The sequence below is a fragment of the Oncorhynchus nerka genome, linkage group LG6 (genome assembly GCF_034236695.1).
Source record: "Oncorhynchus nerka isolate Pitt River linkage group LG6, Oner_Uvic_2.0, whole genome shotgun sequence".
NCBI classification, from domain to species: Eukaryota; Metazoa; Chordata; class Actinopteri; order Salmoniformes; family Salmonidae; genus Oncorhynchus; species Oncorhynchus nerka.
In genome coordinates this window covers 57,294,381-57,437,344 of record NC_088401.1, presented here as the reverse complement: position 1 = coordinate 57,437,344, position 142,964 = coordinate 57,294,381, and the positions used below count along the sequence as shown (strand labels likewise).

At 43.1% G+C, this 142,964-nt stretch overlaps 9 protein-coding genes and 1 pseudogene across 18 annotated transcripts in view; 4 read left to right on the top strand and 6 right to left on the bottom strand.

The window, feature by feature from the left end:
• LOC115130730 (zinc finger protein with KRAB and SCAN domains 1-like) overlaps positions 1-4,843 on the top strand; it is a 4,865-nt gene extending 22 nt beyond the window's left edge. Inside the window, exons 1-5 of one of the 5 annotated variants that reach the window (XM_029662142.2) lie at positions 1-178; positions 716-1,050; positions 2,217-2,425; positions 2,994-3,108; positions 3,290-4,843. The exon at positions 1-178 is cut by the window's left edge and continues 22 nt beyond it. In XM_029662142.2, the coding sequence (XP_029518002.1) occupies positions 756-1,050; positions 2,217-2,425; positions 2,994-3,108; positions 3,290-4,383 (1,713 nt within the window). In that variant the 5' untranslated portion in view covers positions 1-178; positions 716-755 and the 3' untranslated portion in view covers positions 4,384-4,843. The other 4 variants (XM_029662140.2, XM_029662141.2, XM_065019719.1 and 1 more) reach the window with 4 other exon arrangements.
• A 14,239-nt stretch (positions 4,844-19,082) lies between these two features.
• LOC115131170 (endonuclease domain-containing 1 protein-like) lies at positions 19,083-21,864 on the bottom strand. The gene is made up of 2 exons (XM_029662766.2): positions 21,292-21,864; positions 19,083-19,771 (listed from the first exon to the last, which is right to left on the bottom strand). Exons 1-2 carry the CDS (start codon positions 21,577-21,579, stop codon positions 19,163-19,165), a joined length of 897 nt encoding a protein of 298 aa, XP_029518626.1. The 5' UTR covers positions 21,580-21,864; the 3' UTR covers positions 19,083-19,162.
• Positions 21,865-24,002: 2,138 nt separating this feature from the next.
• Positions 24,003-33,906, top strand: LOC115130729 (zinc-binding protein A33-like). The gene is made up of 6 exons (XM_029662139.2): positions 24,003-24,681; positions 26,721-26,816; positions 31,816-32,049; positions 32,267-32,289; positions 32,544-32,659; positions 32,927-33,906. Exons 1-6 carry the CDS (start codon positions 24,169-24,171, stop codon positions 33,490-33,492), a joined length of 1,548 nt encoding a protein of 515 aa, XP_029517999.1. The 5' UTR covers positions 24,003-24,168; the 3' UTR covers positions 33,493-33,906.
• An 8,265-nt stretch (positions 33,907-42,171) lies between these two features.
• LOC115130728 (calcium-binding protein 2-like) lies at positions 42,172-55,040 on the top strand. 2 transcript variants are annotated; one of them, XM_029662137.2, is made up of 7 exons: positions 42,172-42,611; positions 43,327-43,635; positions 53,414-53,444; positions 53,602-53,736; positions 53,938-54,047; positions 54,179-54,326; positions 54,579-55,040. In XM_029662137.2, exons 1-7 carry the CDS (start codon positions 42,525-42,527, stop codon positions 54,602-54,604), a joined length of 846 nt encoding a protein of 281 aa, XP_029517997.1. In that variant the 5' UTR covers positions 42,172-42,524; the 3' UTR covers positions 54,605-55,040. The 2 variants fall into 2 exon arrangements, with proteins under 2 accessions (XP_029517997.1, XP_029517998.1); XM_029662138.2 differs by lacking the exons at positions 42,172-42,611; positions 43,327-43,635 and adding an exon at positions 47,431-48,540.
• Positions 55,041-57,414: 2,374 nt separating this feature from the next.
• On the bottom strand, positions 57,415-63,300 carry LOC115130726 (myeloid zinc finger 1-like). Of its 4 annotated transcripts, none has more exons than XM_029662134.2 (2): positions 63,027-63,300; positions 57,415-59,097 (listed from the first exon to the last, which is right to left on the bottom strand). In XM_029662134.2, the coding sequence occupies exon 2, from the start codon at positions 59,090-59,092 to the stop codon at positions 57,920-57,922; it is 1,173 nt and encodes a 390-aa protein (XP_029517994.1). In that variant the 5' UTR covers positions 59,093-59,097; positions 63,027-63,300; the 3' UTR covers positions 57,415-57,919. The 4 variants fall into 4 exon arrangements, with proteins under 4 accessions (XP_029517994.1, XP_029517995.1, XP_029517993.1 ...); XM_029662135.2 differs by having other exon boundaries at positions 63,148-63,300; XM_029662133.2 differs by lacking the exon at positions 63,027-63,300 and adding an exon at positions 60,611-63,018.
• Positions 63,301-69,603: 6,303 nt separating this feature from the next.
• LOC115130724 (beta-crystallin B1-like) lies at positions 69,604-71,896 on the bottom strand. Its single transcript, XM_029662131.2, has 6 exons — positions 71,847-71,896; positions 71,405-71,499; positions 71,151-71,269; positions 70,829-70,961; positions 70,462-70,604; positions 69,604-70,295 (listed from the first exon to the last, which is right to left on the bottom strand). The coding sequence occupies exons 2-6, from the start codon at positions 71,492-71,494 to the stop codon at positions 70,124-70,126; spliced, it is 657 nt and encodes a 218-aa protein (XP_029517991.1). The 5' UTR covers positions 71,495-71,499; positions 71,847-71,896; the 3' UTR covers positions 69,604-70,123.
• A 1,416-nt stretch (positions 71,897-73,312) lies between these two features.
• On the top strand, positions 73,313-75,777 carry LOC115130725 (beta-crystallin A1-2-like). Its single transcript, XM_029662132.2, has 6 exons — positions 73,313-73,419; positions 74,085-74,167; positions 74,283-74,401; positions 74,590-74,731; positions 74,911-75,053; positions 75,187-75,777. The coding sequence occupies exons 2-6, from the start codon at positions 74,093-74,095 to the stop codon at positions 75,332-75,334; spliced, it is 627 nt and encodes a 208-aa protein (XP_029517992.1). The 5' UTR covers positions 73,313-73,419; positions 74,085-74,092; the 3' UTR covers positions 75,335-75,777.
• Positions 75,565-79,077, bottom strand: LOC115130723 (uncharacterized). Of its 2 annotated transcripts, XR_003863828.2 has the most exons (3): positions 78,214-79,077; positions 76,908-78,056; positions 75,565-76,804 (listed from the first exon to the last, which is right to left on the bottom strand). XR_003863828.2 is itself a non-coding variant. In XM_029662130.2 (2 exons), exons 1-2 carry the CDS (start codon positions 79,000-79,002, stop codon positions 78,030-78,032), a joined length of 816 nt encoding a protein of 271 aa, XP_029517990.1. In that variant the 5' UTR covers positions 79,003-79,077; the 3' UTR covers positions 75,565-78,029. The 2 variants fall into 2 exon arrangements, 1 of the variants encoding a protein (XP_029517990.1); XM_029662130.2 differs by having other exon boundaries at positions 75,565-78,056.
• Positions 79,078-86,183: 7,106 nt separating this feature from the next.
• On the bottom strand, positions 86,184-127,746 carry LOC115130722 (catenin delta-1-like; annotated as a pseudogene).
• A 5,096-nt stretch (positions 127,747-132,842) lies between these two features.
• LOC115131169 (zinc finger protein 252-like) lies at positions 132,843-137,216 on the bottom strand. The gene is made up of 4 exons (XM_029662764.2): positions 136,857-137,216; positions 135,872-135,966; positions 135,679-135,766; positions 132,843-135,574 (listed from the first exon to the last, which is right to left on the bottom strand). Exons 1-4 carry the CDS (start codon positions 137,143-137,145, stop codon positions 134,727-134,729), a joined length of 1,320 nt encoding a protein of 439 aa, XP_029518624.1. The 5' UTR covers positions 137,146-137,216; the 3' UTR covers positions 132,843-134,726.
• Between the last annotated feature and the right edge of the window lie 5,748 nt (positions 137,217-142,964).

The window sequence follows — 142,964 nt, the reverse complement described above, 5'->3', positions numbered from 1 at the left end:
GTGTAGGAGGCAAGAAAGAAAACGCTGCTTCGAAGGGAGGACAAAGTTGGATCTATTTTTTTCCTTTGGCGTTTCGTCTCTTGGCTTATCTACAGTGTGCATTCTTCTCGGTTGTCGTGTAGAACAAACAGTGTTTAGTTATCGAATACTTCAATATTCGGATTTCAGCGACTTCACGGTGCGTAGCTAGCTAATGTTAGCTAATTACTAGCTAACGTTAGCACTTGAGCTGTTCTTGTGTTGTATTCAAGAAGGATAGCGTCGCGACGATCGTTAACTAGCTAGCCGGCATTGCTACAGTTTGGTTTCGTGTTATTCACTATTGCAATAGTCACGTTAATTGCCTTAGTTAACTAGCCAGCTACCATCTAGCTAAAGGTTTAGTTTAGGCAACAATGTAGCTAGCTAACTGAACCTCGAGTGATGGGTGGGTGTGCTTTTGTCCTTCCTCGTTCCATACGAAGTTAGGCTGTCTTGCTCAACGGTCTATTAGTTGGGAGTAGTGAGGTGGTATCTAGGATACTACTTAATCACTAATGTTAGCAAGAAAAAGTGTAGTCTTTCAGAAATTAGACTAGTTGGCCACTGGGTCTATATGATACTGCTGACTAATAACAGTAGCTAGTGTCACTGATAATGTGAATTTGTTCAAACTCAGTCAACATAGTTAACTAATGCTGTACATGTGTAACAGTTGAATATCTGTCTGGTCCAGTTCCCCAGATCGATCGTGTGATCGTCACGGCAGCGAACTCATGGCGGACTCCGTGGAAACGTTCCAGACACACCTCACCTCTGTCATGGACAGTTTGATCCGAGCGTCGGTGTGTGAGATCACCAAACTGTTCCAGGACACGGTGAACGACTTTCTGGTGGAAATATCTCTGAATAGGAATGAAATGGAGGCTCTGAAACTCCGACTCCGACTGACCGAGAACAAACTGAGAAATGAACGCAAGTACGGGATGGGGTGGGCAGAGAATCGCCGCAATGCTGGTTTGATAGGGTCGGAGGACGGTGGGCGGAAAAAGCGAAAAATTGAAGTGCCCCGTAAGTGTTCATATTTAGTAAGTACAGCCACAAAAGCATCACGGACCATATAGTCGTTTTTTACACATTTGTCTTGCCCTATGTATAAAACTAAAATAAAAAATTGTATTCTTCATATTATAATTGTTGAAATGATATGTAATTGCATATCAAATTAACACAAGTTGATTACTTGTGTAACATGAAGTCAAAAGCCTGTAATGCTTGTGTGAAGAGGTACTTGTTATGTTGGAAGCCATCTGGCAGAAACTGAGCCTTCTCCCTCCCTTTCCTTTCTACTCCTCTGCTCTCCCTCCCCCATCTCCTCCTCCTTCATGTTCTCTCTGTTCTTTGCCTCCCTGCCCCCCTCCCTTCCTCCCTCCCCCTCCCCCCTCCCTGCCCCCTCCCTTCCTCCCTGCCCCCTCTTCCTCCCTGCCCCCTCTCTCCCTGTCCCTCTCTTCTACTCTCTCCGCTCTCCCTCTTCACTCCCACCCCCTCCTCCCTCCTTCACACTCACTCCGCCGCTTCCGCTCCCTACTCCACCTCCTCTCCTTCATCATGCTATTTCCCTTCCCCCAACTCTTCCATTTCTGTCACGGCTCCCCTTCATCTCCTTCCCTCCTCTACTCCTCCACTCTCCCTCCTCCTCCTCCTCCTCTTCATGTCCTCTCTCTGTCCCTCACCTCCCCCACTCCTCTCTGCTCTCTCTCCCTCCATCTCTGCTCTCCTTCATAATGCCCTCTCTCCTCCCTGCCCCCACCTCCTCTACTTTTCTCTCCGCTCTCCCTCCCTCTTCACTCCCGCCGCCTCCTCTCTCCCGCTTCTGCTCCGTACTCTGCCTCCTCTCCTTCATCATGCTCTCTCCCTTCCCCCAACTCCTCAATTTCTGTCACTGCTCTCCTCTCCCTCCTCTCCTTTATGCTTTCTCCCGCTGCATGCTGTCCCTCCTCCTGCTCTCGTTCAACATGCTCTCTCCCTCCCCCCACTCTCCCCTTCCTCATGCCCTCTGCCTCTGCTCCCCCTCTCCTCTGCCTCTCTCCCACTCCCTGCCATCCCTCCCCTCCCTGCTTTCCTTCCTCTCCTTCATTTCTATCACTGCTTCCCTCTCTCTCCTTCATGCTCAACCCCTCCTCTTCCTCTCACCCGATCCATTCCCTCCCCCTCTCTTCCTCTCTCCCCCTCCACAGGAGGAAAGCAGAAGCTGGGTCCTGCATTTGGAGGCGTGTGGGAGGAAGGAGGAGGAGCAGCCGGGGAAGTAGCAGGGGGAGGCTGGAAGGAGGCACGCCAGATGTACCTCATCCATGTCCCTGGGGACGAGGAGGAAGAAGAAGGAGAACTATTGGAGGAGGGCTGTATTTCGGGAGAGGGGGAGGAGACGGACATCATCAAAGAGGAGGTGAGGGAGAAGAGGAGTGCTAAGGAATCTGAGTGTGGCACACACAGTGTCAGTGTGTCAGAGACGACTAGTTTACAAAAATAACTGCGTATCATCTGTGTGTGGTGAGACTGAGAATGTTGTTAAACTGCTGTTTTCTGAGTCAATGAGACACACTGCAGCAGATGGCGTGGATGGTGGAAAGCCACTGATTTGATATTCAACTGCAGAAGTAGCTCAAGCACTTGTTCAGTAGGGCAGTCAATGTTAAGTGCAGAGCGTTGTAGACACTATACATGAATAGAATTTTGAGTGCGAACACAGTTTTGTATTCTACATGACTGAGATCATGCAGTTGCGTCTATGCAATGTACATATGACCTTTATTGTATCTCAAACTGTTTAAACTTGACACTTTTAAAGAAAATGCCCTGTGTAAAACAGGACCCTCGTTGTTTGTGGCACTTGTGAAAGTGCACTTTGCATGCACAAAAATACTGGGTGTGGTCGTGCATTCTGCATTGCATTATTGTGTAGTCTATGGGGCTGTACTGGTGGGTAATGTAGTTTATTTTTGCTCTGTCTGTAGTCCGGTGATATGGTGGATGGGGGTTACCAGCCTGCGTCTCTGCGGCTGATCAAGGAAGCCCTGAAGATGGACCCACCCAACCAGAACTGCCATGGATCCAGAACCCACAGCGAAGGTACTGACTCCAGCTGAAAGCTCAGAACCAAAAACATGATGACCACACCTCCTGGATAGTGATAACCCCAATGTGAACACAGTGAAGTTTTCTTAAGTGTCTGCAGTACAATATGTTTGCATACACCCTCATAGTACTGCTCCTCTAACAGACTCTCACTCTCCTTCTCTCGGCCCAGTAGGAGACATGGAGCTCAGCCCTGTGGCCCTGAAGCGGCCCCTAGCCGTGAGGCCTGAAGAGGGGGATGAGGAGGAGTGGGACGTGGGGTCCCCTCCAACGGAGGTGTCAGAGGGGGCGCTGAGTGTGGTGGACCTGAGTGGGCTGGAGACGGCCCTGAGGGCAGAGAGGGGGCGCGAGCAGGCAGCCCTGAAGATCCCCCCCACAGCAGGCTCCAACCATGGCTCCAGGACCCCTGACCCGGAAGTAGTGGCAGACAGTGAGTTCAGCCTGGGCCAGAAGTACATTGGTCTGGATGGGCTGGAACAGAAGGGGGAGCTGGAGAGTCCCACAGCCTCAGAGAGGGACTATGGTGATGCCCTGCAGGTTCACGGTGCCCGTCTGAAGGAATTACAGGGGTCACTGCCAGTGGGGGATGGAGGGGAGCTGCAGCCACGCTGGCCCAAGAGGCTGAGGGATGGTGAGGGGATGGGGGAGCAGGGAGGCTCAGACGAGGGCCTACATCACCTGTCTGCTCCGGGTAGCGTGGATGACAGTGGTGAGGAGGAGACAGGGGACCTGATGCATTTCTGCATGCAGTGCGGCGGGGGCTTCGCCAACGAGGCTGAGCTGGAAGAGCACCCTTGCCCCCTGGGGGACGCCCACCTGCAGGAAGGAGGGACAGAGAACACCCTGTTCCCCTGCGCCTCGTGCGGCCACGCCTTCAGCCATGCCTGGGCCCTGAAGAACCATGAGTGTGTGTGCGCAGCCGAACGGCCCCACCGCTGCGAGCTCTGTGGGAAGGGCTTCACCCACTCTCGCTCGCTGGAGAGGCACCAGGTGGTTCACACTGGAGAGAGGCAGCACTGCTGCCAGCAGTGTGGGAGGAGCTTCAGTCGCCTAGGCAACCTGGAGAGGCACCAGCGGATTCACACAGGCGAGCGTCCGTACGGATGCGAGGCATGCGGGAAGCGCTTCAGCAGGGTAGAGTACCTGAAAAGACACCAGCTGATCCACAGTGGAGACAGAGATAAGGCCGGCAGCGCTCACCAGTGCTCCCAGTGTGGAAAGAGCTTCGGCGAACCAGAGCAGTTAAAAAACCACGAGTGCTTTTCATAACATTTTGAGACGTTTGATAATTGATATTTACCAGGATTTCTTTGGAGAGGGAAAATTGAAATTGCTGACTAGGGTAGAAGTTGCTCCCTAATCAGAGAGAAGATCAACATAAGATCATTTTAACCTAGCCTCAATCCCGAAGTTGACCATTAGAAATCTGTAAAGCTCTGACCTTGTATCAGTTGTTGGGGACACATTCTACCTACTCCAAAAAAGAGGAACAAAGACCATGCTGGTCATCCAGGGACAGGTTGAAATGAACTGTCTAATTGTGCACAGAGAAACCTGTGCTTTTATTTATGTTTCTCAATACATTGTATCTTTTACTATAAGAAATGAGTATCTTCACTGAACATCAATCATGACCTTGTTGATCTTGACTATCAATGATAATAACAATGTGTTATTTTGTACTATTTGTTTTTCAGTATTATCCATCAGGAATAAACATTTGACTATTCAGTGACCAATGGTCTCCTTTTATATACCGTCAAGTGCTAAGTGTTTGTTTTCAGCTAGAAAATTGTGTAGTTGAGTTATGTCTCAAACATTCACACAAGGTGTTGTCGGATTTCCGGACACATTTCTTTATTTCTGTGTACTTCGAAGTGTCTTCTACCAGAGAGGAAGAGGCGACGCCAAAAGTTTTACTCTGACAAAAATCTGTCCAAGAAGTAAGGAAGTTTTGTATGGAGGTCAATGGGTGTCAAATTTCGTACACAAAAAATGTAATTGCTCATTTGCTACATGAAGCTTATTTGATTGAATAGAAGTTTCGTGGTGGTTAGGTTCTTATGAATGCACTGATGTAAGTGAACGCACAAAATAAGACTTAAAGAGTTGTGCCTGTTGTCATAGAGATAGATGGAGGACTCATCATGGATATAACCTGTTTTAGCACGGACATTGCCGTTGAGGTCGAGGTCTTTACCGGTCCAAAACGTTGGAACCATTCCGCAGTGGCCTTGGGGCTTTCCCACCAGGATCCAATATGCATCAATTGTTTTGTTTTTTATATAGAAACCTGTTCTGAATGGACCCGAGGACAACTACACCCGTTCTGTATAGATCTGGTCGGATCCCGACCTGGTCCGAGTAAGGGAAGCAGCCCAGAATTATTATTATTTTTAACCTACTTTATTAACCAGAGCTGATAAAGCGCGAGAGGGAGAAAAATGGGCGGCTCTAGCAGGCAGGGGAGCGACGTACACTGGGAGGAGGGAGGAAGAGACGAGAGACCGTAACCAACCAATCAGACTCGTGCCATAGTAGACTAATAACTGCCATAGCTAGTTTATTTATCATCAAATATGATTACATAGTATCTGTGTTGACTGCAGCAAACCGGGAGAAGCTAGTTAAGATAGCTAATGTTACCTAAATAGGCTAATTGAGGCTGCAGTGCATGCACATTCTCATCCTACAGTTATAAATAACTCCATTAAAATATTAAGTAGCAGCCTAACTGTTGGCTCTTGGTCATTGTAGCCTATCCTTCTTTAACTTTTAATTCTGTCATTTTAATTTCATTGATTCGATATATCCTAACTTTTGCCACAAACGGAGGCTCTATGACAGTAGCCTATTGCCGCTTTGATGATTGTCCAACAGCAACAAGTTACATGCACCACGCTCCAGTCTCGTAAAAACCAAGAGCAGCAGCAAATCGTATAAAATGTCTATCTCTTTACTGCTGCAGCAGTCGTGTTTGAACCTGTACTGTTCCTTCCGGACAAGTCAGTTAAAATGACACATACTCCAGACCTGTGACAGTCAGGTTTCGAGCACAGGTGGATCCGTGAAGACCTACTTTGAGGGCTTTCACCATTTGAATGTAGTCAACTGGGTAGGACTTCCCACTTCATGTCCAATCGAGTCATCAGGAGGGATCAGACAATCTTGAAGAAGAAAATTGAGAACTTCCAAATTGAGATGCCCATGCTGCCCATGAGACTGCCCATGCTGTCACAGACACCATAATGGCACGGATACAAAGATGAGTCCTCTATCTATCTATGGCCTGTTGTTCCCACACGTATCTGACCTCTATTTGATTAGGGGTCTGGGAGTCCTCCCCCAGATGTTTGGGGGGCATCTAAAGCTCATTTCCTGCATTTCTACATCATCCAATATGACCCATGGCCCTTCTAGCTGTCTGTATTTAGAACAACAAAAAGTATGCAAAAATGCCCCCAGTCATGAAGCTAGGTAAGAGATCATCGTTAAATATGTTTAAGTGATTGATAAGATGAGATCAAAGGTCATTCAGAAATCTATATTGTGTTGCACCTTCAACCAATAGTCTAACAAATCAAACCACTTTTAAAAAAATCATGTACAAAGACTTTTGATTGTGTTTATTAAGACAACCTCTATATCAAATTTCAGCCAGACCGCCCAGCCAGCATCAGAGACCTGCACGCCCAGCCAGCATCAGAGACCTGCACGCCCAGCCAGCATCAGAGACCTGCACGCCCAGCCAGCATCAGAGACCTGCACGCCCAGCCAGCATCAGAGACCTGCACGCCCAGCCAGCATCAGAGACCTGCACGCCCGACCCCCACCAATCTAGTCAATACCTCAACTCTCTCCCAAAACATTTTTAAAAAATACAAAAAAATATTCCTAAGGGAAAGGTTTGGAAACAAAAGTGGAAAAAAACAACAACACAAAAACACAACCACACATGTACATTAACACACAGAAACAGGATATCATATAATTAATCTCATTGGCCTAATAGGACTGTAGAGCTCTTTTTACTTGCACTCAAAATAGCTGGGTTGCCCCGTTCTGTCCCTAGGGGTCAGTGGTGTAAAGTACTTAGATAAAAGTACTTTAAAGTACTACTTAAGTCATTTCTTGGGATATCTGTACTTTACTATTTATATTTTTGACTACTTTTACTTTTATTCACTACATTCCTAAAGAAAATATTGTACTTTTTACTCCATACATTTTCCCTGACAACCAAAAGTACTCGTTACATTTTGAATGCTTAGCAGGACAGGAAATTTGTCAAATTCACTCACTTATCAAGAGAAGACTTGGTCATCCCTACTGCCGCTGGGCTGGCGGAATCACTAAACACAAATGCATCTTTTGCAAATAATGTCAGAGTATTGGAGTGTGCCCCTGGCTATCTGTACACAAGAAATTGGTGCCCTCTGCTTTGCTTAATATTTGGAATTTTAAATGATTTATACTTTTACTTTTCTTTTGATACTTAAGTATATTTTAGTATTTACATGTACTTTTGATACTTAAGTATATTTAAAACCAAATACTTTTAGACTTTTACTCAAGTAGTATTTTACTGGCTGACTTTCACTTTTACTTGAGTAACTTTCTATTAAGGTATCTACAGTGCCTTGCGAAAGTATTCGGCCCCCTTGAACTTTGCGACCTTTTGCCACATTTCAGGCTTCAAACATAAAGATATAAAACTGTATTTTTTTGTGAAGAATCAACAACAAGTGGGACACAATCATGAAGTGGAACGACATTTATTGGATATTTCAAACTTTTTTAACAAATCAAAAACTGATTTGAAAATTGGTCAAAAACTGATTAAAAATTGGGCGTGCAAAATTATTCAGCCCCCTTAAGTTAATACTTTGTAGCGCCATTACAGCTGTAAGTCGCTTGGGGTATGTCTCTATCAGTTTTGCACATCGAGAGACTGAATTTTTTTCCCATTCCTCCTTGCAAAACAGCTCGAGCTCAGTGAGGTTGGATGGAGAGCATTTGTGAACAGCAGTTTTCAGTTCTTTCCACAGATTCTCGATTGGATTCAGGTCTGGACTTTGACTTGGCCATTCTAACACCTGGATATGTTTATTTTTTAACCATTCCAATGTAGATTTTGCTTTATGTTTTGGATCATTGTCTTGTTGGAAGACAAATCTCCGTCCCAGTCTCAGGTCTTTTGCAGACTCCATCAGGTTTTCTTCCAGAATGGTCCTGTATTTGGCTCCATCCATCTTCCCATCAATTTTAACCATCTTCCCTGTCCCTGCTGAAGAAAAGCAGGCCCAAACCATGATGCTGCCACCACCATGTTTGACAGTGGGGATGGTGTGTTCAGGGTGATGAGCTGTGTTGTTTTTACGCCAAACATAACAGTTTGCATTGTTGCCAAAAAGTTCAATTTTGGTTTCATCTGACCAGAGCACCTTCTTCCACATGTTTGGTGTGTCTCCCAGGTGGCTTGTGGCAAACTTTAAACAACACTTTTTATGGATATCTTTAAGAAATGGCTTTCTTCTTGCCACTCTTCCATAAAGGCCAGATTTGTGCAATATACGACTGATTGTTGTCCTATGGACAGAGTCTCCCACCTCAGCTGTAGATCTCTGCAGTTCATCCAGAGTGATCATGGGCCTCTTGGCTGCATCTCTGATCAGTCTTCTCCTTGTATGAGCTGAAAGTTTAGAGGGACGGCCAGGTCTTGGTAGATTTGCAGTGGTCTGATACTCCTTCCATTTCAATATTATCGCTTGCACAGTGCTCCTTGGGATGTTTAAAGTTTGGGAAATCTTTTTGTATCCAAATCCGGCTTTAAACTTCTTCACAACAGTATCTCGGACCTGCCTGGTGTGTTCCTTGTTCTTCATTTACATTTACATTTAAGTCATTTAGCAGACGCTCTTATCCAGAGCGACTTACAAATTTCATGATGCTCTCTGCTCTTTTAACGGACCTCTGAGACTATCACAGTGCAGGTGCATTTATACGGAGACTTGATTACACACAGGTGGATTGTATTTATCATCATTAGTCATTTAGGTCAACATTGGATCATTCAGAGATCCTCACTGAACTTCTGGAGAGAGTTTGCTGCACTGAAAGTAAAGGGGCTGAATAATTTTGCACGCCCAATTTTTCAGTTTTTGATTTGTTAAAAAAGTTTGAAATATCCAATAAATGTCGTTCCACTTCATGATTGTGTCCCACTTGTTGTTGATTCTTCACAAAAAAATACAGTTTTATATCTTTATGTTTGAAGCCTGAAATGTGGCAAAAGGTCGCTAAGTTCAGGGGGGCTGAATACTTTCGCAAGGCACTGTATACTTTTACTCAAATATGACAATTGGGTACTATTTCCACCACTTCAAGGGGTCCACCACCATGCAGCACCCTGACCCAACACACCCCACTCAGCTTTAGGATCTTAGTGAAACATTCATTATTGGTTTTGGGTGGCATCCAGACCGTATAACTGTTGCCCAGTATACCCTTAATCTTATAATACGGCAAATCTAGTGATATATAACTTGACATTTCTGCCATCCATTGTAAGAGGACAACCAACCTTTGAAATAATGGCAATGCATTTCTTAGATGCTTGGTTACATAGTTTTGTTTGATAACAGTCTCCAGTATCAACATTTCCAAGCAAACAAAAACGGAGAAGGGAGAATCTGACATACTCTGAAAGACATACTCTGCCAGAATTCAGCCAACCTTCACAAGACCATAACATATGCAAATATGTCCCCTTTTGTGTTTTACACCTCCAGCAGAGGAATACAATTTCTGAGTGCATGTAATTAAGTTACACTGGTATATAAACTCAGCGAAAAAGAAAACGTCCCCTTTTCAGGACCCTGTCTTTCAAAGATAATTCGTAAAAATCCAAATAACTTCACAGATCTTCATTGTAAAGGGTTAAAACACTGTTTCCCATGCTTGTTCAATGAACTATAAACAATTAATGAACATGCACCTGTGAAACGATCGTTAAGACACTAACAGCTTACAGACGTAGGCAATTAGGGTCACAGTTATGAAAACTTAGGACACTAAAGAGGCCTTTCTGCTGACTCTGAAAAACACCAAAAGAAAGATGCCCAGGGTCCCTGCTCACCTGCGTGAACGTGCCTTAGCCATGCTGCAAGGAGGCATGAGGAATGCAGATGTGGCTAGGGCAATAAATTGCAATGTCCAGCTGATCGTCCTCGCAGTGGCAGCCCACGTGTAACAACACCTGCACAGCATTGGTACATCTGAACATCACACCTACGGGACAGGTACAAAATGGCGACAACAACTGCCCGAGTTACACCAGAAACACACAATCCCTCCAGTACATTACTGCAGTAATTTATGTCTGAGGTTATATGAACATGACCGGGCATTCAAACATATTCATTCATCATCATCAATAGCTTCTACCAGGTCCTCCTCACATTTTTGTTTTACATTCTTTGTGTCATCGAGAAAAGCCTTTATCAACCCTTGTTACAGTTTGGAGGTTTGTCAGACTGCCTTAAAATAGTTTCAATCTTTGAAGCATCTGGCTTGTCCTGTGTTTTCTGCACAGAGAGAATAACATGTTATATCTGCAAAAATGCACCTCCGCTCCGTTACAGACTGGTCTTCCCTGGCTGCCTGACCCTGCTGAGACTCGTCACCATCGGATACTGCTAAGACATGATGAGCATAGTGTTGTGTACTGAGAGTGCACCATGACAGGGAAGCCTGTAGAGCTCTTTATTACTGTGTCAGTGTGAAAAGTAGGGAATTAGATAAGGAAACTGACTAATTAATAATGTTACATTGCTATACTGACACTAATAAAATCTCACATTGCACAAACAGAAGTCAGAATTATCAGTCTTCAATCATTTGGCCACTGGTTTCATCATTTCGTTCAGGTCTAGTGTGAATGAGGGAAAAATAATACGTACTTTTGGCCATCTCTCTCTCTCTCTAATGGTACATCAACAGGCGAAAGCTAGCTAAGCTAATTTACTTCTATTTGGACGGGACAAAAAGGCTACAAACCAACAAACAAACAACAGCTGTTAGATAGTAATAATAGAAACCTCATATCGCTATCTGACAGATAGCTACAGGCTATAGGTAAACTGGCTGTGGTAGCAACTAGCAAGCTATTTCATTCACCAAAGTCAAGAAGGGATGAAACATTAGTCAACATTGCATATCATTTGCACTACTAGCCCTGCACTGGGAATAAACACTAGTTTAGTTTTTTTCTGTTAAGTTAAACAGACATCAACTAAAGAGTTGCCATTTTCTGCTCTGCTTGCTTTTACAACTTGGAGAAAGAGCGCAACACATACAGACGAACAGCAGCTGCCTCTGTTCAAACCTGCCGTGCTAGTCCAGCCAGGCTTTCAGAAGCTTTGCCGCCTTACCACCGGCAGAAACCTCCAAACCGTCTACTCGACCGCTCTGAGGCGTACTCATGGTCCTAAAGCACACCGATGCTGTTTTTGGTATCACAGTGAAAGTTGTGCCCCTGACTTTCACAGCTTGCTTAAATCATGTCTTGTTCGAGACCAAGGTGGGTGATATTCTCAAACTGTACAAGTCAAGTGCAGAGGCATCATGACCAAAGTGGGACACAGGGGCACGTCCCACCTAAGATTTGACCTGTTTACAAATATATGTATTTTTATTCATTTTTTCTGTAATACTACTTGCCGCCTAGATATTTTATGAAGTGGGCTTTAGCTAGCCCAGATAGATTCCGAATCCCCCAACCTCAAAACTAGCTACCAAGAAGCCATTTCAGACTATCGATGTTAGTAGTAGTAGCTAGCTAGTCTAACTATCTTAGCTGGCATGCCTGCTGGCAAGGGTGGCAGACTTTAGAAAAGCAAGCAATCACTAAATGTACTGAATAAGACTCACATTCCTTTCAATCGCTAACCCAGATTTTAGCAGAGATGCAGAGGAGCATTGGTTTCCAGTCAGGAAATACAGACAGCTCAAGAGATAGGCCAATGCTTAGATATGCAGAAAAATAAACCAATTTTTAACACGCTAGAGATGGTCATACCAAGGAACGTTTAAGTATTTGATTTTGAACTTTAGGACCCCTTTGGTGAAAGCACCAATTTGTAAGTCGCTCTGGATAAGAGCGTCTGCTAAATGACTTAAATGTAAATGTTATGTAAATGTAAGTGTCTGTCCTATATCTGAGGGATATACAGTTGAAGTCGGAAGTTTACATGCACCTTAGCCAAATACATTTAAACTCAGTTTTTCACAATTCCTGACATTTAATATTAGTAAAAATTCTCTATTTTAGGTCAGTTAGGATCACCACTTTATTTTAAAAATGTGAAATGTCAGAATAATAGTAGAGAGAATGATTTATTTCAGCTTTTATTTCTTTCATCACATTCCCAGTGGGTCAGAAGTTTACAAACACTCAATTAGTATTTGACTCAACAGCCTTGGTTTCTCAAATGATTGCCTCGCCTGGTTCACCAACTACTTCTCTGACAGAGTTCAGTGTGTCAAATCTAAGGGCCTGTTGTCCGGACCTCTGGCAGTCTCTATGGGGGTGCCAGAGGGTTCAATTCTTGGGCCGACTCTCTTCTCTGTATATATCATGATGTCGTTCTTGCTGCTGGTGAGTCTCTGATCTACCTCTACGCAGATGACACCATTCTGTTTACTTCTGGCCCTTCTTTGGACACTGTGTTAACTAACCTCCAGACGAGCTTCAATGCCATACAAGTCTCCTTCCATAGCCTCCAACTGCTCTTAAATACAAGTAAAACTAAATGCATGCTCTTCAACCGATCGCTGCCCGCATCTGCCCGCCCGTCTAGCATCACTACTCTGGACGGTTCTGACTATATGTGGATATGTGGACAAATATGTGGACAACTACAAATACCTAGGTGTTTGGTTAGACTGTAAACTGTCCTTCCAGACTCACATAAAACATCTCCAATCCAAAGTTAAATCTAGAATTGGCTTCCTATTTCGCAACCAAGCATCTTTCACTCATGCTGCCAAACATACCCTCGTAAAACTGACCATCTTACCGATCCCCGACTTCGGCAATGTCATTTACAAAATAGCCTCCAACACATTACTCAACAAATTGGATGCAGTCTATCACAGTGCCATCCGTTTTGTCACCAAAGCCCCATATACTACCCACCACTGCAACCTGTACGCTCTCGTTGGCTGGCCCTCGCTTCATACTCATCGCCAAACCCACTGGCTCCAGGTTCTACAAGACCCTGCTAGGTAAAGTCCCGCCTTATCTCTGCTCGCTGGTCACCATAGCTGCACCTACCCGTAGCACGCGTTACAGCATATCTCACTGGTCACCCCCAAAGCCAATTCCTCCTTTGGCTGCCTCTCCCTCCAGTTCTCTAATGCCAATGACTAGAACAAACTACAAAAATCTCTGAAACTGGAAACACTTATCTCCCTCACTAGCTTAAAGCACCAGCTGTCAGAGCAGCTGACAGATCACTGCACCTGTACATAGCCCATCTATAAATAGCCCAAACAACTTCCTCTTCCCCTACTGTATTTATTTATTTATTTATTTTGCTCCTTTGCACCCCAGTATTTCTACTTTGTACACTCATCTACTGTGAAATCTACCATTCCAGTGTTTTAATTGCTATATTGTATTTACTTCGCCACCATGACCTATTTATTACCTTTACCTCCCCTCATTTGCTCACATTGTATATAGACTTATTTTTCTACTGTATTATTGACTGTATGTTTGTTTTACTCCATGTGTAACTATGTGTTGTTATATGTGTCGAACTGCTTTGCTTTATCTTGGCCAGGTCGCAGTTGTAAATGAGAACTTGTTCTCAACTTTGCTACCTGTTTAAATGAAGGTGAATTAAATAAATACATTTGGTAGCATTGCCTTTAAATTGTTTAACTTGGGTCAAACATTTCGGGTAGCCTTCCACAAGCTTCCCACAATAAGTTGGGTAAATTTTGGCCCATTCCTCCTGACAGAGCTGGTGTAACTGAGTCAGGGTTGTAGGTCTCCTTGCTCGCACACGCTTTTTCAGTTCTGCCCACACATTTTCTATAGGATTGAGGTCATGGCTTTGTGATGGCCACTCCAATACCTTGACTTTGTTGTCCTTAAGCCATTTTGCTTTGGAAGTATGCTTGCGGTCATTGTCCATTTGGAAGACCCATTTGCGAACCAAGCTTTAACTTCTTGACTGATGTCTTGAGTATATCAGTCCCTCCTGCAGCAAAGCACCCCCACAACATGATGCTGCCACCCCGTGCTTCACGGTTGAGTTGGTGTTCTTCGGCTTGCAAGCATCCCCCTATTTCCTCCAAACATAACAATGGTCATTATGGCCAAACAGTTATATTTCTGTTTCATCAGACCAGAGGACATTTCTCCAAAAAGTACGATCTTTGTCCCCATGTGCAGTTGAAAAACGTAGTCTGGCTTTTTTATGGCGGTATTGGAGCAGTGGCTTCTTCCTTGCTAAGCAGCCTTTCAGGTTATGTTGATATAGGACTCGTTTTACTGTGGATATAGATTATTTTGTACCTGTTTCCTCCAGCATCTTTACAAGGTCCTTTGATGTTGTTCTGGGATTGATTTGCACTTTTAGCACCAAAGTATGTTCATCTCTAGGAGACACAACGCGTCTCCTTCCTGAGTGGTATGACGGTTGCGTGGTCCCATGGTGTTTATACTTGCGTACTATTGTTTGTAGAGATGAATGCGGTACCTTCAGGTGTTTGGAAATTGCTCCCAAGGATGAAGCAGAGTTGTGGAGGTCTACCATTTTTTTCTGAGGTCTTGGCTGATTTCTTTTGATTTTCCCATGATGTCAAGTGAAGAGGTACTGAGTTTGAAGGTAGGCCTTGAAATATATCCACAGGTACACCTCAACTTGACTCAAATTATGTCAATTATCCTATCAGAAGCTTCTAAAGCCATGACATCATTTTCTGAAAATGTCCAAGCTGTTTAAAGGCACAGTCAACTTAGTGAATGTAAACTTCTGACCCACTGGAATTGTGATACAGTGAATTATAAGTGAAATAATCTGTCTGTAAACAATTGCTGGAAAAAGGACTTGTCATGCACAACGTAGATGTCCTAACCGACTTGCCAAAACTATAGTTTGTGAACAAGAAATTTGTGGAGTGGTTGAAAAACAAGTTTTAATGACTCCAACCTAAGTGTATGTAAACTTCCGACTTGAACTGTAAGAAAGATCAGGGAATTATTTATGTATTTTTGGACAAATATTGAACCCCTTTTATAGGCACTAAATTACTTCCATGCACATTGCATTCTGAAAGTATTCAGACCCCTTCACTTCTCCAAATTTTGTTAAGTTACAGACTTATTCTAAAATGTATTAAATAAATGTTTTTCCTCATCAATATACACACAATATCCAATAATAACAAAGTGAAAACCGTCTATTTGAATTTTTTTCAAATATATTAAAAACAAAAAAAACTTATTTACATAAGTATTCAGACCCTTTGCTATGAGACTAGAAATTAAGCTCAGGTGCATCCTGTTTCCATTGATAACCCTTGACATGTTTCTACAACTTCCACCTGTGGTAAATTCAATTGTTCTGACATGATTTGGAAAGGCACACACCTATCTATATAAAGTCTCACAGTTAACAGTGGATGTCAGAGCAAAAACCAAGCCATGAGGTCGAGGAAATTGTCCGTAGAGCTCCGAGACAGGATTGTATCGAGTCACCGATCTGGGGAAGGGTACCAAAACATTTCTGCAGCATTGAGGGTCCCCAAGAACACAGTGGCCTCCATCATTCTTAAGAAGTTTGGAACCACCAAGACTCTTCCTAGAGCTGGCTGCTCGGCCAAACTGTGGGGGAGAAGGGCCTTGGTGACCAAGAACCTGATGGTCACCCTGACAGAGCTCCAGAGTTCCTCTGTGGAGATGAGACAAACCTCCAGAAGGACAACCATCTCTGCAGCACTCCACCAATCAGGCCTTTATGGTAGAGTGGTCAGATGATAGCCACTCGTCAAAAAGGCACATGAAAAGCACAACTCTTTGGCCTGAATGCCAAGCTTCACGTCTGGAGGAAACCTGGAACCATCCCCATGTTGAAGCATGGTGGTGGCAGCATAATGCTGTGGGGATGTTTTTCAGCGGCAGGGACTAGGTACATGACGCCTCTGGTCAAGCGTGTGGGAGTTTCAAATGGAGATCAGCCGTGTCAAGGCTGAAAACGAAGCCCTGAAGGTGAGGAAGAGACTTGCGGGACTTGCGATGCAGTGGAATGAACAGTTGAACCTAACATCATGCCTGCAAAGTAGTTGTAACAGTGTAACCACCACCAGAGAAACTTGCAGCTCCCCACTGGGCAAGAACTGTCTCAATCAACGTTGTTTCCATGTCATTTCAACAAAAATATTAAATGTGATGATATTGAATCAATGTGAAAAACTGATTGGATTTGCAAAAAGTCATCAACGGGGACAATGGTGACATTTTTTGTTGACTTCATATTGAATTAACGTTAGTTGACAACTCCAAATGTAAATCGAAACTAGACAAAAAATTACGTCTGTGCTCAGTGGGTCACTTTCATGACAGAGGCTGCTCAATCAAAACGTACCTCGTACCTTGGGCCTCATGGCTACTCAAGGATGCACATGCACCAGTTTGGACGGGAGTCATCCCAATGAACTTCTAACCAATCTAGTCAAACTGATACTTTCCCCTCCTCATCTCCCTCCCTCCCTCCCTGTAGCTCAGGGGTTTCAAGGGAGCCTAGTGACAATGAACAGGTTATGGACTGCCCTCTCTTACCCCCGGAAAAAGAACCGAGTCATGTGACCTGTGTGACCCCCAGCAACATCCAGCTGGATGAGAGTAAAGGAGTGTGGCATGTCATCATTAACAGAGAGGTGAGGTCATCAGGAGGGCAAGGACTGTTCCGATACCAGAATTAAAGCCTTTATGCAGAATACAGTTCCAGAGAGGTTGTGATGCAGTGTAAACTGTTGTGCTTCAGGCTGATGATGCTGAGCTCTATGAGAAGCCAACACCAGCTGAAGACTCTGCTGTGAATCATGTAGAGGAGCAGGTGAATCCAGAAGATCTGTGTAAAACACCCCTCAGGCCATTCAGTATGTGTCAGTTGTCTCTCATTCTGTACTTGTTTGCTACTGAGAGAAGGGAGTTGGCTATCCCCCCCTGTCCAAATCAAATCAAATGTATTCATCAAATGCGCTGAATACAAGTGTAGACTTTACCATGAACTGCTTACTTACGAGTCTTTTCCCAACAATGCAGTTAAAAGTAAGAACATTTATAAATAGATCAAAAGAAAATAGTAACACAATAAAATAACAATAACGAGGCTATATACAGGCTATATACAAGGAGTACCGGTACAGAGTCAGTGTACTGGGGTATGAGGTAGTTGGTGTGGTTGATTGAGGTAATATGTACATGTAGATGTGGTTAGGTGATTGATTGAAGTACTATGTACATGTAGGTAGGGGGTCAAATGCAGAAAGTCTGGGTAGCCATTTAATGAACTGTTCAACAGTCTTAAGGCTTTGGGGTAGAAGTTGTTCAGGAGCCTTTTGGGTCCAAGACTTAGCGCTCCGGCAGGCTACCGCTTATGTGTGGTAGCAGAGAGAACAGACTGTGATTTCGGGTGGCTGGAGTCTTTGACAATTTTTTTGGGCCTTCCTCTGACCAATAACACTACTAAACACAATAACTTTATGTAGCCTCTCTCTCCCTACAGAACTAGTGCCTACTTCTGGACACACACAATCTGAAACACACTCATACACACTCTGGGATGGACTGTAAGATCAAGGAGGAGGAGTGTGTTCACATGGCTACAGACATTGACATCAACAGACACCGTACATATTCATGAAAAGCATATCTGGACAGAGCGACAAGGACACTGAAACTGACACGGACATGATGTGGACGTAGAGGGGGGTTGAAGAGCTGGGCCAGAGGAGAGGCAGGTGTCTGGATTGGGTTGGGGTGGGGCATCTCTGTTCTGGATGGGAAAACATTCCAGTCACATAGCACACACACACACACACACACAGAAAGAAAGAAAGAACCAGATCGGGCATGCTCATAAAGGACCTTGTCTCATACACTGTTGATTTGTTGTTAGAATGTTGCAGTTTTTGTATTATTATTTAAAATGTATAACGTCAGGAAGAACCAGTTGAGTGGTTAGTGTTTACTCAGTTTATCTTACACCTGCAGAGCTACTCAGTTGAGTGAGTCTGCCAGTCCTGGTCTGACAACCTTAGGAAGTGCTGCCTTGACAATGGCATTTTTTTCCAGTCACAACCGGATTCACAACAGATATATATATATATATATATATGGGAGGATTTTCCCCCCTTTCTCAAGCTCATGTCAAAAGTCATGTGATCAGCATTTATCAGTGACCTTGACACACAAATGCTGCACAACACGTGAGCAAGGTTTAATTTGTATTTGGAGACAATTCCGTTCACAGTTTTGGGTTTGGGAAGTTAAAATGATAGAAATCTGTTAGCAGTGTTTGGAATATGCCATTGTTATCAAAAATGTATGTATATTGTATCTAATTAAAAAGTACCTTAAATATAACATTCTTATCCTTACAAATGGACAGTGTGAACATTAAATGTTGTGTGTGTGTAAACTTAAGGGTAGGTTGTCACAATCCATTGTGACAGATAATGAATTTTCTGGCTGTTCTTTAAAGCTTGACTTTAGTGTATTGAGACTGTTGTTCTATTTCAGTCCACTGGATGGCGCTCAAACACAATACCCACCCTACACGTGTGTGTGCGTGTGTGCGTGTGCGTGCCTGTGTTTGTGTGTCTGTGTGTCTGTGTCTGTCTGTTATGACTGGTCTGCAAACTAGTTCAAAGATCTTAAATCACCAAATATATTATGTTCCACTGTAGATTTTATTTTTCACTGAACAGGGACAGCCCATACAACAGCCCATTACCTAACTACCACACCTGCCTACAGACATTGATTGTGAAACAGGCTGATGTGGACGCCCAGTCTCTGCTGTAGAATAGTCTCCACGGTGTCCAGGGGCATCCGCCTCACATCATACCCCCGAACCGAGGCCTTCGCCTGGGGGTCCACCGGCACAATCTCTCCACCACTATGGCGGTCATTCCGGCCCACAGCAGCATATGATGGGAAGTAGGGTCTCTGTGAGGCGGGGAGACTAGAGTTGTAGGAGGGGCAGCAGTAGGCAGACCACATGTACTCTGGCACCGCTACCCGGTTGGCCATCCAGCGCTCAGAGAGGTATGACAGCGCCCCTGTTACCACATACGCCGGCCCAATGCAGTAGTTACCCATCCGGGCCCTCACCTCAGCCTCCAGCTGAGCCCAGGGGCCAGAGTTTGAGGCTGCCCGCTGAGGGACCACGTTGGTGAGGGTAAAAGTGGACCGGCGGTCCTCTGGGGCCTGGTGGTGCAGGCTGGGGTTGAGGTGACCCTTGGTGTATGAAGAGTTGATGTAGTCCTGGAGCACCGCCTGGCTCTCCACCACATTCTGGTCCACGGGGCCACTCCGCGGGAAACTATGCATCTCTGGACTGGCACCGGAGAACGCCAACTTAGATCACAGAGAGAGAGAGTGAACACTGAGACTATAACCGACACAGAGAGAAAGTTAGTTCAACTTACACTACCGTTCAAAAGTTTGGAGTCACTTAGAAATTTTCTTGTTTTTTAAAGAAAAGCATATTTTTTGTCTATTAAAATAACATCAAATTTATCAGAAAAACAGTGTGGACATTGTTAATGTTGTAAATGACTATTGTAGCTGAAAAAGGCTGATTTTTAATGGAATATCTACATAGGCGTACAGAGGCCCATTATCAGCAACCATCACTCATGTGTTCCAATGGCACGTTGTGTAAGCAAATCCAAGTTGATAAGTTGTGTAAGCGAATCCAACCCACAAAACACCAGTCTCGATGTCAACAGTGGAAGAGGCGACTCCAGGATGCTTACCTGCTAGGCAGAGCTCCTCTGTCCAGTGTCTGTGTTATTTTGCCCATGTTAATCTTCTATATTTATTGGCCAGTCTGAGATATGGATTTTTCTTTGCAACTCTGCCTAGAAGACCAGCATCCTGGAGTCGCCTCTTCACTGTTGACATTGAGACTGGTGTTTTGTGGGTACTATTTAATGAAGCTGCCAGTTGAGGACTTGTGAGGCATCTGTTTCTCAAACTAGACACTCTAATGTACTTGTCCTCTTGCTCAGTTGTGCACCGGGGCCTCCCACTCCTCTTTCTATTCTGGTTAGAGACAGTTTGCGCTGTTCTGTGAAGGGAGTAGTACACAGCGTTGTAACAGATCTTCAGTTTCTTGGCAATTTCTCACATGGAATGGTCTTCATTTCTCCGAACAAGAATAGACTGACAGGTTTCAGAAGAAAGGTCTTTGTTTCTGGCCATTTTGAGCCTGTAATCGAACCCACAAATGCTGATCCTCCAGATACTCAACAAGTCTAAAGAGGGCCAGTTTTATTGCTTCTTTAATCAGAACAACAGTTTTCAGCTGTGCTAACATAATTGCAAAAGGGATTTCTAATGATCAATTAGCCTTTTAAAATGACCAACTTGGATTAGCTAACACAACATGCCATTGGAACACAGGAGTGATGGTTGCTGATAATGGGCCTCGGTAGTGTGCACTGTAGTGTATATGTTTACACATGTTTCCCCCCATCTTATTACAGTGCCTATTATATTGTAATAACCAATTCTACCACGGGTATTTACTCTGAGCTGTTGGGTACAAGAAAATAAAAACATAAACAGAGCTTCCAAGCTTCAATTATGATCCAGTCTTTTTGTTCCTGGAAATCACAATTTAAAAAGGGAAACAGAAACAGAATATTTCCCAGATGACATAACTATTTCTTTGTTTTAACTGCTTTGTTTGAGAGAAGTCACGCTGCTTAACCACTTTTCTAAGGACTCCTAGCTTCACACAAACCCACATCCACACCTATACACACACACACATGCACACCATAAATAGTACTTTTTCTTGAATTGAGTGGAATAAAATGGAATAGACCCTGAATTTAATGCACAGTTACACACAGAGACATACTCCTCACCTGTGGTTCATACATCCACTTGTTCCTGGGCCGTTTGCCTCCTCCAGGGGTAAGTATGTAGGCAGAGTAGAGGGTGGCACGGCGCTGGCGCTGGTACAGGCTGGCAAAGTGGTACTGGTTCCTGTAGCGCTGGCAGATGGGCTGGTACCCCTCTCCCCCCATGCCTTTTGGGGGAGTCTCCATGTAGAAGAAACGGAGGCAAGGGGTGAAGTCACCCACCTCCCCCCAGACCAGACCTCCAAGACTGGCGAGAAGCATGAGCAGAGCCCCCCTACACGAGACAAGCATCCTCCTGCTGAGCACTGGACTGTGTGTGTTATAGAGAAAAGCCTGTGTATCTATCAGCCGAAACTAGTCACTGTCCAATATAGTTTAGCTCAGTCCACTCCTGCCCAACTCAGTTCAGTTCAATTCTCCACAGAGAGCCCTATTCTTCTGTTCACTGTCTGTTGAGGCACCTGTGTAATCGATGGAGAGTGGTCTTCTATCAACCTAGCTTCCAAGGTATTTTATACCTAGTGAGTAGAAACTTAGAGGGTGACACATCCATCTGACACCTCTCCTCCCCTTCTGTTTCCTTGAGATGCGACTGAACTTCCCCGTGCTGACCATAGTGTCTTCTGGGAAATACACAGCCCTTCTGGGACACACATGGTCACTACATGATAGAGGTTAACATAGGAACAGAAATTGAAAGAGCCTCTGCATTAAATCTACACACTGGTCACTGAAACTGAGCTGAGTGAAACTAGAGTTACTGGCACCCAAAATGTGACAGAGAGCAGGTTTCATTTGAAGATCCATAGGTATTTCCCCGTTCCCCCTTGGTGGAATGGAAAGCTGCTGACATCCTACTGGAGGTTAAGGTTCAAGTGTGTTTATGCTTTCAGTTTCCCTTCTCCTTCCTCAAAAAGCCTTTAATCAGAGTGCTGACTCATTTACCAGCTTCAGCTTTTCAAGGCAGTGTTCTGGAACGTTTCGAACCCTCAGGACAACACCTGGGTCACAGCCTAGTCACAGACTCCTCTGACACACTCCGGGATGAAAGTAAGCTACTACAGCCTACCAGCCTACTGCCAAAATAAATATTGGGGGAACGCCGTAATGGTAAAACGTGAGCCTATTACAATTACCACAAAATCCCGAAAAAAATACATACAAGTTATTAATCATTATTTATTTATTTTCAACAGTGGACGTGATTCAGGCTACGTGTAGGCCTAACAATCACAGATCTCATTACAATACACGTAGGTGTTTTGTAAGACATTTTTCTTTCCATTCATGAAATTGCAGTTGCACAGTGCATTGTTGGGGGTTGGATGCTGGAATTATTTTGTAAGTGGACGAATGTCTACAGGTGATTGCTTAACAATCAGATATTAACATGACTGGTTGTGTTTTTGCCACATTGGCATAGGCAGAGCGTCCATAAGGCTAGGTAGGACAAGATTTCCCTATAGTAAATTGAATTAAAACTGCCAAAATGATATAGCCTAATTAGCTTACTCCTGTCTATACACAAAACAAAATAATTTAAAATAGGCTACTATACCAGAAAGCATGATTTGGCCACAGATGATCATTATATTCTTTATTAATAAAAAATAAAAAAGTTGCAGAATGTTTTAAATCGCATAGCATACAGACGGAAGGGCTCGCAGTTTGGGCAACGCGGGAGGCAAATACCAAATTGCAGTTTGTTGAGCTGTGACTGTCAGTAAAAATCAAAGAGACACAGACGGGCGTATCGCAATATTTAAGAATACAATTGAATACAAAAACCATTTGGAAAGTAAATTACTATTGCTGTAAAAAGAGTATCCTATCTTATTGGCACCAGTGGAGAACATCGGCCATATCCCCAGTGAGTGTGCATATTCACTGTCTTCATCATTGGGTCAGTGACACTTTAGTTTGTTTTTGGATGTCATTTTGTATTTCGCAGTGTCGGCAGAGTAGGCTACCGTATAATGTTTGTAGTAGGCTATCAAAATATATTCTGCTAATGTCTCCATTCATGTAAAATGTTGCAGAATAGCATGGAATGTGTAGATAAAAGGCCAACAAGAAATATATCTGATAGGCCATAGCCTAGGTCTACTCTTCGCCCCTACGCACCGCAATGAATAGTATTTTTTGAGTGTTTGAGTTATATTAGCCTAAAATATGACTATCCAATCTAATCATCACATTAGGCATAGTAAACCATCTTACATAAGTCTGCAAATGCAAGGATGCATGGAATGCTTTATTATAAGGGTGTCTTTTTATGGTGAAAATGAGCTACCCCAAACTTGAAACCCACGAGCCGCGGGTGTTAAAAGGATTTGCATGTTAACGGCGATATGACTAATCTTTATTTTGCCTAGGCTACTAGGCCCAGAGATCATTTATTAAATTAATAGGGATTCTATATAAGTAATTCTATATGAATACACTCCTAGGCTATAAAACACATGTGTGCGCGCACTTGGGTGTCCCATACCCGTAATAAATAATATCTACTTTCACCCCTGGGCACACCTACATTACAGTTACACTACATTTAGGCAACTCCTATAGCCCAGATGCTCCATTTCAACTATCCAGTCCCTTTTAGATTCATGAACGCTTGAGGAATTTATAGAAGTAGGAGCAAGGAGCCTACATGAAACTGGGCCAGAGAGAAACCTGGTTCAGTACGCGGCTAACCGCGGGATCTGTGGACTTGTAGACGCACGTCTTCACACTCTTCCGTGAAACAGAGGAACTCAGACACTGTCAGGTCACACAGACCACGCCCTCTCAAATACGGAAGAGTGAACTTTTCCACTGCATCAACCAGCTACTTTCTGAGCTCAACCCCCTGTCCCTTCAGTGAGCAGACGGCTCGGAATGGCTACTGATGCCAGCGCGCTTAAGGAGCTACATAGCGAGCTCAGCTGTCCGGTATGCCTCGACCTCTTCCGTGAGCCGGTGATCCTCGAGTGCGGACACCACTTCTGCCATGTATGCATTACGCAGTGCTGGGAGGCCAAGTCCGACGAGCACCCGACTTGCCCGCAGTGCCGAAAGACATGCCCTCAGAAGCTGCGTCCTAACTCGCTTCTGTGTAATGTCGTGGACAGCGTGAGGAGAGCCCGATCCATGGATTTGAAACCCGGGGACACGGAGCGCGCGCAGGAGGATACAGAAGAACGACAACGGGGGGCCAGTATGCCCAGCTCCGGTTTCAGTTTCACCGGTTCTTCTCAGCGCCACGAGCCAGACCTTTGCGAGGAGCACGAGGAGAAGCTGAAGCTATACTGTGAGGATGATCAGCTCGCGATCTGCCTGGTGTGCGGGATGTCCCGAGGCCACAAGACGCACAACGTCATCCCCATCAATGAGGCGTTCGAGAACTACAAGGTAACACTTTGGAACAATATTTAGTATTTATATATCTACCTATATAGGTGTTTTGCTATAGAAATACGGGTTAATAATACATCACTGTCACAGGGACCTGGCGCATTGGAATGCATCAGGTATGCTAAAACATGCCCATAAATCTGAAACTGCAAAGTTGACAAAGTTACTATATTAAATCAGATATTTTTTTAAACAAGTTTGGACCCAAGCAAAGAGTGTTATTTAAAAACATTTTTGAAGACAATTGGGTCTTTCACATGGTTAAGTGAAATGACAGTTATTTTAATGGTCAATATCATGTTTTTCATGAAATTGGATGATATTTGAAGGAAACCAGATCAAAGTATGATGACCAACGTATTAAAAGTTACTGTTGCTTCTACATTGAACAAGTTTGATCATGAAGTTACTGGTCCCCTCCCCATGTCAAACACTTGGATTCATTATGAAGGGGACAAGGTGACATCACCTTAACTCTCATTTTAATACACCAATGGTAACATGATATTCTCTTACCTAATTTAAATAAATACTGCTTTGTAACCAACATTGGAGAAGGCATGTTTGCAGAGGGGCGTGGTTTATATAGCTAGATAGCTACTCCACTGGTGCCAAAATGTGACTGTAGGGTGTCAGCAAATATAATTGAAAGTCTACCCTATTAATCTATGGCAAAGATACTTATAGGTTTCCCCTTTCATCTGTCTGGTGTTTGGTAGTTACTGGCTAGCTAGGTCTTCATCTGTCTGGTGTTAGGTAGTTACTGGCTAGCTAGGTCTTCATCTGTCTGGTGTTAGCTAGTTACTGGCTAGCTAGGTCTTCATCTGTCTGGTGTTAGCTAGTTACTGGCTAGCTAGGTCTTCATCTGTCTGGTGTTAGCTAGTTACTGGCTAGCTAGTTCTTCATCTGTCTGGTGTTAGGTGTTACTGTGTTTCATCTGTCTGGTGTTAGGTAGTTACTGGCTAGCTAGGTCTTCATCTGTCTGGTGTTAGGTAGTTACTGGCTAGCAAGGTCTTGAGCAAAAGGGGGGTGGCTCATTCAAAACTTTTACGCAGTTGTCATGTCAACACATCCGTCAGTGCTTCTGTGAACCGCATCACAAGAGATGCCAAATGGGAGATGTATAATATATATATATATATATATACACATACATACACAGTACCAGTCAAAAGTTTGGACACACCTACTCATTCAAGGGATTTTCTTTTCTACATTGTAGAATAATAGTGAAGACATCAACACTATCAAATAACACATATGGAATCATGTAGTAACCAAAAAAGTGTTAAACAAATCTAAATATATTTGAGATTTTTCAAAGTAGCCATCCTTTGCCTTGATGACAGCTTTCACACTTTTTGACTGGTACTGGTTTTAATTGATGCAATTTTAATGTTGTTTGAGTTGCTTTGTGTATCACCAAATTTGCTTGAGATGATTTTACTGCAACACTGCTCACTGCATCCAAGTTGCTTGACAAAGGCATTTCAAAGAGCTGTCAGTCAAGGCGACCTTATGAATTTAAGATCCCCGCCCACTCATCTTGTCTTTTCAAATTTCCTGGTAGTTGGCCATGAGAGAAAAAGTACTTTTCATGATGACTGTTCAGGACCTTTAAATCAGCCACTCAGGTCAGTGTGAGTTTATACTTGGAGAGGAATTCAGCATGCCGGTGTCAGGTCTTAGTTCCCAGACATATTAAACCTGTTGTATTTGCCGTGGATGTTTGGTGACATACCTGTCACTGTTTCTACAAATATTTCCCGTCTAAATTCTAACTTTCTTTGGGTTCATTTGGGTAACTTGTTGAAATGGGTCCAGTTAGTTGTAAATGGATCATATGAGTTACATTAAGCTTGTTGTCAGAGAGACTACAGAGGATCCAAAACAGTACATTTTATAATTGACAAGAGAGTTAGGCCTAATTCAATCTCTGTATAACGGAAACACACCCTGTTTTATGAGTCCTATTCTCTTAACTTCACTATGTCTCTCTCTCTCTCTGTGTGTGTGTGTGTGTGTGTCTTCTGCAGGACAAGCTGTCCATAGCCCTAGAGAGAGTACAGCTCCAGACAGGACAGGCTTCTCTCCATCAGGTCCAGACCAACAACAAGATCATGCTCATCAAGGTATACTGACTGCATGTGTGTGCGCCAGCGAGGGTATTCTGGTTTGCGGTGCCCCTAGTCCGAACCAGAATTTCTGTTGACCATGCAACATTCTGCTGCGTTGTCTCACCCAAGCACATGCAAATTAGTTGAATTATAAAGGCTCTATCAATATGATTATTTTGACAGGTGTCACATCAAATATTGGACTGTTGGGAATGTCTCATGCACAATGGTACTCTGAGATTATGATACAGATTATGGGATTAGTGTTCACCCATTCTTCCTCTCAGAAACATTGCAGACACACACACATATTCTCACACACCTAATGTAAGCACACACCATGAGAGTGGCATAAAATACTGGCCTTAGTTAGCACTTAGCAGTGATAAGGTCAATGCTAGAATTTAGAATGGGCCCGGGACTCCCCCTCTGTATTCTAACACAGACTTCACCTCACAAGGTAAAGTCTATAAGAGTGTTGTACGTGTGTCTGAGGCAGATATGGAATGTGCAGGATGTCAGGGGGGCGGTAGAGTCCTGCCTTTAAGATGAACAGAGCACAGTCATGTGGTCCCCATTAACGAGGAATGCCCTGTATGTCTATGTGTCTGTTTGTCTGTCACATGCTGACAAACTTACTCTCCCCCCTTCACTCGGTCTTTCACTTCCCTCTGTCTCTCTGTCTCTCTGTAGGGCTCAGGAAGTGAGTAAGGATGTATGTCAACAATCTAGCCATAAAATGTGTGTGTGTGTGTGTGTGTGTGTGTGTGGTGGAGGTGGTTAGCTGTTCTTGTGATGTATGACCTTTTTTATTTTTATTATTTTCAGTAAACTGACTGAGATTTTAACGGAACACTGCGTTTCTCTCTTCCTTACATGATCAGTTATTGAAATGTTGCCACATGTGTCTGTTTTGTGCTTCATGTTGTCTTTGTTGTGTATTGTTCTATATAATTCCTGTCTCCGCCTCTGGAAAGCCCGTCATTGTAAATAGGAATTGGTTCTTAAAACCTCCCCAGGGTACGTGGGAAGGTAGCGTCCCACCTGGCCAACATCCAGTGAAATTGCAGAGCGCGAAATTCAAACTACAGAATTGTACAAATGTAACATTCTTGAAAATACACATGCAATATGTCAAATTAAAGCTTGACTTCTTGTTAATCCAGCCACGTTGTCAGATTTCAAAAAGGCTTTACTGCGAAAGCAAACCATGCGATTATCTGAGGACAGCACCCCATGAAACAAACACAGAAAAATCATATTTCATCCCGCCAGGCTCGAAACAAAACTCAGAAATAACGATGAAATTCATGCCTTACCTTTGAAGAGCTTCTTCTGTTGGCACTCCAATATGTCCCATAAACATCACAAATGGTCCTTTTGTTCGATTAATTCCGTCGTTATATCTCCAAAATGTCAATTTATTTGGCGCATTTGATCCAGAAAAACACTGGTTCCAACTCGTGCAACATGACTACAAAATACCTAATAAGTTACCTGTAATCTTTGTCCAAAAATTTCAAACAACATTCCTAATACAACTTTAGGTATTTTTTAATGTAAATAATCAATCAAATTTAAGACGGGATAAACTGTGTTCAATACCGGAGGAAAACAAAGTGGAGCGAGCTTTCAGGTCATGCGCCCCAACCACAACAGTACACTAGACTCGACCCTCGTTCTGAACAGAGCTACTACTTCATTTCTCAAAGGAAAAACATCAACCAATTTCTAAAGACTGTTGACATCCAGTGGAAGCGATAGGATTTTCAAGCAAGTGCCTTAGAAATCTAGATCCCCATAGAAAACCCATTGAAAAGGGTTAACCCAGGCCCTGTAGAGGTTAACCCAGGCCCTATAGCCCCCAGTTCCACCCCTATTCCCCAGGCGCTAACATTTGTTGACTTCTGTAACCATAAAAGCCTTGGTTTCATGCATGTTAACATCAAAAGCCTCCTCCCTAAGTGTGTTTTATTCACTGCTTTAGCACACTCTGCCAACCTTGGTGTCCTAGCTGTGTCTGAATCCTGGCTTAGGAAGGACACCAAACATTCTGAAATTTCCATCCCCAACTACAGGATTTTCCACCAAGATAGAACTGCCAAAGTTGGGTGGAAGTTGCAATCTACTGCAGAGATCTGCTATGCTATCCAGGTCTGTGCCCAAACAGTTAGAGCCTCTACTTTTAAAAATCCACCTTTCCAGAAATAAGTCTCTCACTGTTGCCGCTTGTTTACAGACCCCCCTCAGCCCCCAGCTGTGCCCTGGACACCATATGTGAATTAATTGCCCCCCATTTATCTTTAGAGATTGTACTGTTAGGTGTCCTAAACTGGGATATGCTTAACACCCCGGCCGTTCTACAAACTAAGCTAGATGCCCTCAATCTCCCACAAATGATCATGGAACCTATCAGGTACAACCCTAAATCCGTAAACATGGGCACCCTCATAGATATCATCCTGACCAACCTGCCCTCTAAATACACCTCTGCTGTCCTCAACCAGGATCTCAGCGATCACTGCCTCATTGCCTGCGTCCGTAATTGGTCCGCGACCACCCCTCATCACTGTCAAACGCTACCGAAAACACTTCAGCAAGCAGGCCTTTCTAATCGACCTGGCCCGGGTATCCTGGAAGGATATTGACCTCATTCCGTCAGTAGAGGATGCCTGGTTATTCTTTAAAAGTGCCTTCCTCACCATCTTAAATAAGCATGCCCCATTCAAAGAATTTAGAACTAAGAATAGATATAGCCCTTGGTTCACTCCAGACCTGACTGCCCATGACCAGCACAAAAACATCCTGTGGCCTACTGCATTAGCATCGAATGGCCCCCGCGATGTGCAACTTTTCAGGGAAGTTAGGAACCAATATACACAGGCAGTTAGGAAAGCAAAGGCTAGCTTTTTCAAACAGAAATGTTCATCCTGTAGAACAAACTCCAAAATGTTCTGGGACACTGTACAGTCCATGGAGAATAAGAGCACCTCCTCCCAGCTGCCCACTGCACTGAGGCCAGGAAACACTGTCACCACCGATAAATCCACTATAATTGAGAATTTCAATAAGCATTTTTCTATGGCTGGCCATGCTTTCCACCTGGCTACCCCTACCCCTGTCAACAGCTCTGCACCCCTCACAACAACTTTCCCAAGCCTCCACCATTTCTCCTTCTCCCAAATCCAGGTAGCTGATGTTCTGAAAGAGTTGCAATCTGGACCACTACAAATCAGCTGGGCTAGACAATCTGGAGCCTCTCTTTCTAAAATTATCTGCCGCAATTGTTGCAACCCCTATTAATAGCCTGTTCAACCTCTCTTTCTCATTGTCTGAGATTCCTAAAGATTGGAAAGCTGCCGCAGTCATCCCCCTCTTCAAAGGGGGAAACACTCTAGACCCAAACTGTTACAGACCTAAATCCATCCTACCTTGTCTTTCTAAAGTCTTTGAAAGCCAAGTTAACAAACAGATCACCGACGATTTCGAATCTCACCGTACCTTCTCCGCTATGTAATCTGGTTTCCAAGCTGGTCATGGGTGCACCTCAGCCACACTCCAGGCCCTGAACGATATCATAACCTCCATCGATAAAAGACAATACTATGTAGCAGTCTTCATCGACCTGGCCAAGGCTTTTGACTCTGTCAAAACTCAACAGCCTTGGTTTCTCAAATGACTGCCTCGCCTGGTTCACTAACTACTTCTCAGATAGAGTTCAGTGTGTCAAATCGGAGGGCCCAGACCTCTGGCAGTCTCTATGGGGGTGCCTGAGGGTTCAATTCTTGGGCAGACTCTTTTCTCTGTATATATCAATGATGTCACTCTTGCTGCTGGTGAGTCTCTGATCCACCTCTACGCAGACGACACCATTCTGTATACTTCTGGCCCTTCTTTGGACACTGTGTTAACAAACCTCCAGACGAGCTTCAATGCCTTACAACTCTCCTTCCATGGCCTCCAACTGCTCTTAAATGCAAGTAAAACTAAATGCATGCTTCAACCAATCGCTGCCCGCATCTGCCCGCCCGTCTAGCATCACTACTCTGGACGGTTTTGACTTAGAATATGTGGACAACTACAAATACCTAGGTGTCTGGTTAGACTGTAAACCCTTGACTTCGGCGATGTCATTTACAAAATAGCCTCCAACACTCTACTCAGCAAATTGGATGCAGTCTATCACAGTGCCATCCGTTTTGTCACCAAAGCCCCGTATACTACCCACCACTGCGACCTGTATGCTCTCGTTGGCTGGCCCTCGCTTCATATTCATCACCAGACCCACTGGCTCCAGGTCATCTATAAGTCTTTGCTAGGTAAAGCCCCGCCTTTTCTCAGCTCACTGGTCACCATAGCAGCACCCACCCGTAGCACACGCTCCAGCAGGTATGACCAGGTTCACTGGTCATCCCCAAAGCCAACTCCTCTTTGTCCGCCTTTCCTTCCAGTTCTCTGCTGCCAATGACTGGAACGAATTACAAAAATCACTGAAGCTGGAGTCTTATATCTCCCTCACTAACTTTAAGCACCAGCTGTCAGAGCAGATCATTGTACCTGTACATAGTCCATCTGTAAATAGCCCACCCAACTACCTCATTTCCATACTGTTATTTATTTTTTGCTCCTTTGCACCCCAGTATCTCTGCTTGCACATCATCTTCTGCACATCTATCACTCCAGTGTTTAATTGCTAAATTGTCATTATTTCGCCACTATGGCCTATTTATTGCCTTACCTCCCTAATCCTATTACATTTGCACACACTGTACATAGACTTTTCTGTTGTGTTATTGACTGTACGTTTGTTTATCCCATGTGTAACTCTGTGTTGTTTGTGTTGCACTGCTTTGCTCTGTCTTGGCCAGGCCACAGTTGTAAATGAGAACTTGTTCTCAACTGACCTACCTGGTTAAATAAAGGTGATTTTTTTTTTTTTAAGTAACGGTCTCTGAGATGTATTCCATACCCAGTCTGTAACACCAATATCATTCTCTGTTTCTCCCCACATCAGGAGCGAGCTGGGGACTTGGAGGTGCAGGTGAGTGCAGAGTTTGGACGTCTGAGGGAGTTCCTTCTCCAGGAGGAGGAGAGAGTGAAGGAGAGACTGCAGAGGGAGAAGGAAAAGAGGCTCAACCAATTGGATGAGGCCCTCAAACGCACCACAGAGCAAATCAGCCAATTAGAGCAAACCGCCGACCAGCTTCACATCAAACTCCGAGAGGAGGAGAACCCGGCACAACTCAGGGTGAGAGGAGAGAAAGGAAGAGGAAAGGAGAGGGGGGAAGGAGATGGGAGGAAATATGGATTTTAGAGGAGGGAGGGAAAGGGGTTAAGGGTGGTGGTGGAAAAAGAACCAGAGGGATTGTGGGAAAGGGAAAGAGGAGGGTAGAAGGTTTCTGAGTAGGAGAAGAGCGTGTGCGTGTCTCGGCATGGCCACATATCTCTGTTTTTGTTTCTTACAGGGAATCAAAGATTTTATTGGAGGGTAAGTTATTAAATCCATGGTTGTTATTTGATGCTACAGCTCATAGAGCTCTGCAACATCCACATGACTCCACATGATTGAATTAAGTCTAAAAAAGGTAACCCAATGTTCCACAGTGTTTCATTAATCTTTATTTGTTCTATAAGGGTACTTTGTAAATTTGATAAAGACTCAGAAACAGGCCTTTCTAAGTAAATTAAACCCTGTCTCTCTCTTTCTTTCTCTCTATCTCTCTCTCTCTATCTATCTCTCAGGACAGAGAGTGTGTTTGAGCGCCCCCCGGAGGTGAGTGTGGATCTGCAGGAGGGAGAGTTCCTGGGACCACTGCAATACCGCACCTGGAGGAGGATGAACTCTGGGCTTCAGCCAGGTATAACCACAGCCATATAGAGTTAGACAACACACACCTTACCCAAACCTGACCACATTGTAGACCACGCCTGAATCCATTGGTCCACAGCTCTCACATATGTGACCACATTTCACCACCGGGTCCACCTGATTGCATTCTATCAAACCTGACTGCACTTAACAGTATCCAACCACACCTATGAGCTGGCCGCATACACCAGGATTAACACTCGACTTCACACCCAATAACTCTTGTTAATATTTGAATGCCTCTGTCTGTCCCTAGGTGTGACAGCAGTGACTCTGGATCCAGACACAGCTTACCCCAGGCTGTGGGTGTCCCCGTGCTGCACCCAAGTCAGTGTGGGGGACATCCAGCCCAACCTGCCCAACAACCCTGAGCGCTTCACCCGCTACAACATCGTCCTGGGCAGCCAGGCCTTCACTTCAGGGCAACACTACTGGGTGGTTGAGGTGGGCACGAAGACGGCCTGGGGGCTGGGGGTGGCGACCGCTTCGGTCAACAGGAAGGACGAGATCAGCCTGTGTCCGGACGATGGCTTCTGGACCCTGGTGATGAGAGACGGGCGGGACGGGAGTGAGTACGAGGCCTGCACAAACCACGAGGAGAGCCTGCTGCACCCCCCTCGCCCCCCCAGGAGGGTAGGGGTGTACCTGGACTACAGGAGGGGTGTTGTGGCGTTTTACGACGCAGGAGATATGAGTCACCTGTTCACATTCTCCGATGCCACATTCACAGAGCCGGTGTTCCCCTACTTCAACCCCTGGCCAATCATCAACGGGAGAAACCGGGAACCTCTTATTATTGTTAGCCCAGACCCGGAGGTGTGATAGAACTGTTAAGAATTGTTATGAACTGTCTGAGAAATAGCAGAGAACTGTTAACAAATGTCAGAGAACACTGAAAACCAAATACAAGAAAGTCGAACAAGGTTAGAAAAGCTGTGAGAAACAGCATCATACTCACTAATGTACTAACAATGTTCACTGTTTTGTCATTTATGTTACCATGGATAATGTTTTGTGTTTGAAGAGAGCACATGCCAGTGGACTTTAAAGTAAGCCACATGGAAAAAAGAATTGAAAAGTACCTTAAATATAACACTCTTATCCTTACAAATGGACAGTGTGAACATTAAATGACATAGTATTATAGTATTATAGTTAATTATAGTATTATTCTATAAAGTATACATAGTAAGATGACAGTGTATTTGACATTTTAATAAAAGAGTATATACTGTACATGTGAAAAGGTATTCTACTCATGTACTAACTGACTCCAATAGCAACATAATGAAAGCTGTGTGTGTGTGTGTGTGTGTGTGTGGATAACCTTCGTGGTAGGTTGTCAATCCATTGTGACATAATGAACTGTCTGGCTGTTCTTTAGAGCTTGACTTTAGTGTATTGAGACTGTTGTTCTATTTCAGTCCACTGGAGGGCGCTCAAACACAATACCCACCCAATACGTGTGTGTGTGTTTGGGGGTAGGGTGATAGGAAGATAATGATGCAGTAGCGTAAAGGACCTGGGGGAAACGTTGGCTGACTGTAGAATAAAAAGGTGCTGTGCTACATCCACAATGTGGTTGTTCTACAGATAGATCACACTGTTAGGTTCTAATTTTCAGAGTACAAACTCAACGGACACCATGAAAGGTTAAACCAGGTGTATTCTTAGAGGGTCAATACAGCTGCATTAGACAAAAACATGGTTTCACCTGTGGTAGTATACAGACCCCACTTTGGGTGGAGTCTCCTCCTTATCACTAAACATTGCATCGTTATTGCTAGGCAAGGAGCTGAGTGATATGGGCCTTAAACGATTCCTCCCCTTATCAGTACTGCTACATGTGATAGGTTTTCCCTGCACTCAGCCCCTCCCAAGCTTACTTATTGCACCCCTCATGTCTCTATTATACCTAATGATTAATAATATACCTAATGATAAATAATATATCTAATGATTAATAATATAGAAAGCTCAGAAACCAAATCTATCAACACACATGTCATATGTCTGGCCTGTTGTTTGGGAACATGCAGATAATGAACTGTGGCTGTTCTTTAGAGACTACGGTGTTTTCAGACTGTTGTTCTATTTCAGTCCAACACAACGGCCACCCCACACGTCATTCACACACTGGTGGCAACAAAAGAGAACGAGCTTTCGATGATCAAGAGCTGCACTTAAGAAATCGCTGATTAAAATCCATGTGTCAACGTCGGGGATTTAACACCTAAAATATGGTTCATGTAGCCACACTACGCCATCTTCTTTATACACGAGGTGAGGTCCTCTGACTAATCTAAAACACACAGGTTCTTTGCATCGGAGTGGAGTATGCCAGGGATATACAAACATGCACGTTTCATTCACAATCCCAATTATTCAAGCAACTCAACGAAGGCTTCTCACGGACACCACCTTCAGCGTATAGCGCTCCGTACAATCACTGCTGACAAGCACAACCGGGTTAAATCGACCCCTGAGTTCCATCGGTACATAGGTTTTCAAACGTCTATCAATGTATTACATTTCAATCAATATTCGTGTTATTTCTGGCCAACACACAAAATACATACCCAGGAAGGCACGGCATGGAAGAAGGGGAGCAGGTACCAGTGGTCACGGGCAACCTTGCCATGAACATACGGACAATCCATCGTCGCCACACCCATCCTCCCAAGGCACGCCAACCTGCACATAGTAATAGGATCCCCGGAACAAATGAAACAGACAAACATGTATACCTTGAGCCATGACCTTAATTGGAAATTAGACACCTGGCGCTGACAGAGGCTGCGTTCAACATTTCAACATGTTACACCTTGGCTGTGGCGCTAAATGATTAACCTACCGGTCAGAAAGGGGTTCAGATTAGAGCAGAGGTTCAAGGTGGTGCTATAGTACTGAGAAAACCACAGGGCCATGTGTCTTAAGTTCGTGTGTGTCTGTGTGTGAGAGTGTGCTGTGTGTGAGCGGGAACAGGTGCGGTATACGCAGGAAGTGTGTGGTGTGTGTGGTGTTGTGTGTTGTGTGTAGGATTATCACCGAGACATTGTTTCAGCCTTCTATATCTGACACTTTCAACTTGATAAGCGAGAAGCTACCAGACTATACCACAATACAATATGAAAAAAAGAAGAAAGCTGTTAAATACTAATCCCTTCTATATTTGGCGCTGGACATGTATATGCTTGTGTTTTACATCATGTATATATGTGGTATTACAAGTCTATTGCAACATAAGACCACAGGCTATTGTATCCTCAGATGGGCACACAACTATTCTTAAAGTTGACTTAACGTGGACAGTCAATTGTTTTTACTTGTTAAGTATGTTAAGTCTACTTACAGTGCATTCAGTATTCAGACCCCTTGACATTTTCCACATTTTGTTACGTTGCAGCCTTATTCTAAATTGGATGACCTTATTTTGTTCCCTAATCAATCTACACACAATTCCTCAAAATGACAAAGCGAAAACAGGTTTTTAGACATTTTTGCAAATGTATTAAAAAATAAAAACTGAAATACCTTATTTACATAAGTATTCAGACCCTTTGAATATGAGACTCAAAATTTAGCTCAGGTGCATCCTGTTTCCATTGATTAACCTTGAGATGTTTCTAAACTTGATTGGAGTCCACCTGTGGTAAATTCAATTGAATGGACATGATTTGGAAAGGCACACAACTGTCTATATAAAGTCCCACATTTGACAGTGCTTGTCAGAACAAAAACCAAGCCATGAGTTCGAAGGAATTGTCCATAGAACTCCGAGACAGGATTGTGTTGAGGCACCAATTTGGGGAAGTTTTCCAAAACATTTCTGCAGCACTGAAGGTCCCCAAGAACACAGTGGCCTCCATCATTCTTAAATGGAAGAAGTTTGGAACCAACAAGATTTCTGCTAAAGCTGGCCGCCCTGCCCTGCCCTGCAAACCAAGCAATCGGGGGAGAAGGGCCTTGGTCAAGGAGGTGACCAAGAACCCGATGATCACTCTGACAGATCTCCAGAGCTCCTCTGTGAAAATGGGAAAAACTTCCAGAAGGACAACCATCTCTGCAGCACTCCACCAATCAGGCCTTTATGGTAGAGTGGCCAGACAGAAGCCACTCTTCAGTAAAAGGCACATGACAGCCCGCTTGGAGTTTGCCAAAAGGCACTTAAACACTCTCAGACCATGAGAAACAAGAATCTCTGGTATGATGAAACCAAGATTGAACTCTTTGGCCTGAATGTCAAGCGTCACGTTTGGAGGAAATCTGGCACCATCCCTACAGTGAAGCAATGTTTTTCAGCGACAGGGACTGGGAGACTAGTCAGGATAGAGGGAAAGATGAACGAAGCAAAGTACCGAGAAATACTTGATGAAAACCTGCTCCAGAGCGCTCAGGACCTCAGACTGGGGAAAAGGTTTACCTTCCAACAGGACAATGACCCTAAGAACACAGCCAAGACAATGCAGGAGTGTAATGTCTCTGAATGTCCGTGAGTGGCCCAGCCAGAGCCCCGAGCGAACATCTCTGGAGAGACCTGAAAATAGCTGTGCATTGAAGCTTCCCATCCAACCTGACAGAGCTTGAGAGGATCTGCAGAGAAGAATGGGAGAAATTCCCCAAATACAGGTGTGCCAAGCTTGTAGTGTCATACCCAAGAAGACTCAAGCTTGTAATTGCTGCCAGAAGTGCTTCAACAGAGTACCTAGCAAAGGGTCTGAAAACTTGTGTAAATCTTATATTTCTTTTTTTTTATATACATTTGCAAAAAAATTCTAAAAACCTGTTTTTGCTTTGTCATTATGGGGTATTTTGTGTAGATTGATGTGGGATTTAAAAATATATATATATATTTCAGTAAGGCTGTAACGTAACTAAATGTGGACAAAATCAAGGTGTCTGAATACTTTCCAAATGCACTGTATCGCAAGACTGAATCGGGCCCATAGTAAGTTCATTGTCCATCCCTTCATTAACAAACAAATTAATGATGAAGGTTCTTCTAGTTCATCTGTCTATCTTATCTGTAATTAGATAGCATTACTCCAAGCCTAATCTACATCCAGTAACACAAGCCTTCCGTTTTACATTACTGTTTATCCATCCATCACCTCCCTCCCTCCTTCTCTCTCTCTCTCTCTCTGTTCAAGGAGAGATAACTCATCATAGGCATACAGGTAGATCTCTAGGAACAAGGAGAGATAACTCATCATAGGCATACAGGTAGATCTCTAGGAACAAGGAGAGGACTTTGATTTATGATTGGACTTGTAAACAACCCTGGGTTTCATTTCAGATACATTTCCCAGTGTTTCATAAACATCATTTAGCGCCTCACACCACTCCACCTGGGTCCCCTCAAACAGAGCGGCTCAAATCACCTCGCCTCTGTCTCTGGACAATCCTCCTGCCTCGGTCCTACAACCCTCCAGAATTAAGATCATGGTGGTTTTCATTAGAAACCAAGTGCCACAGTCCAATCGAAATTAGATCACGCATATATGAATAAATAAATAAATATATATATATATATATATATATATATATATGGACAAAGGGTTCCTCGTTCGCAGGTTCAAGGCCAGCAAAAAATATATATATATTTTAAAGCATAGAACAGAAAGGCCTGTAATAGCATGTGTTGAAACGGGAGAACCCAGTGCCCATTTTATTCAGAGCGGTATTGGGTGAACATCCCCAGTTCATTCTGGACAGTGCTGTGGCAATATTGAGGGAAAGCTGCTGAGCGCTTTATCAACTGTTTGGTCATGTGAATAGTCTAATTCAGTTGCTATATCAGATAGTGTCACGTCCTGGCATTTGTATTTTGTGTTTTCTATATTATTTTGGTCAGGCCAGGGTGTGACATGGGTATTTATGTGGTGTGTTTTGTCTAGGGCTTTTTTTGTAGGTTATGGGATTGTGGTTAGTGGAGTTGTCTAGGAAAGTCTATGGTTGCCTAGAGTGGTTCTCAATCAGAGGCAGGTGTTTATCGTTGTCTCTGATTGGGAACCATATTTAGGCAGCCATATTCTTTGAGTGTTTGGTGGGTGATTGTTCCTGTCTCTGTGTTTGTTTGCACAAGATAGGGCTGTTTTGGTTTTTCACGGTTCCTGTGTATTGTTTATTTATCATCTTCATTAAAGATGTATAAAGATAACCATGCTGCATTTTGGTCCTCCTTTCTTTCGACAGAAGAAAACCGTAACAGATAGGGAAATAATACAGTGCTATAATACAGTGGCTTGCCTATGGAAATGATATAAAAGTCCCCGTTGGCTAGATGTAAAGGTACAGGTGGAAACAGCAATACACGTGTGGTTAAGTTTACATTCTGTAATGCAAGTATATCACTCGATCATCTCTCGATGAGTGAAGGAGACTCCGTTACTGAATGATCAATGATAGCCTACACCCAGTTTTAAATCATTGGATAACAAATACAGGCTGTGATGATCAGTATAGAACTATTGACTGTAAAAGTGTGCTGTTTTCAGACAATTGATACAGCTTGTGTCATAAGGGAGCACCAATGCAGGTTGGATTCATTTGCACACAGGGAGGGACCAGGGAACTGGTCACAATATGGAAGCAGTGGGCAGATAAGAGGCACGTTTAATTACCCTGTGTGGACACAACAAATCTTGATCAGATCATCTCGATAGGATGACGACAACCACATGTTAAGGTGTAAACATGGCTTCTGCCTCTCCCTTATCCACCTCTCTTACTATCATTCTCTTTCCGCCGGGCCCTCCTGAGTTATCCCTTTGTAAAATACACCATTCTATTTTTGACCAGTGCAACTCTGGATGTTTTTGTCGTAATGGATCTCTTTTCTCCCGGTCTGAGTTTGTGCTCCCCAATCAATAACTAATGACCAGACAGATAGGGGAGGGAGAGAGATAGGCTTAATGTGATTAATGGAAACCTCATTAGGAACTGGAGAAATGTTTGTTACCATACGCTTATCCTTCAGCTTGAATACTATCAACTTCTTTTTCAGCCGGAAAGAGGTTAAGAGCTGGCTAAGAAGGGAGGGGTGAATAGAGGAGGAAAGAGGTTAAGAGCTGGCTAAGAAGGGAGGGGTGAATAGAAAGAGGAGGGGCCAGAGGTCAAGAAAACAGTGGGGCAAATAGGATAGAATACTTTATAATCTGTTTGGAAATGTTCCATGTGTCATTACATTACAAGCATACAGACATGGCAGACATAAAGACATACTGTAACATAAGATACAGACAGAGTTCAACCCAATTTACACATAATAGATGTAGGTGGTAATACAAAACACAGGAGGCTGCTGAGGGGAGGACGGCTCATAATAATGGCTGGAATGGACTAATGGAATGGTATCAAACACATGGAAATCGATTACCATTCCATTTATTCCGTTCCAGCCGTTACCGTGAGTCCGTCCTCCCCAATTAAGGTGCCACCAACCTCCTGTGGTACAAACAGTATGTGGCTAGGTTACATTGATAGCCCTTGTTTATTGAACTGAAACTGATTGGAGACCAGCCGAAGGGATGGAGAGTGATGCTCATCATTTATCCCGGGACTATTTGTGGTCCTTCACTATCCTATAGACTAAGGGCTAAGTACTGTTCTGGAATGAGAAGGAAGAGCAGAGGTGGTTATTACTTCTTTCTAGAAAGCAGATGCTTTCAGTGGAATTAAATATCTGTGGTGATGTCATACATGTCCGTGTAAGGAAGAGCTTAGAGTTATGCTCTTAGCCAAACTGTGATTGAGCATAGAGTATGTGTGCTTGGTTAGTTCACGGCACACAGGCACAGTACCAGTCAAAAGTTTGGACACAGTCACTCATTAAAGGGTTTTTCTTTGTTTTTACTATTTACTACATTGTAGAATAATAGTGAAGACATCAAAACAATGAAATAACAAATATGGAATCATGCAGTAACCAAAAAATGTGTTAAACAAATCTAAATATATTTTAAATGCGAGATTCTTCAAATTTGCCTTGATGACAACTTTGCACACTCTTGGCATTCTCACAACCAGCTTCATGAGATAGTCACCTGGAATGCATTTCAATTAACAGATGTGCCTTGTTAAAAGTTAATTTGTGTAATTTCTTTCCTTCTTAATGCGTTTGAGCCAATCACTTGGGTTGTGACAAGGTAGGGGTGGTATACAGAAGATACCCCTATTTAGTAAAATACCATATTATGGCAAGAACAGCTCAAATAAGCAAAGAGAAACGGCAGTCCGTCATAACTTTGAGACATGAAGGTCAGTCAATTCAGAAAATGTCAATAACTTCGAAAATATCTTAAAGTGCAGTCGCAAAAACCATCAAGCGCTATGATGAAACTAGCTCTTATGAGGACCGCCACAGGAAAGGAACCCAGAGTTACCTCTGCTGCAGAGGATAAGTTCATTAGAGTTAACTGCAAATCAGATTGCAGCCCAAATAAATGCTTCACAGAGTTCAAGTAACAGACATCAACTGTTCAGAGGAGACTGTGTGAATCAGGCCTTCATGGTCGAATTGCTGCAAAGAAACCACTACTAAAGGACACCAATAATAAGAAGAGACTTGCTTGGGCCAAGAAACACGAACAATGGACATTAGACCGGTGGAAATCTGTCATTTGGTCTGATGAGTCCAAATGCGAGACTTTTGGTTCCAACCACCGTGTCTTTATGAGAAGCAGAGTAGGAACGTATGATCTCCGCATGTATGGTTCCCACCGTGAAACATGGAGGAGGAGGTGTGATGGTGTGGGGATGCTTTTTTGGTGATACTGTCTGTGATTTATACTTAACCAGCATGGCTACCACAGCCTTAAGCAGCGATACGCCATCTCATCTGGTTTGGGCTTAGTGAGACTATCATTTGTTTTTCAACAGGGCAATGACCCAACACACCTCCAGGCTGTGTAAGGGCTATTTGACCAAGGAGAGTGATGGAGTGCTGCATCAGCTGACCTGGCCTCCACAATCACCTGACCTCAACCCAATTGAGATGGTTTGGGATGAGTTGGACCGCAAAGTGAAGGAAAAGCAGTCAACAAGTGCTCAGCATATGTGGGAACTCCTTCCTTCAAGTTGGAAAAGCATTCGTCATGAAGCTGGTTGAGAGAATGCAAAGGCAAAGGGTGGCTACTTTGAAGAATCTTGAATATAAAATAGATTTTGATATGTTTAACACTTTTTGGTTACTACATGATTCTATAAGTGTTATTTCATAGTTTTGATGTCTTCACTATAATTATACAATATAGAAAATAGTAAAAATAAAGAAAAACCGTTGAATGAGTACAAAGTGACAAAGTATGTGTGTGTGTGGGGGGGGTGATGGAGAGATAGGATGAGAGAGAGAGCGAGAGAGAGAGGAAGTGGAGAGAGAGAGAGAGAGAGAGAGAGAGAGAGAGGGGGGGGGGCAGGAACTCAATCCCTGAGTTGCAGGACACATGATGATAAAACCCCCCTCACCTGGACGAACAGGACGAGAGATAGAGAGAGGCACGCACTAACAACCGCTGAACAGGGATAGATAGAGACAGGGGAAAGGGAGAAAAGAGAAAGGGAGGGAAATCAAGGGAGTACAAAGGGAGAACAATTTTATTTAGGAAAAGTTAGCTATTTTCTGATTTTAAACTTGGGAGAGAGAAAGCAAGTCAAAGCAGAATTTAGAAGAGTCCAGACAAAATTACTTTAATAGATACAGAACTAGTCAGTTTGAAGTGTCTGTAAAAAGAAATCCACTCGGGAAAACTAGAGAGGAGAGGGAGGAAGTGAGAGAGAGAGTGAGAGCGAGAAAGAGAGGGAGCGAGAAAGGGAGGGGGAGAAAGAGATAGGGCGTGTAAGAAAACAACACCGAGATGTTCATGATCATTCCGAAGGATTCTTCCGCTGGAGGAGGTGGTTCAGCAGGGATGAGCTTGCCGCACGGGAAAAGCGCAAAACAGGTGTGTGTTTGTGTATGGGTGTGTTTGTGTCGGTTTGTTTTCATGTGAATTAATTACACAATGTATAATTGTATTATCTTCTATATTTGACTAATACCTCTCTACCTCGAGTGAACAACCATAGATGTTATGAGAGGTTTTAGCATCTCTTGGAGTTTAAGATGATATTGGGTGTATATAAATGAGTGTGTGTGTGTGTGTGTGTGTGTGTGTGTGTGTGTGTGTGTGTGTGTGTGTGTGTGTGTGTGTGTGTGTGTGTGTGTGTGTGTGTGTGTGTGTGTGTGTGTGTGTGTGTGTGTGTGTGTGTGTGTGAGAGAGAGTGAGTGAGTGAGTGAGTGAGTGAGTGAGAGAGAGAGATCTTGTTCTTCTATCCTCGTGAAAACCTGTGTTAGGGGGAGTTGAGGGTGAAAAGATGAATGGATTGATATAGAATGGGGCGGGGATAGGGATGACCTTGCAGGTACGGTATATGAAAAAATAGAAAATTAAGAGAAAATGATTAATTGATGGAGAATACTTGTGAATTTACCAGTGAATTTGACCTCAAACATCAATTTGTTCGTTACTCAATTATTGTTCATTTTTCAATTTGAAATAATAATATCTGATTCATTTCTTAGTTTGTTTGAAACACTTGTATGGATCTGACTCAGTTCCTGACTATCAGTAACAACGTTGTTATAATTGATCTCGCACCTGTACTTTCCCCATGCAGGTAAAAGCAGCGATCAGTAAGAAGGTTCAGAAACAGCAGATTAAGCAGAGGAGGCGGTCCAGTGAGCAGAGTGGAGACTCAGAAGTGTCAGCGGCTGGAGTCAACCCCCCCCATGGTAGGAGGTACAGCCAGACACCCACCCCCTTCCCCAGAGATAGAGAGAGAGGTACAGGGGATGAAGAGGAGGCAGAGGAGGACCTGGATGTGGAGGACCTGGATGTGGCAGATATGATGAAGACGAGTGGTCAGAAGCAGGAAGAGAAGGAGTCCATAGACCTAGTCCCTATAATGGACCCAGCATTTGGACCGGTAAGAGCCAGGATGACCCGGGTCTGCCCTGAGATAGGCCTTCTTTAGCCATGTGTGTGTGTGTGTGTGTGTGTGTGTGTGTGTGTGTGTGTGTGTGTGTGTGTGTGTGTGTGTCCATGTCCATCCATCCAAGGCACGATTGCAATCTACCAAGGTCCTGATTGAAATTCGAAGGCCCCCTGCTCCAAATAAAAACGCTGACTCTGTCCCCATACTTTACGGTAGCTGCTTATCCTATACCCTATATCCCATGTTTAAGTGTTAGCCTTGATGCTAACAGAGTTGTGTTGTTTATCTATGTGTTCAGGGTTCATGTGGTAGCGTGTGTGAGGGTTTAAGCTCCTTCATTGGTATCTGCTACATTAGGAAACTGTAATTCGTAACAGATATCATTTTAAGCCCCAGTAGTAATAAACACCAAACAGTACTCGTCCCCATCCACATTACACCGACACAACAGCACAACATCACATGGCTTCAGAGTCTTGGGGCGAGGGCAGTAGGTTTGCCCTCAGGAGTCTGGTTCCTCCCCTCTCCCCTGGTCTGGCCTGTCCTGGCCTGGCCTGGCCTGCTCTCCCCTGGCCTAGCCTGTCCTGCCTGGCCTAGCCTGTCCTGCCTGGCCTGGCCTGGCCTGCTCTCCCCTGTGCCCGTATTCGGCTCTGGTTCTGACTCACTGCAGAGTTCCTGTAGTTGACAAGTTGAGTCACTGGACACTAGTATCAGTATCTAACACCTGATCAGAACATAATACATCTACAGAATTACCGGCTCCTACACGCATATCACCATAGCGACCAGAGCCTTACTTCCAGTCAGGGGTAAGAGTCAGGTTACATGATGCGAGTCTACCTGAGTCTGTCTCAATACACACACACTTACCACACACTCCGTCCTCTAGGCATGCAGAGCAAACAAAGTGTGTGTGTGCGTGTGTTTGCGTGTGTGTGTGTGGTTGTGGTTGTGAGCTGACACCTGGTCGTGTCATACTGGTCGTGTGACAGAGAGGTCTAATACTGATACCTGATGCAGATCAGAACACACAGAACCAGAAGCCCAACAGAGTGACATGATTAATTGACATGATCAATAATAAAATATCAATTAGATAGGTAATCAGTCTTAATGGCAGTGGTTGCAACAATGTTTATCCTATCAACAGCATGAGTGTTGTTTACCAGACTTGTCCTGGGACTAGTCCTGATTTACCGTGTGTGTGTGTGTGTGTGTGTGTGTGTGTGTGTGTGTGTGTGTGTGTGTGTGTGTGTGTGTGTGAGTGAGTGAGTGAGAGAGATCTTGTTCTTCTATCCTCGTGAAAATCTGAAATCCACTAAAGGATAGTTAAAACCTCTTAAGTAATTTTCAATTTTCGCCTAAAATTACATACCCAAATCTAAATGCTTGTAGCTCAGGCCCTGGAGCAAGGATATGCAGCATTTGAAAGGAAACACTTTGTAATGTGAAATTAATGTAGGAGAAAATAACACATTAGATCTGGTAAAACATAATACAAAGAAGAAAACGTGTTTTTTTGTGTATAATCTTCTTTGAAATGCAAGAGAATGGCCATAATGAATTATTCTAGCCTAGGCGCAATTTAGACATTGGCCACTAGATGGCAGCAGTGTTTGCCCAACATTTTAGACTGATCCAATGAACTATTGCATATCTATTCAAAATGGTGTATCAAGACTGCCCAATTATGCCTAATTGGTTTATTCATACATTTTACACGCTCATAATTGTGCACCCTCCTCAAACAATAGAATGGTATTCTTTCACTGTACTAGCTACTGTAAATTGGACAGTGCAGTTAGATTAACAAGAATTTAGACACATCAGATATATCTATGTGCTGGGAAATGTTCTTGTTACTTACAATGTCATGCTAATCACATTAGCTCAACCGTCCCGAGGGTGGGACACCGATCTGTAGAGATCCTATTCATTAAACAAGGAGAATTCTCCCTTGTGGCCATATAGATCAAATACGATGTGGTTTTAAAGGGGCAATCTGCAGTTGCTACATACATTTTGTGACTTATAAATTAATTATATATACACATTGATTCGTGAATAATACAACTTCTAAATGCCTCATGAGCTTCAGAACCCAAAATATAAGCTTGTTTTACTCCAATGTTTGTTTAACAAAGTAAATGTAAACAAACACTATATTGCCTGAAAACATGGTTAAACCAATCATTTTGATATCATGTATGGTCAGTCCTTGCATCCATAGCTCGGTCTATGAATTTGAGAGTGGTTACATTTCTCCAGCCCCATCCCTCAGCTTTTTACCCAAACAGGACGGGGAGTACACTTTTTAGTTGTTTCAGCTGCTGATTGCTGCTTTAAATTCTGCCAAATACTTATGGAACACTATATTTTGTATTATATTTTGTACTATATTCTGGACAGAAGCTGTCCTCTAGTGGTATAAAATTGACACTGCAGTGTTGAACTGCCCTAGTACTGACCTAGTACTTGTTAAAGATTTTGTCATGACATGAGCCAAAATGTTCATTTGATCTAAATCAGAGTCTGTCTCCAAAAGTATAGAGGAAAAGCGGTCGGTTGATCTTGTAACAGACATCTGTCACTCAGTTAATCTTGGCACTCATAATTCTTATCTGCTACTATACCATACGTCTGGGTTTGACTGGATGTGAAGAGAGAGAGAGAGAGAGAGAGAGAGAGAGAGAGAGAGAGAGAGAGAGAGAGAGAGAGAGAGAGAGAGACATAGAGAGAGAGAGAGAGAGAGAGAGAGAGAGAGAGAGACAGAGAGACAGAGAGACAGAGAGCCGGAAGGGGTAGAGAGGGACATGACCAAACCACAGTATCAAATATTAAATAAATATTTGGCAGAATTTGAGGTAAGGTAATATCAGGTAAGCCTCATCTTTGAGTGGTCATGGAATGTCACAAAATGTATATCCTACTACAAATGTTATTTATACAACACACACATGCACACGTACACACACACACACACACACACACACGTACACACTGATGTGTTTGACTACCCAATAGCCTGGAAGTTGCCAAAGTACTTTGTTCACAGCTGTGCATCATAACAAGTCCCAGCTGGAGGACCAGGCCTATCACAGAGTTCATCCCTCTGACTTACGAGGGTATGGAACTCTCTGGATAATAGTTGGGGCCCGCTGGGCACCAATGGGCATCGATCTGGCATCACTTTACCTTCTCCCAATCCTAACCTTAACCATATGGGGGGGAAACACAAATCTGACCTTAGACCAGTGTCTATGGAACCTAACCCTTAGCCTTATGCCCCCAAGGTCAATCACAAGGACAATGGCTTAGAATGGTATGCATTAGTAATAAGCTCTACAAAGTCAGGCTACCGTATATTAACATCTGCCCCTGTTGACAATAAATAAATCCTAAAGGTCTCTCTCTCTCTCTCTCTCTCTCTATCTATATATATATATATATATATATATATATATACAGCATGTAATTCCCATCAGTAGTCATAGTATTTATTTTGACATTTGAGTCAGTGTTGAGTCACAGTTTAGTCACAGTCATGTCATGTGAGTCACAGTTTAAATGTTATCCTGGAGTGTCTGATATTATGTCCTGTGTCTCTGGATTAGACAGCATTACAGCTCGGATTAGAACCTCCGTAATGCTTTTATCATTCACCAATCAGAGAGAATATTACATTTGACATCCAAGGAAAGCATGAAGATGTGTTGATTGATTTTAAAAACAGACCAATTAGAGCATTCGACTGTGATGCGCGTATTTGGTTTGGATATTATTAACACAAGCATACAGTTAATGGTGTGTGTGATTCTAACATACGCACATACACGCATCTAATGGTAGTCCAAAACAGCAGCTTGCTTCCCGGCTTCAGTCTCACTCTTGGCTCTTTTCTTCCTCGCTCATTTGTTGTTTCTTTCCCTGCTTTGCTTCTTGTCTTGTTCTCTTCCTGCTTTCCCGTAGATTTTTATCTCATGACCAGTTTGATTTTCTTTCTCCCTGTTTCTCTGAATTGTCCATCCTTTTCTCTCCATCACTCCTCCTTCTCATCCTCTCTTTTCATCTTGTATCACCTCTCTCTCCAACCTGCCCTCAATTTCTCCCTTTCGTTGTTTCTCTCAATCTCTTTACTCTATCCGTTTCTCTTCTTACCCCTCCATCGCTCCCTTTAATCTGAAATGGAGGGATAGGGATTTTTAAATCCCTTGTGTTTGTCCCCTCTAATTCTCTCTATCTCTCCTCCCTCTCTCTGTCTATCTCTCCCCCTCTTTCTCTATCTGTCTCTCCCCCTCTCTCTCTGTCTGTCTGCATCTCACCCCCCTACGTAGATGTAGTCATTTGAATGCTGTAACAAGCCTTGCTCTAGGGACAGAGAGGAGGAGAGAAGGAGAGGGGTAGCGAGATAGGGGATTTAAGAAGGGGTCAAATTGAGAGTTGATGAGTGAGTAGGAGCGAGAGGGAGAAAGACAGAGTAATGCACGCATGAACTCTTTTCTGTTCAGACACAGAAGTGGACTAGGTTAATGTTTGTTTTAGGCGACCTTAAACGCAGATCAGGATGTTGTTTATGGGATTTTGGATCTTCTGAGTGTGGCTTAGAGGTTCTACTGTATGTTTCATCTCTGATATGAACATCACTTCAGACCACGATGTGACTGGGTGATGGGACCTCCTGGACCCCTCCTCAGAACTCTAATCTCGGGTGGGACCTTTGGATCTCCAAAGAAAGGGGGAAGGGAGAGAGAGAGAAAGACAGACAGAAAAAATAGGAACAAGATAAATAGAATAGAGAGGGAGGGAAAAGAGAAGGAGGGTCAAGAGTGTTACTTCACACTCCGAGGATAGGGGATGGGAAATTGTACTAAGCCATCCATGAAAAACAAAATGAAGGTAAGAGCAGTTATTTGCTTTTTTTTAAAGATATGGGATGAGAGAAGCCTTTGCTTGCTTGCTATTTCCTTGTCTGTGTGTTTATGTTTGTAGTACCCTGAAAATATTGGCAAAATGTATTTTTTTCTGCAAAGTACTCAATTTAGAATAGGTCCTGTGCATTTTTAAGCAACATTGATCTGCAGGATTGTCACAACATTGATCTGAAACCATATTCAACGTGATTATTCTGAACAACTCCAGCAGAGACAATCTATGACGTTTCTTTTTCACTTATATGCACAACGTCTCTGCATCTCTGTACAATGGAGATCTTTCTTTGATGATCTCCGAGCCTGACAAGCAGTATTACTCCCCAGAGATCTTTATCCTTGTGTTCCCTAAAGGGCAGGCCCAACAACCAGATCAATCTGGTACCAGACGTGGATTTTGATACTACAGTTATTCTCAAGCGCATACAAGCATATTTTTTTTATAGATCAATGTTGTTGATTTTTTTAAAGTGTTCTCAAGACACAGAATTCTGTGGCCCATTGAAACAAAAACAGTAAATGCATTTTTTTCAAAATGTAGTTGCCTTCTCAAAACTTAAGTATATTCATCAATTCTATATGCTACCGTCACAATCGCTAATACATTACTCAAAAGAACACGACTGTCTGCAAAAAAAGATCAACACAAACATTTATTTCTCTTGAGTCTAAGCTGACAAAACAGAAAGTTAGCGTGTGCAGTTTTTGATTCTAGTGATCAAAATATTTGCTTTGCAGTCACTAAATCATGATGATCAAAACTGGTGCATAAAGGTGCATAATTATGGAAAATTACAATATTATTCCTGATCAAAAGGAAAATAGAAAATAAGCACACTGTGCAGGAATCCTTCATCAATATCTTCACAGTCCAATTCCATGTATTCAGTACTGTGCATAGGCTTAGACCTTCCATCGGCTGCAGAAACACAATCCCCAATAGAAATAAAGAAGGTGAATACAATGGCAACTGATATGAATGTCTAGGCCTCAATCCACACCACTGTAAAGCTCTATAATGGAAGGTCACAACCCACTGGGCATAGACCCCAGTTCAACATTTAGTTTTGATTCACATTTGGTTGAGCTGTCAACTAATGTGAATTCAAAGTGAAATCAACAACAAAACATTACCCATGTCATTGGATTTAGATTCAAAGTTGGGTGAAAAAAAACTATTGGCAAATTGATTTACCACGTTGATTCCACATCGTCACATAGATTTTTTGGGGGGGTTGAAATGATGTGGAAACAATGTTGATTCAACCACTTTTTACACAGGGGGGGGGGGGGGTGTTTAGGAGTAACCCAAAGTCCCTTAGAAGTAACTCCACTTCATTTTCTGCATGTCTGCAATGTTGTAAAAAAAATCGTACAAATTTGACAGTCCCTGTTGCCTAGATCTTTCCCTATATTGTACCTTCCATTTCCAATATTGTGTCGTAGTATTTACTGATTGCCAGAAACAGTTTGCAACCTTTTCTCTTCCGATGAAAACAACATGTTCATATTCTGTAAACAAAACACTTCGCATTGAATTTTGCATTCATTGATGACAATTGTATTTACAGTTTTGTAAAGCTGAGCCTAATACAGTATATGCAATCCAGGCATAAAGACAAGAAACGTATCAGACATTCTGCAAACGTACTTAAGCATTTGATCATCGTTGGTTTGCTGTAGGTTAGTTTTACCACACTTCCAAAACATGTTTGTACACAGGTTGAGAAAAACTGTAACTAAACACAACTCTGGTATTATCGTATTGACGAGATGTAATCTGTAAGTGTGTTATGTAACACTGTGTTGAGTCTCTGAGATGAGCAGAGTGTCTGAACACTTACCAGAATGAACGCCCCAATCCAACTCTGAGCCAAGACTGAGCCTCGGAAAACAGAACAGAGAAAGAGATAGATGAGAGAGAAAGAGTGAGAGATGGAGGGAAAGCATAGCTTCTTGTAACCAATACACAGACCAGCACATAAACAGACAGAGAGCTAGACTTATTAGGCTGATGGTCTGCTGGCTGATAGGGCTTGTCATGTAGATAGAGTTAAACTTCTAAAAGTCTGACAGAGATTGCCAATCCTGTCCTGTCCTGTTTGCTGATGTAACATCGGATCTCCCTGAGGACTAGTGCTGTGGACAGCTGGCTGTCAGACCTCAGCAGACAGAGAGGGAAACAGAGTGTGAAACCAACGACTGTTGGGTTCACTAGTTCTGGATGATTCTGGTTCTAAGGGGGCCGTCGGGCCCCTGGGGGGCAAGGGGGGGGCAGGGGGCCAGGAGGGGCCCCGGTCGGAGGGCGAGGAGGAATCGGGTGAGGACGAGGAGTTTAAGGCGCCACTGTCTGCACTGGTCCAGAACTGCACCGTGTTACACAGCATCGTGGGACCCGCCTGCATCTTCCTCAAACAGGGCTTTGCAAGCAGCCAGATCGTACGTACACACGCTAGTGAACACATACACACACATAATGAGACACATGCATGCAAGCGCATACTCAATCACACACACACGTACACTTACAATTACATACTAAACTATTCACACACACACACACACACACTCACCCACACATCATGATCATCTTCACGTCCTTCTCACCACATAACATTCTCTCCACAATCATTTCATTTTCATCATGGGACAACCAATCAAACGTGCTATTTAAAGTACATTCTGCAGGCAGAGAGGAGTCCAACCAAACCTTGATGCGGTGTTGCACTGTGTTTATCACATACAGGGAGATTCCAAGAAGAACATCCATAGTAAAGAGAAAGACATCTACAGGGATTGTCTCTCCCTATATTTCTCTGCCATCAAACAAACTCAACCTAATGACCTACTACACCAAAACAGGCACGACCTACAGTGTGTGGACATGTGTGTGTGTGTGTGTCTGTAAACAATTCACATTATATGTCCAAGGGTCTTACTTACAATAAACCACCTACATTTCCTAACCCCCCCCCCCCCCCCCCACACTACCTGATAATCTGGTTACTACAGTGATTTATGTTTTGTGAAAGTATTTTACCGGGTCCATAATACAAACATGGCTCATACAATGCAATCTGTGTAGATTTAGGTTCAGATATACAGTACCAGTCAAAAACTTGGACACCCACCTCAAGGATTTTTCTTCATTTGTATTACTATTTTCAACATTGTCGAACTATGAAATAACACACATGGAATCATGCAGTAACCAAAAAAGTGTTAAACAAATCAAAATATATTTTACATTTCCGATTCTTCAAAGTAGCCACCCTTTGCCTTGATGACAGCTTTGCACACTCTTGGTATTCTCTCAACCAGCTTCACCTGGAATGCTTTTCCAACCATCTTGAAGGAGTTCCCATATATGCTAAGCACTTGTTGGCTGATTTTCCTTCACTCTGCGGTCCAACTCATCCAAAACCATATCAATTGGGTTGAGGTTGGGTGATTGTGGAGGCCAGGTCATCTGGTGCAGCACTCCATCAATCTCCTTCTTGGTCAAATAGCCCTTACACAGCCTGAAGGTGTGTTGGGTCATTGTCCAGTTGAAAAACAAATCATAATCCCACTAAGCCCAAACCAGATAGGATGGTGTATCGCTGCAACATGCTGTGGTAGCCATGCTGGTTAAGTGTGCCTTCCATTCTAAATAAATCACAGACAGAGTCACCAGCAAAGAACCCCCACACCATCACACCTCTTCCTCCATGCCACACATGCGGAGATCATCCGTACACCTACACTGCGTCTCACAAAGACACAGCGGTTGGAACCAAAAATCGCAAATTTGGACTCATCAGACCAAAGGACAGATTTCCACCGGTCTAATGTCCATTGATCAAGTTTCTTGACCCAAGCAGGTCTCTTCTTCTTATTGGTGTCCTTTAGTAGTGGTTTCTTTGCAGCAATTCGGCCATGAAGGTTTGATTCACGCAGTGTCCTCTGAATTGTTGATGTTGAGATGTGTCTGTTACTTGAACTCTGTGAAGCATTTATTTGGGCTGCAATCTGAGGTGCAATTAACTCTAATGAACTTATCCTCTGCAGCACAGCTAACTCTGGGTCTTCCTTTCCTGTGGTGGTCCTCATGAGCGCTGTCATCAAGGCAAGGGGTGTTTAAAAAAGAAAAATATTTTGATTTGTTTAACACTTCTTTGGTTACTACATGATTCCATATTTGTTATTTCATAGTGATGAGGTCTTCACTATTATTCTACAATGTAGAAATTAGTAAAGATAAAGAAAAACTCTGTAATGAGTAGGTGTCCAAACCTTTGACTGATACTGTGTTATATCTTTAGACGCAATGTACTAGATATAGATACTATTTAGTCTAACTTTGCAAAGCATCCTGGTTTACTCTTTCTAATAATGTGTGTCTACTGGCACGCTACATATCACATGTACCACCTCTGCTATTAATCATACCGTAACAAAAAGATGTCGATTTTATCAAGCAAAAACAAATGGCAGAATTTCGCTCTCTTCTTTTCTCTCCTCCTTTTTCTACCTTTGGCTGATTGGTTCCCATTGTCTTTGTGATTGAGGCCCATTGTGTATTTTCTAATATCAGCGGTTGAACATTTTGTGTTTGTTGATCTTTAGATTTACATCTGTGTGTTTGACGGCGGTTTTTGTATCCACATGAAAACATGCACGTACGTTGTTTGTCTTGTCGTGGGTACACGAGTAAACAGATTTTGTCGTCGTCGTACGTCTCGTGGGGTTGTGATGTACTGCGTGTGTGTGCGTGTGTGTGTTTGTGATGCGATGTGTGTGTGTGTGTTCATGTGCCACCACCAGTCTGCTTATGTGAGTCCCTCTGCAACCTCCAACAGGACAGGGACCTACGACCAGAGGAGATTGAAGGTAGATTTTCCCTTTCTATCTCACACAGTCAGAATCGTACCATGACATGTTTTACAATCTACATTCTCCAATTCTTAACCTGTGTGCGTACTTGTATGTTTGTGTGTGTGTGCGTGTGCGTGCGTGCGTGCATACGCGTGTGCCTGTGTGTTTGCAGAGCTTCGCGAGGCGTTTGTGGAGTTTGATAGGAAGAAGAATGGTTATGTCAGCTACAAGGACCTGGGAGAGTGCATGAGGACCATGGGCTACATGCCCACAGAGATGGAGCTCATCGAGCTGGGCCAGTCCATCTGTGAGTTGGATGTCATCATCACGAGACAGAGGAAACCACCGTGTCATGGAATATCTGAAATATCTTGAGTGCTATGGCGGAATTTAGGTTGATTATTGCAATGAATTAAACACAAAATCAAGGATTATTTAAGCAATGAAAGACATTTTGTCCATATTGTAACCATGAGTAATAGTAGTAATGTTTTTATCTGGTCTGTAGGTGGCGGCAAACTAGACTTTGATGACTTTGTTGAGCTGATGGGCCCAAAGATGCTGGCAGAGACAGCAGACATGATCGGAGTGAAAGAACTGAGAGATGCATTCAAGGAGGTCTCTCTCTCTCTCAGATTGTGTGGTTTGAAAGCTGACAGAAATGGTTGCTGTCTTTCTCAATGTGAGTAACTGTCACTATAGCCTCCTTTCTCTCTCTGTCTCTCTCTCTCTTTCTCTCTCACACACAGTTTGATGCTAACAGTGATGGTCAAATCAGTATAATGGAACTGAGGGAGGCCATGAAGAAGCTGATGGGAGAACAGCTGACCAACAGAGAGATCGACGAGATCCTCCGAGACGTGGATCTCAACCAGGACGGACTGGTCGACTTTGAGGGTGAGAGATGTGTGTGTGTGTGTGTGTGTGTGTGTGTGTGTGTGTGTGTGTGTGTGTGTGTGTGTGTGTGTGTGTGTGTGTGTGTGTGTGTGTGTGTGTGTGTGTGTGTGTGTGTGTGCGTGCATACTCAACTTCAGTACTGATTTATATTTGTTAGAAGCAGTGGCAGGTTTTCTGTCGGTCTGTGTATGGGATAATCATGTCTCCTTTTCATTTAAATCTCTGTCATTATCTCTCTCTCTCTTTTCAAAGAATTTGTTCGAATGATGTCACGCTGAGATAACCATATGGTTGTTGTGCAACAACTGGAAAAGGGACCACTACATTTGTAGTGAACAACTGGAAAAGGGACCACTACATTTGTAGTGAAGAACTGGAAAAGGGACCACTACATTTGTAGTGAACATTCTTGTTCTACTGACTGGACCTCGGTTTGTTATTTTTTGTCAAGCAGCACTTAAATTGAGTGAACACTTAATAGTAGTTCTACAAATCTTGTAACTCAAGCTGTGACAGTTAAATTGAACATTGATTGGTTGTAACATATCAAAATCCTAATGCTTGGCTGTCTCTTATGAGTATCTCTTATCTTTTTAAAGTGTCTTTTTTTTTAAGTGAATGTTTTTACTCTGATTGTATGTGTGTTCAAAGGTTTAATCTCGTTTGTAAAATGTGACGTTATTTTCAAATAAAAAGTTGTCTGTGTTGTTTTTATGTGTTATCTTAAATGTAATAATTTCTAAGAAAATGTTTGACTAATTCATTTATTGATGATAAAATTAGACACATTTTAATGCAACGTAAGACTAAATAGGGACAGGAATTTAGTTAATGAAAATTATAATTCATGAATTAATCTTCTGTTCAAGGCAAAGAACACACGGTGGCATGGAAAATATTTGTTTCAACCAACTCAACTGAGCAATTTTATGAACTTCTATGACAATGGAAAAAAATGGAACCAAGTCAAACGTGGTTTCCATATGTTTGATAATTCCATTCATTCCATTGCAGCCATTACACAATAAGCTGTCCTCCTATAGCTCCTCCCACCAGCCTCCTCTGCTATGCATATGCAAAGACACTATGTTTATGAGCAGCACTGTGGCAAGTTTGAGTCCGGGCTGATCACCTTGAGCTGCTGGGTGTAACAGAAATAAATCAGAGAAAGGGTCGTAGTTCATATGGTGCATGGACACGAACCAAAGCGTAATTGAATGGAACCAACAGAGAGCTGAAGGTTTTCAGCCACGAAGGGAGTAGAACAGAGTTGAGTTTGGGGGTCATTTTTCTATGTGTGGCCACTGCTCATGCTCTCAAAATGTTGGCGCCCGGAGAATACACATTTCCAAGGTGAGCAGGATGATTATGAGATGGAGTTACGTTGGACTGCCACTGGGCCGCAAGCAAAGTCGGGAGAAGAGGAATGTTGGGACGGAGACACAGAGAGATGAATTTCTGAGGAGGAATGGAGGGGAAAAAAGAGGAAGAGGAAAGTATGTATGGGGTGAAGAAGAAGAGTGGTGTCAAGTGAAAACAGATTGAGCAGTGCACCAGACCGAGTTCTGGAGGTGAAAAGGAAGTGAATGAGGGAGAGTTAAGTGAGGTAGAAGGTGTGGTGAAGAGCTCAGAACCCGAGCCTGGCAATCAATGGACATGATAAAGAAGAATCTTGTCCAGTAGGATTTACATTTTTTGAGAAAGTGTATCCTTGTCTTTTGGCAGAGCCACCAAACCTAGACAGAAAGCTACCCCACCCAGACCCAGGAGGCTTCGCAAATCTGAGAACAAGAACACGCTGTCAGTCAAAAACCCAGAAGCACCTCCACAACATGACCTTACTGCTAGGGCCAGCACTAAAGGTCAAGGGTCATCTCAGTCCGAGACAGCAGGGCAGCCAGTGACTGAAACTACTCCTAATTCTGCCACCAAATACAACCGCAAGTCCTTTACCAAAGTTCCGGTCCTGACCTGAGCACAGCCCAATAAGAGAGTGAGCCTGCGGCTCCAGGAAAGATCACAGCCAACAGCAGAGCCTCTAGTAGACTTGAGGCAGGACTAGAAGCAGGATCAGGGAAAGAGGAAGAGTGGCAGGTGGGAAGAGGGAGGGGCAGATGGGAAGAGAGGGAGAGATTATGTATCTGTAGTGAGACTCCTGACTATAGCTCCAAAACCAGTTGTAAAGATGTAGGATCTTAATTTGATCACTTTTGGTGGCAAACTTGTAGTGTATTTAAGGAAACAAAAAGGCAAACGTTTGTAATTTCCACTTTAAAATGTCAGACTTGATTTGCCTTAACAAAAAATGTCAGCCCCTACAAAAATGGTCCATTATTTATAATCCACATAATAATTCACATTTCCTGTTGCTGCAGAATTATTTTCCTGCTGTAGCAAACTGGCTCAAATTAAGATCCTACATCTGTTATTGTACAGGCTCCCTGAGTGAGAACTGACTGCTTTTTAGGGCGGATCCTCTGTGTGTTTTGGTGTTTGGATGGGTATGACCGGTTGGATACGTTTGACAACTCTGGGTGGAAGGAAGGACAAACAGGACAAAACAGGGAGAGACCAATATTGAACTCTTTTTGTTTTCCGTTGCAAAATGTTCTGCTACGGTATGCACTAATTAATATACGACCCAGCTCCCTACTGATCTACTTTTAGACAATGTATGACCCTTTACGTGACTGTTTCAAATAAAGAATCTCATTTTTGTCTGAAGCTTATGCACTGATTCATTCCACTTTTCTCTGGTACCTCGCTCCTCACTTGTGGTTGTGTAGATCCATAACTCATAAAACCTTTATTCTCTTTCAGTGTGTACCTTGTTCCAGGAGTGTATAGGCAAGTTACCTTTACCTTGTGGCCATGGGAAACAACATTTAGGCCAGGATTCAATGCAAGGGGTGTTATAGCGCAGCCCACTAGACAGAAGCCGACAATGTGCCTTTCAAAAGGCACTTATGAAAAACGCTGTGCATCTCAGCTCAAGCGTAAACTGCACTTTAAAGTCGCTTATAGTGCACTGCGCTATAACGTGCACTGAATCCAGGCCTTGGACTTAAGAAAACACACACGTACACAGTTCTTAATCCATGATTGTTTACTTTAACAGTGAAGTACAGATCATCACATTCACAAAGCACTTCTCTCACTCATAAAGGCACTCACGGAGAAAGCTCTCTAAGGGAGAACAAACTTTAAATTCAGTTATCCATTTCCATTTGTCATTTAACTGAGTCTTGCGAAAATAAAATGACTGAAAATATATATATTTTTTAGGCATTGATAGGAAGCAAAATACAAATATAGACTAGATCATCTCTTCATCTATTATATTGATTTTTCTACACAGCTTCTCAGTTCATACGCACTGTTTTTCATAATGTCATTATTTTCTCTCGAATCATGAAACTTCCTACCCCCTAATCCTGCGAAAAATACCTTCAGTAAGGAATCACCGAACTCTCCCAGCGAGCTCTCTAGTCACCGGCCATTAAGTCGCCATCCATATTTGATAGTTTGATCGCTGGAGGCAGTACTTGCTGAAACGGGACTGTAATTGTAGGAACCTTTTTCATTTATAAATGTCATGTTTTTCTTGTTGCAGAGCAGGCTCCAGATCTGATGTGGCGGTCCAGACCTCCTTTCTCTATGTAGGTCTTCCCACAGTCTTCACATTCGGACTTGGGCATACTGCCGTGGATGTGGGCCCTGTGCCTGCTGAGATTCCCCCTCTCTGAGAACCCCCTGCCGCAGTCTGGACAGAGGTGGGGCCTTTCCCCCGAGTGGATCAGCATGTGTTTACGCATGTTCCCACTGTCGTTGAAGCGTTTGTCACATCTGGGGCAGGGAAACGGCTTCTCCCCGCTATGAGTGCGAATGTGCCTCTCCCGGTCACGGCGGGATATGAAGGCCTTCCCGCACTCCTGGCAGGAAAAGTTTTTGGGCTTCTTTTTGGGTTCTGGAAACAAGGAGACACCACCTCTACCTCCCTCTCGAACTCTTTTGCCTCGACTTCGTGACGATGATGTTCTTTTCCTGTGCCACAGTGGGGACGCCTCTCGAAGAGCGGGGATGTCAGCATCTGGGTCGTCCTGAAGGGTCTGGGGGTCGGCAGGGGCCCAGGTGGGGTCCTCTTCACCCTCCTTGTCGTCTGACTCTGAGTCGGAGCCCAGGATGGAAGAAAGGGAGCGGCTGGCGGATTCAAAGCCCCGTCGACGCTGGGACTCACCCAGGGCCTCGTCGTCCTCCACGGGGGCTAGCCAGTCTCCAGGGCCCTGGTCCTCCTGTACCTCCGGTTCCGTCTCATCTTCCTCCCTACTCACAGGACTGGAGCCTGCAGCTGCCGAGGGCTGAGAGGAGGCCTGAAGCTTAGGGAGACAGGAATTCTTTGGATGGAACACTCCTCCGGACTTCTTCATCTCGGCTTTCTCCTCCTCTCGGGCTGTACATGATTGGCTGGCTGGGTCGTGAAGCTCAAGTGTCATTGGTTTAGAGTCAGGAATCTCCTTGTCTTCACTCTCCTCTTTGGTAAGTAATAAAAGGGGCGTGACTGTGGTCTCATACTCCTCCTCTTTGATGTGCGTTGGCCTCGGAGGCTCAGGGTTCGTAACAAATAATTCTGTACGCTCCTGTTTGACACATGAGGTAGGGAGGGATTCCTGACCTCTGGAGACCAGTTCGACCTCGGAATGTTCCGTTTTGGGCAGAACTCTTTGGGGTGACCCTGGTCCGTGTGAGCTGTCCATCTCCCAGGCCATCACCACTAGGACAAAACAAATGGTATTAGACCACATGACGTAAGCATCTTGTTTACATTTCATAACCACAATCAGCTGTCAATCTTGTTATTTATTTAACCTTTATTCAAATGGTGGAGCTCAGTTTGTTTTGCATGGCCAGATTACCAGGTTGGGTGGAGATTTCACTTAAAGGCCAATGGAATGGTCAAAAATGTGCAACTCCGCCCACACGGGACAGGGCCTGCAAAACAAACTCTACCTTTGTAGAAAACCTGTGGTAGCACCAAGTATGTATATAAACCAGTGGAGGCTGCTGAGGGGAGAACAGCCCATATTAATAGCCGGAACAGAGCGACTGTAATGGCATCAAACACCTGGAAACCATGTGTTTTATGTATTTGATACCATTCCACTGATTCCGCTCCAGTCCTCATCACAAGCCTGTTCTCCCCAATTAAAGTGCCACCAACCTCCTGTGATATAAACCAGTGTTGGGTTCAAGACCACCTAAAACCAAGACCTGAGCGAATCAAGACCGAGACTTGGAGGGGGACGAGAGGTTCGAGACAGTCAAGACCAGAAAACCGTGAGTTCAATTCAAGACCATGACTGTAATTTTGTCAAAGGCATTTGACATTCAACATTTTAGAGTGACAGTTGAAATCAACCAATTACATTGTACATGGGATGATTTTACAAAACGTATGGAAGGCCAAAAGGTCACTGTGCTATAGCAAGCAGTAGTTTTACCACGGTCTAGCTAGCTAGCTTTTGTTGTAGGATAGTTTGCAGCGGCTGCAGCAGGTGTTATCGAAGAGAATGTTGTTGCTAATTTGTTAGCTTCCCCCTTTAAAATAATAACGTTCAACATGAAGTTAAGTTTGAAATGATCATCTGGTGAGTGGGACTGTGTTTTTTTATTGCAGCGCGCTTGCTGTTGTTAGCCATCTCGTGAAACATTGTTTCATTTAAACTTTAGATCACGGGTTACTTTGTGTGCTGAGCATGAAATGTTTTTTTTTTTGCAATGGTAAGGAATAGTTGTAAATTTCGATTGGGAAATGCTTAGCCTAATGGTTTTGTTTTTGTATTCTTATGATTGGGACCTACTGGCTTAATAATATGTCAGAGTGAATGGACTGGTGTCTTTCCATCGGCCCTATGTAGTGGTGCCTGACGAAGTGGGTCCTGTGTGACAGAATTGCACCACTTTGTTAAATATCTAAAATCACACTTTAAATACATTTAAAAAGTCCACAACAATGCTTAAACCACATCAGGAGACTACTTTTTAGGTCTGGGAAAAATCTACAAAATATATGGTTGCCCTTTAAATCAATTGAGCAAAACAAATGCTTTCCCCATTGATACAAAATCAGCATTACATAATTTTGTCAGGTAGGCAAGTCAACATTTAATTGGAAAGGTTTTTTGGGAAAGCTTTTATAAATGTTCATGCAAACAGCGTATGATGACTGAATTGCGCATCGTAAATAGCCTACTAACCAAGACTAAGGACCAAACCTTTTTCAATACCTGGTTTGCATACCCATTGTTGCCTTAGTGAGCACTTACTGCTAGATATCATTAATTTAAATGTCTTTCCTACCCTACCGGCTACCAATGTAATTCTTCTGTGAGCTGCTCCATGCAAAAACGAGTTGGGAGCTGCGCGCTCTTGCTGCCTGCTGATTATATTCTGCTGAAACTAGGATATGTGTAATGCGCGCATGTGCATGCATTTCACGTGCTTTGCGATTGTGTAGGCAATTTTGTGCATGATTACTCTATTGTACTACATAATTAATACGCTGTATACCTCCAGTACACTACTTTGATATGCAACCAAAGGGATTAAGAAGTGAGTTTAGGCAATGCCCACTGAAAACCCCTTACAAAATGATTGCAATTTTGAAACTGCGGTCAACTGTGGTATTTTGGACACAGTAATTGCAGAATAACTGCAGTTATACTGCACTCTGACTGCAATCATTTTTCCTAAGGGACAAAGTTGGTATAGGGCGTATACCTGCATATAGCCTCCACTACATCATTGGCCCTTTGTGTTTGACAAAAGTGCACTCTCCTGGTATTACGGTTGTTGTCCTTTCAGCATCACCAGCCTGTCACACACTGAAGGCCTAGGGGTCCAATAGGTTCGCCACTGCGCAAACATGTCTACTATAGATATAAAGATTATTAGAATTTCTCCCTGTCTCCCCTTACTAATAGTAAGCATGCAACTTAGTCAACAATTTACCCCACTCTTCCCGACCAGAGTCAAGGAAATCCAGACAAACTTTGAGGATATTTTTCAATGCAAGTAAAGTACAGTAATGTTACAAGTAAAGTAGGAATCCCAGGTTTCAATAGGCAACAAGATATTGTTTCAAAAAAGGAGTGTATATATTTGGCCTGGCAAAGCGTTTTTATGCGCTGACTGAATGGAAACTGTTAATGGTGGTCTTTTTACTCCGCTGGTCTGAAATTACAAGTCCTCATTGTCCAGACCAGGTAAAAATGTATCTGACAACTAGACAAGACCAAGACACTCAATGTGTAGTACTACAACACTGATATAAACCCTGGACTGCTGATTAAATGTATTGTCCAATGAGAGGCTTTGAAGACACCGGTCGGCCATATTGTCACTCTCAGAAGGAGTGGTCCTCCATCGGAATGAATGGAACTCAGTACAGTATTTCAATTAAATGTTTCAAGGACAAAATGACATGTATACTGAACAAAAAAATAAACAAAACATGCAACAATTTCAAAGATTTTATAGAGTTACAGTTCATATGAGGAAATCAGTCAATTGATTAGGCTCTAATCTATGGATTTCACATGACTAGGAATACAGATATCCATCTGTTGGTCACATAAACCTTGCAATTGTGTTTGTTGTCCGTAGCTTATGCCTACCCATACCACAACCCCACCACCACGGGGGCAGCAAAGCGCTCGCCCACAGGACTCCATAAACATGGTCTGCGGTTGTAAGGCCAGTTGGAGGTACTGCCAAATTCTCTAAAATGACGTTAGAGGTGGCTTATGGTAGAGAAATGAACATTAAATTATCTGGCAACAGTTCTGGTGGACATCCTTGCAGTCAGGATGCAAATTGTACGCTCCCTCAACTTGAGACATTTGTGGCATTGTGTTGTGTGACAACACCGCACATTTTAGAGGCCTTATTGTCCCCAGCACAAGGTGCACCTGTGTAAAGATTATGCTGTTTAATCAGCTTCTTGATATGCCACACCGGTCAGGTGGATGGATTATCTTGGCAAATGATAAATGCTCACTAACTGGGATGCAAACAAATTTGTGCATACATTTGAGAGAAATACGTTTTTTGTGCATTTAGAACATTTCTGGGATCTTTTTTCAGCTCATGAAACATGGGACCAACACTTTAAATGTTGCGTTTATATTTTTGTTCAGTGTATTTTTGTTGTTGTAGTGGGGACATTAACATTAGTAATCAATAAAAAATGTGCTCATATAAAATAATTTACAATTATGCATTAAGGTGTCTGTAATATAAAAACGAATGTAGACGTTAATAATATGTTTTACAATGGTGAGGAAGTGCGAAAAGGGAGGCACGCACGTTGGCTTGAACACAGTGCCCCCAATCAGTATTCTAGTGTATATGTAAATATTTGGGTGAGACACATGGTTCTGGCTTCAAGTGGACTAGTTGTGAATTATAGAAAACGCACTTTCTCCAGGTCTTGCTGAGGCTGCCGAGAGAGGGCGGGGTCTTCTAACAACATCCAAATTGCGTGGAACTGCGCGGAAAAGTAGTAAAGTTGTAAACTACTATTATCGCGCATGTACATAATTTACTAATACGACAGAAAGCCATAACCGTTGTATATTTGTCATAATGTCGCTTAGCTAAATGTTTAGAAACTGCTAGTAAAATAGTTTATTCTCGACTCACCGCATCGTCAATTGACCTTGTTTTGATCAGCTGGAAGATAGTCTGTTGACTTGTTAGTTGCTGGCTAGCTAGATTGCAAAAAAAGTCCACACGAGAAGCATCAAGCGTAAATAAAACTGACCAGATCCGCATGACGAAACCACTTGTCAAAGTTGATTGTTATTGTTTCCAGTGAATGGTTAGCTATCAAATTCCAGGATTTCTGAATCTTCCGAAGCCATGAACATTCCGGAAACGATACTGTTTGGTGGGTGGACACGAACCAGAGAGGAAGAGGAAGAGGCCCAACTCCGCAAAAAAAAAAAAAAAAGTCTCCCTCCAGCAGGTAGCGTTGTTTCGCCCACCAAGCAAGGAGTTTTTGTGTGGAGTGTCGAATTCGGCATCAACAACAAAATAATGGCTTATTTTCTACTTGAGGTTTATTTGATTGGATTATAAGTTAGTAATGTTTAAATTGCTACGAGTGTACTGATATAAATAGGACATGTGACAAACCGGCAACTGGGAAAAAAACTATTTCGTAGTTGTCTCGAGATGGTTATGCATATTCATGTGATGAGGCTAGTAGCATCTCTCTCTATTGAATACAAGAGTTTGACGTGGAACAACCTCATCGAATATTCAAAAATATTTACAATAATGAGATGTATCCACCAATCCTAAGAAAGGATGGGTGGGAGCTAGACAACCCGCTGTGCCCTTTTGTGGACAACATCTCCCATTGTTAGGGCGGAGAGACATGTAATCTTGTCAGTATATCCAACATCTTTGCTGGGCTTTCTTCATCTTTGGTATCATGGCGTTTGCTCACTTTGTTTGTGCATGCCGCCACCTACTGTACGGTAGTGTGTGGTCGATCACGTTACATTTTGTGACGCAACAATTTAAAAGGAAGGGGGAAAGGACAAAATCGCACCACCAACTAACTCTATGTCTATATATCAATATTTTAATAAATAATACGAAGAGCCCCACCTATTTTGAGTACCACCTGTTTAGCATGTTATTTTGGCATTAATACATGTCACATATTAAAAATGTAATCTAGAATCGGCTTCCTATTTCGCAACAAAGCATCCTTCACTCATGCTGCCAAACATACCCTCATAAAACTGACGATCCACGACTTCGGCGATGTCATTTACAAAATAGCCTCCAACACATTACTCAACAAATTGGATGCAGTCTATCACAGTGACATCCGTTTTGTCACCAAAGCCCCATAAACTACCCACCACTGCGACCTGTACGCTCTCGTTGGCTGGCCCTCACTTCAGATTCGTCGCCAAACCCACTGGCTCCAGGTCATCTACAAGTCTATGCTAGGTAAAGCCCCGCCTTATCTCATCTCACTGGTCACCATAGCAGCACCCTCCCATAGCACGCGCTCCAGGAGGTGCAGTGGGGCTAAAAAGTATTTAGGCAGGCACCAATTGTGCAAGTTCTCCCACTTAAAAAGATGAGAGAGGCCAGTAATTTGCATCATAGGTACACTTCAACTATGACAGACAAAATGAGGGGGGAAAATCCAAAAAATCACATTGTAGGATTTTTAATTTATTTATTTGCAAATTATGGTGGAAAATAAGTATTTGGTCAATAACAAAAGTTTATCTCAATACTTTGTTATATACCCTTTGTTGGCAATGACAGAGGTCAAGGTTTTCACACACTGTTGCTGGTATTTTGGCCCATTCCTCCATGCAGATCTCCTCTAGAGCAGTGGTGTTTTGGGGCTGTTGCTGGGCAACACGGACTTTCAACTCCCTCCAAAGATTTTCTATGGGGTTGAGATCTGGAGACTGGCTAGGCCACTCCAAGATCTTGAAATGCTTCTTACGAAGCCACTCCTTCGTTGCCCCGTGCGGTGTGTTTGGGATCATTGTCATGCTGAAAGATCCAGCCATGTTTCATCTTCAATGCCCTTGCTGATGGAAGGAGGTTTTCACTCAAAATCTCACGATACATGTCCCCATTCATTCTTTCCTTTACACGGATCAGTCGTCCTGGTCCCTTTGCAGAAAAACAGCCCCAAAGCATGATGTTTCCACCCCCATGCTTCACAGTAGGTATGGTGTTCTTTGGATGCAACTCAGAATTCTTTGTCCTCCAAACACGACGAGTTGGGTTTTTACCAAAAAGTTATATTTTGGTTTCATCTGACCATATGACATTCTCCCAATCTTCTTCTGGATCATCCAAATGCTCTCTAGCAAACTTCAGACGGCCCTGGACATGTACTGGCTTAAGCAGGGGGACACGTCTGGCACTGCAGGATTTGAGTCCCTGGCGGCGTAGTGTGTTACTGATGGTAGGCTTTGTTACTTTGGTCCCAGCTCTCTGCAGGTCATTCAATAGGTCCCCCCGTGTGGTTCTGGGATTTTTGCTCACCGTTCTTGTAATCATTTTGACCCCACTGGGTGAGATCTTGCGTGGAGCCCCAGATCGAGGGAGATTATCAGTGGTCTTGTATGTCTTCCATTTCCTAATAATTGCTCCCACAGTTGATTTCTTGAAACCAAGCTGCTTACCTATTGCAGATTCAGTCTTCCCAGCCTGGTGCAGGTCTACAATTTTGTTTCTGGTGTCCTTTGACAGCTCTTTGGTGTTGGCCATAGTGGAGTTTGTAGTGTGACTGTTTGAGGTTGTGGACAGGTGTCTTTTATACTGATAACAAGTTCAAACAGCTGCCATTAATACAGGTAACGAGTGGAGGACAGAGAAGCCTCTTAAAGAAGAAGTTACAGGTCTGTGAGAGCCATAAATCTTGCTTGTTTGTAGGTGACCAAATAATTATTTTCCACCATAATTTGCAAATAAATAAATTAAAATTCCTACAATGTGATTTTCTGGATTTTCTTTCTTCTCATTTTGTCTGTCATAGTTGAAGTGTACCTATGATGAAAATTACAGGCCTCTCTCATCTTTTTAAGTGGGAGAACTTGGACAATTGGTGGCTGACTAAATACTTTTATGCCCCACTGTATATCTCACTGGTCACCCCCAAAGCCAATTCTTCCTTTGGCTGCCTCTCCTTCCAGTTCTCTGCTGCCAATGACTGGAACAAACTGCAAAAATCACTAAAGCTGAAGACCCTTACCTCCCTCACTATCTTTAGGCACCAGCTGTCAGAGCAGATCACTGCACCTGTACATAGCTCATCTGTAAATAGCTCATCCAATCTACCTCATCTCCATACTACTTATTTATTTATCTTGCTCCTTTGCACCCCAGTATCTCTACTTGCACATTCATCTTCTGCACATTCTACCATTCCAGTGTTTAATTGCTATATTGTAATTACTTTGTCACCATGGCCTATTTATTGCCTTACCTCTCTTATCCTACCTCATTTGCACATGCTGTACATAGACTTTTCTACTGTATTATTGATTATATGTTTTTTTATTCCATGTGTAACTCTGTTGTTGTATGTGTCGAACTGCTTTGCTTTATCTTGGCCAGGTCACAGATGCAAATGAGAACTTGTTCTCAACTAGCCTACCTGGTTAAATAAAGGTGAAATAAAAATAAATAAATATCAAAAATATAAATAAATAATATAAATAAAAAAATAAAATAAAAATTTGAGTTAATAAAGACCATACAAACATGGTCTCTTTTTTGCTTTCTTGAGTAAGGCAGCTCCAAAATGAAGGTGTTTCAGTCTACAGTAGCTCAGTGTTTTCTGCGGTGGTGGGGTAGCCAGCGGAAAATACGGAGTGTAGGGGTTGTTAATGTGCTCTGGTTGCACCATGATTGGCTCAGTGTTCTGTCACTCATGGGGACACTATGTCACTGCCAAATCTAAAGGTAGAGCTCAAATTCAAGCCACTTGGGTGCTACCATAGAGTTACATTAGAAGTGCTCATTCAAGAAGGCTCAAGGTCATTGGCCACAGATAAAATTATGTCAAATCACATTATATTTACTGTAGCTTTGATTGGACTGATCATGTCAACATCATACTTTCAAAATCTTTGCAAGCAATCTCACAGTCATCATCATCATGAATCAAGTCGACAATCTACTGGCAAATCCTTTTCCATCCTTGTCATATGAAGAGAAATAATGAAGAGAAATTATAGATAAAACATCGGTGATCATTGGCCATTGGACATAAGCATTACACAACAAGTTAGAAACCGCAAATTCAACAATGAGTGGTTTGGAAGGAATCAGTAGCTAACTGCTAGCATTGCAAAGCAATCACTAGCCTACTATTCAGTGGAATTGGTGTGTGGTCCAAGTCTGGGTTTAAGGGTCTCTTTTCCAAGCTTAAAAGGATAAAAGTTCAACATTGGCCATGCTGTCAATACAGCATGACGTCTGTCACATTCAAAAGAACGGGAATCTCGGAACTGGGAAATCTCAGACTTCAGAGATTGTTTTTTCCAGAGTTCACAATCTCAGACTGGGAATATATGTTTTAAACTGTCATCCAACTCAGAATTGCAAGTCGGGAACTTGGGCCTCTTTCTAGAACTCCGTCCTGAAGATCACTGACATCATGATTCAACCTTGTTTTTTCCCCCAGTTGCCTTGAAAGCACCATAAATCCAAAGAATGACAGAGTTTGATGACAAAATTTCCCCATGAAGGACCACCGCGCCACCTTGTTCAAGTGAGCACAGCATAACAAGGTGAGTCCAGAAATCTCTTGTATGCGGCTGCATAAATTCAACAACAGATTTCAGCTGTGCTAACATAATTGCAAAGGGTTTTCAAATGATCAATTAGCCTACATTTGGATTAGCTAACACAACGTGCCATTGGAACACAGGAGTGATGGTTGCTGATAATGGGCATCTTTACACCTATGTAGATATTCCATAAAAAATCAGCCGTTTCCAGCTACAATAGTCATTTACAACATTGACAATGTGTACACTGTATTTCTGATCAATTTGATGTTATTTTAATGGACAAAAAATGTGCTTTTCTTTAAAAAACAAGGACATTTTTAAGTGCCCCCAAACTTTTGAACGGTATGTCCTTTATTGTTACAATACATCTTAACAATATGTGTTAACATATACAGTAACAGTCAAAGTTTGGAAACACCTTATGCCAGGTCCCCCCCCCCTATTTTCTAAATTTTAGAATAATAGTAAAGACATCAAAACTATGAAATAACGCATATTATTTCTTTATTTTTTACCTTTATTTAATATGGAAGTAAACCAAAAAAGTGTTTAGCAAATCAAAATATATTTGACATTTTTCAAAGTAACCACCCTTTGCCTTGATGAGAGTTTTGCATACGCTTAGCATTCTCTCAACCAGCTTCATGAGATAGTCACCTGGAATGCATTTCCATTAACAGGTGTCCCTTGTTAAAAGTTCATTTGTGAAATTTCTTTCCTTCTTTTAATGCGTTTGAGCCAATCATTTGTATTGTGACAGGGTATGGTTGGTATACAGAAGATAGTCCTGTTTGGTAAAAGACCAAGTACATATTATGGCAAGAACAGCTCAAATAAGCAAAGTGAAATGACAGTCAATCTGGAACATTTCAAGAACTTGTGTCGTCGCTAAAACCATCAAGCGCTATGATTAAACTGTCTCTCAAGAGGACCGCCACAGGAAAGGAAGACCCAGAGTTACCTCTGCTGCAGAGGATAAGTTCATTAGAGTTAACTGCACCTCAGAATGCAGCCCAAATAAATGCTTCATAGAGTTCAAGTAACAGACACATCTCAACATCAACTATTCAGAGGAGACTGCTTGAATGAGGCCTTCATGGTCAAATTGCTGCAAATAAACAACTACTAAAGGACACCAATAAGAAGAAGAGTCTTGTTTGGGCCAAGAAACACGAGCAATGGACATTAGACCGGTGGAAATCTGTCCTTTGGTCTGATGAGTCCACATTTTTGGTTCCAACCGTTATGTCTTTATGAGAAGCAGAGTAGGTGAATAGATGATATCCGCATGTGTTATTCCCACCGTGAAGCATGGAGGAGGAGGTGTGATGGTGTGGGGGTATTTTGCTGGTGACTCGGTCAGTGAGTTATTTAGAATTGAAAGCACACTTAACCAGCATGGCTAGCAAAGCATTCTGCAGTGATACGCCATCCCATCTGATTTGCACTTAGTGGGACTATCATGTTTTTCAACAGGACAATGACCCAAAACACACCTCCGGGCTGTGTAAGGTCTATTTGACCAAGAAGGAGAGTGATGGAGTGCTGCATTAGATGACCTGGCCTTCACAACCCAATTGAGATGGTTTGGGATGAGTTGGACCACAGAGTGAAGGAAAAGTAGCCAACAAGTGCGCAGCATATGTGGGAACTCCTTCAAGACGTTTGGAAAAGCATTCCTCATGAAGCTGGTTGAGAGAATGCCAAGAGTGTGCAAAGCTGTCATCAAGGCAAAGGGTGGCTTTGGAAATTATCTGCAGTGCTCAACTCTGACTTCATATTCTCCTATCGATATGTGTATTGATGACCTTTTCATCAAGATTGACTAGTCTGTACTGATATGATTTTCATGTTATGACCTGTTATATCACTTTTATTTATACAGTGTCATCTTGGTCATGAGGGTTATCGGTCACAATGCAAAGACAACGTTTTGAAATCAAGATTTTCATTTTTATTGAAAAGTTGGCCAGGATTCTGTACAGCAGAGAGGGTGTGCGATACACAGGGTTAGGAAGTGGGGGTGGATATTGAAACTTCTTTTCCCATGGTGCATCATACCCTGAGCCGAGAATCATGTGTAAAACAGCAAGATATTTCTCGTTCCCTCTTTGGTGCTGCAATGGACTGCAAGGGAAAGGAATGGGGGACGAAAAAGGAAGGGGGGGTGAAGGAGGGAAAAGCTTAGGTCGGATCACAGGAGAGAAAGAGAAGAGTAGAGAGAGAGTGATGGAGGGGTTGTCTGATTTTCAGGTGTTCTGTAGCCAGGTGGTCCTTCAATTGAGGTTTCAAAGAGTGGGGGATTTTTAATGTCACCACTCTCCCTTGCTGTTTCAGATGGTAAGCTTCAGCCAGGGGTTCGGCAAGGCCTCAGACATCTCTCCCCCTCTCTCTCTTCCTCCGCCCCTCTCCCTCTCTTCCGCTCTTTCTCTTTCTCTCCTTCCCTGAGCCTCACTTGCTGGCCATGGTGTAGCATCCCTGCTGGTGCCACTGCATGTCGCGGATACGCCTCACGGACTGGAACTGGGGGTGACGGGCGCCGTACTCGTTGAAGTGTTTGAACTCTCCCTTCTCCAGAAGGTACTGGGAGCCACGGTATCCGGGGAACTGGTAGCCCACCCAGCTGAGGGGAAAAAGGAGAAGACCAAATTATGTCACTAGGCAAGTCACTACGTATGTCACTAAAATATCAGCCGTTCTCCTACAATCTTTTCATTCTAGATCTATGTGTTCTTAGTTGTGAGTTTAACTCTGTCAATTCCTTTTTCCATCTCTATAGCAACACTTACGTTCCACAGCTGACCATTATGCTGCCGACCCTGTCGGTGAAGCCGTAGGAGAACAGAGACGGAACGTCATCGTCCATGATCTCCATCTTACGGCCCTTGAATTCCCCAACCTCGTACAGGCAGATCTTGTGCTTCTCGGGGTCCTGAGAGAGAGGGGAAAGGAGAGAGGTGTGTGAGAATGAGGGAGGTGTTCAGAAGGAGAGAAATGTACAGGAGAGAGACACAAATGGAGAGAGAGTAAAGAAAGACAGAGTGAGAGATCAGGGGGTAGGTAGCAAGTCACAAAGAGAGAGGATATGTATAAGTGAGAAAAATTAGAGAACAGATGACAGAGAGAGATGGTGAAAGACGAGAGGAGTGTCCCCACCATGCGGACGGGCCTGAAGGACAACAGGTAGTCATTCTTCTGGCAGTTGCTCCAAGAGTCCCAACGGGGGAACTCTCCCTTCTCCAGAATGTAGTGTTCGCCACAGAAGTTCATCTGCTCGAAGCCCACAAAGCTATACAGGATAGAAAGGCAGCGTTACTTTATTATACAGCTGTGTTGACATATCTAATTCTGATTTTTATTTTTATTTTTTACTGTAAATGATACTGCTACATCTTCCATTATCCCACAAATCTACAGGGATAGCAGGACATTAATAGACACTAATATATAGTTTAAAAAACTGGAGAGGTTGACTTACGGTCCACACTCAATGCGGAGGGAGCGGACGCGGTCCATGCCCATCTCACACACGTTCATGCACTCGTTGCTGATCTCGACCATGCGACCCTGGAAGTTCTCCTGGTCGAACACAAACATCTGAGGGGCAAACAGAGAAAGAGAAACAGACATAAGTACATCATCAACACAGATAGTGTCTGGCTGTATCAGTGAGCCGATGATATTCCATTAGATTGGAGCCAGGAGACGTCCTGTTAGTTGAGGACTACTTGCCTTGTAGGACATCATGCCCATCTCAGACTTCTTGCTCTGAGCAGCCTTCCCGTCGGTCTGGGAAGCAGCCTTGGACTTATCACTGGACATGATGACTGGAAGGGAGCGAGAGGGATGAGAATGAAACAGTCTCAAAACAGTCAAGAAAACACATCCAAGGTGTTGGGAATACAAATAATGTATGGAAATACAATAAGGGATGAAGATGGAGTGAATGGATGCTATCAGGGGAAGAGTGGTATTTGGACTTGGGGCTGCAGTCTACATGTGTAATATAGTGATGTACAATATGAATGTTACATGTATTATTATAGCGACTTCTAATTACTGATTTCAATGTCAGACTGCTGCTGAAGAGCTGCTACTCCTCTTTCTCCCCCTACTCCCTTTACCTGTGTATGCAGGTGCCAGCATGTGTGTCGTGTGTGTCTGCCGCTCTTACCTGTGTGTGTGATCTGCCTCACTCAGAGAGTGTTTGTGACTCAGAGTGCGCCCCACCCTTTTATATGCTGGCGCCCAGAGGAGGAGGATTAGAGACAGAGAAACAAACCTGCTGAGGTCAGAACCACGAGACAATAGAACCACCGCATCATCAGAGGGACAGCCAGAGAGGGGGGGCCAGCCACGGGGACCAATGAGATCCATGGTTCATTGAGGGGGGTTGATAGTGGAATACTGTACATGATGATAGGGTCTAACCACAAACCGATACAGTATCTGAGCGATAACACTGTACCAGTATCTGTGATAAGCAACTAATTACGTTTTTCACACTCTGGTATAACCTGTGACAAAGACCTGTACATATATTATGTTCATGATCATAATAATATTGATCCTATGTCATTTTGAGGAGCACATTTCCCACGCTCAATGTGCATAAGGTAGACAACTAAAGGTAGACAACTAAAGAATAACAGCAACCATACATAAAAAAGTAGAACAAACTATCACAATACATAAAACCATTACCTACTAATGTCAAAATATATTGTTTTTAAGGGATCAAACATTAAAATCTAGCTTGAATAGGTGGAAGGATATTTACTGAATAGGCTCACTATTTACATGAGAGGACATGTGAAGTGCGCTAATCATCTGCTCATAATCAGTACCAACTTCTATTACAAACAGAACATTTCTGGTCTTGTCTTCTCTCTGAGTCTCATCTCATCACCACCGGTTTTGAAACAGTTGAATGGGAGCTCAAGCCTGAAGCAAGTCATTAACACATACTTTTTAATTGATGCATTATTGGACATCACATTATCAAACTACAGGATTTTGATTAAGAGAGTGTTAAGTCTATAAGGTGTCAGTACGATTTCGTTGAGGAGTGTGGTGCAATTTTTTGGGGGGGGTGGGGGACTTTAGTGTGCTTAAGGGGCCAGGGTACCATGTATATGACTCAATGATGGCATGATTTAGGTGTGTTTGTGTGTGCTACCCATGGCATCTCTGTGTTGTCCTATGTGTTTAGTGACTAAGGAGATACTATTACATATAGATGTCAAACACTTTCCCATTCTCAAATGTTTCTATCCTGTCCATATTCTATTATAAACATATTTGTATTTGTATACTGACTTTTTCTCTCTACCCAAACGGTGCACGTGCCCCTTTAATCTCCACATTCTCCACTTCTATCCCGGCCTTTGTGACTGCCGCACACCGGACTGCTGACCAGCACGAACTGACCGGGACGTTATTGTTCCTCTCCCATTCAGGGCAAACCCCGAACGCTGTGCACAGAGAGGACTGGCGTTCCATAGTATTTGCTGAGCTGGCGTATCGCGCAGTTTCGATGGAATGACCGGAAAGAACAGGAGCGCGCTGTTGGCCAGTGTTTAGGTGGGAAAAAGTTATTGTGCGCGTACCAAAGGACTGCGCCATGGACGCGCTCCGTGGACGTCACTCCGTATAAAACTGAAGCGCCAGGATCTCTTGAAGCTCAACGCGAGATAGCGTTAGGCGCGTGCCACTACCGAGCTCATCACGAATAAGTGCCAAACTAGGTAAGGTGCCAACTCCTTAACGCATTTAATGCAAATTATAGGGACAGTCAGTCAGATAGGCCATTGCAGGCTTATTCAAGACGCGTTTACACATTCATTTAAAACTCACCAAAAAGCACTAACCCTGAAACAACACGTTAACCTGCAGTGCACATTGCATAGATTGGCTACATAATGTATAGACTCGTTTAACTGATCCGTGTCTCCTTATTGCCTATTCTGGTGTAGCCTACAAACTTGGATGGACAATAAACGATGTGATGTTTTACCGTTAGGTCACAATAATTTCGATTTGTTGCGTATTATTTGTTTAATACGATTGGCTAAAACAGGGAGCAAGCTTGTTAGATACAATATCGTGTAGCTTTATCATAGATTAATTGATCGGCATTAGTATGAATTCAGCTCATTAGAGACTGTGCAGTGACATTTTTTTCCAAATAGTGCATAGCGGATAGGAGAAGTGTTAAACGGGAAACATTTTAGAGAGGTTGTTTTCCAAGGCATGTTCACTTGAATACCAGTGTGAAGCCTTGATTATAGTATAACATAGAATGTAATAAAATATAATAGAATGTTACTCTGTCTGTGTGGATTGTTGGCGTTGAGGTGACTTATAGAGTTGAGGAGATTGTGTAACGGAACGTTTGACTCCTGCCTCTTAGGTGTAAAGATGTACAGAACCACTAGATCACCAATGATGCAATCCCTTGTCAACTCGGGAATGGGCGTGGCTCCTTTCTTCAAGGTAACACACCTTAGAGGAGCCACATACCTTTGCATAAGTGGGATGGGCTCTATCACCTTAAATGTCCCTCTTCTCATCTTCCATTTATTCTCCCTCTCCCCACCCATCTCTGTAGGTGACTGTGTTCGAGCAGGAGCACTTCCAGGGCAAGTGCCAGGAGTTCAACTCTGAGTGCTGCAACATCCACGAGTGTGGTCTAGACATCATCCGCTCCATCAGAGTGGAGAGTGGAGCGTGAGTTTCACACTGTGTGTTTACGCCATCTGTTTAGTGGGAATGTTTATTTGTGGACAGAGGAATCCAGGTGTGTAATCTGTCTGTCTGTGCGGATGAGCAAGTTATTTTGTTTATAGTGGCTGGTTCAATGTGGGTGTATAAGATGATAGTTCAACGTGTAAAATGTCTCCCCCCACCCCCTGTAGCTGGGTGGGCTTTGAGCACCATGACTTCCAGGGCCAGCAGTTCATCCTGGAGAGAGGAGAGTACCCCCACTGGGACGCCTACAGCGGTTCCCTGTCCTACCACGTGGAGCGCCTCATGTCCCTGCGTCCCATCTACTGTGCTGTGAGTACCACAGTGTGTGAGATAGAGAAAGAGGAGATGTGAAAGATAATCAATGCAGTTTTTTTTTTGTCTGCCAAACGGATACATTCTATTAAGGCCTTCCTTGAGAAACTCCCAAATTCTTGAAATATGGTCATATTTATGTGTGTGTATGTGTAACCTTCCTCTATTTCTCTCAGTCCCACATGAGCAGTCGTATGATGATCTTTGAGAGAGAGAACTTCATGGGCCGCAGTGTTGAGCTGTGTGACGACTACCCCTCCCTGCAGGCTATGGGCTGGTCCATGCCCGAGGTCGGCTCCATGCACGTGCAGTGTGGCGCGTAAGTTAACCTCTATTATTCACTACACACACACGCTACGTGTTAGCAAACAGCTGTGGTTTAATACTTTGCACACACGATCGATATACTAAACCTCAGTGTTAAATGAATATCCCCTATCGCTATCCCCCAGCTTTGTGTGCTACCAGTACCCCGGCTACAGGGGCCAGCAGTACATCATGGAGTGTGAGAGACACAGTGGAGACTACCAGCACTGGAAGAACTGGGGCTCCCACTCCCAGACCCCCCAGATCCAGTCTATCCGCCGTATCCAGCATTAAGAGGGGCTAGAGGCTGAGAGGCCCAAGAACCGCAATTCCCAGCCCAGATGCTGCTCTGCCCCTTACCCCCCCAATGGAAGACCAGCTGCCCCTAACTACTGACTCACCACATAACACTGACACACACAGCCGCTCCGAGGTACGATGAGACTATATCGCACCGGTAAAGCACAGGAACACACACACACTGACATGACTGACATAACCCAGTTTATTTTTTATCAGGGTAGAGCACACAAACACAGACACACACCTGCGCTGTACTAACTGAACCCCTGTCCAGGTCACCTGGGCTGAGCAGGGAGCCACACATCCTGCTCGAACCAGAGGTCAACGCATCAACAGGCACCAGTTTCAAGATGGCCACCACCGTAGTGCAGCCTTAATGTGATGTGTGTAGGAGGGTGAATCAAAGGTTAACTAATAAAGTCATGTTCACTTCAGTCGCTCAGGCCTGTCCTATCATTATGCGGTGTGTGTGTAGGATAATCTATAATAAATACCATATGGGATTCAACATAGCGTCTCAAGATGTGCTATTTGGGTCCAATGTAATAAGCCGCTTGTACACTGCATGTCAAACCCTCTGATAAACATAGATATAACTGAAAGACTACTTCAAATAAACCTGTTGCTTTTTTACAAAAAATGAATAGCCTTGCTGTATCCACTCAGATTACTGTCACCGCTTAAAGACACTACAACACCATGATAAACATCTCAGCTATTTAGGCTGCACTTAAAATATATTCACACAAGGACACGTTAAGAACATCTTTAATCTGTTTTATAAACAGAAAACAGTCACACCTGGGGAGAACAGTAATAATGACAAACATGATGTGATTCCATTCTAGAACAATCCAAAGCAGAATTGGAAGATGTAGGCCTGTGATGATTGACACTCAACCAATGAAAGTTGTAAATTCCTGTGAAACTGAACTAACAGCAGTGTAAAACCTGATTTGTTGGCAACTCACAATGAAACGTTTGGTATATGAATGAACCCAAACTCCTCTGCACAAGAGGCAAATATAGCGGGTGTTTTTCTACACGGGTCATTGAAAACTTTAACACAATGATGTAAAGGTCTGGGCAGTGAGATGTAGACTTAAACAGAGCACAACTGACCCACAGTGTAAAACACGTTCATATTTGACGATCTAAGTGCTGAAAACTAGAACTCAAGCACAGAGCTCTAAAGACAAGGTAAGGTAGAAAAAAGGTACAACAAAAACATCCCAATTTTTTTTAAACATCCATTCATCCTCTTTTGTTTAACAATTGGTAACTTGGAGGAACTCAACCACACAATCATGCTTCTCCATCAAGCAGAAATCTGTACATTCCTTGTCGTTATGCCACGGCTGTCATGTGGCAGCCCCTCATTGATTCTGTACTGTGAGATGGTCCACACACAGCAGTTTGTCCATATCCCAGTCTCCTAGCAGGGGGAAGATGTTGGTCACACTAGGGAAACAGGGATATGAGAGACATGGTCATAGTTAGTGTAAAAGCAAAGAAACCTCAGATTAGAGTTGAGTGTGATAATCTGATTGATAATGTAGGCTACCGTGTGTATGCACTCAGTATGAGCAGAGATTAAATAAAAGGGGTGTGGTCCAACTCTCCTCCAATGACATCAATCTCCTCTTCTTCCTCAGAACCAAGCCCCTCCCCCCAGGAGCCAGGCAGTATGATAGGAGGGACTGGGGAGGCGCTAAAGCCCCCCAACACATCCACTTCTTCCTCTTCCTCCCAGCTTCCTGTTGACCCTTCGATGTCCACCTCTCGGATGGAACGTGAAGGATGGGAGACTGGAGGCTTTACTATCCCAGAATGCATCTGAACTGTGACCTTCCACTCTCCGATTTGGATTGGTGGGTTGTGGAGTTCGGTCTGTTTTTCTGCTCTGTCTGTCATCCATTCTTCTCCATCTCCATCTATATCAATACTTTCATCAGAATTATCTATCGCTCTGATGTCTTCAACATCTATTTTGTCCATCCGTGTCTCCCTCTCTTCTGTCTGATCGGTCTTTTGTGGTTTAAAAATGGCCCATCCCGTTTCCTCTCCATCTTTCATTCTGCAGTGTCTGCAGGACTTCCCTAGTCTTCTGGAAGGCTGAGGAGGTTGTCACTTCTTTCCCAGACTCCTCTCTGTCCTCAGGGTGTACCTGCTCTCCACAGGCTGGGGATTCTGGAACGGAGATGGGAGGGTGAGGTTCTGAGAGCGTTTGGACCAGTGGGACTACTTCTACTTCTGGACATGCACACTTGGTCTCTCTGTCTCCTTCCTTCCCTTCCACCTCTCCTCCTCTGACTCCTTTACTCTCCTACTCTTCTCTCTTGTCCTTGCTGGGTCTGATCCTTTCTCCCACTCCAGCTGAGGCTTCTTCCCTCCTCCTCTTCTGCTACTCTTCTTTGTTTCTGCCCCTCGGCTGGTCTGTTCTGCGGGGAGGCTGGTCTGTTCTGGTGGAACTGGAGCAGATGTAACCTTTGCACACACACCATTGACGTTTCTCTTTCTGGGTGGTCTGCCTCTCCCTCTCTTCACAATAGCCACTGCCCCAGACACTCCCCACACAACCTCCTCGCTCTGTCTGATTGGCTGGGCACTCTGACCTCTGAGCTTCTCTGTGGTTCTGATTGGGCTGATCGGGGGATTGGGTAGGGGTGGGGTTTTCTTGGTAGTGTCAGACTGCTGCTGGCCGGGCCTTGGTCTGAGAGATGACAACACTGACTATAAGTAGACCACTCAGCCATAAAACACCTATACAAATTATACACGGCTAACAATTTACTGACGAATGCATGAAGTATACTGAGTAAATAGTAGCAGATGTTTCATAACATCAAATGTTGAGCAAAGTCTCTCACCTGAGATTTTATCTTCTCAGCCGACCGACCTGATTGGGCAGTTTGCTGGGGGGTAGGCGTTTCCCTGGCAGCATCCTCGGGTTGGCATAGCTCCTCGCCTGTACGGACAGACACACCCAGCAACACATCATCCACATCCAGCAGTTCCTCGTATTCATGGAGTACCCTTTCTTTATCCTCTTCTTCTTCTTGATTAGTAGTCTGGTCTATGTTCCTCTCCCCATGACGTTTCTTGGGCCTGACTATAGGTTGGATGTTGATCTCGCCTCGCAACCGTCTTCTGGTCATCACCCTCCTCTCTTCCCCTGGGCTAGGTGGCAGACTGGTAGGGGGTAGAGCTGAGGTGGGCTGGACACTGTTAGGAGTTGAGTATGGAAGAGGTGATGTGTGAGAGAGAGGGAGGTGTGTGTTTGCGGGGTGTGTGACTGTGTTACACTGCTCTATGTGGGCTGTGTGTGTGTAGCTGGGTTCTGGTTGAGGCATGTATACCTGGGCCACGTGTGTGTTACTCTGCCCAGTGTAAGAGGGGTGTGTATAGGCTGTGTGTGTGTAGCTCTGCTCTTCTCTGACTTGAGTGCTCTGAGTTCTGTGTTCAGCTGTGCTGGTCACCATCTGGTCTCCACTATAGTTCCTGAGAGCGGTGTAAGGCTCCGAGAGGCTGGCTGTGCTCCGAGGCCCCTCTCCCTCTCCCTGTGCCACTGGGTTGGATGCTGCCACTTGCTGCTCAAACGACCTGAGGAAGGCTCGGACCCACCACTTCCACAGTCTTGCTCTCTGGGACACCTCCATCACCCCCTGCTCAACCCCAGACCCCTTCTTCAGGACTCCTCTCACTCTACTACCTCCTTCTCTCAGCCTCCTGGCTCTCCTCTCAGTCCCCCCCCCCCCCCCGCATCCTCCGGCCCCGCCTCCCTCTCAGGTTCTCCTCCTGTGGTTGGGAGGGATCGAGGAAGTAACTGATGAATCCAGCGATGTTTCCCTCGAAGCGCTCAAATCCCTCTTTCCGACCTCCACCAGTCCTTGGATGCCCAGCCTAGTAGCAGCAGAAATCACTTCCTGCCTCTCCGCCTCCCCCTCTCCCACCATCTCCTCAGAATACAGCAGACCTACCAGTCTCACCAGGGTGCATGCCCCAAAAACCTGGAAATCCAGTAGGTGGCTCTGCCCAGAGGGAGGTGCCGGTGCGGTGGACAGGGCACATGACAGCTGGGTGGCTTAGGGCGGACAGGATGTAACTGTGGGCTGGTACTGACACCCCTGATAGAGGGGGAGAGAGAGATGATCAGGATGGTGTGCATGTTTACATTATAAGTGTGTGTGTGTGTGTGTCTCCATACCCTCTGCTCGGAGCACCGTGTCACAGAACTGTCTGCACCTCCGCTGCCTCTGAAGCTCTGTCAGGAGTAAGGCCTTGAACCCTGGCCTCTGATACCGCCACATTCCCACATCCACTAAAAAGAGAGAGGAGAGTCGATGGAAGGATGAATGGTAGAAGGGTGGGATATAGGTTGTGAGATGAAAGGATGATGTACTACAATAGGCCTATTCAATTGAATTTGTTAATTAGGCTACATCAGATGACACATTTGCCAATCAGCTGTAAAAAAAAAAAAAAAAAAAAAAAAAGCATTTCTCTGAGTTCAAATTAAAGGCATAATAACTTAATAAAAGTAAAAAATGTAGGCCACAATCACATTTTCTGTTATGGGAAAATATTAAGGCATCGATTGTCAGCTGAATTGCAATCTACTTAATTGGTCGCACACCAATGACAGCCAAATTAGAACGTTAACTGGCTAGCTGTGCACCATCTACCAACACTCGACTCAAGCAATGAGTATATAGATATTATTTGAAGTGGTGAAAATAGTTTGTTGAAATGCACTCTCCATTAGCATGATATAAATAACGGATGCTTAGCCGTGTGGTTAGCTAACTAGTAAACGTGAATTAAAAGACAACATATTGCAACAGCGGCTAACGTTAGCTAGGCTAGCTAAAGTTAGTTTACAGAAATAAAATCATGCATCACTTTACTCACCTTTATCCAGTCATTCGATATGCCCTCTTTCTTAAATGAAATAAAACTTCAAAGCATCGACAATGCTAAGTGCATAAAAGTTTAAAACAATTTGTTTTTAAAAAGAGGATTTAAAAAAAATATATATTTAACTCTTAATTGTCCGAAGGCTAGCCTCCTTGTCACGGACAATTTGCAGAGGTCACAGATTTGACGCTAAATAGCAAAATTGCATTGTTACGAGTTGCATTGTTGTTGTTATAATGTAGAATAGTCTGTATACATACAAGAAGTACACAAATAGACAATGATAACATATGCTAGGGAGTACAACAAATTACAGATTATACAAAGACCTTAAAAGAAACACACATATTGATTGTTTTAACAGCTTTCTTATTCGAAGAATGTTGAATGGTCTTAATGTACTGCTCGAATTCCTTATAGAAAACATGGAAGAGTGTTTTTTTTATTAGTGAATTTATGAATATGAAATTTTGCCATTAGCACAATTAGATTTGAGGTACAATAGTTTTTCTTTATCTTTATTATGGTTAAGGAAATCCGAGCAGCACATTCTCCCATAAAAAAAACAAAGGTAATCAAGAATATTAACAATTGTAAAACTGTGAATATCTTTCCATAATTGTTTTACATGTAGACAATGCCAAAATAAATGTTCTGTTTCTGGATGCTCAACACAAAAAGTACAATCAATGTTAATGTCTTTTTTGAGTTTCTTCAGGTAATGATTCGCAGGGTTATACTTATGGATCATTCTGAAAGAGACCTCTTCGACCTTGTTAACAAGCAGGTATTTGTGTGTTAATAACAACCAGACTTTTTTCCAACAGATATTAGTGACCAATGTATTCCAGTAACTTGTGACATAAGGAATGGATACAATATCCCTTTGAAATAAAGCACGTATAGATCTGCTGTTCTGAGGGAGCAAGGAGAAACGTAATTTCCCCATTGGATTAAGCGAGGGTAGGTCAAGAAGGTGAGGTCTGGCCACAACTCTAAATAACATGAGAGTTCCAGATGGAATAGCATCGAAGACTATGGCGAACTTTCTAGGTGTTACAGGGATATTGTAACGAGATAAATAAAAAAATACTCATAATTGAGTAACAATCCTGCATTAAAAGGTTGACTCAGGACACCAGTTCTTAAAAAAATAAAGACTTGTTTCTATACAAAATGTCCTTATTGTTCCAAATTAAATACCTATGCAGGGGAAAAAAATCATGTTTAAATATTAACGACCACGCTAAGAATACTTGTCTATGAAAAGGAGATAATGTTGCAGGAATCTTATCAATGTTATAGTTACAAAGTAACATAAAATTGAGGCCACCAAAACGGGAGAAGATATGAGGGATGAAATTCCAATTTGAAGTTGGAATCGTTAAAACATGTTTAGCCCAATTTATCTTAAAACTATTATTCAAAGTAGAAAAAAAAAAAATGGAGACCACCATATTCATGTGAGTTCATAACGACAGATTTCCTAATATAATGTGTACGATATAGGGACTGGGCTGCATAAGTTAATCTGGAGATACCTTCAGTTTTAGAAAGCAACACTCGATCTTTCAAGGATAAATCCCTCTGCATCCAATGGTTCAACTTCTTTTTTTTTCTTCTTTCAATAATAGGTATAACATTTAATGAGCATCTTTCTTGTTGATCCTTAGATATATGGTAATCCCAAGGTATGTTACTTTTTCCTTGACTGGAATATTGCTATAGAGGGTATCACACAGTCTTTAACAGCAAACAATTCACACTTATTAAGGTTTAGGCAAAGACCAGATGCTTTGGAAAATATATTTATCACATCGAGTGTGTAGTACTGTTGAGTATGCTGCAGCTCAGCGGAGCCACGTCAGCATCATGACAAGTGACGTGAGTTTCAACAAGGAACAGCAGCACTAGCTAGCTAGCTTTATAATTCTATAAATCCTACCAATCATTACAGCAAGGAAGAGACATCCATTACATCCAACAGTTTAAGAGAGAGGATCCATCAATGTGCTTTCTATCTTGAGTACGTAGCTAGCAGACTAACAGATTTAACATGCTAGTTTACTGTCTAGACACGATTCGACTGTCAGAATGCCCAGTAAATGGGCGAACATTTGGCAAAAACTAGGAAATAGAAAGGGGTATAATGTGATGTATTAGCACCGTGGGAGATGACAGAAAAGGTTGTAGGTATTGCAGATGAAAAATGCGAGCCCACCACGCCGATCTTATTTCTCATTCACAAACGGAGAAACAAGAGAAATGCTGCTCCATTTTCTAATGCAAGAACATTGTTTGATTCAGGAACTACATTTGTATGAGAATAACAGTTAAACAATCATCCTTACAGATCGCTGCACATTTTGCATGCCACTCCATCATTGCAACTAGATCACATGGGATGCATTGAAGACGTTGCAAAGAAAGGAATCAATTTCCCCAGAACAAAATGCACAGCGCTCATGAATGAAGTTATAGGGCCCGCAGTGCATGAGGAACTAATAAATAAAATTGTGAACGAGTCTTACTCGTTGATTATTGATGAAAGTACAGACCTCACAACCAAGAAGCAACTGCAGCTTCTATGGGGATCACCAACATGTACCTCCTTTGCCCCCTCACTGGCAGGAACCCTGTTTCTGAGTGTCCCATAAAGTCCAAAAATGGCTTGAACCTGGTAGTGGGGCTCCTGGTTGGCCTAACCCAGCACTATCTGTCTGTTCCTCTACTCTCTGTAGAGCAACATATGGGTAATGGCAGCAGCAGCACCAACTTGTGTGGGGATCACTTCATCCTAGATGGATGGCTACTACCAAACTAGCACTACTGTTGGTGTACTTATCTCTACACATTAATTTAAACGTATTATGAAATAAAATCCCAAAAGCAAACTGTTGGGGATTTTAGTTTTTCATACTCCAGTTTAAAGGAATACAATTATTTTAGAGCAATGTGACTTGTATTAACACTATTTCACAATGATTAACATTGTGTTAACACCATTTCACAAGAATGTTTTCTGGAAAAAAAACATACCTCTTAACCATTCACTATCAATCATTTCAATAGTTCAGATTAAATCATTTAATGTGATGAACCAATAAAAAGGGAAAAATGCAGAAAAGCAATTTGACCATAAGTATTTAGATTGCACATTTATCCAATAGTTGTCTCCATAATGACAAACTCCTCTAGCTGCTGAAAAAAAAAGTTGGGCAAGTTTTCAGGCCTTTTGGGTGGGTTTTGAGTAGTCATTGGATTACAAATTTTAGCTTGACCTGGCAACACTGCTAAATGGGTTGCCACAAATGCATCTGTAGAGAAAATCCATACGGTCTATGAAAATTCTTTATTTGTGTAGTGTGTACTGGACTGTAAACTGTACAGACGAGTACATTTTTTTTAAACCAAAACTTTATTCCCCCTCAATTTGCATTTTTCTCCCAAATTACAATTATTGTATTAATCTAAAACAATTAACTGTAGATCTAGGCCAGACCTACTGGAATTTAAATCATTAAATACATTCACCGTCACTGACAGACAGTTATACAGGGCTAATAAATCTAGATTAAGACATTAGAGCATTGTAGACTAATTATAGCCTAGTAATGGTCCAGACTCCAGGTTCTCATAATCTGCACATTATATATACATAGCCCAAGTGGCTGTTGAATAGAACAGACTTAGGGACACAATTGAGTCAAAGACAGAAGCCCCTGGGAGTCACATGCAGATCTGATCATGAACTTCACCCCAAATTCCACAGGGAGATTCTAAAAACCTTTGATCCACCTTCAAATAGAATCCTATGGCACAGGCAGAATTCATCCGAATTCCACGACTCAAGTTCAAAGGGTTCCATTCCCAGTGTATTCCATAGGGTCAGTGAAAAGGACTGGGTTTGAGGGTGAGGTATCCTTGTGCGGTTTGGGTCTAGGCCAACGTTCCTCGAATTTCTCAAAGAAGAGTGGATCGGTGAATGGCCCAGAGTAGATAATGTGCTGGATTAGGTAGATGATTGCCACGACCATTGCACTGATCAGAAAGAACGGTATGAGCGGCCGCAGGTGAGCCCACACGACCCCCACCTCATATACCAACGATCCCAACCCACCTTGGTTACCAGTGTGAGTGGTGCGGCGAGACGAGTCTGGGAACATGGTGGGTGAACCATCCTGCGTGTTGGAAGACGGGGAAGACAGGTTATCCATAGTGGAGTAGTAGAATGAAGAGTGATGCAAAACTCTTTCAATATTTAAGTTATTTTTAGCCTGTGATGTCTCCAGTTAGGCTAATCATCCATGGAAAAAATAAATGCAAAGAACATTCTGTAGTTCGAGTCACTAATCTCTTGCACCACACACTTCCTGTGCTCAGTAGCTGTTGCTCTCTCACACAGACACTAGTTACCCCCAGTGCTTGTCAATAGTCCATGGCTGGTAAGGTTTTGCTCTTTGCTCCAAGTTTGACTTGAAGACTTGAATCTTCATGGGTCTGAAGTCATGTTTAAATCCTTACTAACATGCCATCTGGAGCAGGTGGTGTTCCCTCTTTCTCAATCTGTTCTTTAGTTTTCCTTCTCCTGCCCTGCTGTGTGGATTCTGGAGAAACATGACACTGCGCATGATTGAGAGAGCAAATGAAGGAGAGTGGCATCTTTAAATAGCTCTAGTACCAAGTGACAGGAGAGTGTGCAACAGGGGAGCAAGGAGAGAGAATCTGCTGTATTAAGTGCCCTCAAATTTAGGGAGAGACACATAGGCTACATGCATACCGTACACACACTGACAACACTTATTCGCCCTCGTACGCTCAGACAGGGGCAGACCTAATGATTTGGAGGCCCTAAGGGGAAGAATAATTTTAGGACCCATGTCGGTATATTAAAAAACATATTTGATTAAACATAGATTTTGGCCTTACTGCTAGTCAAAAGGAAGTGTTTAGAAGTGTCCTATACCCGAGATATAAGCTCAGAATATTTTTTTTATGCCATGGAATTAGCTGTATACCTTTGACGGGGAAATGCCCTATTCACTTCCATTCATTTTTCGGCCCGGTACTGGGTTACCTTCAGACAAGCCCCGTGACACTTGTTGGGGTCGTAGAGCAAAACGGAGAACACCAGTATTCGCGAGTTTCAATTTCTAGGCCAAACCGTTCAAACGTTAGACGTTTTCGTGATGTCTCCTGGTCTGACAAACATGGCTGTAGCGCTGACGTCGGCAGATGGTGGATTGAGACGCAGCCCATGTTTAAAAAAACATCTCTATTTTAAACAGATTAAGGGGCTCGAGCTGAGAATGGTTCTATGCCCAGCTCATGAGGCCCCCTCCGCCTAACGGTACGTCTGCCAGTGCACTCACACACACTTGAGGCTTCATGATCCATCCTACAGCTGTAGTTAAACTGCATAAGCTGTAAGGAGAAGAGATGTCTGGAATACTGATAAGGGTTTACGAGGGGACATTGAGACACTTTAAAAGCGCTCATGTTCATTGGTCACATCCACTCTGGTATCGTCTCACAGCGTGAGACATGAGTCAAAAGCTGAGCACATATTGAACACTCAAATTTCATCGGTGGTCAAAATGTTCCCCAGGGTCACGTTAGCCTGTTAGGTCACATAGAGCAATGTCTAGGACTTACTGGCCAAGGAGTAGACTCAAAAACAAATGCAGAGGGGTAGAAACACCTTTCATGCATCTCAAATGTAGTGGATGCATATTAACTGTGAGTGGGGCACAAGACTGAGCAGACCACCCCTAGCTCAAGCCTTCATGGTTGTTTAAGGCGTGAATGTGTGTGTTTGAGTTAGGGTGTCTGGTTACCCAGACAAACTACAGAGTACTCCTTTAATTAGACGTGTTTATCCCAAGTACATCTCTAGCTGTTACACATGCACACAAATCTAATCTGGTCTGAGAAAAGATCTTTATTTTATAAAACAGTATTGCCAGTTACATATTCTTAGTGAAAAAGAAACTTTTCAGAGCCAAGGCAGGTATGTTCATCATCATTGTACATGAATAGGCAATAATAACAAGAAATTATGCATGTGGAATTGGTCTCTTGCCATTCAAAGAAAGTGGTAAAAACTGAATAAAAACTATAACAGGTTGCATATGCTTCACCCATCACTCAACAACCATTCCCAAATCAGAAAACAAAATATTAAAAACACAGGCACAAAATTAAGTCAAAGCACAAAGAACAGATCTTCTATACCAAAATGTGCTTTTAGTGTTTTCCCCTTAGCCTGGTCCCGCTGTGTCTACACCCGAGTCACCTCTGAGGAAACCAATACTCTCAATACGTAACAAATGTCATTTATAGAGAAGACCAACCTCATTCTCCTTTTCAACCATTGTCATTGGTCCATATCAGTGGCACATTGCTCTGTCCGGTGTAACAGTAAGTACTGACTGTGCGATTAGCGTTATAGGTGGTTCAGAGAACTGTCTTTTATTAAAACAGACACTAATAATGTCTAACATGCAGAATAAAGAATCGTGTGAGTTCTATGCAATACATTTCTAACAACCCATCCGATTGAATAAGCCCCAGGTCTGTAGTGGGGTTCTGTATAGTAGTGTGGGGAATGAGTTCCTAGTGTAGTATCTAGTGTATGGGCAATGTAGGACTAAGAGCTGTGATGCTTTTTAACAGTGTGTGAACTGTAGTATTCCAGCTACCTGCACAGCAGAAGCTAAATCCACACAGCCATAGTTAACATTTCAGGAGGGTAAGACGGCAGTCTAACGGTCATATCTTTACATTAGGGGAAACAGACACGGGAAAAAAATAAGGTCATCACTCAACAAAAGATGCAGTTGGTAAATCTGTAAAAGCCACAATTGAAAAGAACAGACAAATAAAATAAATATTTGCCACAGGAGTAGAAAAACACATGAAAGCACAAAATGAAATCCTTTAAAATAAACGGTCATATGGGTTTTGTTCGTTAACGAAGCTCTCACACACATCCATCTCACACAGATCTCCTGTATGGCACTCACACACAAACACAGACCTTAAAAACTCCCAACTAACCCAAAACCAGCCAGATGAAGATAACTAGAAGAGATTAAAATAACTCCTATAGAAACATTCTGAATCTATGAGGCCGAGCCCCATTGGTCCACCAGTCACTTCCCACTCACCAATCCCAATCTGGGCACTATTTAAATTAAAATCAACCTTGAAGGCAGACACCTCCCTTACCAATCAAACATGTCCTCTTTTTATATACATACCCTACAGATATTTAAAAATAAATTCATCTCAGGATGCAGGTGATGGCAGCAATCTGATTCACGACAACGACAAAATACATGGATGAGTATGAGGACGATAAATCTAACGAACGACAGGGAACGCTCACTGAGCCAAATGTTGGATGTAAGTAACCATAGAAACAACAGAAATAAACAATGATTGTCAAACAAAGATTGCCTTGAAAAAGGGAATATCAATAAAATTTTAGATATATTTCTGATGCTACTATGATCCGTGTGTATGTGTGTGTGGTGTCAGTTTGAGTGTTAGATTTCTGATTGCAACACAACTGCTTTCTTTGGATCCCAACCCTCATCTTCATAACCACAGACTTGTGATGGAAGGAGCAAAAGAGGGGGATGAGAGCAAGTCTGTGGGTCTCTCCTCAGTAGCAGTGGTAGGGCAGGGGCAGCTCACTCTGGGTGATGCACACTATCAGTTTTTCTGGAGGGAGAAGAGAATGATAGGCAATACATTTGATTAGTGCATGTGTTTATACTTCAAAGAGTAAAATGCAAACAGTACACTCAAGTGGACTCTGTGGTGCAAGTATGTGAGTATACACAATACGCCAAAATGCAAGTGCCTACGGTATATTGTTTAGGTATATGATACAGCGTAATACACAAGTCCACATAGCATACCAGTGTGAAAGCCTCTTGGGTATTCAATGTTTCTCCTGTATTCATCATTGCGCCAAATAGTATACACTGAGTGTACAAAACTTTAAGAACACCTTCCTAATATGGAATTCCACCTCCCCCTTTTGCCCTCAGAAAAGCCTCAATTCGTCAGGGCATGGACTCAACAAGGTGTCAAAAGCGTTCCACAGGGATAGTTGCCCATGTTGACTCCAATGCTTCCCACAGTTTTCAAGTTGGCTGGCTATCCTTTGGGTGGTGGACCATTCTTGATACACACAGGAAACAGTTGAGCGTGAAAAACCCAGCAGTGTTGCAGTTCTTGACACTCAAACCAGTGTGCCTGGAAACTACTGCCATACCCTGTTCAAAGGCACTTAAATATTTTGTCTTGCCCATTCACAATCCATGTCTCAAGGCTTAAAATCCTTCTTTAACCAGTTTCCTCCACTTAAATTACACTGGTCGAAGTGGATTTAACAGGTGACATCATAACTCACCTGGTCAGGCTCATGAAAGAGAAGGTGTTCCTAAAGTCTTGTACATCGAGATATACACACACACACAAAACAAAAATAAACACAACATGCAACAATTTCAAAGAATCTGAGTTAGTTCATCAGTCAATTTAAATAAATTCATTATGACCTAACCTATGGATTTCACATGACTAAGCAGGGGTGCAGCCAGCCAATCAGAATGAGTTTCTCCCCACAAGAGAGCTTTATTACAGACAGAAATACTCAGTTTCATCAGCTGCGGTTGTGAGACTGGTTGGACTTACTGCGAAACTAAAATTATATTTAGGCGGCTTATGGTAGAGAAATTAACATTACATTCTCTGGAAACAGTTCTGGTGGACATCCTTGCAGTCAGGATGCGAATTGTACGCTCCCTCAACTGGAGACATGTGGCATAGTGTGTGACACCACCGCACATTTTAGAGATGCCTTATTGTCCCCAGCACAAGGTACACCTGTGTAATGATCATGCGTTTTAATCAGCTTCTTGATATGCCACACCTGTCAGGTGGATGGATTATCTTGGCAAAGGAGAAATTCTCACTAATAGGGAAGTAAACATGTGTGCACCAAATTTGAGAGAAATCATCTTTTGTGTATATGGAACATTTTGGGGATCTTGTATTTCAGCTTATGAAACCAACACTAAATCTTACGTTATATTTTTGTTCAACGTGTGTGTAATATCTAGTGTCAAGAAAAGGTATCTGAACCCTTTGGAATTACCTGGATTTCTGCATAAATTGGTCATCCAATTGGATCTGTGATCATCTAAGTCACAACAATAGACAGTGTGCTTAAATTAATAACACAAATGATTGTATTTGTCTTGTCTATTGAATAGATAATTTAAACATTCACAGTGTAGGTTGGGAAAAGTATGTAAACCCCTAGGCTAATTAATGACTTCTCCAAAAGCTCATTTGGAGAGCTGCCCTATTAAAAAAAACTCACAATGTGAGTTTGCTATTCACAAGAAGCATTGGCTGATGTGAATCATGCCGCGATCAAAAGAGATCTCAGAAGACCTAAGATGAAGAATTGTTGACTTGCATAAAGCTGGAAAGGGTTACAAAAGTATCTCTAAAAGCCTTCATTGTTCATCAGTCCAGGGTAAGCCAAATTGTCTGTAAATGGAGAAAGTTCAGCACTGTTGCTACTCTCCATAGGAGTGGCCGTCCTGCAAAGATGACGGCAAGAGCACAGCGCAGAATGCTCAATGAGGTTAAGAAGAATCCTAGAGTGTCAGCTAAAGACTTCCAGAAATCTCTGGAACATGCTAACATCTCTGTTGACGAGTCTACAATACGTAAAACACTAAAAAAGAATGGTGTTCATGGGAGAACACCACGGAAGAAGCCACTGCTGTCCAAAAAAAACATTGCTACACGTATGAAGTTCGCAAAAGTACACCTTGATGTTCCACAGCGCTACTGGCAAAATATTCTTTGGACAGATGAAACTATAGAGAGTTGTTTGGAAGAAAAAAAAAAGCACAGCACACCAACATCAAAACCTCATCCCACCTGTAAAGTATGGTGGAGGGAGCATCATGGTTGGGAATGCTTTGCTGCCGCAGGGCATGGATAGCTTATCATTGACGGAAAAATGAATTCCCAAATTCACCAAGACACTTTGCAGGAAGAAGAAGAAAATACGCCTTCTGTAGTGGCCCAGTCAGTTCTGCCCTCAACCCGATTGAGATGCTGTGGCATTACCTCAAGAGAACAGTTCAGACATACCAAGAATATTGCTGAACTGAAATGGTTTTGTAAAGAGGAATGGTTCAAAATTCCTCCTGACCGTTGTGCAGGTCTGATCTGCAACTACAGAAAACGTTAGGTTGATGTTATTGCTGCCAAAGGAGGGTCAACCAGCTAAATCCAAGGTTCATACTTTTCCCACCCTGCACTGTGAATGTTTACACGGTGTGTTCAATAAAGACATGAAAACATAAAATTGTTAAAGCAGACGGTATATTGTTGTGACCTAGATGAAGATCAGATACCTGATATTCTGAATAAATTGGTCATAAATGTATTACCAAAGGGCTCAAACTTTGCCACTGTATGCATGTACAGTTGAAGTGGGAAGTTTACATACCCCTTAGCCAAATACATTTAAACTCAGTTTTTCACAATTCCTGACATTTACTCCTAGTAAAATTGCAATTAGGTCAGTTATGATCACAACTTTATTTTAAGAATGTGATATGTCAGAATAATAGTAGAGAATTATCTATTTCAGCTTTAATTTCTTTCATCACATTCCCAGTGGGTCAGAAGTTTACATACAATCAAATAGTATTTGGTAGTATTGCCTTTAAATAGTTTAACTTCGGTCAAATGTTTCAGGTAGCCTTCCACAAGCTTCCCACAATAAGTTGGGTGAATTTTGGCCCATTCCTTCTGACAGAGCTAGCGTAAGTGAGTCAAGTTTGTAGCCCTCCTTGCTCGCAAACGCTTTTTCAGTTCTTCCTACATTTTCTATAGGATTGAGGTCAAGGCTTTGTGATGGCCACTCCAATACCTTGACTTTGTTGTCCTTAAGCCATTTTGCCACAACTTCGGAAGTATGCTTGGGGGTCGTTGTCCATTTGGAAGACCCATTTGCGACCAAGCTTGAACTTCCTGACTGATGTCTTGATGTTGCTTCAATATATCCACATAATTTCCCTCCTCATGACACCATCTATTTTGTTAAGTACACCAGTCCCTCCTGTAGCAAAGCACCCCCACAACATGATGCTGCCACCCCCATGCTTCACAGTTGGGATGGTGTTCTTCAGCTTGCAAGCCTCCCCCTTTTTCCTCCAAACATAACGATGGTCATTATGGCCAAACAGTTCCATTTTTGTTTCATCAGACCAGAGGACATTTCTCCAAAAAGTACGATCTTAGTCCCCATATAGTAGTCTGGCTTTTTTGTGGCTTCTTCCTTGCTGAGCGGCCTTTCAGGTTGTGTTGATATAGGACTTGTTTTACTGTGGATGCAGATACTTTTGTACCCGTTACCTCAAGCATCTTCACACTGTCATTTGCTGTTGTTCTGGGATTAATTTGCGCGTTCATCTCTGGGAGACAGAACGCATCTCATTCCTGAGCGGTATGACGGCTGCGTGGTCCCATGGTGTTAATATTTGCGTACTATTGTTTGTATAGATGAACGTGGTGGTACCTTCAGGCATTTGGAAATTGCTCCCAAGGATGAACCAGACTTGGATGCCCACAATTTTGTTTCTGAGGTCTTGGCTGATTTCTTTTGATTTTCCCATGATGTCAAGCAAAGAGGCACTGAGTTTGAAGGTAGGCCTTGAAATACGTCCACAGGTACACCTCAACTTGACTCAAATTATGTCAATTATCTTATCAGAAGCTTCTAAAGAAATTACATAATTTTATGGAATTTCCCAAGCTGTTTCAAGGCACAGTCAACTTAGTGTATGTACACTGACCCACTGGAATTGTGATAGTGAATTATAAGTGAAATAATCTGTCAGTAAACAATTGTTGGAAAAATTACTTGTCATGCACGAAGTGCATGCCCTAACCTACTTGCCAAAACTATAGTTTGTTAATTAACAAGAAATTTGTGGAGTGGTTGAAAAACGAGTTGACTAATCTAAGTGTATGTAAACTTCCGACTTCAACTGTGTGTGTGTATGTGAGATATATAATGTATGTGGACACCTGCACGTCGAACATTTCATTCCAAAATCATGGGCATTAATATGGAGTTGGTCCCCCTTGATGCTATAACATCCTGCATCCTTCTGGGTCGGCTTTCCACTAAATGTTGGAACATTGCTGCAGGGACTTGCTTCCATTCAGCCAAAAGATAATTCGGGAAATGGGCACTGATGGGCAATTAGGCCTGGCTCGCAGTCGGCGTTCCAATTCATCCAAAAGGTGCTCGATGGAGTAGAGGTCAGGGATATTTTTTGGGCATTACTGACAGGGCACATGCCCATTGCTTTTGTTATGTTTGAGCATAAGAACACAAATGGCCATAGCAAAATGTGAAGAATTGGAAATAGGAAAATTAACTTTCACACAGCAATACTCTCTCAGCGCCATGGGAAAATGTATACAATTAGAGAATATTTTATTTATTTTTTAAACTAGGGGAAACACTGATGGTATTGTATACAACTAGAGTATTCATACCGCCGAACTTCAGTTTTCACTGCACACTATACTGTCTACAAAACCAAGGTACTGAAATAATACAATATTGACAAAGTGTTACAGCAAAGGTAGGTAATAGGTATCAGAGACAAAGGATGGCGATAGAGTCCATGCAGGACAAGAGGTGAAACGTACCATGCTGATACATGCAGAGGGGGAGAGGGAGGCTAACCATCGTAGGAGTCCAACAGAGGCAGTGAACCCTTTCTGCCTCCATACACCCCACGCTGAGACAGAACGAGAAAGACAGAGAAAGAGCGGGAGATTGTGAAAGTGAGAAAGATACCGTGAGTAGAGACGGTGGTCGTCAACCAAAAGAAAATAGAGACGTTTTAAAAAAGGTGTGAAGGAGAGAGAACGGATTAAAAGACAAGTGTGTTTAAGTTCAAGAAACAATGTGTACAGGGCAGGGGTGTGTCTTACCTGTAAAGTGTCTGTGGCGTTGAGGGAGTTGTCCAAAGTGTGCCTCCTCTCCCTCTGGTCCAGTGTAGAGTAGGCTTCTAAGATGTAAGGAGGAAGAGCATAAATCACTGATAAAAATAAAAAAGTATGAGCTGGACTTAACTTTGTCAGGGTTTTTATGGATCCTCACCAGGCCCCAGGTCATTCAGTGGAATCATGTCCCTCTTCTCCCCTGTAGAAAAAAACAAAAGCCATTACATTCTGTTTGCTTCCCTAAAATTCCTACATTTTATGTCTAGCTTTAACTTGCTGTTAAGGTGCAAGTCTGGTGCAAATACAAACTCTATTCCAAGAGTCACCTCTGTCTAGCAGTGGCATGGTAGTGTCCTCGTAGGTCCCATTGGTGCGTGTAGAGGGGCCGTTGGCGATGGGGTTGAGGTTCACCATGAAGTCGGTCTTCTTCCAGCCGTCCTTCTCCAGGGGGCGCCGCAGATCCTTGTGCCCCCAGACCAGCTGTAATACCTGGCCTGCCCCACGCACCTCCCGCTCAGACCGCTTACTGCAGGACCAAGAGACATACACTCCGTTAGACATGTAATGTATGAACACTGACCCATCAGTCACAAACGGCAACAATATAACATGTTAATGAGCAGCTCAGTTCCACAAGCAAACACACTCTCACCCATCCTTGTTGATGAGTACCAGTCTCTCGATGCCTTGGGAGGCCCTAAGGGTCTTGGCGGCCTCCAGGCTGTTGCCCAGCACCTCAGTGAGCGTGCTCAGTACAGACACCACCGTCTCCTCAGACAGAGGTCGTGCCGACTGGCTCTGGCCACCCGGCAGGTCTGCCACCAGGTGGGGCACAGCGTGCTTACCTAGGGGAGGGCAATACATCCACTCTTTAGTGTATCTGGGAAAAAATTATAAATTCTATCTGCTGATGAAAAACGCATTTCCTCATGAAATTGTCATAACATACGATATCTGATACACCAACTTACCGAGCAGCTCGCGGTTGCGATTGTCGATGGCCAGGTTCCTCAGGGCTCCCGACATGGCTCTGACCACGCGGTCGTTCCCATGAGCCAGCAGCTCTGCCATCATGGGCAGGCCCTTCTCCAGACGCACCGTGGCCCGGATATAGCGACCATACTGAGGGACAGAGAGGGAGGGAAAGAGGGAGTAATCTGCGACCAACGCCATTGGGGTCATGCTATGGATCAGAAAATTATAGGCAAGACAAGGAGATTCAGGGAAAGGTGAGAGGTCAAAGGCTGTCCACTCACAGTCCAGCGTCCGGCACACAGGTTCTGTACAGCCCCGGCTGCGGCCTCCAGCACTGAGGGGTTCTGGCTCTCTCTCAGCAGCGACGTGTACACACGCACCACCTCTGGCTGGAACAGCAGCTCATAGCCTGGTAGGAAGAGGGATTTCAGTAACTGATTCTGTGTCCACTGTTTTCGTATGGTGTTTTGACTTACCTTTGGCAGGCATTGTCCTCTTTGGAATATCAACCTGGTCCACACTACCGTCATCCGCATCCTTCTTACCTGGAGAGAGAGAGGATGATGAGGAGAGGACAAAACGATCTAGAGCTCATTCTGATTGAGGTAGATGTAAAAATACATTTTATGCGCATTTGAATCTGTTCCACCTCAGCCCTTTCTAATAGATGCAGAGTCTCCTCAGAACGACATCATGGTATCATGCACTAGTTGAACAGCATGCACTCCATTTGTCACGTCCCATTTACAGTAACGGCAATGTTAAGACCAGCCAGCGTTAGGAAAAGCCCTTATTTAGCCACAGTACAATAGAGCACCAAGAAGGCTGCGTTTACGGCAGCACAATTCTGATATTTTTGACCAATCACATCAGATATTTTTCAGCGCTGATCTGATTGGTCAAAAGACCAATTAGTGAAAAACAAGATCAGAATCGGGCAACCTGCATAAACGCAGCTGAAGAGAATCTTACCTTTGGAAAACCACTCATCTAAACAGGACAGGAACACAAGAAGAGAATGGGTGGAGGACAGAGGGAGGGAAGGAGAGAGTGAAAAACTGAAATAGTAACCCAGCCACCAACAAGCACAAACCTATCAGCACCACAAGAGCAAAACCCAGCCCATGGCACCATTCATCACATACAAAGTAGGATTATGTTTCCACTAACCACAGATCTAAGGTCAGTCTAAATCTCACACCCCTTTTAATGAGTGAGGAATGGGGAGAGGGTGATCTGATCCTAGATCTGGAGGTAAGGGAAATGTTCTACCTCTAGCCACAGAGAACTATGGCCTTTAACCCATAAGAGTTTAAGCCCTGCTCGTAGAACATCTCATTCCAAAATCATGGGCATTAATATGGAGTTGGTCCCCCCTTTACTTTTTTGGAAAGGCTTTCCACTAGATGTTGGCACATTACTGCGGGGTCTTGCTTCCATTCAGCCACAAGATCATTAGTGAGGTCGGGCACCGATGTTGGGCGATTAGGCCTGGCTCCCAGTCGGCATTCCAATTCATCTCAAAGGTGTTTGATGGAGTTGAGGTCAGGGTTCTGTGCAGGCCAGTCAAGTTGTTCCACACAGATGGACAAACCATTTCAGTACGGACCTTGCTTTGTGCACGGGGCATTGTCATGCTGAAACAGGAAAGGGCCTTCCACAAACTGTAGCCACAAAGTTGGAAGCACAGAATCGTCTAGAATATTGTATGCTGTAATGTTACGATTTCCCTTCACTGGAACGAAGGGGCCTAGCCCGAACCATGAAAAATAGTGTATTTAAACCCTTATTTTTGTCATTAAACAGTCTCCATATATACTGACATCAGTGGTACTGGGGGGCCTTCAGACGAGTCTCGAGGCCTGTGGGCATCCTAGAGATAAACGACCAACATTTTCATGAGTCTCACCTTTAAACTGTTGGACGCTTACAGACAGAATTTGACAGATCTTCTGTACCGACTGACTTCAGACGAGTCCCAAGACGCTTGTGGGGGTTTGGACGCTACAGACGATTTTGTGAAAAGATCGATTTTCAGGATGTCTCATGGTCTGACAAGCTCTAGCTCTGATTGAGATGCATCCAATGGGGAAAAAAACAGATCTCTCTAACTTAAATAGATGTGTTTATTATGCTAATAAGATCTCCGGGGGGGGGGGGGGGGCATCGACCTTTTGGGGTTACAGGCCGGTTACTGACCTTTGCCCTTCCGTGAGCCGAAGCAGCCGGCCTTGTTGGAGCCGGTGGCGGGGCCCTGGTTTAGAGGTGCGGCCTCCTGGTAGCGCTCGCAGCCGGAACCTCTCTGTGAACCTGATAGGACAGATTCCTCAGCAGACAAACGCTGTTCTCCACCAACTGCACAGAGACAGGGAGATTTCAAAGGGTTATTACTCCAGTAAGTAAAATTCATCAGCAATCGATTAGAAGCTATGGGTTGGGTTAAACACCTTGTTGTCCACATCTTTGCGGTTGATCTGTGATTGGACAATGTACATCAGTGAGTCCACCAATCCTGCGCACTCTCTCAGCTTCCGCCTGGCCTCACTACGTTCTGAGCTCACGTTTCTGAACAAAACAAAAAATATATAGTTACAAAGTTCAGTGTTCAACATCCCCAATACATACTCCCTTTGTCCATTAATCTCCTGCTGTCCGCTTCCTCCACGTACCTCAGACAGCCAGCTGTGTTGGTGAGGGCCGTCTCCCACTCCAGGTGGCGTGGTTTGAGGCTCTCCTCCCCTCCGTCACTCCCTCTCTCCCAGCCAGAGTGTGGCACCATCACCTCATCTGAGAGGGCATGTAAAGCGTGGTCCACGATCTCCATCTTCACCGAGTCGTGAGACGATAGGTTCCACAATGTGCCTGAGGAAGAAGAGGGAGATGCGTCCATCATCTTCATGACTCAGTTCTCTGGTTGGGACCAATAATAAGGAATTATAGTAGAGGTTATAAGGCTGAAGTAGAGTTGGAATACTACACGGTATTGTTTTACTGTCCCATAACTAGTACTGTAACAGAGTAGTCAGTCCCTCCAGAATTCCATGATTACAATTTTGGGGCCAAATCAAATTCCTGCATATTAAGAGGGCTATTTCCACATAAAAAGTCAAATCTCAATATTAACACATAAAAAGGGAGCCATCACCGCAGTAGACAAAGAGTACTCGTAATTTCAACTCTTCACCGCAAAATCGCCGCATATGGTTCAAATCAAGCCACAAGTCAAACTTTGCCGTCTATGCATTTTCGCAACAAATTGGTAAAAATCATTGCATATTGCCATGCAAAATGACAGAATTGCCGCAGCAAAATCAAGCATTTTTGCAAGCATACAGCACAAAATAATCCCTTTGAAATCTTGGAGAGACTGAACAGTAGTATTTACCTGTAATGGTGTCAGTGAGGTCTTGGTCTCTGGCCTTCCTCAGTAGCCGGACTAAGGCGGGGATGCCGTCACAGTTCTTGATGGCGATCTTGTTGTCGTGGTCTGGTCCGTACGAGATGTTCTTGAGCGCCCCGCAAGCAGAGTGGTGTACATCCCTCTTGGGGTTGTCCAGCAACGAGACCAGAGAGGGGATCCCCTTTAAACGACGCACCTCCGATTTCACCTACATAACCAACATGGTCACACACCAAACCCATCCTAAAACACTGCAGTACATTAACACTTGTAATATTTCAATACAAATCAGTGTGTTTGCCGGTATACAAGGTTTGTGTGTGTGTGTGTGTGTGTGTGTGTGTGTGTGTGTTACCTTGTCGTTCTTGAAGGTGAGGTGCTGGAGGAAGGCAGCCGCGTTGGTTTTGACCGGGTCCAGCCTGTAGTTCAACATGGCGATGACCTCAGGGAGCTCCGGCTGTCTCCAGGTTGTGGGCGGACCCTTCCTCAGGGTGCTGTCCAATGACGCCATACTTCCTCTCTCCATGTTGACGCCCCAGGTGTAGGTGTCGACTCCTCCCATGTCCCCTTCCAAAGTGTCCTCACAACTCCTAAGGGACAATTGGACAAATCAGATGCGAATTAATTGGTGTGTGTGTGTGTGTTGTACATACATATCTGAGTGGTGTGTGTCTACCTGAGCCTGCGTCTGTCCAGTCCTCCTGGGCCTGGGCCTAGTCGTGGCATGGTGCCGTATCTTGGATGCATGGTGGGAGGAGCCATACTGTACTCCACATCATCATATCCCAGACTCCTCTGGTCATCCTCCATGCCATAGTGGCCCTGGTGGGCGTAGCGCATGCCCCCCAGCTCCAGGGCACTTCCCATGCCCCTCACCCCTCGCCCCACCTGGGGCTGGGCTGCGTAGGGGTCCAGCTGCTGTCTACTGGGGGCACGGTACCCAGAGTCAAGTGTCCTGTACCCATCCGCAGGTCTGGAGAGACAGAATATCAATTATACCAAAAATAGGAAATCTTCAAAAGAATACTAGAATTTTTCTTTCTTTACAGTGCTCTTCAGCATTTTCACAAACTTTAACGACAGTGGCAGTGGTCTGACCTGTAGCGGTCGTCCATGCGTGTGCCTCTGCTCAGGCTAGCGTAGGCCTCAGAAGGCGGAGCGCTCCTGTAGTCGTCGTAACCCCCCGCGGGACCGTAGTGGTAGTTCCTGGGGACCGTGGCTGTGGGGTAGTCCCCCCCTCCAGCCTGCCTGTAGGAACGGTCCAGAGTGGCACTGTAACTGCCCATACCCGAGACGGAAACTCCCCCGTCAATGGACATCGAATCAGAGGGCAGGACAGTACGTGAGGTGATCACCTTCATCTGCAGAAGAGGAAGTACATCACCATGAGACAGGAAGTTGTAGATAATTGTTTGTCATCCATGGAGGAAATTATTTTCAGTTACAGTACAAAGTGTGTTTATACCGCATTCCCTACCCGCCGTCCATTGGTTCCATCGTCTGAGAAGGCGGAGTGTACTTCCTGGGAATCACCTTCTGGTGTGTAGCTCTCGTCTAGAGAGCCATGTGCTGGGTCCACCATCATGTACTGTAAACACAGAGCGTCACACACACAGAGCGTCACACACACAGAGCGTCACACACACAGAGCGTCACACACACAGAGCGTCACACACACAGAGCGTCACACACACAGAGCGTCACACACACAGAGCGTCACACACACACACACAGAGCGTCACACACACACACACAGAGCGTCACACACACACACACAGAGCGTCACACACACACACAGAGCGTCACACACACACACAGACACACACACAGAGCGTCACACACACACACAGAGCGTCACACACACACACACAGAGCGTCACACACACACACAGAGCGTCACACACACACAGAGCGTCACACACACACACAGAGCGTCACACACACACACAGAGCGTCACACACACACACAGAGCGTCACACACACACACAGAGCGTCACACACACACACAGAGCGTCACACACACACACAGAGCGTCACACACACACAGAGCGTCACACACACACAGAGCGTCACACACACAGAGCGTCACACACACACAGAGCGTCACACACACACAGAGCGTCACACACACACAGAGCGTCACACACACAGAGCGTCACACACACAGAGCGTCACACACAAACCTGTGTCCCGTTAATGTATCCCTCACTCAGTTTCAGTCGTTCTATGTCCGCATCCCCCAGACGCCCGTTCTGAGGAGGAGAGAGAAACCGTCAACCAAGAGAACACTCATATCCACAGGCGTCTTTAGAGACATTATAGAGGATCCAACTGGGTTGTAGTCTAGGCTACAACATCTCCCTACAACCACTCGAACACTGCTGGAGTCATGACAACCAAAGAGACCATGTTCTCTCAATACCTCAGTCATCTACCACATTCAAATACTTTGAAAATGTATCCTTCCTTTCCTTCTCCCTTTGAGGTAATCAATGACCATACCATTGCTTCTTCCACCACTTATTTCACGTTAGATCACTTCAATGAAGGATGGATGGAGGACAAAAAGAGGTGGGTCCATGGCTGTAGTGCAGGCAGACTAACTCATTCTTTTATAACTAACCCAAGATAAAACCCCAATGTCGTTTCCAATGGGAGCAAATTAATCAGTGGGTAAGGAGATGGGCAGAGCCAAGCACAAGCTAATGAGATCATATTGGCTCGTTCTAGCATGCATTTGCATATTTCTGTTGGACAACACCTACTCTGTGAAGTGCGCTTGTGCAATAACTCAATTCTCCCGTGCACTCAAACTTAGTCAACTGTTTGTAACAGATCAAGTTCAAAAAGAAAATGAGCAAAATGCCAGCCAAAATCCATCTTGCTCCATCCAACTGCCGGCCACTGGGCTTCCCCTCACCACCTTATTTGGTAGTGAGTGGAAACACCAAGCGGATGCTTCACATTTATACATCCGATGAAATATCTGCCTCATTGTTCCATCTGTGCTATAGCTGTGTGGCTGTGTGTAGTGCCTACTCTGTCCTCAAGGGGTCAGGCCTATTCATCCACGGTTACAGGAGGAAATGCATATTTCCCTTCACATTCTGAAGCGGTTGTTAACTAGTTAACAGAAAATGTGTTAAGCACCAAGTTTTTGTCCAAACGTGGCATTATACTTAAATTAGATAAACAAAGACACCTGAACCGGGAGAGGCAAAACCCACCCAGTGACAGTCATGAAACATTGCTTAACACACGGACTAAGCATGGTAGAGAATGACAGGACAACCTTCAACCAATTAGCCCTGCTAGGATGATTCATAAAAATAAAAATAGGCAACCACCACCTTCCCAATCAGTCTGTTTACACAGTAAAATAAAATGCATAAATACATTTAAAAAAGGCTTCTCCACGTCCCAGCACCGCTCTAAATTCATGATAAAGCATAGTGACTTCACTGCTGTGGACAAACACATGATTACATAACATAGGACATAATCATATTCGGAGTTCTTGAAGCAGTTCGTCTTTTAGTTGATACGGTGTATCGTTTAGAATGATGATCTTAGTGGTAGTATGAGGCTGCATGCATGAGAACTGACTGCAGCATTTCAGGTGCAGTTCTGACCACAACATGCTGGGGCAAAGATGAGAATAGCTGTAATTACATGACAGAGGCCTGCAAAAGGTATGCAAGGGTGGTATGAAGGTTTTGTGTGAATGTGTGGGGGTGCAGTAAGTGTGGTGGTGAGTGACAGCGTTATGCAGAGGTACGTGATGGAAAATGCATGGCCTGTTAAAGCTGTAGAGATATGTAAACACACACAGTGTGTTAAAGGATAAGGGCTGAAATGCAACGCACAGGTACCACACAATTCACGGCGCCAGTGGAGGAACGGAGGGATGGATTATGGGGTTGGATGCGATGGATGGAGGGTGATAACAGCAATCACTGGATGATGGAGGGATGGATAGAAGGAAAGATGAGGGATGCCTGGTCTTTTCGCCTGCATCTAGAAACGGCCCTAGGAAATCTCCCCTGGGGAGACGTGGATGGGGGCTGGGCTGTTACCTGTGTGTGGGGGAGGGGGCGGGACAGGGGGCTGAGCAGGCTCACTCTCCTCCTCTCCTCCTCCAGCGCTCTGGTCAGCTGTTCAAACTGCACCTCCTGCTCCCTCACCGACTCCAGGAGAGCCGCAGCGCTCTCACACTGTTCCATACACTCTACAGAGAGAGCACACACACTGCTCCATACACACTACGAGGCTTGGGCAGTATAACGGGGTATTTTTCAACACCGTCAAAACTATTAAAAAGTTAAAAAGTTTCTCAATACATGTTTATATTTGTAACTAGTTAAGTAAATGCCTGCAGTCAACTTGTGCAATTCGTTAGGAGATAAAGCAGATTTATTTCTTCATGTCATCCGTCACATTGTACATTAAGATAACTGTAGTTCCCCAGAACAGTCACGCATGTGTTTGTAAATAGCACAACGGGGAAAAGGGGAAGCTGTTGAGTAAAGCTGTGTATTGACAAGGGTCACATTTTATATTGAAAGTCAGTGTTATACTTCAATAAAGTGATCAGGGACGGGCAACTATAGTTTTCCTTTCGGCAGAAAATAGCTTCATTTTCAGAGGACAACGGAAGTGGAACTATTTGGCTGGCAGCCACACAGGTAAATGAGCTTACAATGAAAAAGCAAAGGTCTTTTTAGCAAAAACTATGCATGGCCATATTTCTAATGTTTATCATAGGAAATATAGCTGGCTATATTCTAATGTCATACTTAAAATGAATCTGGTATTTTACTGGTGAAAAGTAGGCTGGCTGTACACGGACAAAAGAAGCTACACAGTCAGAGAAATTCCGCTGATAGAATGCCAGATGGTGAATTCTCAGAGTAGAGAAGTGCAGCTGAAGCACAAAATGAGTGATGCCGAACAGAAATTAAAACAAGGATTTTAGATCAGTGTTCACAAAAACACAGCAAGATATTTCTTATGCATTCTTTTTCCTGTGTGAAAAAACAGAGTTTGGCGTTAACTCAACCCCTAAGTTTAACTTGCTCTTATCTAATTAAGTGGAATAATTAATAAGGTGTAGGTGTTTGTATACATAAGGTGTATGTATATGTAATATGTATCACTTTAGTTTATTTTAAATTTGCACTCATTACCATATTTAGCTAGTAGCCTCCATGGAAATTCACTACTACTTATGGTCATTTTGTTAGCATTCTGTAATCGATGTTTTTGGCACCCCCTTGAGTACTAAGCCAGTAATACTGTAACTTCCGGGATGAGAAAAGGACGGCATGAAGATATCTGGATACTGCCCAAACATTTTCCTACACTCTACAGAGAGCCATGTTACACACACACTAAAGAGAACCCCACACACACACACCCTCCATAGTAGTATGAAAAGCACTAAAGCAAAGAGCAGGAAAACTCACATCTCATGAAATCCCTAAGGTTTGACCAGCTGTCAAAGGTAAGCATGTTGTCATGATAACAGAACTTCAAAACCAGGTTTATCACTATACGCGATTCCAAAACAACGTATGAGCCGGTCACAGAATAGCATTTGAGCCAGAGAGAAACACAGCTACTGCTCTGTTCAATCACTGGGCATCTTTTGAGTTCAATATCATCACAATTGAAAAATGTTAAGTCAATAGTTTAAAGACTGTCATTTATGAATCAATCATACAATCATAATCAATTTGACTTCGGTAAAAACAAACGGTAATAATTTGAATGGTAAATCTATTGATAAACTGGGTAAATCAAGATGTAGCCTAGATCTATTCACAATATAGTTGATTGCATATTATTCAACAGTAGTGTGTGCATGCACTGGGTTGAACTTATTTTAGCTGATTTCATGGGGCTAGAGAGGAATTTTTATTGGCAACTGATCAACAACATTTGTATAGAAGAAACAATTTTATAATAAAGTAATGTAATTTGTGAGTGAGAATATGACTCTGGCTATGAATCTAGTGGAACCCAGATGGGAGGGAGACTAAGTGAATTAGTAACATTGTTGGTGACAATCAGTTTTAAAAAGCTGCATATGTTGCATTATTGTTTGCATATTATCACAAACAAAGTACTAGGTCAGTGAATTGATGTTTGCGACAGCTGTAAGGTAGCAGGGAAAGTTAGTCTAGTACAATTATAGCTGGAAGATACTGGTATCATCTTGCATTGTAAAGTATTCTCGCCTGTATGGACGTGGTATTGCGAACAGTAATGAACACTTTCAACATTTCGTGTTGCATTATTCAAGTGTGTTAACTTCAGTGCAGCATGCGTGGGGTGCTAACAAAGCAGGCCAGACAGCTCGAGCAATGAATGAGAAAGTGGAGCAGGTACTTTCCTCTTCGTGCTATAAAAGGGGCTGCACTGAAACACTCACATGAAATACATTTGACAGAAGTACTGAACGTAACAAATTCTAGTAACGAACAGGAGGCTTTTTTTGTATCGAAAAAGTAGAGGATTCTCAGTATTTCTGTGCAACACTAAATAGAAAGAGCAAAAAAGCAGAGATATACACACCTTCGCCAAGGGGTGTGGCTTTGGAGAAGAGGTGAGAGGTCAGGCCAAGGTCAAAGGTGGAGCCCTATTTGCAGGGGCTCATGGGTAGAGTAGGTTAAGTTTGCCAAACCACAAGGCCCAGAAAGAGGAAGGTGGACAAGGCAAAAGATACTGCAGAGGTGGTCAGAGAGAAACAAAGGAAAGAGTGAAAATGCAGATTTAAAAGTTTAAGGAGGAAGATGATCGCTAAACACTTGAGTATGTAGAATTGAACATGCACGTTGTCAAAGTTAGCATGCATACCTATATAACGTAATGACGCCACGTAAAATTGTGCTATATGTGCAACACAGCATTCCTAACCTAGCCCACAATGTCTGCTGTGTGGCTCGAGCAGTCAACAAGTCTAGCAGTCATTTGAAAGAGTAACAGCGAGACAACTCAAAGGTGAAACCCATCAACCCCAAGATAATGGAATTCATTGCACTTGACAATGAACTGTTCTCTGTCATGGGTGATGTTGGCTTTCGCGACCGGTCAAGCATCGGTACACACTAACGTTACCAAGTGCGCCATTGTTCAGATGTTGCCCTACCGTAGTTACACAGAAATAGCGTCACTGCTATTAGCTTCACAACATACTATGGAACACCGTTTGGCTCTTTGTGTGTCAAAAAAGATTGACAATAACACTAAGTGTTCTTTGACCTATGACACGTTAAATAAGCTTTTAATTTGAAACGTCAAATAACAGTTCTATTATAAAATGTGTGTTCTGAATTTGCACATGGAAGCCTAGTGCCACACTATCAGTAGCACTGTCGAAGCTGTACAAAAAAAGTCAGCAAACAAGCAAAAACCAGCCACGAACTGTGCGTTTATAATACCGCGTTGGTAATAAAGCATTATTTGTTCGACCGCAACTTCTGGGGTAGATAGCTAGCTTAGTACCAAGCTAGCGCCAATACAACCAGCCTGAAAAGAAGAAACTGCAGTCATTTTCACTATTCTTAGCAATGATTTAGGAATCCTTGTTAGTAACCATTAGCTAGGTAGCCACTTGTTGCCTATTGAAATTGAACTTCAGTTCATGAAAATAAATAGCAAGCCAGCTACTTAACCCTGTTGCCCAAAGCTAACATTATAAACAGGCAGCTAGTGTCACCTGGCTAGTGAGGCTCGACTTGACCGGGTTGAGTAGCTAGCCACAATAAGGATTAGGCACAATAGTGCACTTTGCGGTTAGCCTTAAAAATAAAAGTAACTCTTTGAAAGTGATGAGAGCTTCTGGTCAGCGGGGTGGTGGCACCGGGATCCTCATCTCTCCCAAGTGGTCATTCTCTCTTTCTCCCCTTACCCATCTGTCTATCGCCTCCTTTGAATTCCATGCTGTCACAGTTACCAGCCCTTTCAAGCTTAACATCCTTATCATTTATCGCCCTCCAGGTTCCCTCGGAGAGTTCATCAATGAGCTTGATGCCTTGATAAGCTCCTTTCCTGAGGACGGCTCACCTCTCACAGTTCTGGGCGACTTTAACCTCCCCATTCCTCTCTGTCTACCTTTGACTCATTCCTCTCTGCCTCCTTCTTTCCTGTTCCTCCACTAACCTCCTCTCCTCTTTTGACCTCACCCTCTCAAAATCCTATCATCTCTTCCCTCTGCCTCCCAACCTGATTCGGACCTGACATCCTTTCAGGCTCCCCTCCCGCCTCCGTCTCATACATTTTCCCTCTTCTCTCTCTGCTGCTAAAAAGCCACTTTCCACCACTCTAAATTCCAAGCATCTGCCTCTAACCCTAGGAAGCTCTTTGCAACCTTCTCCTCCCTCCTGAATCCTCCTCCCCCTCCCCCTCCTCCCTCTTTGCAGATGACTTCATCAACCATTTTGAAAAGAAGGTCGACGACATCCGATCCTCGTTTGCTAAGTCAAACGACACCGCTGGTTCTGCTCACACTGCCCTACCCTGTGCTCTGACCTCTTTCTCCCCTCTCTCTCCAGATGAAATCTCGCGTCTTGTGACGGCCGGCCGCCCAACAACCTGCCCGCTTGACCCTATCCCCTCCTCTCTTCTCCAGACCATTTCCGGAGACCTTCTCCCTTACCTCACCTCGCTCATCAACTCATCCCTGACCGCTGGCTACGTCCCTTCCGTCTTCAAGAGAGCGAGAGTTGCACCCTTCTGAAAAAACCTACACTCGATCCCTCCGATGTCAACAACTACAGACCAGTATCCCTTCTTTCTTTTCTCTCCAAAACTCTTGAACGTGCCGTCCTTGGCCAGCTCTCCCGCTATCTCTCTCAGAATGATCTTCTTGATCCAAATCAGTCAGGTTTCAAGACTAGTCATTCAACTGAGACTGCTCTTCTCTGTATCACGGAGGCGCTCCGCACTGCTAAAGCTAACTCTCTCTCCTCTGCTCTCATCCTTCTAGACCTATCGGCTGCCTTCGATACTGTGAACCATCAGATCCTCCTCTCCACCCTCTCCGAGTTGGGCATCTCCGGCGCGGCCCACGCTTGGATTGCGTCCTACCTGACAGGTCGCTCCTACCAGGTGGCGTGGCGAGAATCCGTCTCCACACCACGTGCTCTCACCACTGGTGTCCCCCAGGGCTCTGTTCTAGGCCCTCTCCTATTCTCGCTATACACCAAGTCACTTGGCTCTGTCATAACCTCACATGGTCTCTCCTATCATTGCTATGCAGACGACACACAATTAATCTTCTCCTTTCCCCCTTCTGATGACCAGGTGGCGAATCGCATCTCTGCATGTCTGGCAGACATATCAGTGTGGATGACGGATCACCACCTCAAGCTGAACCTCGGCAAGACGGAGCTGCTCTTCCTCCCGGGAAGGACTGCCCGTTCCATGATCTCGCCATCACGGTTGACAACTCCATTGTGTCCTCCTCCCAGAGCGCTAAGAACCTTGGCGTGATCCTGGACAACACCCTGTCGTTCTCAACTAACATCAAGGCGGTGGCCCGTTCCTGTAGGTTCATGCTCTACAACATCCGCAGAGTACGACCCTGCCTCACACAGGAAGCGGCGCAGGTCCTAATCCAGGCACTTGTCATCTCCCGTCTGGATTACTGCAACTCGCTGTTGGCTGGGCTCCCTGCCTGTGCCATTAAACCCCTACAACTCATCCAGAACGCCGCAGCCCGTCTGGTGTTCAACCTTCCCAAGTTCTCTCACGTCACCCCGCTCCTCCGCTCTCTCCACTGGCTTCCAGTTGAAGCTCGCATCCGCTACAAGACCATGGTGCTTGCCTACGGAGCTGTGAGGGGAACGGCACCTCAGTACCTCCAGGCTCTGATCAGGCCCTACACCCAAACAAGGGCACTGCGTTCATCCACCTCTGGCCTGCTCGCCTCCCTACCACTGAGGAAGTACAGTTCCCGCGCAGCCCAGTCAAAACTGTTCGCTGCTCTGGCCCCCCAATGGTGGAACAAACTCCCTCACGACGCCAGGACAGCGGAGTCAATCACCACCTTCCGGAGACACCTGAAACCCCACCGCTTTAAGGAATACCTAGGATAGGATAAAGTAATCCCTCTCACCCCCCTTAAAAGATTTAGATGCACTACTGTTCCACTGGATGTCATAAGGTGAATGCACCAATTTGTAAGTCGCTCTGGATAAGAGCATCTGCTAAATAACTTAAATGTAAAAATGATGTAGAAGGTTACAATTGGTGGAATCATGCCATATTTAGACTAGATAATGTTAAACAAGGTTGGAATGTGAAGCAATGAAATGGGGTATCAGTTAGAGGTCGACCTAATGGCCGATTAATTAGGGCAAATTTCAAGTTCTCATACCAATCGGTAATCAGCATTTTTGGACACAGATTTGCCGATTTTTATTTAACTAGGTAAGTCAGTTAAGAATACGTTCTTATTTTCAATCACGGCCTAGGAACAGTGGGTTACCTGCCTTGTTCAGGGGCAGAACGACAGATTTTTACCTTGTTAACTAGTCCAATGCTCTAACCACCTGATTACATTGCACTCCATGAGGAGCCTGCATGGCAGGCTGACTACCTGCTACGCAAGGGCAGCAAAAAACCATGGTAAGTTGCTAGCTAGCATTAAACTTAGCTTATAAAAAACAATCAATCTTAACACAATCACTAGTTAACTACACATGGTTGATGATATTACTAGTTTATCTAGCGTGTCCTGCGTTGCATATAATCGATGCGGTGCCTGTTAATTTCTCATTGAATCACAGCCTGCTTCGACAAACGGGTGATGATTTAACAAGCACATTTGCGAAAAAAGCACTGTCGTTGCACCAATGTACCTGACCATGAACATCAATGCCTTTCTTTAAAATCAATACACAAGTATATATTTTTAAACCTGCATATTTAGTTAATATTGCCTGCTAACATGAAGTTCTTATAACTAGGCAAATTGTGTCACTTCTCTTGCGTTCCATGTAAGCAGTCAGGGTATATGCAGCAGTTTGAGCCGCCTGGCTCATTGCAAACTGTGTGAAGTCCATTTATTCCTAACAAAGGCCATAATTAATTTGCCAGAATTGTACATAATTATGACATAACATTGAAGGTTGTACAATGTAACAGCAATATTTAGACTTAGGGATGCCATCCATTAGATAAAATACGAAACGGTGCTGTATTTAAAATAATAAACGTTTTGTTTTCAAAAATGATAGTTTCCGGATTCTACCATTTTAATGACCAATGTATTTGTGTGTTATTATGTTATAATAAAGTCTATGATTTGATAGAGCAGTCTGACTGAGCGATGGTAGGAACCAGCTGACTCGAAAGCATTCATTCAGACAGCAATTTCATGCGTTTGCTAGCAGCTCTTCGCAATGCTTCAAGCATTGCACTGTTTATGACTTCAAGCCTATCAACTCCCGAGATTAGGCTGGTGTAACCAATGTGAAATGGCTAGCTAGTTAGCGGGGTGCGCACTAATAGCATTTCAAACATCACTCGCTCTGAGACTTGGAGTAGTTGTTCCCCTTGCTCTACATGGGTAACGCTGCTTCGAGGGTGGCTGTTGTCAATGTGTTCCTGGTTCGAGCCCAGGTAGGAGAGAGGAGAGGGACGGAAGATATACTGTTACACTGGCAATACTAAAGTGCCTATAAGAACATCCAATAGTCAAAGGTTTACGAAATACAAATCGTTTTGAGAGAAATTGTCCTATGATTCCTATAACAACTACAACCTAAAACTTCTTACCTGGGAATATTGAATACTCCTGTTAAAATGAACCACCAGCTTTCATATGTTCTCATGTTCTGAGCAAGGATCTGAAACGTTAGCTTTTTTACATCCACATATTGCAATTTTACTTTCTTCTCCAACACTTTGTTTTTGCATTATTTAAACCAAATTGAACATGTTTCATTATTTACTTGAGGCTAAAATGATTTTATTGATGTATTATATGAAGTTAAAATAAGTGTTCATTCAGTATTGTTGTAATTATCATTATTACAAATACATTTTAAAATCTCAATATTTTCGTTATAAATTCATTTTTAAAAATCAAATAAATCGGTATCGGCATGGGAAATTCATAAGTCGGTCGACCTCTAATATCAGTCTACTGTGACACACACAGAACACAACTGAAGAGTTTAACCAAATATTAGCGTTGTAGCTCTTACCGCAGGACTGCGACTGTGAAATAACCTCCCCAGTCAGCCTGTTGTGTGTATTAACATTCATATTGCACTGTACAGCTTTACCTAAGGATTGGAGATCAATAAAATAAGCTATCAGTCTTCTCAATATAATATATCCCCCCCCCAATGTCCTCAGAGTTATCAGACTCCAAAACAAAACATTTATTTAACTAGGCAAGTCAGTTAAGAACAAACAATAAATGTGGCTCAATTCATAGTTGTTTGAGGCACGCAATAAGAGCTACAATGCTAATTTTCTCTGGGTGTCACTGAGTAGACATACCATGTCAATGACCAACAATCCATAGGTAAGGCTGTACAGTGAAATAAGTACGCCCCAATGCAATTTTAAAGTATAATACATCAAGTGCGACTTCAGATTTGTCAAATTAACAAATTGTCTTTGGTTGATTTTTATATAACATCTCAACCTCGATTAGAATGATCTATTCAATTACGGCATAAATCTACTATTTGTATTAATTTGCATCACTGTCAATAACATACTTTTATTTTGTAGGCTAACTACAAAGGCCACTTATTTACAATGACGCCTACCCTGTCCAAACCCAGACGATGATGGGCCAATTGTGCGCCTCCCTATGGGACTCCCAATCACAGCTGGCTGTGATACAGCTTGGATTCGAACCAGGGATGGTAGTGACGCCTCTTGCACTGAGATGCAGTGCCTTAGACCTCTGCGTCTATGTGCGTTAAGTGTACTAGAATTCTTTAAAAGGCTGCAAAATGTTTAAATATCGGTTTCAGGTTTTTTGGCAAGGAAACTATTAGATATTGTATTGGCCAAAAATGTCATAATGGCGCATCACTAATTTATTTCTTAATTCCATTCATTTACTTGTATGTATGTGTGTGAATTGTTTTTAGATAATACTGCACTGTTGGAGCTAGGAACACAAGCATTTCGCTACACCCGCAATAACATCTGCATGTGACCAATAAAATGTGATTTCTGTTAATTTGTAGAAAAAGCCCAATGGCTATCCTGCCAGACAATACACACACCTATTTTACACTAGCTTTAACAGTACAGTAGCTGTGGCTCAGTTGAGACTGCAGCTTGTCTGGGCCAGACGAAACACACCGTCAGCAGAGAGACAAGAACACCAACTCCCAGGATCCATCTCCTCTCCTTTGTTTAATGCCCTCCAGTACTGTCCGTCCATCCCTCCCCCAGCCCATTTCTCACTCACTCTCCCAACCTCGCCTTAAGCCCCTTCGCTCCTTTTTCTCTCTACCAATCTCTATCCATCCTCTCCCCCTCTGTCAACGTCCCCTCTTTCATCCCTCTCCCTCACTGTTTTTCGTTCCAGCCTCTTCAGAGCACACAATAGAACGGAATACAGTATTATCAGAGCCAGACAAACAGGCTCAGACAGTAGTAATTACTCTTATCTGCTGATAAAACATTCATCCACCCATTGGTTCCTGGTTTAAAAAAAGGTTACTATACCAAGGCTCCACACACAAACATGCACAGACATACACCTGTCAAACCGGTTATGCTAGGGAGGGGCATGGGGAGAGACGGAGGTGACCACATTTCTTTGTCTCTTTCAGTCTGACACAAACAGACACAGGACTCTTGGTATACTAGTGCCTCTCTCAACAGCTACTGAAAACCAGGAGTAAGAGCTGTGGTTTAAGGGTCAGCCATATCGGGAAATCTGACTGCCGATGGGTACTTAGCACCTGTACCCAGAGAGTCGTCAGTTAACAGTTTTTAACTCCGATTTGCTTCTTTTAAATACTCAAGGCCACAAGGTGGCAGTAGCTTATTTGACTTGTGTCTGATGCAGCTAATGTACGCTAACTGGCAAGTCACACTAACGTTGCTAGCTAGCCATTTTGTAATAAGCCGTTGACACTAACCAGATAGCCACAACTAGATAATTAGCAACATTATTAAAACACAATGGATTTGTAAAAAAAAATTCAAAAGCAGCTACCCGTTAGCTTTCGAGAGTCAATGGAGTAGCTAGCTAGCTATGTTGTACAAAATGGCTATTCTAACCATTTAGCTAACATTAGATAGCAAGAGAAATAGCAGTTTGGGATAATGGAGAGTGAATTAAATGATTTCTTCATCTTGAGATGGCTAGCTTGGTAGAGCATTTAGTGTTGTGTGCATTGTACTTCCTGGCTCAGTAAGAAAGCTAATGTTAGCTAGCTACGTAATGAAAAGGTGCACATTAACATCCTAACAAAATTCCTTCTTCTATGACAAAACTCTTTAGCTAGAAGTAAAGATTTGCTTTAGGGGAAAAAAAATGCAACTTTGTTGTAGTTTGAACAATTGCTGAAAAGGGAGTGGTTTACACTGAGAAAAGTGCCCTCTGTCACTTCTGTCAGCGCATACACTGATTGACTCAAAGTCAAGTTCTCGGCCATGTTTAGGCCACTGACGAGCATTGTGATTCTACAAGTAGAAACAGCAGGGGTGTAATCAATACGCAGATTCTGTTGCTAAACATTTTACAACAGACACCATTTAATCCAAAAGAAAAACGCAACCAAGAGTTTTGCCAAATTACCGTACGACAGGTCACGTATTCACCCTGCACACCCTAACTAATAAACAAAACAGCAATATCTTCATGTTTTGATTAAAAAAATATATATATATATTTAAAAAGGCTGATTCAATTTGGTCCTGTGGTCTTTCCACAGGACCAGGTGGTGAGACAGAGATTAAGCCCCACCCTCAACATATATCAAAGAATTGGGGAGGGCACAAGAACAGTCAGCAGCACCCAGCCCTACTAGAATCTGAAGTCAAACGTCTGTTCGCTGATGATCTGGTGCTTCTGTCCCCAACCAAGGAGGGCCTACACAGCACCTATATCTTCTGCATAGATTCAGTCAGACCTTGCATAGATGGGCCCTGACCATAAATCTCAAAAATGGTGTTCCAAAAAAAAAAAAGGTTCAGTCGCCAGGACCACAAATTCCATCTAGACAACGTTGGCCTAGAACACACAAAAACTACAAACCTCGGCCTAAACATAAGCGCCACAGGTAACTTCCAAAGATGTGAACGATCTGTGTGAAGGCAAAAAGCGCCTATGTCATCTAAAGAAACATACCAATTAGGATCCATCTAAAAATACTTGAATCAGTTCCAGAATCCATTGCACTTTGTGGTTGTGAGGTCTGGGGTCCGCTCACCAACCAAGAATTCACGAAATGGGGCAAACACCAAATTGAGACGGCATGCAGAATTCTGCAAATATATCCTCCATGTACAACATAAAACAACAAATAACGCATGCAGAGCAGAATTTGGCAAACACCCGCTAATGATCAAAATCCAGAAAAGAGGCGGTAAATTCTACAAATGTCTAAAAGGAAGTGATTCCCAAACCTCCCATAACAAAGCCATCACCTACAGAGAAATGAACCTGGAGAAGAGAACCCGAAGGAAGCTGGTCCCAGAGCTCTGTTCATGAACAGAACCAAAAGAGATCCAGGAACGCAAAACACAATTAGACCCAACCAAAATCAGGAGAAACAAAAAGATAATTACTTGACACATTGGAAAGCATTTACAAAAAAACAGAGCAAACTAGAATGCTATTTGTCCCTAAACAGAGAGTACACAGGGGCAGAATACCTGACCACTGTGACTGACCCAAACTTAAGGAAAGCTTTGACTATGTACAGACTCAGTGAGCATAGCCTTGCTATTGAGAAAGGCTGCTGAATGCAGACAGGCTCTCAAGAGAAGACAGGCTATGCGCCCACTGCCCACAAAATGAGTTGAAACTGAGCTGCACTTCCTAACCCCCTGCCAAATGTATGGCCATAGAGACACATATTTCCCTCAGATTACACAGACCCACAAATAAATTAAGTAAATCCAATATCTATTGGATGAAATACCAGAGTGTACAATCACAGCAGCAAGATTTGTGACCTGTTGCCTCAAGAAAAGGGCAACCAGTGAAGAACAAACCATTGTAAATACAACCTATATTTATTTTCCCTTTTGCACATCATGACAACGCTGTATATAGACATGACATTTGAAATGTCTTTTCTTTTGAAACTTGTGTAATGTTTACTGTTAATTTATAGCTTATTTCACTTTTGTGTTATCCATTTCACTTGCTTGGCAATGTAAACATTGTTTCCCATGCCAATAAAGCCACTTAAACTGAAATTGATCTGAAAGAGCGAGAGGTGTTGACAACGGGGTAAAAAGGCAAAAGGAGGAACAGAGGTGTATTGTGAAATGGGAGGGGTGGGGGGGGGCTGACTCACAGTTTCACCTGTGGGGGACTGAGTGTGTGAGAACGAGAAAGAAGCGGAATGAGAGAAAAATAGTGTGAGAGAAAGTGTCCGAGCCACAGAGAGCAAGGGTAGAGATCAGGCCAGCATGGAATGTGATGACATCACTGAGTAGAACTTCCCTTTAAACAATAGAAATAGTACCTCTAGCTGCCTTGTCGGCTCCTGTCTGATGACTCACCACACACACAAATCCCATTCCACGTCTATTACAGGCCAATTCCCACTTCCTTGTTGCTTTTTGCTCTGCTTCTCCAGAAGAGGAATGGTGGAGGTGAAAAAAATATATATATAGAAAAAAAGGAAGTAGGATGGATGACAGATAGGGGCAGAAAAGGCAGCTAGAGATACAATTTCTATTGTTTAAAAAAGGGATGAATATTTCAAGCGGGTTGCTTTATTTTGGAATAGAGGGGTTCAGGAATCAGAGATGAGGGGTGTGAAGAAGTGATGAGGATGGATGACATCATTTTAACAAACACAGCCAAAGGCCACTGCCCACCTGCACAAACTCTTGTCCAGTAACACATGCCCTTATATGGGAAAACGCAGTACAACAGCACTGAACTGTTGTTATCTACCCTACAGCCAGGAGAGAAAGAGGGGAGGAGTAGAGAGAAGATAAGGAGTGCGGAATAAAAATAAAGTGAAGCTTACATTCCTCACTGTCGGCTCAAATCGCTACTAAAGTCCCTAGTTAAGACACAACAAACTGTAGTAGGAGAACTGTGGGTTCAATATGGAGACAGTAACATCTCAAGGCAAGCCTGGGTCACAGTGACCCATTCACAAAGCGAGCAAAACCAAGTCTGGCATTCCACACAGTCTCATTCATTTAGTGAAACCTATCATTACCACTCAAATCCAAATGTTTGTCATCATTTACAAATAAGGAATGTGCGAGTGTTTGAGCATGTTTTTTTTTTGTTCATTGGTGTGTGGGTCTGCGTGTCTGAGTGTAAACCACAGAGAGTGGGGAATTCACAGCTGTTGGTTTGGGAGGCCACTGGAACAATGAGAAGTTTGTGTGAGTGAGCACAAGCGTGAAAGCGTTCGAGTGTGTTTAAGGGGGGCTGAACTTACTGATTTTGCCTCTGCTTCAATCATCCATCATGTTGCACACCTTTCAGTTCCCCTTAAATATTTTCAATATTTGTTTTGAATTTATAAAAATGTATTTTCCCTTGTAGAGGCCAGATTTAGACATAGCTACATAAACTTGGTGTTGAAGACAGGGATGCAAACTGGTGAGGGCCCAAAAAGGTAACACTGTTGCACCAAAACATGCAAAAACAATCCCTGTTTGGGGGAAATGCAGGTTAACTAATTAAATAAGAAAAATATCAAGTGGTTCATGGGAACCTAACTCAGAGTTTAAAAAATGTAAAGAGAGCAATCCAATGTTATTAGTTGCCTAGACTTTACCGCAAATGACAATTAAGTATTGAGGAAAAACCCCACTAATATTGCAATTAGCCATGACAGCCTTTATAATAGAACGCTTGTGACCACACACACCAACCTAAATATTGCACTTGGGAAAAAACATCTTAAAGTAGAAATATAATTAAACAAAAGGGCATTCTTTTTGCTCTATTATAATGAACACTATAGTAGACGACGATCAAGTGCACAAGGCTACATGTGTGCAAAAAAAACAATGACTGAGTAAAAAAAAAAAAGGAGTAATAATCGCCCCTCACTCACACGTGTTACTGTCAAGTGCAACACGACAAGCCATATCTTTGGGCTACACTGCACATTATTACATTGTACATCTTCTGCCTGTGGACATCTGTTCTACAATGTGCCAGCAGAGCATGATACACTTTGTTGACATAATTGATCTTTCAGGCAGAGAGTACACCTAGCATACCCCTTTTCATCCACTGTATTGAAAAAGTGAGAAATAGGGAAAGTGTGTGGTGTTCCTTTCACTTCTATAGCTCATGAGGTGCTGATGCTGTAACTAGCACAGTGGTTGTCTATTCGCTCTTCAGTAGTGTGCTGCATTCAGTTATATGAACGACTGGCTGAGCCTTGGATACAGCCAGTATTTTTCCAATCGCACAGCACTCGGTTGCTTACAGCCAGAAGTGTGATTCAAAGCCAAGCCCCCTGCCCAAACTTCTCATCAGATCTACACGAATCACATAGGTTAATGACGCACTGATATGACATTTTTGGCAGATGCCCCATATTTTCTTTAGAAAGAGTTTCCAGCTGGTTTTTTGAAAAAATTAGCCAGAAACTGTAGTTTTTCTAGGTGGCTCCCATTTTGGCTGTAGTGTTTCCAAGCGCATGGAAGAGAGCGCGTTCTTTGGTATTTTTCTCCGGGAAAGACCATAACGATTCTCCGTCTTAAATTTGATTGTTTATTTACGTATTACAGTACCTAAGGTTTGATTATAAACATTGTTTGGAAAAGTTTATTAGTAACATTTTGGATGCATGGGAAACTGGGTCGATTATTGACTGAAGCGCGCCAGCTAAACTGAGTTTGTATGGATATAAAGGACATTATCAAACAAAAGGACCATTTGTGATGTAACTGGGACCTTTGAGTGCCAACAGAAGAAGATCATCAAAGGTAAGTCTTTTTTTATATCGCTATTTCTGACCTTCGCAAAGTTTCTAAAACTGTTTGAATCATGTCTGAGTATAACAGAACTTATTTAGCAGGCAAAACCCTGAGGACAAACCATTCAGATTTTTTTTTGGAGGGGGGGTCACTGTCTTTTCAGTGAGTTTTCATGGGGAATCCAGATTTCTAATCGACTTTCCTGCTTCCACTGGATGTCACCAGTCTGTAGAAATTGGTTGAGGTTTTTCCTTTGTGTAATGAAGAAGTAGCACAGCTCAGAACGAGAGTCAATTCATGTGTACTTTTTGATCGAGGCACGTGACCAGAAAAGCGTCAGTTTGGTTTCCTCCTGTATTTAACACAGATCATCCAGTCTTCAATTTGATCGATTGTTTACATTTAAAAATACCTAAAGTTTTATTACAAAAGTAGTTTGAAATGTTTTGGCAAAGTTTACAGGTAACTTGAGATATTTTGTATTTACGTTGCGCAAGTTGTGTGTTTTTCTGGATCAAACACGCCAAATAAAATGGAAATCTTGGGATATATATCGACAGAATTAATCGAACAAAAGGACCATTTGTGATGTTTATGGGACATATTGGAGTGCCAACAAAATAAGTTCATCGAAGGTAAGGCATGAATTATATTTTTATTTCTGTGTTTTGTCTCGCGCCTGCAGGGTTGAAATATGCTACTCTCTCAATGTTTACTGTTATGCTATCATCAGATAATAGCATTTTATACTTTCACCGAAAAGCCTTTTTTGAAATCGGACATGTTGGCTGGATTCACAACGAGTGTAGCTTTAATTTGCTATCTTGCATGTGTGATTTACTGAAAGTTTGATTTTTATAGTATTTTATTTGAATTTGGCTATATTTTCCCTGACGATTGCGTCCCACCTATCCCAGAGAGGTTAATTAACAAGAAGTAAAGCTTAATTTTGATGTATTACACTTGTGATTTTATGAAAGTTAAATATTTATAATACTGTCGTTTGAATTTCGCGCTCTGCAATTTCACCGGATGTTGGCCAGGTGGGACGGTGCCCATCGCAATTCAACGGCTCAGACACAAGAGGTATGTGGCAGGGTCTACAGTCTATCACGCATTACAAAAAGAAAACCAGCACCGTCGCGGAACAGGATGTCTTGCTCCCAGACAGACTAAATAACTTCTTTGCTCGCTTTGAGGACAATACAGTGCCACTGACGCGGCCCGCTACCAAAACCTGCAGACTCTCCTTCACTACAGCCGACGTGAGTAAAACATTTAAACGTGTTAACCCTCGCAAGGCTGCAGGCCCAGACGGCATCGCTAGCCGCTTCCTCAGAGCATGCGCAGACCAGCTGGCTGGTGTGTTTACGGACATATTCAATCAATCCTTATCCCAGTCTGCTGCTCCCACATGCTTCAAGAGGGCCACCATTGTTCCTGTTCCCAAGAAAACTAAGGTAACGGAGCTAAACGACTACCGCCCCGTAGCACTCACTTCCGTCATCATGAAGTGCTTTGAGAGACTAGTCAAGGACCATATCACCTCCACCCTACCTGATAGCCTAGACCCACCCCAATTTGCTTACTGCCCCAATAGTTCCACAGTTGACGCAATCGCAACCACACTGCCCTAACCCATCTAGACAAGAGGAATACCTATGTGAGAATGCTGTTCATCGACTACAGCTCAGCATTTAACACCATAGTACCCTCGAGCTTGATGACCCTCGTCATCAAGCTCAAGACCCTGTGTCTCGACCCCGTCCAGTGCAACTGGGTACTGGACTTCCTGACGGGCCACCCCCAGGTGGTGAGGGTAGGTAACAACATCTCCACCCCGCTGATCCTCAACAATGGGGCCCCACAAGGGTGCATTCTGAGCCCTCTCCTGTACTCCCTGTTCACCCACGACTGCATGGCCATGCACGCCTCCAACTCAATCATAAAGTTTTCAGACGACACTACAGTGGTAGGCTTGATTACCAACAACGACGAGACGTCCTTCAGGGAGGAGGTGAGGGCCCTCGGAGTGTGGTGTCAGGAAAATAACCTCACAACAGAACAAAGGAGATGATTGTGGACTTCAGGAAACAGCAGAGGGAGCACCCCCCTATCCACATTGACGGGACAGTAGGAGAGAGTATTAACTTTTAAGTTCCTCGGTGTACACATCACGGACAAACTGAATTGGTCCACCCACACAGACAGCGTGGTGAAGAAGGTGCAGCAGCGCCTCTTCAACCTCAGGAGGCTGAAGAAATGTGGCTTGTCACCAAAAACACTCAAACCTTTACAGATGCACAATCGAGAGCATCCTGTCGGGCTGTATCACCTCCTGGTACGGCAGCTGCTCCGCCCAGAACCGTAAGGCTCTCTATAGGGTAGTGAGGTCTGCACAACGCATCACCGGGGGCAAACTACCTGCCTTCCAGGACACCTACATCACCCGATGTCACAGGAAGGCCATAAAGATCATCAAGGACAACAACCACCCGAGCCACTGCTTGTTCACCCCGCTATCATCCAGAAGGCAAGGTCAGTACAGGTGCATCAAAGCAGGGACAGAGAGACTGAAAAACAGCTTCCATCTCAAGGCCATCAGACTGTTAAACAGCCACCACTAACATCAAGTGGCTGCTGCCATACATGTAAAAAAAAAAAATGCATCCCTAGCCACTTAATATAATGTTTACATACCCATCTCATGTATATACTGTACTCTATACCACCTACTGCATCTTGCCTATGCCGTTCTGTACCATCACTCATTCATACATCTTTATGTACATATTCTTCATCCCATTACACTTGTGTGTATAACGTAGCTGTTGTTGAAATTGTTAGGTTAGATTACTCGTTGGTTATTACTGCATTGTCGGAACTAGAAGCACAAGCATTTCGCTACACTGTGTGTACGTGAAAAATAACATTTGAGTTGAGAAGTTAATGGTGTCCGGACCCATCTATGTGAAACTAGCCACAATAAGGATAAGCCACAATAGTGGACTTTGCGGTTAGCCTTCAAAATAAAAGGTATGGCAATTTTACTATTTGTGTTAATTTGCATCACTGTCAATTACATAGTTTTATTTTAAAAGCTAACCGCAAAGTCAGCTATTGTGGCTAGCTTCACAACACATAACCCAGTCAGGTTGAGCCTCAATAGCCAGATGAAGCAAGCTGGCTGCTTATAACATTCATGAGGTAGGAAAATGTGGATATATTGAAGCAACATGTGAAGACATCAGTCAGGAAGTTAAAGCTTGGTCTCAAATTGGTCTTCCAAATGGACAATGAACCCATGCATACTTCCAAAGTTGTGGAAAAATGGCTTAAGGACAACAAAGTCAAGGTATTGGAGTGGCCATCACAAAACCCTGACTCGATCCTATAGAAAACATTTGACCCAACAATTTAAAAGGCAATGCTACCAAATACTAATTGAGTGTATGTAAACTTCTGACCCACTGGGAATACGATGAAATAAATCATTCTACTATTATTCTAACATTTTACATTCTTAAAATAAAGTGGTGATCCTAACAGACCTAAGACAGAGAATATTTACCAGGACTAATAGTCAGGAATTGTGAAAAACTGAATTTAAATGCATTTGGCTAAAGTGTATGTAAACTTCCGACTTCAACTGTAGATAGAAAAATGTAAAAACATCTCTATGTCGCTTTAAGCAGATTCCTAGTCGACTTACCGCTGCATCATACCCTTTCCAAGTAAGTAGTAAGATATTTTAGCCTTAAAGCCTATCGGAAGTCAGCTGTGAGTATCGCTGAACAATAACATTGCTGCTGCCCTCCCCCCACCATTCCCTTCCTAAGAAACAGGATGTTATGGATTCTCCTTTAGGGATGAATGAAGACATGAGTGGTATTCACTGAAGATAAGCAGCAGGGTGCGCACAAGCCTTTGTTCCACACCCGATTCAGCTCTTCAAGCTAAGTTCTCTTAATTCACTGACCTTGGCTGGACTATGGGGTATAGCAACAGTACAAAGTTGCCACTAATCTCGCTGCCACTACCTGTGGTCACTGTTCTTTCGCTTCCATTTATGATTTTGAGGCTTCTACCTTCACCCCTAACCACCCTCCCACTCGTGTTGAGGAAGTAAACTAATCAATAAAACCTGTAAGAGGAAGAAAAAGCGGATGCTACTGCAACAACCAACCATTACCTCAACTGCACTGACGTCAATATCTCTAGGTCACCATGTCAGCAGATAAAAGCAGAGCGCCTTAGGCTCAATGATAAAGAATACATGTGCACTCAGACGCACATAGGCCTGATACAACACTGACACACCACGGGTCATATCATCCTGTCTGATTCTGCAGCAGTCAATGTGACTCACCCTAGCCAGGAGAATACAGCGTAGCATTCATGCATTAGTTATTAACCCGAAATCTTGGTTACTTTTTGGGTGAAAAAACTAATTAGCCTGACGTCCGTTTAATTATTTGATTTCCATTTTGCTCTCGTTTTTTTCTGTGTGATCAATGCACAGTTTCTGTAGAGATCTCACATTTCAGGCTTGATCTGATTGATGTAGTAGTTTCCAACATGCAAATTCTCCACAATTAATTACCATGTTTTCTGCACTAAACTACAATGACCATAATCATTGGTTGCCCGCCTACTTGTCCAGTCTGTGCTGAGCACTAAGCTATAATAATAGGTGTGGACTAGAGATGAGAACGTGCAATCTAGAGGGCTGGAAAGCAGTTGCTTTGTGAGCTCTCTACCTGAAAAAACATGCCCTACATTGCCTTCAGAAAGTACTCATACCCCTTGACTTATTCCAGATTTTTTTGGTTACAGCCTGAATTCAAAATGGATTAAATATATTTTTTCCTCACCCATCTACACACAATACCAAATAATGACAAAGTGAAAACATGTTTTGACATTCTAGCAAATTTATGGAAAATGAAATACAAAAACCTAAATGACAGAAGTATTCAAACCCTTGAGTCAATACTTTGTAAAATCCCATTTGGAATCGATTACAGCTGTGAGTCTTTCTGGGTACGTCTCTAAGAGCTTTCCACAACTGGATTGTGCAACATTAGCCTATTTTTATTTACAAAATTCTGGTTATAGATCATTGCTAAACCATCATTTTCAGGTCTTTCCATAGATTTAAGTCAAAACTAACTTGGCCACTCAGGAACATTCACTGTCTTGCTAAGCAACTACAGTGTAGATTTGACATTGTGTTTTAGGTTATTGTCCTGCTGAAAAACGTGAACACATCTCCCAGTGTTGGTGGAAAGCAGACAACCAGGTTATCCTCTAGGGTTTTGCCAGCGCTTAGCGCCATTCCGTTTCTTCTTTATCCTAACAAACTCCCAAGTCCTTAACGATTACAAGCATACATGTAACATTAAGCCGCTACTACAGTGCCTTCGCACGAAAAGGTATTCAGACACCTTCCCATTTCTCACATTTGTTACATTAGTGTTATTCTAAAATGGATTTTAATTCTCAAACTACACACAATACCCCATACTGAGAAAGTGAAAACAGGTTTAGAAATGTTTGCAAATGTATTAAAAATAAACACCTTATTTACATAAGCATTCATATCCTTTGCTATGAGTGCTCAATTTTGAGTAAGGTGCATCCGGTTTCCATTCTACAACTTGACTTTAGTCCACCTGTGGTATATTCAAATGATTGGACATGATTTGGAAAGGCACACACCTGTCTATATAAGGTCCCACAGTTGACAGTGCATGTCAGAGCAAAAGCCAAGCAATGAGGTGGAAGGAATAGTCCGTAGAGCTCCGAGACAGGATTGTGTCGAGGCACAGATCTGGGGAAGGGCACAAAAACATGTCTGCAGCATTAAAGGTCCCAAAGAACAGTGGTTTCCATCCCTACAATGAAGCATGGTGGTGGCAGCATCATGCTGTGGGGATGTTTTTCAGGGACTGGGAGACAAGTCAGGATCGCGGGAATTATTAGACTAAGTCGGCGAGCATCTAGACCTCAATTGCCCTCTGATTTGTAACTGAACTGTAATATCCTGTTTCTCGTAGTCGTGGCTGAACATGGACATTATACACCTCACTGGCTTTTCCATGCATCGTTAAGATCAGACGGCAGCCTCGGGTAAGATGAGTGGTGTCTCTTTTACCAACAGCTGGTGCAAAATCTCTAAATGTTAAAGAAGTCCCAAGTTCTTGTGCACCTCAGAATACCTCAAACTGCAGATCAGACTATGTAACAAAAGTGTTCTATATTTTTCTGTATAGGGCCATTAGCAAACAAGAAAATGCACATCCAGAGGCAGATTTTAATGTAGAGAAACAAATCTGTTTTACCTCATTTTTACCAGCATGTCACCTATGCAACTAGATGCCCCAAAAATATTTACTCTATGTCACCTTTACTCCACACACAGAAACCCATACAAATCTGACCATAACACGATTCCTGTTCACAAGCAAAATAACTCAAAACAGGAAGTACCAGTGACACGCTCAATTACAGAAGTGATCCAATGAAGCACAGACTGGAATATGTTTACATGTTTCACATCAGTCACCAGCTTCATTAATAAGTGCATCGACGACATCGTCCCCACAGTGACTGTACGTACATATCCAAAAACCAGAAGCTATGGCGACAACAGCCACACAGAGCTGCCGCTTTCAAGGAGTGGTATACTAATCTGGACGTGTAAGAGAAATCCCGCCATGACCTCATCAAACAGGCAAAGCTTCAATAAAGGAGTAAGATCGAATCGTACTGTGCCGACTGACGCTCGAAAGTGGTAAAATTTGCAAACTATCACAGAATACAAAAGGGATACCCAGCTTCAGGCTGCCCTACCAGATGAGCTAAATGCCTTCCATGCTCGCTTCGAGGCAAGCGACACTGAACCACGCATGAGAGCACCAGAAGTACCGGACAACTGATCGCGCTTTATGTAGCCAATGTGAATAAGACCTTTAACCTTTTCCCACGTGAGTTCCAACTATCTTTACCGGTCACCCCAGCGTGAGTTTTGTTATGCGCGTGATGTCAGAATGCACTCAATGTTCCAAAATGTGATTGTTACAGGACAGTTAACCCATGCTGCCCTCAAACCAGTGCATGCTGCCTGAAAATTATAGGCTGTTTCAACTTGTCAATATCAAATTATTTTTTAACCAGTTTTATTTTCTACCAACAGTTTGAATTGAGGTATGTTCTGCCTCATCATTCACATAGAAGTGACCAATTTCACTGATGCGGACCATTTACATTTGAGGCGTTACTGAACCGGACAAACCTCTATTCGACGAGAGCCCAAGAACAAACTTTCCCTCCCTGGCACATTTTCCGGCTGGCGCCTGCATTGCCTTCACTACTAACAACTTTGGACATGTGTGAGTTCCTATCAAAGTAAATTCCTTACCACGTTACCATTATAGTTTCTGTATATAGTGTCGTCATTTCTACTGTAGCACACCGTATGCATGTATGGAGCATTATGTATTTACTGTTATATTCACATTTTCAAGTACTGGTGACAAGTCATACATTGCATAGACTGTAATGGACACGTGTGTAAAATAATTTTTTGAAGGTTGTACGGATTATGATGATCTAATGCTAAGCTAATTGTCAGCTATATTTTTTGATATCATACAATGCATTCTGGTTGTCACACCTGTCAGACCAAAGACGTAATAACAAAACGAGGTTAAGGGTTATACTTTCAGAAATGAATGATGGTAGATCACACACCCCATTCAACATGCATCCTGCAAACAGACCCAAATCCTCTTGTAACCTTTCCATAATCGCTTGACACTAAAAAAAAACACGCTGCGGTGCAAACAAATACCCATCGTCTGATAACTTACTGTAATTGCTATAAGCTAATTAATATCATGGTTTCTGTCAGCCAAGAGTTAACTAAATATGACCGTTTGTGTTAGGTCGCGCTCTCCTCAGTTAGTGCTACATTTTGCAATGTAGCCTACATTTTCCCGGTTTGGATGAGAATGGTGTTATGCTGTCCTTACTTCTGTGAATGTCTGAACATTGCATACCAAAAAAAAGCTGCTCACATTGATGACATTACATTTTAAAAACTGTTGGTGCAAAATGCTTGTGGGGAAGAAAAAAAAAGTGTGGCCAGCTCAAACACTGACTGTTGCATCAATCCTAAATGGACATTCTAAATAAGTGTTCTAATCACACCGGTTTGAGCGTACAAGGCCAGGACCACTGCAAAATGATCAGACCCGTGTGTTCATACATGTCAAAGGGTTAAAACACGTAAACATTCCACAAGGCTGCAGTGCCAGACTGATTACCAGGACACGTACTCAGAGCATGCAATGACAGTCTGGTGGGTGTCTTCACTCTTCCTCAACATCAGCAAGACAAAGGAGCTGATTGTGGACTACAGGAAACGGAAGGACGAGCACACCCCATCCACATCGATGGGGCTGTAGTAGAGCAGGTTGAGAGCTTTAAAAACTCAGTCCACATCACTAAGGAATAAAAATGGTGCACACACACCTTCGAGAAGGCACGGCAACGCGCTTCACCCTCAGGAGGCTGAAAAGACTTGGCATTGGCCCTCAGATCTTCAAAAAGTTCTCCAGCTGCACCATTGAGAGCATGTTGACTGGCTGCGTCACCACTTGTTATGGCAACTGCTTGATATCCGACCGCAGGGCGCTACAGAGGGTACCGCGTACGGTCCAGTACATCATTGGGCCAATCTCCCTGCCACCCAGGACCACTATACCAGGTGTCCCATCGGCACCAATGCACCAATTCTGGAACCAACAGGACCCTCTACAGCTCCTACCACCAAGTGTAAGATTACTAAATAGTTAACCAAATAGCTACCCGGACTACCTGCATTGACTCATCATTCATTGTGTATTTATTCTTTTATGTTATTATTTTGACATATTTCTCTGTGTTGGGCTCGTAAGTAACCATTTAACTGTTCGTCTACACCCGTTTACGAAGCATTGACAAATATAATTTGATTGCTTTCAAGACTATAACCTCTAGACAACTCACCTGGTCACACAAACATCGCCTGTAGAATATCAACAACCTCAGCTACTTCACAACAACTAAAACATGGTCTGTTAGAGTACACAGACACACTCGGTGCTCACCTGTTCCACCTGCACTGCATCACAGTGACAGTCTCAGGGAGTTCCCTTGTTGACTATTATCAGACTGAGAAACACCTGCACCAGACTTGACTGATATACCCAAATTAATTCCAACATCACCTCACATGAACAAGCAACAAACAGTGACTTTGGCTTCCTTGGCTAGACATGAAATACAAATGCCAATAATTACAACCCAATTGGATCCTTGGGGTTGGATCCTTCTTATTCAAAGCACATGTCGACAGTTCATCCCGCCCAAACCTTTTCCCTAACAAAACAAGTCCACTCAGGAACCACCAGAACAGGTTAGCTGACGGGGGAAACACCTGTTGGGGGAATTCAACTTGAAGACCATCCGAACCACTACAACAGTTATATGCAGCCATACACATTGTATAAATAACTGGTAATGACAAAAACAACCAAAGGCAATAGCAAACACATCTAATTAAATATGGTCGAGGGAGAACTTGTTCTTAGTTCAGGCTTTGGTTTATCTTATAATCCTTCACATGGGGAGAAAATATGGGACAACTCAACCACCCTTACCTGTGTCAGGTGTAGTCAATACTGTATGCTTGCTTGTCCCCTCGTTTGAAGTGGGGCTGTTGTCACCACACTTCAGACACTAAAACGACAAGAACATAGAAGTTACCGCGAAGGTTTAACAGTGAAAATGTTAAGTTAAACACTAGAGTCTTGCATAGCGACTAGTAAAATTAATGAGTTGCACAAACCAAAAAGGTATTTTTGATCAACCATCCATAGTAACACGAAAAACACTTCGCTAGCCATTATTGTTAGTCAGCAAGGACATTCATATGGCAATCGTGCCAAAATAAGTGTTTAGATTTTTTTTGTACCTACAAAATGTTATTTTGCTTAAATTGATAGGTTTAACAGCCAGTTGAATGAGTTCGATTGAGGCCAGGATTATGTAAAATTCAAACAAAAGATCAATCGGTGCATGGGCATTCGGGGAACGATGGCTACCTGGATTTTCAGATGGGTTTTCTTCCAAACATATCTAGTTCACAGTAACTAGCTACGTTGAGCTAATAAAAACAATGGAATACCGTCAACTAGCTAGTTATGAATTAACGTTACAAGGATGCAGCGAGTTTATTTCTAAAACTCGCGGGCTAGTTCGTTTAGTTGACCAGTTAGCTAACAAGAGGATTAGCTAACAAAGTTATCGTTAGCTGGCTAGCTTGTTTGACTAGCTAACCAGTTTACTAACCATCCATGGTGTGCCTAGATTAGCAGAAACTAGCTGGCAAGCTAACGTTAGTTGCTAACACACCGAGCAGTCTTGAGTTTGAATTTAAACGAACCTTTGCACGCTGGTTAAAATGTTTGGTAGGTAGCTAGCTAGATAATAGGTCCTCCGCCTCCACTTGTGGTAGACACTGGCCTACTAGACAGACTTCAAGCTGGCTATCCGTGTAGAGCGGAATTTGGGCGTTTTAACCCCAATCACGGGCATTGGAAAAGTAGTGCTGATCTGTGCCCCAGTGACCACTCCTTGACGACACTGCGGTTTGCGAAGTAAAACACTGACAAACGATCCATTCAATAGGCTTGTATATTTTATTTTACTTACATATCCGTCTCGTATTCTCGGCCTCTTCCTAACGTATTTATTTTATCCCCGTTTCTTTTTCTTCTTCTTTCCTGGTTTCTCGGTCAAACTCGGTCGGAGCAAAGCAACGGGACGAATACATAGGGGCTAGAGGGCGGGCATAACAGATAGATTTTTTTATATACCGTAAATACGGATAACAGTTGGCCGAAAAAGATTCCGCCCAAGTAATGGTGTCACAGGTTGCAGAATGAACCGTCAGGAGCACAAAGCACACTAGAAATCTCCACAAATATCCAACTGAATGGACATTAAAAACAAATATATATATATATACACACAGTGGGGCAAACAAGTATTTAGTCAGCCACCAATTGTGCATGTTCTCCCACTTAAAAAGATGAGAGAGGCCTGTAATTTTCATCATAGGTACACTTCAACTATGACAGACAAAATGAGAAAAAAAATCCAGAAAATCACATTGTAGGATTTTTAATGAATTTATTTGCAAATTATGGTGGAAAATAAGTATTTGGTCAATAACAAAAGTTGATCTCAATACTTTGTTATATACCCTATGTTGGCAATGACAGAGGTCACAAGGTTTTCACACACTGTTGCTGGTATTTTGGCCCATTCCTCCATGCAGATCTCCTCTGGAGCAGTGATGTTTTGGGGCTGTTGCTGGGCAACACGGACTTTCAACTCCCACCAAAGATTTTCTATGGGGTTGAGATCTGGAGACTGGCTAGGCCACTCCAGGACCTTTGAAATGCTTCTTACGAAGCCACTCCTTCGTTGCCCGGGCGGTGTGTTTGGGATCATTGTCATGCTGAAAGACCCAGCCACGTTTAATCTTCAATGCCCTTGCTGATGGAAGGAGGTTTTCACTCAAAATCTCACGATACATGGCCCCATTCATTCTTTCCTTTACACAGATCAGTCGTCCTGGTCCCTTTGCAGAAAAACAGCCCCAAAGCATGATGTTTCCACCCCCATGTTTCACAGTAGGTATGGTGTTCTTTGGATGTAACTCAGCATTCTTTGTCCTCCAAACACGACGAGTTGAGTTTTTACCAAAAAGTTATATTTTGGTTTCATCTGACCATATGACATTCTCCCAATCTTCTTCTGGATCATCCAAATGCTCTCTAGCAAACTTCAGACGGGCCTGGACATGTCCTGGCTTAAGCAGGGGGACACGTCTGGCACTGCAGGATTTGAGTCCCTGGTGGCGTAGTGTGTTACTGATGGTAGGCTTTGTTACTTTGGTCCCAGCTCTCTGCAGGTCATTCACTAGGTCCCCCCGTGTGGTTCTGGGATTTTTGCTCACCGTTCTTGTGATCATTTTGACCCCACGGGGTGAGATCTTGCGTGGAGCCCCAGATCGAGGGAGATTATCAGTGGTCTTGTATGTCTTCCATTTCCTAATAATTGCTCCCACAGTTGATTTCTTCAAACCAAGCTGCTTACCTATTGCAGATTCAGTCTTCCCAGCCTGGTGCAGGTCTACAATTTTGTTTCTGGTGTCCTTTGACAGCTCTTTGGTCTTAGCCATAGTGGAGTTTGCAGTGTGACTGTTTGAGGTTGTGGACAGGTGTCTTTTATACTGATAACAAGTTCAAACAGGTGCCATTAATACAGGTAACGAGTGGAGGACAGAGGAGCCTTTTAAAGAAGAAGTTACAGGTCTGTGAGAGCCAGAAATCTTGCTTGTTTGTAGGTGACCAAATACTTATTTTCCACCATAATTTGCAAATAAATTCATTAAAAATCCTACAATGTGATTTTCTGGAGAAAAAAAATCTAATTTTGTCTGTCATAGTTGAAGTGTACCTATGATGAAAATTACAGGCCCCTCTCATCTTTTTAAATGGGAGAACTTGCACAATTGGTGGCTGACTAAATACTTTTTTGCCCCACTGTATATATACAGTGCCTTGCGAAAGTATTCGGCCCCCTTGAACTTTGCGACCTTTTGCCACATTTCAGGCTTCAAACATAAAGATATAAAACTGTATTTTTTTGTGAAGAATCAACAACAAGTGGGACACAATCATGAAGTGGAACGACATTTATTGGATATTTCAAACTTTTTTAACAAATCAAAAACTGAAAAATTGGGCGTGCAAAATTATTCAGCCCCTTTACTTTCAGTGCAGCAAACTCTCTCCAGAAGTTCAGTGATGATCTCTGAATGATCCAATGTTAACCTAAATGACTAATGATGATAAATACAATCCACCTGTGTGTAATTCTCCGTATAAATGCACCTGCACTGTGATAGTCTCAGAGGTCCGTTAAAAGCGCAGAGAGCATCATGAAGAACAAGGAACACACCAGGCAGGTCCGAGATACTGTTGTGAAGAAGTTTAAAGCCGGATTTGGATACAAAAATATTTCCCAAGCTTTAAACATCCCAAGGAGCACTGTGCAAGCGATAATATTGAAATGGAAGGAGTATCAGACCACTGCAAATCTACCAAGACCTGGCCGTCCCTCTAAACTTTCAGCTCATACAAGGAGAAGACTGATCAGAGATGCAGCCAAGAGGCCCATGATCACTCTGGATGAACTGCAGAGATCTACAGCTGAGGTGGGAGACTCTGTCCATAGGACAACAATCAGTCGTATATTGCACAAATCTGGCCTTTATGGAAGAGTGGCAAGAAGAAAGCCATTTCTTAAAGATATCCATAAAAAGTGTTGTTTAAAGTTTGCCACAAGCCACCTGGGAGACACACCAAACATGTGGAAGAAGGTGCTCTGGTCAGATGAAACCAAAATTGAACTTTTTGGCAACAATGCAAAACGTTATGTTTGGCGTAAAAGCAACACAGCTCATCACCCTGAACACACCATCCCCACTGTCAAACATGGTGGTGGCAGCATCATGGTTTGGGCCTGCTTTAAAGCAAAATAAAGCAAAATCTACAATGGAATGGTTAAAAAATAAACATATCCAGGTGTTAGAATGGCCAACTCAAAGTTCAGACCTGAATCCAACCGAGAATCTGTGGAAAGAACTGAAAACTGCTGTTCACAAATGCTCTCCATCCAACCTCACTGAGCTCGAGTTGTTTTGCAAGGAGGAATGGGAAAAAATTTCAGTCTCTCGATGTGCAAAACTGATAGAGACATACCCCAAGCGACTTACAGCTGTAATCGCAGCAAAAGGTGGCGCTACAAAGTATTAACTTAAGGGGGCTGAATAATTTTGCACGCCCAATTTTTCAGTTTTTGATTTGTTAAAAAAGTTTGAAATATCCAATAAATGTCGTTCCACTTCATGATTGTGTCCCACTTGTTGTTGATTCTTCACAAAAAAATACAGTTTTATATCTTTATGTTTGAAGCCTGAAATGTGGCAAAAGGTCGCAAAGTTCAAGGGGGCCGAATACTTTCGCAAGGCACTGTATATTTTTTCAATTGGGATTGGTTCAAAACTTGATGTTGAAGTTGTGAAATGTCCGAGACTCACCCCCCAACAATGTAAGGAATTTCCCAATTTCCTGAAGATTCCTGAAGAGACCCCCATGATGGTGAAGAGTCTCTAGGCTAAAAACCACAGTACAAAATTGCTAAAAGGAGGCAATGCTGCACTCTAGAGGTAAAACTGCAAACAACTGTTTACTGTTATATACAGTGACTACGGAAAGAATTCAGCAGACAGCTTGATTTCCACATCTTGTTACTTATTCTAAAATTAAATGTTTAAAAAATCCTCAGCAATCTACACACAAAACCCCATAATGACAAAGCAAAAACACGTTTTTGTAAATGTTTTAAAAATAAAACATTAAAACATACCTTATTTACATAAATATTCAGACCCTTTGTTATGAGACTCAAAATTGAGCTCAGGTGCATCCTGTTTCCATTGACAATCCTTGAGCTGTTTCTACAACTTGATTGGAGCCCACCTGTGGTATACTCAATTGATTGGACATGATTTGGAAAGGCACACAGCTGTCTATATAAAGTTCCACAGTTGACAGTGCATGTCAGAGCAAAAACCAAGCCATGTGATCGAAGGAATTGTCCATAGAGCTCTGGGACAGGATTGTGTCAAGGCACAGATCTGGGCAAGGGTACCAAAACATGTCTGCAGCATTGAAGATCTAAGAACACAGTGGCCTCCATAATTCTTCAATGGAAGAAGTTTGGAACCACCAAGACTCTTCCTAGAGCTGGCCGCTCGGCCAAACTGAGCAATCGGGGAAGACGGGCCTTGGTCAGGGAGGTGCCCAAGAACCTGATGGTCACTCTGACAGAGCTCTAAAGTTCCTCTCTGGAGATGGGAGAACCTTCCAGAAGGACAAACATCTCTGCAGCAATCCACCAATCAGGGCTGTATGGTAAAGTGGTCAGACGGAAGCTACTCCTCAGTAAAAGGCACATGACAGCCCACTTGGAGTTTGCCAAAAGGCACCCAAAGGACTGTAAGACCATGAGAAACAAGATTCTCTGGTCTGATAAAACCAAGATTGGCCTGAATGCCAAGCGTCACGACAGGAGGAAAGCTGGCACTATCCCTACGGTAAAGCATGGTGGTGGCAACATCATGCTGTGGGGATGTTTTTCAGCTGCAGGGACTGGGAGACTAGTCAGGATCGAGGGGAAAGATGAACAGTGCAAAGTACAGAGACATCCTTGATGAAAGCCTACTCCAGAGCGCTCAGGACCTCAGACTGGGGTGAAGGTTCACCTTACAACAGATCAACGACCCTAAGCACACAGCCAAGACAACGCAGGAGTGGCTTCGGGACAAGTCTCAATGACCTTGAGTGACCTAGCCAGAGGCCGGACTTGAACCCAATCGAACATCTCTGAAGAGACCTGAAAATAGCTGTGCTGCGATGCTCCCCATCCAACCTGACAGAGCTTGAGAGGATCTGCAGAGAAAAATGTGAGAATCTCCCGAAATACAGGTGTGCCAAGCTTGTAGCGTCATATCCAAGAAGACTCAATGCTGTAATCGCTGCTAATGTTGCTTTTTAACAAAGTACTGAGTATAGGGTCTGAATACTTAAATAACTGATATCAGTTTTTAATAAATTAGGACAATTTTCTAAAAACCTGTTTTTGCTTTATCACTATGGGGTATTGTGTGCAGATGGGGGGAAATCTAATGAATTTTAGAATAAGGCTGTAACATAACAATGTGGAAAAAGTCAAGGGGTCTAAATACTTTCCGAAGGCACTATATATAGGAGTATTGGCTTAGTAGTGCAGCCACTGAGTCAGAAAAAAAGCATTTGCTCATTCATTCCTTCATATCAAAACACACTGTTTATTTATTTCGGCCAGAGTAGGTTACTTACTAAAATCTACTCATACAGTAACTTTATGTAGTATGTGCATTAAATCAGAGACAGACAACAGAGTATAAATCAGGGAGATGGGAAGAATAAGAGCGACGGGACAGATGTGGGTTCCAGTCTGGGGTGGGAAGTGTGAGAGAATGTATTAATTGTTTTTGTTGATATACACTGAACAAAAATATAAACGCAACGTGTAAAGTTTTGGTCCTATATTTCATGAGCTGAAATAAAAGATCCCAGAAACTTTCCATATGCAAAAAATTATTATTATCAATGTTGTGCACAAATTTGCTTACATCCCTGTTAGTGAGCATTTATCCTTTGCCAAGATAATCCATCCATCTGACAGGTGTGGCATATTAAGAAGCTGATTAAACAACATGATCTGGGGACAATAAGGCCAATCTAAAATGTGCAGTTTTGTCACACAACACAATGTCACAGATGTCTCCAGTTGAGGGAGCATTGGAATGCTGACTGCAGGAATGTCCACCATAGCTGTTCCCAGAGAATGTAATGATAATGTCAAAGAATGTAATGTAAATTTCTCTACCATAAGCTGCCTCCAACGTCGTTTTAGAGAATTTGGCAGTACGTCCAACCGGCCTCACAACCGCAGACCACATTGTGAACCACGCCAGCCCAGGACCTCTGGCTTCTTCACCTGCGGCATGGTCTGAGACCAGCCACCCGGACAGCTGATGAAACTGTGGGTTTGCACAACTGAAGAATTTCTGCAAACTGTCAGAAACAGTCTCAGTGAAGCTCGTTGTCCTCACCAGGGTCTCAACCTGACTGCAATTCGGAGTCGTAACCGACTTCAGTGGGAAAATGCTCACCTTCGATGGCCACTGGCACGCTGGAGAAGTGTGCTCTTCATGGATGAATCCCAGTTTGAACTGTACCGGGCAGATGACAGACAGCGTGTATGGCTTGTGTGGGTGAGCAGTTTGCTGATATCAACATTGTGAACAGAGTGCCCCATGGTGACGGTGGGGTTATGGTATGCGCAGACATAAGCTACGGACAACAAACACAATTGCATTTTATCGATGGCAATTTGAATGTGCAGAGCTACCGTGACGAGATCCTGGAGGCCCATTGTCGTGCAATTCATCTACCACCATCACTTCATGTTTCAGCATGATAATGCACGGCCCCATGTCACATGGATCTGAACACAATTCATGGAAGCTAAAAATGTCCCAGTTCTTCCATGGCCTGCATATTCACCAGACATGTCACCCATTGAGCATGTTTGGGATGCTTTGGATCAACATTCTCGACAGCATGTTCCAGTTCCCGCCAATATGCAGCAACTTCGCACAGCCATTGAAGAGGAGTGGGACAACATTCCACAAGCCACAATCAACAGCCTGATCAACTCTATGCAAATGAGGATTTGCACTGTTTGAGGCAAATGGTGGTCACACCAGATACTGGCTAGTTTTCTGATCCACACCACGCCCTACTTTAAAAAAACAAATCTGTGACCAACAGATGTATATCTGCATTCCCAGTCATGTGAAATCCATAGATTAGGGCATAATGGATTCATTTCAATTGACTGATTTCCTTATATGAACTATAACTCAGTAAAATCTTTGAAATTGTTGCATGTTGCGTTTATATTTTTGTTCACTGTATATGATTCTTTTTGCTCAAAAACGTTGTTAATTTATGTAATACTTCATATACTTTGCTTTGGCCACAGTGGCAACAACCCATTTATGCCAATAAAGCATATATGGAATTGAATGAGAACAAGAATGAGAGAATGCTGAAGAAAAATAAAGAACCTAAAGCCCCACTGGCCACCGGTGAGTTTGGGTGTCAGAGTGTCAGCGTCCCTGCCTGCTCTGGGTGTGTGACCATGTGTCTGCGCAGGTTGCTGGGGTTGTTGAAAGAGGCTCCACAGTGGGAGCAGCTGTAGGGTTTCTCCCCAGAGTGGGTCCTCAGATGGATGGTCAGGCTGCCATTCTGGGTGAAACCCTTCCCACACAGGGAGCACATGTAAGGTTTCTCCCCTGTATGAATACGCATGTGGACCCTCAGTGTCGTCTTGTTGACAAACGAGTTCCCACACAGGTTGCATATGACAGGCTTCTCTCCTGTGTGGACTGCTCGGTGGCGGATCAAGTCAAGCCGGCGAGAGAAGCGCTTCCCACAGTCGCTACAGAACAACGGCTTGGTACCATGGGGGACGTGGTGGCGCTGGAACTGGTTTACAAGACTAGGGCGCCTCACAGTCACACCCCCTGTTACCATGGTTGTTGTTGGGGTCGTTGGGGTGGTTTCTAGGGAAGCTACCTGTACGATTTTCAGACCCCGTCCTCCTGTATCCCCTCTCGGCAGACCCCCTCTGTCACTCTGCAAGCCCCTCATTTGGGGGTTGCCTTGCAGTGGTTCCCCAATAGAATGAGTGTTCAGCTGTATCTGATGGCTGATTGTGTGGTCCGGCAGCAGACCAGAGTGTGAGGGCAAACTCTGAGGTAGTTCTGGGGCTCTGAAGAAAGGGTAGTTCTCAGTACTGGTCACGCTGCACAGCGCTCCTTCACCTCGACCATGACCGTGAGGGTCATTCATGCTGTATGGTCCCTCATCGTGACCTAGTCTCTGGGTGGCATGTTCCGGCTGTGGTGTCACCATGGTAACATTCTCACCACAAATATCGTCATGACCTACGGGAAACAAAACGATAATATCATCTGGTAGTTATCTGGCTGTCAATTGTCTATATACCATCCCATCATTTTCTTCCTTCTCTTCTTCGTCCTCTACACACCTGCATCTGGCCCACATCCTCCAAAGTCATCGTCAGGACCCTCCTCATCTTTTATCAAGATGACATCTGGACTCTCCACATCTGCACACTGAACCATAAACACACACATTTACACAGACATGTAAACATTTCTAGAGTAGTAGTAGTAGCCTATGTCAGAAATGTGTGATGAGTTGTTAATATTGCCACTCACCTCTTTTTTGACTGTGGATGGTATCTCCTCTTCCCCTATTGTAATTGGGGCATCATCCCTGCTGTAAATTGATGTCTGGTGCTCAGGTGTCTTATCTATGAGGGAGAGCAAAGGTCAAAAACCATTCCTCTTCCAACATATTATGTTCAATTGACTGGAGTGTATTCATTAGTCGGATACAGTTGCAAAACCTGTTGTCCTAGAGAAAACAGTTTACTTTAGGAAGCACATGGAAGAAAACTGAACAAAACGAGAAGGGTCCAAACTAAATTTGGCCAATATAAACGGTTGTATGTTTTTCGTTTGGAGTAAACGGAATCCAACGGAATCCACCCAGAGATGATGAGGCGAAGCAAGAGGGATAACTTGGCCCAAAATCTGTATTTTCCAGCAGGTGGCGATTTTTTCTCACCAAGCGAAGTCTTTGTGTGGAGGTGAATGAAAGTGTCGAATTTGGTTAACAATTTTTTTTATTTCTTATTTGCTATGTGTGGCTTATTTGATCGAATATAAGTGTTGTAATGACTCGGTTGTTTGGAGTGTACGAATATAAGTAGGTCACGTGACATCCCGGCAACTTTGAGAAAAAACACTTTATATCAGAGTTGTGCCTGGTCGTCACTAGTTACCTCAAACACAAAGTCCTAAACCCCGCCCATTTCTACTACCTATCTTCTTAAAATGTGATTTTAAACCAACCCCTAACCACGTGTATAACCTTAAATTAAGACCAAATAGCAAATGTTTGTTTTCATGAATTTTTATGATGTAGCCTATTTTGATTTAGTGACTTTGTGCCCGTTGTTCACATGCGTATTCTGCCCTCTCGTTGGCTAGAACCGTCCCACCTGACAGTCTCCTCCCGACTGCCTTCCATTTTTTAAGACATTTTGTTAGAGCGGCCACTAGAGCATCTGGTTAATATAATGGATTATCTGTGATACACCCATGTCTCCCAGATAGCAGTGTGAGAGCCTCAACCAACCTGCGAGTTTCCCCCGAGGCCTGCATAAAGTTCTGCTGAAAGAAAAGCGACTGCCCCGCGGTGTACTCGCCCTTTGTAGTCGCAGGGTGAAAAGCTCGTTCTTCATCACCTTCATCCTCATTTTCAGAGCTTCGTTTTCTTTGTAGCTGCGAGAAATCTCCAACTGCAAATCAGCCGAGCTCTCGGAAAAGAGTTGACTTATCTCGTCAACGGCTGCTCTAGCAAGCACGTCCATTATCGAGGCAAGTTGTGTCTGTACAGACAGATGAGCCTGCATGTTTGTTGACATCGATTGCTGGCGAGATTAACGAAAGAGGGAGAAATTGGAAAAGATCAGACAAACTGTGACGCGTCTGTCTGTGTACACAAAACGACTTCCGGTGAATAACGCAGCTCACCGTAATTATACGAAGATGTCCGCTGACTTTTTTGGGAGTAGCAAATATGGTGTACTAAATCACCACAGGATCGTTGGAATGAACGATCATTGATTAGTGACATTGGTGGGAAAATTACTCAATTGTCATATTTGAGTAAAAGATAACTTAATAGAAAATGACTGAAGTGATAGTCATCCAGTAAAATACTACATGAGTTAAAGTCTAAAAGTATCTGGTTTTAAATGTACTGTGGTGGAAAAGGTACGCAATTGTCATACTTGAGTAAAAGTTAAAAGTAAATGCTATACAACAAATTCCTTGTATTAAGCAAACCAGACTGCACGGTGTTCTTGTTTTTATTTTATTTTACAGACAGCCATGGGCACACTCCATTATACCAACACATAATTTACAAACACAGCATTTGTGTTTAGTGAGTCCGCCAGATCAGAGGCATTTGGGATGAAAACGTATTATTTTGGCTGGTGTGATTTTAAACCAAACCCTAAACACACTGCTAACCTTATGCCTAACCTTAAATTAAGACCAATTTTTACGAAATAGCCATTTTGACTTTTTGCCGTGACAACTGTACAGTCGTGGCCAAAAGTTTTGACAATGACACAAATATTAATTTTCACAAAGTCTGCTGCCTCATTGTCTTTAGATATTTTTGTCAGATATTACTATGGAATACTGAAGTATAATTACAAGCATTTCATATGTGTCAAAGGCTTTTATTGACAATTACATGAAGTTGATGCAAAGAGTCAATATTTGCAGTGTTGACCCTTCTTTTTCAAGACCTCTGCAATCTGCACTGGCATGTCAATTAACTCCTGGGCAACATCCTGACTGATGGCAGCCCATTCTTGCATAACCAATGCTTGGAGTTTGTCAGAATTTGTGGGTTTTTGTTTATCCACCCACCTCTGAGGATTGACCACAAGTTCTCAATGAGATTAAGGTCTGGGGAGTTTCCTGGCCATGGACCCAAAATATCAATGTTTTGTTCCCCAAGCCACTTAGTTATCACTTTTGATAACTGTTCGTCACCAAACTGTTGTTCATCACCAAACTGTTCCTGGATGGTTGGGAGAAGTTGCTCTCGGAGGATGAGTTGGTACCATTCTTTATTCAATGGCTGTGTTCTTCGGCAAAATTGTGAGTGAGCCCACTCCCTTGGCTGAGAAGCAACCCCACACATGAATGGTCTCAGGATGCTTTACTGTTGGCATGACACAGGACTGATGGTAGAGCTCACTTGTCTTCTCCGGACAAGCTTTTTTCCAGATGACCCAAACAATCGGAAAGGGGATTCATCAGAGAAAATTACTTTACCCCCGTCATCAGCAGTCCAATCCCTGTACCTTTTGCAGAATATCAGTCTGTCCCTGATGTTTTTCCTGGAGAGAAGTGGCTTCTTTGCTGCCCTTCTTGACACCAGGCCCTCCTCCAAAAGTCTTTGCCTCACTGTGCGTGCAGATGCACTCACACCTGCCTGCTGCCATTCCCGATCAAGCTCTGTACTGATGGTGCCCCGATCGCGCAGCTGAATCAACTTTAGGAGACGGTTCTGGTGCTTGCTGGACTTTCTTGGGCACCCTGAAGCCTTCTTCACAACAATTGAACCGCTCTTCTTGAAGAGCGACCTAAAACAACAATATAGCAAGGTCAGATGATGTCAATCCTTCTTGACTTCTTTTCAACTTATTAAGTGCCGTTTGTTAAGTGTGTTTTGTCCTATATTTATATATATTTTATTTTTAATCCCAGCCCCCGTCCCTGCAGGGGGCCATTTGCCTTTTGGTAGGCCATCATTGTAAATAAGAATATGTTCTTAACTGACTTGCCTAGTTAAATAAAGGTTCAATAAAAACAATACATCCGCATACAAACATGGTCTCTTTCTTGAGTAAGGCGGGTGTTTCAGCCTAGCTCAGTGCTTTCTGTGGTGGAGGGGCAGCCAGCGAAAATACAGAGTTTAGGCATTGGTAATCTTCTCTAGTTGCGCCGTGATTGGCTCAGTCACTCATGGGGACACTATGTCTCCGCAGAATCTACAGGGAGAGCTAGGCAATTCAAGCCCCTTTGGGTGCTGCCACAGATTTACATTAGAAGTGGCGGTCCATGAAGGCTCAATGCCATTGGCCACACATAAAATGACGTCAAATCATATTTTTCTAAAGTAGCTTTGATTGGACTGTTCATGTCAACGTCATACTTTCACAATCTTAGCTAGCAAGTTAGACAAGCAGTCATTATCATGAATCACATCAACAATCTCCTGGCAAATCCTTTTCATATGAAGATAAATTATAGATAATACTTATCAGCGCTCATCGGCCATTGGACATAAACATTACACAACAAGCCGAAAGTCACAAATGTAATAATGAATGGTTTTGAAGGAATCAATGGCTAACTGCAAGCGTCACAAAGCAATCACTATTTTGCTTCCCTTGCCTGCTATTAGGTGGAGAGGGTGTGTGGTCCAAGTCTGGGTTTAAGGATTTAAAACATCTGTCTGAAAGGGTCTATTTTCCAAGTTTAAAAGGATAAACATTCACATGCAACACCATGGACCAGAAAAGGTTGAATACAATGGCCATGCTGTCAATCTGGCATGATTTCTGCTGCGGTCAAGGCAACTGGGAACTGAGAAAAAAAACTAGCTCCGACTGGGAAAATTTTGAACGGTCATCCAACTCGGGAACTCGGGCCTCTTTCTAGAGCTCCGACCTGAAGATCACTGACATCATGATTCAACCTTGTTTTTTCAGAGTTCTCAGTTGTCTTGAAAGCACCATAAATCCAGAGAATGACTAAATTTGCACACAAGGACCACGGCTCACAACATTCAAGTTAGCACAGCATACCTTTTTTATTTAAGTAGTTATAAGTTATAAACAAACTCTTATTTACAATGACAGGTTAGTGGGTTAATTGCCTTGTCTGTCTACAATTATTTTCTCAGTGGTTTAACTGCCTTGTCTGGCCCCACGGGTAGAACAACAGTTTTTAACCTTGTCAGCTTGGGGATTCGATCCAGCAACCTAACAATTACCGGCCTAACGCTCTAACCACTAGGCTACCTGCCGCCATAAGAACAGTCCAAAAATGTACTGTATGCTGCTGCATAAATTGTGTCATATAGTCCTGTAGCTAAGAAAGTAATACTAAGTGTATGTTGTGTAGTAAGCTGTTAATAGCCCATGTGCCTCACCTTAAGAATTTGGAATCTGTCCCCCTCAGAATTTAGCCTACTGTTCTGACTTGGTGGTGCACAGAAATGTATTCATCGAATATTGTAAGCTCCTTCATTGTCTGCCTATATGCCCACGTTATTTGTCCTATGCTTCTGATTTGATGTACCGAATACGGTAAGAACAGCCCATGTTCAGCCGAAAAGTGCTGAAAAAATGGTTATATCAACTACTCGCTCATTAATGTCTTAATCGAAATTACGGCTTGCCTCGTATCCACGCATCGTTCCCTTAAACCATAGTTTGTACAATTATTATATTGCTTATATAGGTATATCTCATTCGTATCTTAGAATTTTAGTCAATGTTGGAATTATTTCATTGTTTTGCTTACTTTGTGTATTATAATTAGCTCATGTTCTTTTCTTCACGAGGTGGAGATACTATATAATGTTGTTTGGTCTGTAACCATGTTTGCCAGTGACAATCTATTCCCATTCATATATATTTTTGTTAAACAAAAAGTTAAGTAATAGACCCTGTTATTCCAGTTGATATTTCAAGGGTTGTAATGTGCAATGTGCGCAATGTGTGTCCGTATATTGTCTATAAAAGTGGATCCTCGTGATTGTATATTCCTTACTTTTTAGATCACATAGGCCTAATAAAATAATAAAATGTTGTGTAGTGGTTTTGCTGGCATGCACCTAAAAAACTTGGTTGAGTTGCCCCATCAAGATTTGCATGTTAAAATCGCCACTGACAAGGACAGATGACTCTTCTCCTTCCTGCCATTAACCACACGATTCATCAAGCGTACATTGACCCCTCCAGGAATTTCATTTAACATTTCAATGTCAACTTCTTCCAAAACTCAAGAAATTACTAATTTAATAGGTGCCCTGCGCCGTAGCTCAAAGCACAACACACGATAATCTCCAAATTGAGAGAGATCCATGTAATTCCAGTTGATACTTCTCGTGATCTTCACAGATTTTACTTTTACTTTGCTTTCTCCACCACTTTGGATATTTTCATTGGATTCACCAAGTCGTGTGTACATAATCCCAGAAAACGTACTCCTACCAGATACGATGGGGAATCATCAACACTTTGTTTTCTTTTTAATATGAATTTAGCTTATTTTCCCATTCAACATTTCCAATGCCATCCAATTCAAGCTCCATCTTCCAGCATCTCTTATTAACCAGACCATCATCCTTTTCAGTAGAAAGTGCAAATACGACACAACTTTAAATTCTTAAATGTCAGGTTGTATGATATATTGCCACAAATCTAATGCAGATTGATGCTATTCCATCTTTATACAAAAGTTTCTGAAAAAAACGTATACACTTCTATTTTTGCAATTTGAATTAGATTTATCAAAAACTCATATGCCAACATGGGGAAACTTAGTCAGTTGTCCAACCGAATGCATTCAACCGAAATGTGTCTTCTGCAATTAACCCAACCTCTCTGAATCAGAGAGGTGAGCTGCCTTAATCGACATCCATGTCATCGGCACCTGTGAATTAGTTGTTGTTAGCAGACTTTTTCGCCTTACCGGCTCGGGGATTCAGAACAGCAACCTTTCGGTTACTGGCCCAATGCTCTTTGCCTAGCGACCATAGATTGCTGTTTATGTATCTAGTCATGTATATTTTGATAATCATTATCACTAGTACTGCTAGCATATCTGACATTAGCTAGCTAGTGGCAACTAACGTTAGCCTACCTCAATACAACTCAGATTTGGCTTGGCAGCACGATAACATTAAAAAAAGAAGGCAAATAATTAGTAGGAAAACCGTTTGTCATGATTATGATGTTGCCAGATTGACTTCAGATGCAGTATAACTTTAGCCAGCTAACTAAGATTGAGGGGACCACCATATTTTAGCAAGGTAACATTAGCATTGCTAGCTATTTTTGATTAACTTTGTTAGTGTGATGGAACATTTTATGTTGGTGCTTTTCTATTTATACATTTCTGTGTTCTATGTTTGTGCTTTTCAGGTGACTGATTTTTTTTTTCTTCAGGTGACTGATTGAAAGAACCCTCACTATCAGTATCTGCAATTTGGCAGTACGCCCAGACCCTTATTTTGACAACAAAAGATCTCCGTTTCAAGGTCTCAGCTTAGAGAGAAGAAGCCTCGTGAGGTACTGGTCTGTCACATGCATGACCCAGTATTGGTCGGTCACATGAATGAAGCAAACGTTAATGATTCATTCATTTTGATTAAGCTAAATCATGCAAATATGACTTTTGTGCAGTATATAAGAGAACTAATGGGACTGCCCCGTGAGAGACTTCAGACCGGTACTTTATGCATCTAAGTTTGACTGTGACCTCTCCAGCTTGCTGACAATAAAGAGTGCTTAATTTAATATTGACTTTGAGTGTACTGTGTAAGAATTTCCACAACAATTTGTTGTCATGAACTGGATCAGTGATTCCACCTGTGGAGCATCCCAGGGAAGGTCTGCGAGGGAGACACCGGTGCCGCATTCCCTAG

Excerpts from the sequence above, each read along its gene's own strand:
- LOC115131170 (XM_029662766.2), bottom strand. The coding sequence starts at position 21,579 with ATGCTTGTCTCGTGTAGGGGGGCTCTGCTCATGCTTCTCGCCAGTCTT. Across the intron at positions 19,772-21,291 it reads AGTGGATGTATGAACCACAG|TTGGCGTTCTCCGGTGCCAG; the intron begins GTGAGGAGTATG and ends CTGTGATCTAAG.
- LOC115130729 (XM_029662139.2), top strand. The coding sequence starts at position 24,169 with ATGGCTACTGATGCCAGCGCGCTTAAGGAGCTACATAGCGAGCTCAGC. Across the intron at positions 32,290-32,543 it reads ATCAAAGATTTTATTGGAGG|GACAGAGAGTGTGTTTGAGC; the intron begins GTAAGTTATTAA and ends TCTATCTCTCAG. Across the intron at positions 32,660-32,926 it reads GAACTCTGGGCTTCAGCCAG|GTGTGACAGCAGTGACTCTG; the intron begins GTATAACCACAG and ends GTCTGTCCCTAG.
- LOC115130728 (XM_029662137.2), top strand. The coding sequence starts at position 42,525 with ATGTTCATGATCATTCCGAAGGATTCTTCCGCTGGAGGAGGTGGTTCA. Across the intron at positions 54,048-54,178 it reads TGAGAGATGCATTCAAGGAG|TTTGATGCTAACAGTGATGG; the intron begins GTCTCTCTCTCT and ends TCTCACACACAG. Across the intron at positions 54,327-54,578 it reads CGGACTGGTCGACTTTGAGG|AATTTGTTCGAATGATGTCA; the intron begins GTGAGAGATGTG and ends CTCTTTTCAAAG.
- LOC115130726 (XM_029662133.2), bottom strand. The coding sequence starts at position 60,662 with ATGATATCTAGCAGTAAGTGCTCACTAAGGCAACAATGGGTATGCAAA. Across the intron at positions 59,098-60,610 it reads ACAATGGGTATGCAAACCAG|TGGTGATGGCCTGGGAGATG; the intron begins GTATTGAAAAAG and ends GTTTTGTCCTAG.
- LOC115130724 (XM_029662131.2), bottom strand. The coding sequence starts at position 71,494 with ATGTCCAGTGATAAGTCCAAGGCTGCTTCCCAGACCGACGGGAAGGCT. Across the intron at positions 71,270-71,404 it reads TGGGCATGATGTCCTACAAG|ATGTTTGTGTTCGACCAGGA; the intron begins GCAAGTAGTCCT and ends TTTGCCCCTCAG. Across the intron at positions 70,962-71,150 it reads CTCCGCATTGAGTGTGGACC|CTTTGTGGGCTTCGAGCAGA; the intron begins GTAAGTCAACCT and ends TATCCTGTATAG.
- LOC115130725 (XM_029662132.2), top strand. The coding sequence starts at position 74,093 with ATGTACAGAACCACTAGATCACCAATGATGCAATCCCTTGTCAACTCG. Across the intron at positions 74,402-74,589 it reads ATCAGAGTGGAGAGTGGAGC|CTGGGTGGGCTTTGAGCACC; the intron begins GTGAGTTTCACA and ends CACCCCCTGTAG. Across the intron at positions 74,732-74,910 it reads TGCGTCCCATCTACTGTGCT|TCCCACATGAGCAGTCGTAT; the intron begins GTGAGTACCACA and ends TATTTCTCTCAG.
- LOC115130723 (XM_029662130.2), bottom strand. The coding sequence starts at position 79,002 with ATGGAGGTGTCCCAGAGAGCAAGACTGTGGAAGTGGTGGGTCCGAGCC. Across the intron at positions 78,057-78,213 it reads CTGAGAAGATAAAATCTCAG|ACCAAGGCCCGGCCAGCAGC; the intron begins GTGAGAGACTTT and ends GTCATCTCTCAG.
- LOC115131169 (XM_029662764.2), bottom strand. The coding sequence starts at position 137,145 with ATGTCAACAAACATGCAGGCTCATCTGTCTGTACAGACACAACTTGCC. Across the intron at positions 135,767-135,871 it reads CATCCACAGTCAAAAAAGAG|TGTGCAGATGTGGAGAGTCC; the intron begins GTGAGTGGCAAT and ends TTTATGGTTCAG. Across the intron at positions 135,575-135,678 it reads AGGATGTGGGCCAGATGCAG|GTCATGACGATATTTGTGGT; the intron begins GTGTGTAGAGGA and ends TGTTTCCCGTAG.